Raw genomic sequence first — 144179 nt, forward strand, 5'->3', positions numbered from 1 at the left:
GTTCAAAAGGAATACGTTAAAAAAGATGTACTTCTGAAAAAGTCTTGGATTAAAAGAATATCAAAGGAGACTTGTTTTGATTCCTTTACAATACTAAAGATTACCCAAAAAATACTTAATAGTATAAAAAACAAATAAGGCTGCATTCTTAGTAATAATTACTAATGACTAACCAAAAAAATGTTATATTCCACCTTTGTTTACATTTTTGCCAACTATTCCATTTTGAAATTAGATTTGAAAAAGACTTATTACTGCACATGAGTAGTACTTTTGAATCCATCATTTAATACAAAATAACAGATTGATTTTTGATTTAACAGGATAAGCAAACTGATGTAGAATACAGTGTGCCTCAAAGGTTTACTGACTGATCGCAATGAAATTTATTAATATTTTAAATGTTCAAAGACTTTTGAGAAAAATAAACAAAAAGTAACCAGATCAATTCGCCTTTCCATATGGTGCCATAATAAAGCATATGAAAACAATATAATAAGTAGGTAGCCACATCATTAAATTCATTCATACAATAGCAAATAATAAATAAAGATAAATATTAAAGGAACATACTTTTAAGTCTACAAATAAAATTATATTGTAACCATGCATTCTGCATAAAGATTTTGCATATGTTTACGACACAACCATCACAAGCACAAAAATTGCTTAAGATAACAGCTCACAATGCTACATCTACAATTACAATTAGCAATGTTAAGACTCTTATTTCAGATTAAGTTCAATTTGATTGTAACTTTTCCAAAAAAACATAAAAAAATGTTAGAAAGTTACATATTCATTGACCTAAAATGTAATAATTACATGATTAAACAATTTACAAAATGCTAAAAAAAACTCTTATTGCCTTCCTTTGTAGTCTGGAATCTTGTAATATAATTTTAAAGACTTGTACAACTTTACTAAATTTATTACCCCAAAGCAATAAAAGTGTTTTTGACACCCCTCTCAAAATCAATCCAAGCCTGACCTTTATGATATGGAACTTCAAGGTACAATATCATAGAGATCCTTACTCCTACGTAAAAGTTATAAAGTTAAGAATATCTTTCTTAAAATGTTTTTGGTTCTTTTTTAACACAAATTCTTAAAAAATTGTAGTCGTATAGATATTGAACTGCAAGCTGTATATAATATGTATACAAATTACCTTTAAAAAAAAGAACTCCTACTTGGTTACTTCAAAAAGGCAAAAAAATATGTGGCTTCATAAATTTACTTACTAACATAGTACACAGGCAAAATTGCAACATATGTTTAGGACCAGTAAAGTATATGTTTTGTGTGTTTTAAAATATATGAAATAATATATTTCCAAAAATTATACAAAAGCACATTCTTTTCATGTACGAAATACATAATTACCATATGATTTTTATTTATTTTTTTTCCATAAATAATTCTTTATTCATGTGTTTTTCATATGTTTCTCATGATGGTCCTAAACACATGAAAAACACATAATAAACATATGAATTCAGGTATTTTCAAAGCACATGAAAATCTTTTGTTGCATTTTTTCCTGTGTAAAGGTTATAGACCACCAATGCAACCAATGAGCATTTGTAACGTATGCAAAAATAGTCCTACACAGAAATTATCCCTGTTCCTCATAGTGCTGTGAAAAAAGTTCTCATTTTATTTTAAAAATTTAAACAGTTTCTGAAAGGAAAAACATTTCTGTACATTTTACAGGTGCATTTTGCTCCTTGTGATGTGAAGCCTAATCTCCATAATGATTTCTAAATATACCCCTGTCTTGTGAAAACACTGGGATTTCCCATGCTATTTATAGACCCTTCACTTCCGGTGACCAGTACTGCACTGCAGGTCTGCTAACTCCACATGTCATTCTGAGGATTGTGAGCTGACATATGTAGAATCATGCTGATATATAGTCCTCTGCAGGTTAAAGTTAAAATAAAGTCCAGAGAAGCCATTGAATATTGTGAAATTAGCATAGAAGCCTATGGGAAGTAGAATTAGTGGTTTCTAGCCTTAAACAAAGGCAGAAAATAACAATTAAAAGACTAACATATTAAATAACAATAGTCACAACCAAATATTTTGGAATGCTACTACTTCACAACCTAACAAAAATAACTCAAATCACATCTTACATGTACAAACTTAATCTGTTTAGTAATAAATAGAATTTTAAATTGATTAATATTTTTTCTCTTAGAAAAGTTCTATTAATTTCGAACATTGAATATCTTGAATAGAAGTACTTTCAAAATTTCAAAAAAAAATCATACAATTTAAAAAACTGTTTATACTATACAGACATTATGACCTATTACAGTAGACATTATGACCTATTACAGTGAATCCTGTCTATACCAAAACCCCAGGACTTCAGAATTGGTTCAATTTAGACAGTTGTCAGATTTTCAAAGGTTAAAAATACATTTAAACTGAAGGAAATAACCTTTAAAAGTGTATGGTTTAGGCACGTTTTCAGATTATTTGGGGCTCAGTTTAAACACGTTTTCAGATTATTGGGGGTTCAGTTTAGACAGGGTTCACTGTATATACATGTAATTACTTAATACTCATGTACTGCTTGGCTAAAGTTATTGAAGAATTTCCTTAAGTAATGAAGGTTTTCATATCGCATGTACTGAAAAACCCATTTACAAATGTATAGACTGTTGCAAACATTAGTTCACATGTAAAATGTTGAATGTACAAAATAACAATACAATATTGAAAAACAAACAACATAGACATAAACATCTCTAATGTAAATACAAACCTGCCTATAGAGTATCAATAATCATTTGCATATCATATAAAGTTGAATCACAAAAATGCATCACATATATCTATCAGGGTTTTGATCTGTGGTTTTGATGTACAATCATAAAAGTAAAAATAAATACATCAAAATATGATTTGTTAAAACTGTACAACATTTATCAAAAATCCAGAAACACAGGTTTTTTATACAAAAACTGTTTCTTAACAAATGCTACTTGATTACCTATCAACAGTAGCAATATCTAAATCACCTAAATCCTGTAATTTTCATGGCAGTTCTGGTTTTTTTTTTCTAGTAGGCATTTTTGCCACAAGAGACCTTTGACGAAACATTTTCATTAAAAGAGAGTAATATATATTGACTAACATTTGAAGAACAAGCACTGCCAGCCAGTAGACTGACAGAATTAAAAAAAAATCACGAAAACAAATACCAGTTTACAATATAACAAATAATGCATAACAGAGAATAGCAACAACCTTTAATAAAATGTCCATATGAAGTTTGAATATTAATTGACATGTAAATACAGAACAGAATTTGATGTAAATATTAAATATAAATAGTAAAAAAACATCAGATCTGTTTAATAATATCATATAAAATGACAAATATCTAAAGATTAATCATTTGTATTAACAAGCAACAGTTAACTGAGACAACTGCCAATTTAAACAAAGTGGACGAATCCACACAAACTGACAATTTAAACAATGTGGACCAATCTACACAAACTGACAATTAAACAATGTGGACCAATCCACACAAACTGACAATTTAAACAAAATGGACCAATCTACACTAACACTAATCAAGAAAATACATTTAAATCTTCATCATTCAATAATAAAACATTGTTATTGTGGACCTAAATATATTCCCTGGAATACATGTATCTCTATTTACTGAAGTGATATAAAATGAGGATGATTAATCTTGGCAAAACTGACATTGCACAAATGTTATATAATCTTAAACAAATAAGTTCTAAAATTTCTATCAAATGAATGGTAAGCATGGCACATGACTGGTTATCTGGTTACAATCATATATTGGATTTCATTTTAACTGAGGTTTATTTTATTTGTTGCCTGTTGTTTGGAATGTTACTTTTCAGACATAAAATGAGCACCAATAAAGGATTGCATGACAATATAAAGTTTTTATTTTTGATCTGAATGAAAGAGATAATAAAAAAAAACCTGTCAAAGATCACTAGAATATCTATGGTCTGTTACAGAGGCATAACTTCCAAATCTGGATTAGTACAGCGAGAATAATGCCTTACCTGCCGGTTTTGGGGCAGTAATAAAATACCATAATTCTAAAAATTTGTGACAAGAATTTTAAGTACAGCATGCTGTACTAACAAAAGTTATTGGTATGGCACTAGCCAAACCAGCTGCTACGCAATTGTAATATATTTGCACAAATTATAGTTAACAGAAACTCAGAGATGGGTGGTTTGTGTTTATAATACATCCAGTTTTAAGATACTGTATTTGATTAAATCTGAACACACAACATCTTACTAAGTTTCCAAAAACATAACTAGGAATGTTAACATATAAAGTACATATGTAAATCGTAATTGTGTAAAGCGAAAACTACTCATATCAAAGTTTTTACTGAAATGTTCCTTACATCCATACAAAAAATCCGAAATATTTTAAGCACTACATAGCTGCTGCAATAAACTGCTCGAAAAATAAGTTATTCACTTCACTTCTTTACCTGAACATCAATTACTCTGGCTGGAACATTGGTGAAGACTACAGTTAAGCAGGGGAATTTACTCTGCATTTATTATTTCATTTCCATCTGTTACTTTTCTGTAGAATTCTAGGAGTAGCTTCCATTACACGAACAAGCAAGCTATCTATATATTGTTCTAAATCTTTTACATACTGATCCTTTCTAATTAACTGGGCCTTGTGCTGTATGACAATTCTAATCAATTCCTGGAAAAATTTTAAACAAGTTTTACATTTTTATAACAATATTCTTCACTTACAATTGTGATAACTGAAAGAATTTTGTGATAGGACAGTACTTAGACATTATTGATTAAATTGTTATTTTTGAGAAAGGGAGGAAATGTGATAGGACAGTACTTAGACATCATTGATTAAATTGTTATTTTTGAGAAAGGGAGGAATGTATAATGACTTTAAAAATTAATATTGTCTATGTTAACTATAAATTGAATTATATGCATGTACGGGTAAAAAAAGGGCTTACGGGTATAAAGGCTTACGGGTATAAAACAACCAAAATGGGGAAGTAAAAGAACATATTATGAAAAACAACACGCAACAAGTAATAAGCAAGTCAAAAGAAATGCATTGATACCTGGAGGACAGAAATACTTGTACACAAATAATAAATTGGCGGGTAAACTGGACACATAGAATGTTTATGTCCAGATTCACAATGATTGATGGATGTGTCTTATATAATTGAATGGTATATATATTTGAACATGTTGTATATTCGGGGAGCATAACAAGTAATGAGCAAGTCAAAAGAAATGCAATTATACCTAGAGGTAAAAAAAAATACTTGTACACAAATAATAAATCGGCGGGTAAACTGGACACATAGAATGTTTATGTCCAGATTCACATTGATTGATGGATGTGTCTTATATAATTGAATAGTATATATATATTTGAACATGTTGTATATTCAGAGAGCTCGCTTTTACTCTTGTAATAAACTTTACAGTCAATTTTACTTGTCTTGGAATTATTGTCCGTGCCAGACTCTGTCACAATTTTTTGGTTCTCAGGCTTACCTTTTCCCTAAAAACAATTTCTCATTACTTAAGGAGGTAGACCTAAGGTAAGGGACACAACTCTTTAAAATCATTGGAACATTTGTATTCAGGCTCTTTATATCAATCTAATGTAAGCATCAAATTAACTTGGATTGATTTCATTCTGTGTAAAATGAAAGCTTGAAAGGCTTAGGTGAAATTTAATGTGATACAAACATATCACTGATTTCAAGAGTTATGCCCCTAACTCAGGTCTACCTCATAATTTCATTGCTGTATCAATAAAATGAAAGAAAAAAGACAATAAGAATCTCCCTTATTGTTTAGTCTTACTATGAGCAATGTAAAAACATTGCCATAACCTATTTTGGGCAATTAAAATGTAAAAAGAAATGTCTCCTCCTCTCAATTGTTTTCAAGAAAAATAGCCTGAGAATCAAGAAATAAACTTTGAATAGCCTAACTGGTAGTAAATTAATCACTTTCTTATAACCAAACTCTTCCTGCTAAGCTTTCTCCTAAACTAAATCTTATTTCAGTGACCATCTTTGAAATTCTAATTATCAAACAGTGTATGACTGAAGTCTCAAAAACAATTTCTGATGAGCTATCATTTTTAACTTCAACAAATCAAAGCCATTAAACAGTCCAAAAAAAACCAAAAACCAGACAATGGGAAAAGGTTATACAGGTTTGATCTATAGTACAGAACTTCAATTCAAGCATTAGTCTGAAAATAAAACATCCCAACCTCAAAGATCTTCAAGGAGTGACATCCTACTACAGTAATAAATGCAATAGAGTTCTGAATAATCATGATAATAGTGGGTGTAATATGTGTAATGCTGGTATACTGACATGTACATTACACTTACAAATGACTTATTATCTCTTATCAAGGTGTGACTTCGGTGAATCAGTGTGTGACACCAGCAATTTTATTATTCAAACCCAAATCAACTTCAACAAGAAATGTGGACAAACAAATGAATAGACAGACAGGATGATTGCTATGAGGAAGGTATAAAAAAAAAAAAAAAACACCTAAGAATTCGATCCGATTTTCACCAAATTCAAATACTGATCTGAGTGATATAGGATTTAAGATCTACAACAATGACTGTATTTTATACTTGAAGTTGTAATCTTACATCTTTAGTCATATGTCTGTAAACAGCCACCAGATCATCTGGTATTGAGGCTACCTCTCTTGCCTCTCTCATGAACTGTGGTCGCAGTGAATCAAGTGTGTCCTCAAGAGAATTATTCCTACGATAGTAGTCTAACCCTTGTACTGTGTACCTTCTGCTTCCTGTGGATGTAAATTTAAAATCAGAAACATGCCTGTTATTGTATGAAAACTGTCTACTAACAGTTATGATCACAAGTATAGAAAATAACAGTGCACTCACTAGTCATAAATGAAATGAGGGTTACAATCTTTACAGAATGCCAGACTGCTGTGACAGGTCAAATAGATTGGTTGCAGTATAATATATTCATCTACTCTGTATAGTCATTTGATATAAAATCAGTATCTAAATTAGATATACAGTGTATATTTGTAATATCCAAATGCCAACATGTAACATGATGTTAACCTCTTCCTTTCATACTTGAAGTTCATAAATACTTTTCCATAAAAAACTAATCCCTAAATAATTACTAACCCATTCCTCTAGGTTTGTCCCTTTTACTTCTTCTCCTGACACTTCCATTAGATGGTAGCTCAGCTTTATCTGGTGAAAATCCAAATGTAAACGTCTCTTCTGGAGCAATTTTTTTCTTGGAATGACTTATAGAATCACTCCTCTCTTTAGCATCACCACTGGATTCCATCTGGTTTTGTGTATCATTATTAATAGGCAACTGATTATGATAGACTGGTTCTTGACTGGTTTCTGGGAAAGAAGTCTCTTTGTATTCGTTGTCATTGCTCATAACACTTGTGTGACTAGAATTAATTGTAGCAATACCTGATTCAGGTGATAAATTGTTTAAATGACTAGAAGATGATTGGTTATAGTCTACTTGTTCTATTTTTGAATCAGAAATATTTCCAGAATCAGGTCTTCTCTTTACAACTGGAAAACTGACATCAGCACTATCATCTGAGTCTGAATCACGTAATTCTTTCTCTGACTCTTTGTATTCCTTTGCAGATTTACAGATTGGATGATTTCTTCCTTCACCTTCTGAGTCAGAAGATTCAGGATTGTGATCAGCACAATTCATTGAATGAAATACTTCACTTTCCTTTCTAAAAATAGATTCCAAATAACCTGGCTGAGATGACACAGTTGAGTCAAGGTCATCCAGTGACTTTCTGTTTTGCCCGTATCGTCTACCCTTGGGGTGTGGCAGAGTTTGTGTACCAAGATATGCTGCTGGGAGGGACTGTCTATTTCCAGGCTGGTTGTATTGGCGAACATTATCAGGGGTACCTTTAAATAATAAATGTCAATGCCTAACTGTGTAGATGCATGTACATATTTGATATGAAAGCTCTTTTATCAGTCTTAATGAACTAAAAAAAAAATAGCCACAAAAACAGAACTATTTGGAATTGCAATCAACTAATAATTTCCACTACTGGGAACCAACACATTTTAGCACATAACTATTTTACATTTTTGTATTCCATAATGAAGGGGCATATTTGCAGTGATTTATTTTCACAATTGTTTCTTGTTCATGAAATAAGGGAGAATAAATCGTTCACAAAACTAAGTTGATTTACAATGTTTTGGTGAATACTATCACATTTACATAAGTTTATACAGAAGATTTTCCTCTTTTTTTTCATTTTCTTTCTGTCTCTATATCAAAGTTAGACCTTTATTCAAAGAATAAATTATAATAGCAAAAGATATATATTTAACTTAACGTTTCTATTATTGACCAATCACATGCCCTTCTGTATAAATAACTGGGAGATTGATTGGTACAGAAAATCTCCATAGAAAAATCTAGTGAGATTGCATCAGTCCAATGATCTTTAAAAATCTCCCTACACAAGAGCCTGTGGACTAATGATACGAACCCTTCTCCAGGTCTCCAGACCTTTTTAAGGACATGCTATGGCTTCTCATCCTCTCATTCTACAATACAATATAAATTTATCATTTCACTTCCTTGTATTAGCATAATTCATCTCTAACTTCTCTATCATGATAAAACACACTTAAAATGATTTACTAATTGAGTGCAGAAAACATGCAGAATATACCTTATGCATAAGAAAAATTCACCAAGATAAGAGAACATCTAAGTAATCTACCTATAATAAAGATTAAATAATTTTGTAATCACATCATAATACATGTACACACCTAAATTATTTATAACACTTATCTAAATGTTTAAATAGAAGTTGAAAGTAGATTTCAGAAAGAAAACAATGGAATTGAATACTTTTTAAAGACAAAGTACAATACATCCCCACCTGTAAAAGAAGTATTGTTTTCGGGATATTAATAATGATCAGACAAATATCTAAAAATCTGTACCCTAATTCCACTGAGGACAAAATATTTTTGTATTTTCACTGATTACCATAGATATTGAAAGCAATGAAAATTAAATGGAATTAGTATTGTAGGCTAAACTTAAAAAAAAAAACTTATTTGACTGTGTTGATGGTTTTGAATTAAAGATGAGAAGTAGAAAACCTCAATTCAGATAAATTTCAGTAGATAAATAAGATATCCTTTTAACAATATTCTTTCACAGTAGATATGCTACCTCAAATTAACTTCTGGATCTCCCCCCCCACCCCCGAGATGGAAGAAAATTTTACCATACCCATTAAAAGGTATATAAGTTAAATATTTGTTTTAAAATCTTAGAACCAGAAACTAATTTCACATTCATATATCCATAGAAATAGACATGCAAATCAATACTAGGTTTTACAGCAGTATTGCAAGGCTTTATGAGATGAGTATTCATGCAATGTGAAAACACAAAGAATAAAAAAACACGGTCATAAATCCATTACAACTTGACAGCATTAAAAAGGTTTGGTCTTAATTTTAAGGTTCTAAATCATCCATTAGATGCAATACAATTGAGACTAATCTGACCTGTAGTCAGAACTTTTAGGGGGGTTCAGAAAGGGGTTATTTGGACAAAATTGTTTAGACTTATATACTTCTTAACCAATATAAAGCTTTTAAACAGTTTTTAACACTTCTTTGCTTGGGGTGTTGACATAACTCTCCAAACCCCTCTACCTACAATTGCCTGCAATCGTGTATAGAGGGGCAGGTCTGGAGTTTTTTAAGGTACTAAGTTTTATACCCAGTCATCATGATTCCCGTAATTTTAGACCTTAGCTTTGTGTACCAATAAAGCAATATCATTAACATTTTACTAACAGAAAAAATAGATTGAGAATTGTTTTAGTATACTTCATAAATAGCTCGAGATATGAATGTAAAGTGGTGATTTCCTGGTTATGTTTGAGGGTCACTATTACAGTGGATTGTTATAAACTATTGTGATAACATACATGAAATGTACAATAAAGATCTACCCTCTTTACATGAAAGCAAAAATTCATTATATTTTACTTTTAAAAATTCATAATCAATATTGCCTTCAACCAATAAGCATCTAATTAAATAACTAGAATCAGTTAATGGGTCATAGTTCATGACTGTGATGCTATGCAAGAGTTCATAAAAAAAGATCCAAAAATACAAAAATCTTGGTCATGTGCACTTTGTTAACAAAGAAAGACAGTATAAAGCCCAGACCAGAAGAATACATAAAACACCCAATCATGCATCTACAGAAAACAGTTCTACATTTAATAAAGACAAATAAAATTTCTAGAAGCCCCTCCATTTCAATCATATCAATTAATGATTGATAGGAAACATATATGCCAGGTCCAGGATTTCAGTTTTCATTCACCAAAAAATTAGTAATATTTCATGAAAGTAAATGTTATTAAAAAAAAATAGGAAGCCATGTTTCACATCAGGAGGTAAAAGGAACAGCGACAGCCAGGCTCTTCTACTAACCGCCTCTGGTTCATCCCAAATAGGAAGACAAATGTCAAGAGCAGTAAAACTGGTAGATAAATCTTTAGATAATCCCTGTTGATTTTCTGGTGAATTTTGATTTTGTTCTGATTCCTGGTTAAATATTAGATAACATACAACAAGCATTAGCAAGAATACATGTAAATAAAAGTGTTTTAAAATTGTAAACCTAAAATAGGAAAGAAAACAAATAATTACCAAAACACTCAAATTTTGATTGTTGGTTCATATTAAGAAAAAACAAGAGATATAACTCAATAAATATCAGTCTTAAGGTAATATTATAACTAATTAAGTATCATTCAGTGTAAGAATCAGGCAATGGGTGGCACATCAAATGTCTCAGTTTTGGTCTTTTTTGCCTCAAATATAAGCAATACATCTAGAAAACACCTTTAAAGCTATTTAAATTTATCCTGAAGCATCTGTGACGTAGATATTTTTTGACTGCTTATTTAAGGAAAAAGTTAAGGAAAATGTTCCCGCCATTTTTCCATAGTGCATTTCAACTAAATTTGACCTATCAATATCTTAAAAAGGCAAACTTTACAAACACTTTGACATTTATTTCTTCAGGTTATGAGGTATAAATACTTGGTTAATACAATCATATCTCTGTGTATTTTTTCTTCATGTGTCACACCTTATACACATTTTGACTGATTCTTAGAAGGAGAAGTACTTATATAATTGACATAAACTCATATATTCAAACACTGTATCATTTATTAACACCACGAGTTATTTCTAGTCCATGTAATGGTTTTATAAACCTTACTTCTTAAAGGATATTTACATTTGTAGTATTCCCTATATTTCATTGAAATCTGAATGTATTCAAATAATTAGTAGATCTATGGAGTTGAAAATCTGCAACACCTGGTATTGGATGATGGACTTTTGTAGAACGATGCATGTTTCAAAGTATAGATCTGACACATATATATTTGTTTTAAATCCCTAGGAAGTTGAAATTTTCTTCATAATGGTAGAGATTTTAAAATCAAAAAGTGCAGAAAATGGTTATCAGAAAACAGCCAAAAATAAAAGGTAGTTTCTGTACATGAAAGAAAACAATAAAACAAAAAACCATTAAAATCCATCAAAATGATTTTTAGGTTACCAGACAATTTGAGGATAAACAGACAGACAGATTGTAGCTGTATACCATAATACCAGGGTCAAAAGAAAAAAAATATATAATTACATATGTAATACCGATACTAAGTGAATTAATACAATCAATTCTACTAAATGATAAAAAATATACTAGAAATAGGTAATTCTATATAACTAGCTCTTCAGACATTTCATTTCATTTTACAGAATTATTTTCAATGTGTTGTGTTTCAGAAATGAAAAAATATAAGGCTAGGTGTCAGTCAAAAATACTAGAAGTCTATAACTCTATCTGAAATGTTATAATTCTGTTCGTGTTGTAAAGATCAGGCCTGAGTGCCAAAATACTTTAAAAAATACTGAAGTCTGTCATGTTATAATGTAACTCCAATCAAAGTCTTTGAAACTGATATGTTACAATAAAAAATAGTTTAAGGATATTTTCCAATCAGTAAATTTTAAAGGTTTTGTGGTGTTGAGGACTGATATTGGTTAATCTAATTATGCATGAGACTGTTTAGAAAATGTGTTGTCAGCTCAATGAATTTGACACAGGTGCTTAACTTAGAAAAGAGAGAAAATACATGTACATGCAAAAAAACGGCAAGAAGTATTTCACTAATCTGTGCAGAGGGAGCAAAAAAAATATATATTAAAGAGATATTACTGATACAATTCAAGTGCTATCAATTTACATCTTATTATAAAAAAGGTATTTAAAAATTCCTTCAAACCTACCATCCCTTTGCTATTTTTCAATAATAAAATGACTAAATCACAACATACACCATACTTTCTAACGTACACAGATGTACTTATCAAGACTGAGTTATCTAACTTGATTACATGATTATACTGTTTAAGATTAAACTGTGTTTTGTTTGGATGCTACACAAGATTCATGCTTAGTATAACATATGCACTAGCCATAAGAGATAAAAATTATTTCCTACCATTTCTTTTTCTTGAAGTATTCTGCTTAGACTTTTAGCCTATCAATTATCATAGCTTGTTTAATATCTCTTATTATCGCATATATGAATATAAGTATAATGGAAAGCATGCATGTCAATTGTGATTGAAATTTAAAATTTGTGCTTTACATGTACATTGTATGCTTTACATTTGAGATCAGAGATTTTATAACTATTGTTCGTGGGGATGTTTTCATTTTACATTTTACTTAAGTATGGGCAGATCAAATTGTCAAAATGCTTTGCATTTGCTTTCATTTGATTGCTGAAATGAGAAAAAATATTTTGCTGTTTATGAAATGATATCACTCCAAAAGCAGGGATTATAATACAAAAAAACAACAGGAAGGCAGAATATAGGGAGGTAAAAATACAGTATGTATAAAGTTATAACAAAACATGTAGAAAACTGCTAATAAGCATAAAAATCATCCTGGCAAAACACATGATGTCAACACCACTTTTTTTCATTTCATTATATAGAACTTCATACATACCTGAAGAGCACTATTAGTTTGATAAGCAGGAAGTGCATCTTTCTGTGTGGGACTTGAAAAGTGTGGATCTCTCAAAGACTTACTTCTTACAAACTTAAACTTGTCTCCAACCTTCTGACCTGTTAAAAAAGAATAAAGATTAGTTGAAGTGTACAAATACAAACTGAAAATTTTTATTCATCAATGTTTGACCCCAATATGATTTGAAAAAAAAAAAAAAAACACAAAATGTTAATGTCTACAGTAGGTTCACTCAAAGTACTATTGATAATCACATGTAGTATGATTTAATCACATGTAGTATGATTTAATCACATGTAGTATGATTTAATTATAGTTTTATGTCAAAAGACATGTATTTCAGGATGATTACATTTGATCTACTGAATACACCCCGCTTTGTTCCAGTCTTACATGACACACTGAGCATGTTATTTGTTGTGCTACATGTAGCTCACAGAAGCAAATGTCTGCAGGTAGGCATGTCATGTGACCCCCACTATGATACATTATTGTGCCAACTAATCACGACTCTTCTTTATGTGGTGAGCAAGGAAGTCTATTGTGGACTTGGCTGGGAATCTTACAACTTTCCACACTCAAGGTGAGCAATTAATTAACCACAATCCACTGAGGCAAAGATGGTTGCTTAATTTTGTAGTCTTTTTTTTTAATAAAGATGTGCAAAAGGCGCCATTGTCAATCAATTTAATTTTCCAATGATATTAAAAACTGGTTAATCAGCACAATGTAACATTTTCAGTGACCAATCTACATGTACATCTTTTAGTTTTAAATTTGTGAGTTTTCCTATTATTGTTTTATAGGGATGAAGTGTCAGGGACATCCTACAAATGTAAATAATCTGTCAAAACATGAATGGCTAAAAATTTTCTGTCAGAAGTGACATCAACAGTTAGAATGCGATTATTTGAACTTTTAACACAGATGTACAGCATGTGTTCTAGTACATAATATAGGTCTAGCAGATTCCCATTGGTCGAAAAATCAGCAAAATAACAAAATAGCGATGAATTATCAACAAAGCAAATGTTATTTGAATACAAATAGCTCTATACCTCGTAGGCACAACCTTACTTCGTATAAGTGGTTTTTTTTAAGAAAATACATGTATTAACAACACATTAATATCTCTGTATATGTCTTACTGAGAAATAGCAAATATGAAACTGCTTTTATACAATTTACAGTAACCTTTCTAAGTTAACAGTTATGTTAGTCATGTGACATGTTTTTATTTCGAACAGTTAATGGTTATATATTGGATTGGTACCAATATTTTTGCTCTGAACACTTATAGTCCTGTAACAATTTACCCATGGCAGTAGCCAGTCCTTTAATGGAGGAGGACTTTTTCTTGTTCAGGTTTGAATTGTTTTCCTCCTGTTTACTCTTGACAGAGAATGCCACTCTAATTTCTATCTCTCCTCTATACTTGTTATCAGGAGTTTTATTGGGCTTCCCTTGTAACTGAATCCACCTACAATAACAGGACAAATTTATGGTTGTGTGTACAGGTATATGTAGCATTGGATTTTTCAACAGCACTTACCAGTACAATTACCATGACAACTTTGAAATTAAACTGGTCGTCCTGACTAACACAAACATATGAGTCCAGATAAAACTTGCTTCATGTAAGAAAAATTCCCTAAATGATATTCAGAAGAACTATCAACATGATCACAGTGTTGTACTTAGCAAATGGACACAATTCATCAATGTTAAATGGTACAGAGACACTGTTATATTACTAGTATTTGAAGTAAGAATGAACTAACATACATGTACATGTACAGTACTGCTACTAAGCATTTATATTATATCACATGTGCATCAAAACTACAAAAAAAATGTACCAGGTACATGTATGCCATTTTTGCAGTGTGGTATTATATGTTCTTTGTTGTGTGTGTCTATTTTCCATGTCTGCTCTTTTCCCCTGAATAATATTTTTGATTTCTGCTAGAATATTGGTTCCTTTTATTACTCTTTCAAATTTATAAGGTGAACATTTCTTTTTTTAAGCTTCCTTAGTTTAAACCAAATACCAATGATAACTAAGTTCTTTTTCATTTCTCATACTATAAGTATATACAATGTATAACCCATTTTAGAACAATGAAAGCTGGATGTAAACAGCTTCCTGAAGCTAAATTGTCCAAATTTTGGTTACATTGCACATCTTCATAAAAATGAAAAAAAAAAAAACATACTCATAAATAATGAACTACCAAAATAATAAGTAAATTATTAGTCTATCACAATTTAAAATGCAACTTACTGACTTGTGGGTCTTTCATATACTTTATAATGAAACAGTGGCACAGAACAATATCCTATAAAATCATCAGATAACATTCCACGGTGCATTACATGAAGCTGTACTTCTGTGTTCATTGTTGGTATTTGGCTAAATGTAAAAAAGTACACAAAATTAAGAGGTACCTAGTGGCAACACATGAAAATAGCTTATACATGTGATAAAGAAATGTTATGGACCAATTCAGGAGATTTTTATTTTATTTCATGATTTAGAAAAAAAGTCCAGGTGCACTATTATTTTTAGAAGGAAATTTTGGAACACAAAACAGTGGAAGAACTATTCCAGAATTCATGTACATTTACATCTCAAATTACCGCTTGTTAACTTTAAAATGACAATTTAAATCATACTTACAGATCGCATTGCTCAAACCATTCAGGATTAAGGGCATTTTTGATTGTGGAAGTCTGAAACTTTTCTTTTGCTAACTGAACAGCAACAAAGACATCAGTCAACTTCGATCCTGAAAATTTATACAGTGTATAGGTTAGTCTATTTAAATTTACTTATACTGCATAACTGAATATCAATGTGTACACAATGAAATTAATACATACATACATGTAACTCTTCCCCATACAAATGCAATTGTCCTCTGATATGAAGTAAATTGTGTTAGGAAATGCCAAGCACAATTTAATAAAAAAGCTATATGGAATCTCAACAGAATTAGTAAAGCATAAGACTGAGCATTACATGTTTAGGGAATATAGGGGTTTCTTTTTGGTGCAGATTTTCATTAAGAAATGCACAATGTACCATAAATACAAATGTACATGTACTTTCTTACTTACCACCCTTTCCTTTAGTTGGCAAGTTTCTGGCTCTACAAACTGAAAGAAAGTAGAACTTTAATAAACAAGCTACTTGTAAATATAATGGATATGGGAGCACTTGCTGCCCCATACTACATATGTACATATATTATCTAATAAAGTTATGGAACCATTTTTTATGGGTAGGATTTACTTGGTTAATACAGATATTCAGTTTATCCAGATTTAAAAATTGTCTAATTTAGATAGGTTTTAATTTGTTCAGGGTCTATACATTGTAGCTACATTCACTACTGTAACGATGCATGGATTTATTTAATTGTATCAGTCTAAAAGTGTTATGTTAGTGTAACCCATAGATCTTCTCTCATTCAAGTGACCATGGACTGCTCATATACAAATGTACAATGTACATGTAAACCAAACATTCCAACCTGTTATTTAAACAGAGTTGAAAGTGTCAGAAGTAGACATACACATGTATGGCTTAATGCAAGTCAGTTTACACATTCACTATCAATATGCAGTGAAAAATGTCTCAACCAAACCTTGAATAATCTGAAAACCTGTCTAAACTACTCTTTTAAAGTCTTGTTTATCAATTCAATCATATTTCAAACCTTGAAAGACAGAACACCTGGCTTAATGGAACCAACTTTTATCTAATACTGCAATAAGAGCAAATTAAATATTCGTCTAAATCCTACTTCTTTAGATCCTCGTTGAAAGAAGAAAAGTTAACAGGTCAGAACCGTTACATAAATGTAATACATCGTTTCCTTTTATAAGTTTGCAGATGAACAGAGTGGTAAACTTCAAAGCATTAAGACATGCATTTTTCGGGATCACAAATTTACAACAACAAAAAAAAAAAAAAAACATTACAGAAAATTGAGGTAAAAATACTTGGGGGGAATAAAAATACTTGTTTTAACTGTTTCTATTTTTAAATTTCCTCTGCTTTGGACATACATATCTTATAAACTCTGCTGCATTACAGTGTTTCCAAACATACACAACTTAGTAGAATTACATATGTAATTCAGCATTGCCCTGTCGTAGTACATGTACATGTACATATGTTCATTTTTTTGTTTATGATCAACTTCACATACCAATCAAAAACACATGCAGAGGTCAACATAAATTTGTTCTTGGATTCATCTCTGATGAGTCATCCAAACAGGAGAGTGTGAAGACCTTATAGTGACCTCTGAAGGTATAGCTAATGTTTGTATGTGTTGGTAATATCTGTTCTACTGCTTTTAAGCGATGCATGACTTTTTAAAAGTGCAGTCTCTATGCTTTGCATACCTTTTGTAAGTGCAGTCTGTTTGCTCTGCATGTCTTGCATATTTGATATATACATTGTTTTGTACATGTACATTGTACATGTATGTTCAATCTGGTTGAAAGCTCACCAGAGCTTATGTTGGCTGTTTTTATGTGTACATAATATAAATAAAATTTTCATAATCATGACTGCTTGCTCATGGAGAAAAAGCATACAGTTGTATAAATGCCATCACATGTACTGATGCAGGTAAGATAAAAACAAAAAGTTTAAGACCCAAGACAGTCAATGATACAAAATCAGTCAGAAATATCCACTGGAGGTATCAATGGGTGAAAATCATTTGCTTTCTTGAAATACATTTTAAATAAGCCAAAAATGTGCACGCTTTTTGTCCATGTTCAATAAATTACAAATGAATTAAGACCCACCCATTTTTACTATATTAAATTTAAAGAGTTTTTACCTGTAAATTGGACGTGCGTAGGATCCCAAGTTGTCATCGTGGTACTTTAATGTATCATCCTCCGAGCATCTTTAGAACATATGCCATCCATTGAGGAACATCTCTTAAAGTTGTTCACAAAGTTCTCGAGTCAGTCATTTGGATTGACTGTTGACGTGTGTTGGCAGATGATTCATTTAATTCAGTCGCAATTTCCTCATAATTCCTGCGTCTGTCTAAAAATAACTACCTTTTTCGGAAATAGGTTTCTCTTATTCTTTTTCTGCACAAAGTTTGAATGAAGGGGAATCAACTGAGGGACAGAGGAGGCAGTGTGTGTGTATTTTTTTTGTCTTTTCCCGGAAGTCAATAACTGAGTTATCGACCTTGCATGCTTACACATCCAAACACCCGAAGGCCAAATGAAATGTTAGTGAACAATAACGAACGTTAATTACACCACCTGAAGGCAAATATAAAACTGTACAAAATGATCATAATTGGAACCATTTCGAAACAATACTCATGACTCAAAGATTGATAACCCAAAGGCAATTTTGTTGTCTTCCATGTTTTAAAAAGCACAGACATTTAATGAGCAAATCAAATGAACCTTGTTGTTTGTTTTTTTATATAATTTTATTGTTTTGTGAATCAGTGTTTTTGTTTGAATATAGTGCCAATATCAGAATCTTGAGTGCAACTATACTGTAGAATAAGATAAAGACTACAATTAATCATTGTATGTGCAAGTCCCTGATGGATGCCAACGAATCACATAGGCACAAATGTCGATGATACTCAGAGATGTTGATTTCTCCCCAAAGTGAAAGAATTTGAAAATGGGATGAACATTTTTTGAGCAGAATAATTTTGAAAATAAAATATAGAGCTATTATTTTAAAAGTCAAATAATTAATGGAGAAATGACGCATTTGTACTTTGTCATTATTAAATCATAAATGTAATTTGGAAATTTTTTTTGGGTGTGTAGAAAATGATATACAAAATTCTTATTTGATATCTGAGGTACTATATTTTCATCTGTGTGTACTTCATAATAAACCTACAAATGTATGTAGCAAGCTTACACATGTATGTCTTGTACACTACTGTTTGTAATTGGAAATAGGATTAAAAGGCATAAAATATGCACACATCTATAGTAGTCAAGATATCAATGTTAAAACTTATGGATGCATTAAATTTCATCTTGTGTTGAATACTACAAATGTATTTCCTTCGTTAATATCCTAATGTTAAGCTATCTGGTGTCTTGCAGAAGCCTACTGCACACCCTAGGAAGTATATCCCTGATTTAAGTCGTTTTCATGCTGTTCTTTTTAATATTTTTGATTTTACTATCTCATCATTTCAGTGTTATTGCAGCAGTGATGTTAGATGTATAAACATACTTTACCTGTATTTGTAAATGTGCATTTATGATAAGAAAATACATAAGCACCAGATTCATATTTCTTTATTTAAATATCTTATTCTAAATAAAATACTACAAATTCATTAAACTAGTATATCATTTTAACATGTATAGGTAACAAATAATAGATGGATAAAAATAAACAACAATATAACACAGTACAAAGCATATCATGATGAACAAAATACAGAATTTACAACCATAATAAAATACTGGCATCAAAATATTACCTTGGATATACTTAAATGAGATTTCTTATAATTGAAAAAAAAAACTAAATGCTGCGTAAAAGACATACTTCACAAAATATAAGATTATCTCCCTTTAGAATTTTACACCTAGTATCCTGTTTATTCAACAGTAACACTGGTACAGCTATTTTAAGATTTTAGCTCAACATTATCCTTTCAACATATACATTTTGTTAATAATGACAATGCAGAATTCAGTATTTAAGCACCATTGAATCCTACAAAAAATTTTTATCAATTACCAGTATTAATTACAGAAAGATTCATTAGTTGTGGTTTGATTGGCTGATAAATATTATCATTTACACTTTGTAGATCAGCCATAACTACAAATGAGTTTTTTGAAAGGCTTGAACATGTCAGAACAAAAATTAAGCTTTACAAAAAATGTACATGAAATAAAAATTAAAAGAGAGAGAAAAAAAAAAAAAAAACAAACACGTCTTCTAGTTGATTTAGGCACATTTGAAAAGTTCCAAAATTCACTCCCTTAAATATAAATCTGATTATTTACAGATTTTTACAGTTTGTCCAAATTTACAAATACAGGTCACTTGTCAGTACTATTTTAGCCTGTAAAACTTAGTAGAACACAAATGTGTAGAAATAACCAGTCCCTTAAAATAACAAGACATCCATAACACAGGGAGTGGATGAAAGAGGACAGCACTGGATACCCAAGTACAATTACTCTAATGCTAAAGATGAATTGTGGCAGCACTTCATATGAGGGCTGATTAATCAAATACACTAAGGTTCAGAGTTTTTATTCATAAGACGGCAATATATAGTAGGATCATTCACAATATTTTTCTGGAGAAAAAAACCCATGCATCAAGGTGCAAAAGGCAAAATTTGTCTTAGAGTAACTCTCATTTGGCTAATTACACCAGTATGTATAAAATAGTTATCCATCAAAGAAATTAGTTTCAGCATGGAATATCTCAATCAGTGTTCATAGTTTGAAAGCCAGGATATGAGTGCGTGTGATAGAATGAATAATAAGAATTTACCACCAAAAACCTGAGAGCCAATAGAAATAGAAGAAATGTGCAGCCAACTTGATCGTGAAAAGTACTACAGAATTTAACAGTGAAACCAATATCAACAGAACTGAATAAAATGTCTTCTGTCAACAGTCGTAACAAATTTTAAATCATTCCTAAAAACTTATATATACAAAAAAAAAAACAAAACAAGAATGTATATCTAACAGCTAAAAGCCTGGTAAATAACAGAAAGCAGAAGTTGAACCAAATATTTTTATTCAAAAATTGGTATTTGTTCCAACACCTGTTTATGATAAGTTTTGTCATGAGCTCCCCCTTTTGAGTGCAATATAATTAGAATCATTGTTTTGGAACAAATGACAAGACTTAAAGGGAGGAAACCATAATTTAGCAATAGAGTAATTGTCACAGAAAATCATTTAGCTGCAATTACATATATATTTAAGTTTCATATTTGGCAATTAAATTACACCGTTTACACGTACAATATATTTTTACATGTACAAGAAATTTCTGAACACATAGTAAATGGAAACATACTTAAAAAATTCTCCAAGAAGCAGCCCTAATATTTAATCTTTAGAAATTTTCAAATGATTTTGTACACAAAGATAACAATTCTGGATTAAGACTAAAATAGTAAACTCTAGTAAGTACTGGCAAGAGCAATTATCTAAACACAATCTGACCCTCACAAACATCTAGTTGACCCCTGCTCTGGGTCCCTGAGCTACCATCACTGATCACAGAAGGTGAACTTCCATCTGCTAAGAAAATTTGCCCTTCACAAATCTGGATATTTGATTGTGGATTGTTGTCTCCACATTGTAAATGGTTTTCAATGTTACTAACAACATTTTCTGTAAGGGAAGACCTTGGATTTTGTAAAACAATACCCTGTAAATTATTATCATCCACATTTACTTGTGGATTACTGCTATTCAGAAGTGGATCACTCTCTGTACAGTTTTGACAGTTTTCAACATTGTTTCTTCTATCTGTATTGCCGTGCTCTACGTTTGTAAGTCTGATTACCTGCTGTTCTAATTCATCAGTGTGTAAGTCTGGATTTGAAAGCATGATTTGTCCATTTTGAATTTGTAACACTGCCGAGGGTGGCCTACTTGAGTTTGAAGTCACAACTTCATTGTCTAAATTCCCTGTATTAAGTGATGCTGGCCTAGGATTATTACTTAAAAGGATTTGCCCACCTTGTACAACTATTTCTCCATCTGCTGCCTGAGCAGGCTGTGCAGCAGAACTGTTAGAAAGGAGAATGCGACCTCCTTGAACATTAAGATTAGGTTGTCTTGGAAGACTTTCAGTCACAGGCTGTGACCTTGGTCTTTGTGACCTATGAGTCAATGTTTGAACAGCAGCATTTTGAGTTCTAGGTCTAGGATCATTTGATGGGCGGTTTTGCCTACTTCCAGCTGTGTTAGATTGCCCTGCTGTTTGTGGCCTAGATGCTGAAGGATTAGGAACAACATTCACTCGTAAGGGATTCCTATCAATAGTGCTATAGTCAGGTGGTGGAATATTTTGTGTCTCAAAAATCTCCTGTTCCACATCAGAATATGATGGTGGTGCTTCCATAATGGCAAACTCAGAAAATTCAGCTCCAGGTACATATTGGATACCATTATTAACATTGACAATTATGTTGCCATAGTTTGCTGAAGGAGCCATGTTCAAAAATGGATCTGCAGCTTGGTAGTTAACAGGCGAGGTATCATGTTCTCTTTGACTTCTCTGAGAGTTTTCTGATCGGTAATTTCTACGAACAGCATTCCTTTTCATTCTTATTCTGAAAACTGCCACTACTATGACAGAAATTAGAAAAACAACACTGACTGTACAGCTTATTACAACATAAAGAGTTGTCTTCAGCCATGTCATGTGATCATGTTGTGTCTTTGTAGCATCTATGGTAGTATTGGTTGTGTCTAGAACAGAAAAAATACAAAAATATCAAATGATAAAGAACATTAATGGATAGAACAAATGTCCATTTCAACATAATAATATTATCATAACTTCAATAAATTTAAAATAGCATCATATAACTAGCATTTTTTGTCTTTACTAGTAGTGGATAACAGGGTGACTGTTAAACTTAAAATTAGAATAGCTTTGATTTTTTTTTTGTATAAAGCTTTTCAGTATTAGTTTCTTATGTGAGGCCACATCTATTCTCATGTTGAACTTTGAAAAACAGAAATTTGGATGTTGTCCTACAAGCATTTTAACTTAGAATCTTTGTTTTTCAAAAAAATCATGGAATTGTACCCTTCTGTCATTTCACAAATTTTCAGACAAAATGTGCCTCTGAGCAAAACTGAGAAAAAAAAAATATAAATTTTATGGGAAATCAGTCCTATTTTCCAACTTGGTTCATCTATCTAATTCTTGATTCGTCAATAAAATAAGTATGAACATGTATCATACAACTGAAAATATGAAATTCCCTTTTTAATTGAAAAGTAGAAGTGCTCCTCCACTAACGATTTTTGTTTTGGTTCAAAGTAAAGGTGTAGCAATACTTTAATTCACATACAGAATCAAGTGAGGGCAATATTTCAGATGAAAGGAAACAACCTTCCATTTTTTCAGTCGCCTGAATATAGCTGAAATATTGCTGCTCAGATGTTAAACCCCAACAATCAATCAATCCATTTTTTTCAGCCAATATTGACATTTTTATAAATAGTATTCTAAAAATTATCCCATGTAGACAGCTGAAGTTACATGTACATATGGAATTAATATCAAAGTCTTGTCTAAAGTCACCAGAAAATGTTTTTTTCTGTCTTTCGTAAATTACACTATAAATTTCACAGTATGCAATTCAATACAGACCTACCGCAAAATTTTCATGAAACTTTTTATTGATTATATGTAAAATTACTGGATTTTAGTGTAGACCTGCATGATGGTCCAGCACTAATTTTCAAACATTAAACTTCAAATCATTATAATACTCACCTTTCTTTTGATCTGTCAAACTCAACAGTTGACAGTACTCATCAGAGGCATCTCCACAATGATCTATATGAAGCTGATCACAAACTAACTCATTGTCAATACACTTCCCATTCAAACACCTGAACTTGTTTACACATAGACCTGAAAACAGTAGAGATCAATTTCTCAAACATCAGTATGTAAAAGTTATAATTGTAATTGGAATTAATATATGTTCATAATGCATCCGTATTAATGGAAAAATGATTCTCTGTACATATAATACTGCAGGTTTTTTCGGTATTAAGGAATATGAACCACAGGCTCCAAGGAGTCTGAATCGTGCACCTGGCTAATTTTTTGCCTTTCATGGGCAATAACTCTAACAAGGAGTTGTCCAACAATTTTGACTCAATGAAGGCTTTGGATGAAAACTGAAAAAAAATAACATCATGTTTCAAGGGCAATAACAAAGAGTTGTCTGACAACTTTGATCCGATGCAGATATTTATCACGGATCATAAATCCCAACAGTAATTTTGTGCACAATACTCTATGGCACAATCATGCCAAGATTACACATAGTACTTTCAGAGGAGAATATTTTTCAAAAAATTTTTCCACAACAACTATGGACACCAAATGATGGCATAAGCTCAGTTGGGTTTGGCCAAATGAGCTAAAAAGGGCAATAACTCCAACATGGCTTCACAGATTGAAACAAAAATTTGACCAGAGATAAATCTCATCATTCTGAACACTCTTACTTATTCTTGTTCTTATTCCTATGTCAGAGTTCGGCTAAACCAAGAGGAGAAATGTTTTGAAGAATTAATGACCATAGATGACGACGAGGACAGATGCCAAGTGATGGCAATAACTCACATGGCTTTTGGCCAGGTGAGCTAAAAAGAAAGTTTATATATTAAAGAGATTGTTAACCAAGTTGTTACCATATTGACTGTAAATGAGATGTCTAATCCCAGGCATAATAGGCTTAAAAACTTTATCATTGCTTTGCATGTAGCAGCTTGATACAACCTATAGACTGTTTAACAAGATTCTGACAAGAATGCAAGTGGACACAGAACTTGCAGTTCGGTATAAGGGTAGGAAATAAACAACTTACCGGTATACAAATATGACCAAGGAAGGGACAAAGGGGTGCTATGCCCTCGTTTTTGTTAGCTTGAATTAGCTTACCTTTGATACAGTTAAATTCATCAGAACCATCTTCACAGTCAGGTACATTGTTACATCTGTAGTCTAAGGCAATACATTGACTTGATCCTTCACATATAAATTGGTTACTTAAACATTTAGCACCAGTACTTGCTGTTAAAAGAAATTTGAAGTGGACATGAAATAACAAAGACTATAGTGAATGAAAGATGAAGAAACCCTCATACCACAAGGCAGGTTGCAGCCGGCCCCAAAACAACATTATACACAGGTACAGCGAAAGAGTTGCCCCTATATACTCAAGTAACATAAAAATAAACTAAAGGTGAAAACGAAAAACCAGTCTAAACTGAACCCATTTTTGAACTTTAGAATAGGATTGGTTTATAAGATAGTGTTTGGTTTACCAAAGTTAAATACATTTAATTGATATAAAGGATTTTGGGTTTGGTTCAGACAGGTTTGACTGTATATGTTAAACAATGTAAATACAAAAGTGCTCTGTATGTCTAGTTTGATATGACTGCAGAACCAAACTTTAAGGGGTATTCTATTTCTCAAGTTGACAAATCTTTTTAATTGGTATTTTGATGAAACATTTTGACTAAGAGTGGATATGATCATAGAACATTCAACACCTGAGAGTTTTACCTTTTCTAAAAGACATAAAATTTGTAGGGTAAAATCACACATGTTTGCGTTTGCATGACAAGAATTTCAAAAATCAGACAGCTTCATAATTAAAGTACAAATTGTTATGGATCATAATTCAAAACATCAATCCCAACGTTTCTCTTTCCATAAGGAACTTATTTGTAAAATTCCATTCAGATCAATACATTAATACTCAGGTTATTGCAAAAAAAATAACCACAATCATGAAAATTGCTGTCATCTTACAACATCAAATACTTTGAGGTTATATAAATCTTGACTTATCTTACAGCCCTCTAAAGGTTCAAATAAAGTTTTCACAAATCATTAGAAATATGACAACCAATAAAGTAATGAAGGAGGATAAGGAAGAACTGACTGGTTATATAGCAGTAGTTGTCTGTAGTGAAAATAATACATCTTCCAAAGCAATTCAACCAAACTTCTTCAACTAATTCAATTACTTTTCCAACATAAAATACAAGGTTCAGTCCCAAACATTGCATTTTTTTTTATATAGAATAAGACTTTCTTAGAGATATATAATTGTTAAATAATAAAATAATTTAAAGGGAACAGCTTGATTTGACCACAGCGGTTGAATACTGAATACTAGTAGTTGGGACAAGCACGACACACCTCATACATTATCCAAGTGGCCACTTAGTGGCTCTTTGTTCCTAAAGTTGGTTCTAGTCGTAACCTCCAAAATCAACCCAAACCTTCCTTTGCTGGTATGGCACCTTGTGGTACACTTTCAATTCATTCACTTTCAATCAAGTTATCACCCAGAAATAAGAAAAAAATGAATGTTAACCTGGCCACTTAGAGGGCCTAATTCCTAAAAGGTTCAAGTCTTTACCCCTAAAATCAATCCTAGGCTTCTTTGGTAAATAGCACCTTATAATACAATGTCAAAAAGATCCATACACTTACATTTGTATAGTTAACTCAAGTCTTGTCTGAACATCAGGAAATGCTTGTCTCTGGCCCCCTTTCTGGCCCTTAATTTCTTATATGTTCAATTCTTAACCCACAAAATCCATCCCAATCTGACCATTGATGAATAAATTATTGTGGAATAATATCATAGACACCCATATGTTTTTCCTAGAGTTATATGCATTTGTAGTAAAATTCTATGTAACTTTTGTTTGTTGGCCCCTTTTCCCCCCATAATTCTAAAACAGTTAGGGCCATGACCTCAAAATCAACACCAACCTCCTTTTGTAGCTTGGAACCTTATTTTAAAATTTTATAAAAATCAACCAACTAACTTTCAAGTTATTGCATGAAAACCAAGTATATATAAATGGATGACACAGTTAACGACAGTGTCATATCATTATACTACGACAATTTTTTTGCAGCCATATAAAAATCAACAAAAAATTTTAGCTTGCCATGTTTTTCTTCTTTGCATATTCCTTAAATTAGCCAATACAATTTGATTTGGTAAAAGGACTGTAAGGGATTTTTTTTAGCAAAAAAGCCCCCAAAAAGTCCTAATTTTAAGAAATATGCTAAAAATAGAATAAAAAAGGACATGTACTGGTCACACTGGTAGTCTTTTATGTGAATAAAAATAAACAGGCTCAGTTAACCAACAATTTTCTAAGGGTAGCCTAACAACTTACATCTAGCATCAACAATAATGACTAAGTTCTTTGTGATGACATTATTTGAAGCATTGTAGATACACTTATAAATGCCGGCATCTGATTTGTGTATTCTCTGGAAAAATAAAGTCACTGTATTGTAGCTCATTCTATTTTGATGAACCGTTCCAATTACTTTGCCCTGAGCTTTCCATTCAGGCATCTGCCATTTTTCTGTATGAGCACTGTCCTTGACACTGCAGTTGACCTCTAAACTTTGACCTTCCTTCACATGTATTTGATGATCAGGAGTAAGGATCATTAAAGGGTCATGAGATGTAAAACACACTACTGAAATTAAAAAAAAAATTAAATGCAATAAGTTGTATTGTATATATACATGTAATTTTTTAATTGTTTTACAGTTAACACAAATTCATGCAACGAAAAGTCAAATCAGTTCACTATTTGGACAAAGAAAAGGATAACTGTAAACTTTCAAAAGTTTAGGGCAATCTAGGAGAAGTTTTGACATCAGATGCTTCTAAAGTGTAAGCGTGTCCTACTTCAATATCAGCACCCATCACATTGCAAGTGAGTTTAATAGGACAAGCATCAAGTTTGATGGGTAGTCAATCCGGTATAAAGCTGTGAAATCTTCTGATATCTTGTGCCATCTGTGAGAAAGAAGTTTCATATTGGTCGACAAGGCTGAACATAATTGTCTAAGAAGCTTGAACTGTTCATTTTTTGCAAATAATTCCTCATTACAAATGGTTTAAGAAGTACATGTATGCCAGCAAATTAACTCTGTCACACACAGTTTTAAAGATAATGGGATACAAAAAGATCCATGAAAGCCACCTGAAATCAGAACTTTTTATTTAAATTGAATTTCAAAATATTGTGCAGTATTGTATCCAAACCAGTTGTTGTGTCCTATAGTCCATTATGAAAGTTCTGCTATGTCTAAATATGTCAAAAACTAATAATGTGTCCACACTTGGTCCAATGAAACGGTGTCCAACTGGTGGTTGCCGTTATATAGGTACTGTCATGCTGCACTTTCCGAAGCTTTTCATACTCTGAATGACGATCTTAACAACTGATTTCTGAAGTATAAACTGTGATCAACAGTTAAACAGTATCCAACTCCACAAACATTTACAAATTTTGTTTCATTTCACCTTTTTCACAAATTTTTAAACCTGTCTAAAATTAATTCGCATAATTACATCCCAAAACTATTCTTATATGGTATTTATCTCACACAACTGCAATAACTTAATTTCCTAAATGCAAATTTATGACTTAACATCTTTCAAGGTCAATAAGGAGTCCCTCAAATTGTCAGTTGATTTGAAGACATGGCAGGATCTTAATTTTATTTGCAAAAATAACAGAATATTACTGAAATGAATAATTGCCAGAAACAAATTTACTGGTTATAAAAGATGTATTGAATGATACAAGAATAACATTTGGACTATATTTTTGTGTGTGTTCAGAAAAAGTAGGGAAGTTCCTGGCATGAACTGGCAAAATAAGGTATTTTGATCCTGAAGGAACGAAAGTCCCAAAAAAGTCTTTACTTTTGCAAAATTTTTGACAAGACAGTGAATATAACTGTTGAGAAAAAGATAAAATATAAAGGAAAACCAACCAGTCTGTATTATATAAAAAAGCAACAGTCGCACATGGTGATGTGGAAACTCACAACATCAATCATGAAGATTCCACTAGAACGAGATATTTACATCAAGATGTATATTTATATTGTTATGCTCCAATGTACGCCTGTCATGACAGGCAGATACAATGGTGTTGAAAAAAAAACTGCATGCCTTAAATCCATTTCTTTTGCATATGCACTGTTCAGCTCACGGTATTGCTTTGGAAGAAAATAAAGCAACTAAGCATGTTGTGAAAATATTTGACTATTAACATTCAGTTTTCAATACAATTTGGCTGTGAGCTAGAAGGATACACAGGTAAGCACATGTCTTGTTTTCATTTCATTTCATCTACTTCTTGATTAGTTTTCAAATAAATAATGACCATATTTGAGTCACATTATGTCATAATAGGTAAATTTCAAAAGAATCCTTGCGTTATATTCAATCTTTTTCTTTTACTGCTTGAGTCTGTCTGTCTTTTTTACTGTTGAATAACCACTTTCGCTTTGCAAGCAGATTTGTTATTAAAGAGGCAACCCTTACAGCACATGCGCGGATTAAGGTCACAAGAAGTGACATGCATACAGATTTATCTGGGTCGATTTTTTGTCTTGCAAGACAATAAATATATAGACACCTATTTCATGTATGTAATGCATTTTATTTGTGGATATCAAATGAAAGAGTAATCAAGGGAACCAAAGTTATAGCGGTAACCAAAAGAATGTAATCCACGGACAAAGACCAGACATACATGTACACAACAAACAACATAAAGTAACTAAAATCATACATACAAAGTAACAAAAGCAAATGAGCAACTCAAACTCCACGAAAAACTGGGAGCATGGACTAGGTGTACCAGTAGGGTAAACGTCCTCTGCCTTTCTAGAAACACCTGCCGAGTTGCTCATAAAAAGTCAAGTTCGTGGCAGACAAACGAGGAAAGGAAAACTATGACCCGTTGAATGAAGTTATACAGGAAAGTAACAATCTAGTAGAAATAATTCTAAGTTAAGGTATAGTTCAACTGAAACAAAAATTTACAAAAACGACAGCTAATGCAGCTTTAATTTGTAGATTCTCATCCCCGCCCGCCCCTACACAAAAGGGCCCACTCCAGTTTTTTTATATTTTTGATTTCTTTCCCCGGATTTCTTGTATGTCCGTATCCATCACTACTCTACTTATCTTATACACAATACTATAGACTTCCAGTGAAAAAAGGCAGTGGCTGCTCGTCCAAGCTTTCGTGGACGGGGGGCCTCCACAGGCTAATCGTCCACACATCCGGTGTGAGTCAATAGCACACAGAATCATTTACGTTAGTAATGTGGAAACTTAAAAATTCTATTTTATACAAATATATACATGCGAAAAATGATACAAATACCATTTTAATTGTAACTGCTGTAACAAATAACGATTAATATTCAATCAGAATTAATTCCTATGGGACCAATACCAAATATAACTGAAAAATAATGACATAAATTTGTCATTAACTCGGTCTGGTTCACAGTTGGAAATTTTGCTAAAAATAGAATCTCATAAGGCAACAGCAGGGAATTACCTATATTGAAAATATTTATATCTGTCCAATGTGGCAATGGTGTATGTTAAGGCAGTTCTATATCTAAACTGTGCTAGATGTATTTTAATGTTTCTACAAAAGGTGGTAATGCAGGAAACAGTATTTTTTTATATGAAATACATGTACATTAAAAACTATACCAGCGATGTATGTCCCTGATTTATGTATAAGAGTGTAAAGGGATTTCTATTTATGATGATTCTTAAAAGCTGGGGAGTTTTTTTTTTAAATTAAATCTCAGGAATGTTATTTGGATTCTATGGAAAACATACTTGCATGATAATGGAAAAAAATTATGTGCTTTATTCATATGCAATGTACATGTACAATTAAGTTTTATTTAATGTCTTTACACAGTGCTGTAAATAATAGATGATTCTGAAATATCTTATGTCAGATGTGAGCACTACCGAACTTTAAAAAATATATCATTAAAATGGTCCCTCATTTTCTCACATGAAAGTGACTAAAGCTTTCAAAATCCTGGAAAACAACCTGAGAATGGCATGTGGGGTTAACAGACTTGCAGTGCAGTACTGGTCACTGGAAGTGAAGGGTCTATAAATAGCATGGGAAATCCCAGTATTTTCACAGGATAGGGGTATATTTGGAAATCATTATGGAGATTAGGCTTTACAGCACAAGAATTAAAATGCACTTATAAAATGTACAAAAATGTTTTTCCTTTCAGAAACAGTTTTAATATTCGAAATAAAATGAAAACTTTTTTCACAGCACTATGAGGAGCTGGAGGTAATTTCTGCATAGGACTATTTTGCATATGTTCCACATGCTCATTGGTTGAATTGGTGGTCTGTAACCTATTGACAGATGATTGTAAATGCTCCAAAATTACTGACCCATAATTGACAAATATTCATGCAACAAATAACATATGATTATGATTAAACAATAAAAGATATCATAGCACACTACTATACAATCAAATGAAATCCTAGTTTCATGTATTGGATTTACATGTACAAATGAATACTGACTCTGTAGTCTGTACAAGTTCAACCATCTGCATCTTAGCTTTTATCGAAGATTAAATGCCGAGCTATTCTTTTTTTTAAATATTCGACTGTATGGACATATTTTAAGTAAGTTACCTGTCTGCTTGATATTGATATATGCTAACACGACTAGGAAATGCGAAATTTGAAACATATTTTTTTCAGAACCATAACATTTCTCAAAACCGGAAATGAAAACAAGTACTGGCGATTAAACTAAAGACCGAAAACAGAATGGACACATTAACACACAACTACTTTCCTACAATTATCGTTAGACATTCGATATACACATTTTCAGTTGCGGAACTTAGTGTCCATGTTCATTCAGGGTAACTTCTGCGGGTATATATTAAGTCCCTGCCACGTGTTCCCTGCATGAGTTCAATATTCGAATCTGAGAATACAAATAGTTTTCTGATAATACACCTAATATATAATATATATATTTAGAGAGAGAGACATATAGAATAATTATTATTTCGCAACAGTTAGTATTTAAAAGTGACCATGGTTCCGTCACGAAATTCCCGAGTATATAGTGAAGACCTGTGTCACCTTTGATTGCAGCAATATTGGAACCAGAAGATTTTGCGGGTTCCACGGACCATCCATCCACCCCCCCCCCCTCCATTTCATCAACTTCATGATGAGTTCATGATTAATTCCTTGATTATATGTATCCCTAACCCACAAAAAATAGCTTAAATTGACACATTTTACCATGTCAAAACCCATCAAGTAATAAACAGCATTTTGATACAGAACATCGCAGAGGCGGTAACAAGTCAAATCGCGTCACTTGTTAAAATCGGCAACTTTTCATTATCGTTGTACTTGTGTTTGATTTATCTTACAAAATATTTTAATTCGAATTAAATATTGTTGTGTATTATATGTTTTATCTGTGATAATTTAATAAAATTTTGAATCTAAACTGGGTTTGAATATAACTGTTTTATTAGTCCCACATATAAATTATCTATTTTAAATTTACTTTTTGATTTCTTAACGTTCATAATATATGATGACAAATGATGATAAATTTTGATGACTTATTAATTGATTTAAAAGCATTGGAGTGTCTTGCTGTCCACTGTACGTACATTGTACCAACAACGATGTGAAGCATTGGCACAACCGCTTCAACACCAGAACTGTCACCCTTGGTTCTGTTTCCTTCAACAAGCTGATCACAGACCTGTATGCTGAAACAAGTGACATACCTGTTCAACTCGAACTTGTGGCAGAGAGCAAATTGCACAACTAAGCGGTGCCAACGCAAGAAGACCCGTCATTTTCAGGTCTTTCACATTTCCCTCAAACTATCTTAAGGTTGTTCTTCCCAGGCAAATCTTTTAACAATAAACGTGCTGATTTTTGACAAAAACAAGGTACCGATTTAACCAGACTTGGTGCAGTGCCGATTTGACTATGCTTGGTACCTATTTCACCAGGTACCGATATAACCAAGTGCCGATATAACTAAAATTCCGTAGAGGCGTACATGTTGTACGTACATTTTGTAGCACCCAACGGAAATGCGGCTTTGTTCTATTACCTTAATGATCTCCCGAGTAGAGTAAATACCCTGTTTTTTTTATTATTATTATTGACAAGCATGCCGAACAGGCGAACGAAAATTATTGGTTCTGTGCTAGCTATAGGTCGTACCTGCAGTTGTTCACTGGTATTTAGCTTAACTACTACTACTATCATGTGACATAGCTTTTATTTACGGAAATGATCAACATACTCGCTAGGCTAGTCAATTGTTGATATCAATATAGGAAATGGCATCTAACAAATAGCGAAAGGTAAATAATTTTAGAAATTTTACAGAGACTGGTAATTTGGTTGATCAGTACACATGTATTATCAATTATATGTATTATTTGAGTCTTAATTTGACCACCACCAATCGGACTGATCGTCGAATCTCAAAAGGGATTAGATACAAGCAAGGGTGCCCCCATTGACAGATATGCAGCCCGAATATAGTATACTACTTGTAAGACCCGTGAGTGGACTCGACCTTTTTTAAAAGGGAAACAGGGACAGGCTAAATATGTATGCACGAGTATATTTTTTGCTTACAAGCAACAATAATAAATGTGGTGAAGAGAGTATGCTGTCCCATCAATGCAACCAAGATTAAATTGTTTTTACTAGGCTGATGTACTATTCCATCTTTGCGATATGTAAAGGTTGTCTACTAAGCTATTGTATAACAGTGCCATTTTGTGAAGTAAGGTTATATACATATTTTTTTTTAATTTTGTAGATGCTTCTCAGAACAAGAAATTAAGTAGCTGTCTTTGTAAGAATCATGCAAAATCTGAAAAATGTGATACACCCCCAAAAAGGCTACAAATTTTTATTTTTATAATTAAGTTGTTTTATGGGTCTATACTATGAAATGTGTAATTATTCATTCAAATCTGCCTGCTCTTAGGAGATAATTGATATTGAAAATACAGTAGATTCTATTGTATTTGAGCGCCATTTATAGAGTTATCTCCCTTAATTTTGAAAGTGCATTCTATATAATTTTTATCTCCTAAGAGCACGGGTTATATGAAAAAACACATGTTTATTTCTGTTTACTATGATTTTTCAAACAAAATATCAAAAATAAAAATATGTAGGCTTTTTACCATGAATCACATTTTGCATGATCCTTAGCTGGAGTGCTACTTAAGCACTAGAGATATTTCTGCAACAGTGCTGTTTGAATAAGAAAGATATAGAAGAAATGGTCAGATGGGACGAATTGCCAGAATTAGTCTTGGCCAAAATTAGCAGTTACTGTGACCTTCTAGACAGAGTCTGTATCAGCAAGACTTGTAGAGCCTGGGAAATTGCTTCATATAGACCAGAGGTCTGGACAAACATTTGTATTTCAGGACAAAAATTGTTGCTACAAATTTCTTGTAATATGATGTGTTTAGATGAAATGATTTCCGACAAACAGATAAATTCCGATTTACTAAACTTTACAAGAAGAGGTAGCCCACTAACAAGACGACTTTCAATAAATCTTTGCCGAGAATTTGATGCTGAGATTTTGGCAATATTTGCAACAAGTTGTAAAAATCTTGAGCATTTAGATATTTCAATATGGCCGTCAGATTCCAGAGAAAAACTAGACTATACCGTTTATGATAGCTTTAGAAATATACTATATGGCAAAAACAACTTGCATACTATTAGAATATATGAAGTACCATTGATCAATTGCTTCAGGTCTGTAGAAAATACCCACACTGGTGAATATTTTCGGAATACAACTATTCCATTCAACGTGTCACATGCACAGCAGCTTAAGGTCCTTTGGATAATCAATTCCTTCAAATCTCATTCTCTAAGTTCATTGATGTATCTAGTGAATCTTAAGGAGCTCGCTATTAATCCACAGCAACTCAACTATAGCTTACTTAAACACTTGGCATCCAAGTCTTTGAGAGATTTATATTTAGTTGCAAATGAAAACTGTCGAGAATTCTATAATGAAGCAATGAACAACACACAGTGGGAAGATATAAGAAAACATGGACCCCAACTTCGAGTGCATTGTTATTTTAGTTGTAACCATGAATGGACGGAGAAAGATGTTATTCTGAAGTCAAAAATGCCGCTCAAATCGCTAGTGTATAGGAAAAATGTGTTATTACGTTACCCGGGTGATATATTTAATTGTTTGATTGATCACAATGACACATTAGAAGAATTTGTTGATTACAGTATGTCCGAGTTAACTTATCAGCAAGGACACGACGAAACTTTCGAAAATAGGCTAGACCATGGAATAATTAAACTTGTAACCAATTGTCGACAGATAAAGCTGCTCACAGTTAAGGAACCACTTTCAATTGCTTCTTTGGCTATCGTTGCACATGCAAATCCAAATATAAAAAAATTGCTAATTCGCTCTGATATGATATTACATAAGAATGATGTTCCCGATGACGTTTTTCCGAATGACATTACAAAAAATGATGCAAGTCTGCTTTGTGAACGACCGGAACTTTTAGAAGCTAAAATGTCCGAATGGCTTTGCAGTCCGTGGAAATCTTTGTCAAGATCGGATTACTTTAGATTTATCAATGAAAAATACAAGAACTTCAGATAAGGTCATGAAAACTTTTTTTATAGCTATTCAAACTTAAAAGACAGTGTCCAAAAGATCATACAGGTGTTCTGAAATAGTTAAGAAGGACACATTGGTATAAGGTAGGGCAGAATTCTACCTAGAGAGCTATTTAAAACCTAGATTTGTATTAAAATTGGAACTATCTATTTCAACTAGCTGTAAAATGTACTATAAACAATAGATCTAGATTACCAAAGTAAGTCTCAAATATATAATAATTACTATTTTGAGTGGTCTTTGTACTTTATCTTACGTGACATTGTCAGATACCTGTCGAATCTGACGTGCGACTATAGTGAATTATGTCTATATTATCGCTATGTAAATGAGAAATTCCATTGCTTGTTATTTTGATGCATAAAAACATTTTTTAGGGTATAATTTTACTGTGATCAATAAATTTTGTTATCTTACAAATAAAATGTATTTAAACTACACTGAACTAAACCTAAAGGCCAATAACTTGATTTATTTGACTAACCTTCGAATATTAGCCTAAATATGACCAAAACTGCCAATACAATACAATACAAAAGTACGCCAATACAGGATTTACCCGTCCAATACGGCTTTTATCCGTCCAATACATCATATTGGCTTGGTGAAAATCAATATTGGCCTAGGCCAATATGACGTATATTGGACTAATTACACTCCTTGAGACGTTCACATTTCCCATTTTAGCGTTCATGCATCGTTTATTGTGCATTTACACATCGTTTTGCGTTCGTTTAAACGCACGATAGAAGCGTTCATTTATTTTTGTAATTTGATTATTTCCTTCATTTAACTGTTATTTTTATATTTTTTGCTATTATTTAATGAATGTATTCAATTTCTGATTAGTTTATACGCTATAACCTAATTTGGGTCCGTTTACGCTGAATAATCCGCGAACCATAATGACCTTTTTGTTGATGTTTACGCCTGGACGTTTTGACGTAAACGTAGATACGCGCCTGTCAAGTGTATTAGGATAGGCTTCTGTAAATAAATAAAACTTCTGCTGTAAGAAGTAAATAGTAATCAGATTTCTAACATTACCAATTGAGCCATTAAGGAAAATAATACACGCAATCTCTATTTCTCATAAACCACATATTTGGTACATGGACACATATCATATACAAAAAAACATGCTATATACAAAACTATTTACAGACGTGTTAGACACATTACAGTATTGATGAAGTTAGTCAGGAGGACTCACTCTTTTATTTATACTTTAAATAAATTTACGCAAATTAATGAGACTTTCGGTAACATTATTACCCTAAAACCTAAAATACATGGCCGCTTTATAAGCTCCTTGTTGATATACAGTTTTCTCTGTGTTGCGAGTGTTGTACATTTCATAATAAAATGATCTTCGTTCTACTGGGTCAATACCGCTGCTGGTGGATTTTGTCCCAGAGGATATCATCAACACAGTAATGTAATTTTATGGTTTTAACAAGAGGAATGGAAGAAAAACTGGCTCGGACGTCGCCCAGTATAAAAAGATCCGAACCTGACCACAGATCGGACACACTGTTGTCTTGTAAGACCGTGGTGTCCCCAGATGGGAATCTTAGCACGTTCACATCTAGTGCCCCGACCATTCCAACAAAAGTACCCAAATCACACGTTCAGTCTACAGACAATCTATTCCAGTACAAAAATTCTGACTATTTTAAAATAATCAAGCCATGTTCAATCACTTTAAATGATATATTTGACTACAGCGATGACGAACCACATTGTACTATATCAAAATGTGGTATTAAAAATTGCAAAACATGCAACATTTTTATAATCGACTCTTACTTCTCTAGTTCCCTTACAAACAGGACCTTCAAAACAAAAAGTCACGACGATTTAAGTTGCAAATCAACAAACTTATATATGGATTAGAATGCAACTTATGCGGTCTAATATATGTCGGTGAAACACAAGAACGATTAAACAAAAGAATGTGCGGTCATCGTTCGGGAATAAATACCACCAAATCCCAACATTTTATCAACATTTTAATGAACAAGATCATTCAATCCTCCCTATGAAAGTTCGTATTGTAGAAAAAAAAATACCATCCTACGAACAGTCCCGTTCTAAGTAAAAACTATCATAGGGAAAGAGAGTAGTACTGGATACGCAGACTAGGTACTGCAATACCTCACGGATGCAATGGCAATTAACATCAAAAGTATAGGAAACCTTTCAAGCCACTATAACAATAGCATAAATGTGATGAATTTATTTGACAAAACTCGAAGACGGGAAAGGAGTCATGGCCATCGCCGTTATACGTCACCTAAGTTATATGTTGTTTCAATATATGGTCTCCTTCCTTTCATACAAAAACCTCTTGGACTGCATCACATTAGAACCAAACTCTATTCTATACGGATTACCTCTCACTCTACAACACCACCTTTACAAAACAAGTCTTGACACTCCTGTTTCTTACCCTACCTCATCATTATACATATTTGTTGCCATCATTTTAGATATTGGTTTCCACAGACTCTTGAAACCAGTTTGTGTGAAGAAAAAAGATCATTTCTTCCACTACCGTTTGTCAACAAAGGTATAGATGCAATTAATTTGGCTAACATCCTTCATCACAAAAACGCTACCAACCAATTCCCCCATATTTCAAGGACAAATCCATACCAATTATTTCATAACACTATACTTCACCAATTGCATCAAAATTTTCAATTATTAAAGACTATTGCAGAACCTCGAGATTGAAGACTTCAAGGCTAAACCACCTGACTGTTCTTGCAAAAACTCTCCATTCAAATATGACCCTTCCGGTCACGTCGTTACGGGAGATTTGTCCATCATCGAAAACGAATATCAGCGTAATATTCTTTCAAAAGGTCCCAAGTACCGTAAACCGTCTGCTTAGCTAAATATAATATACAAAAGAAAAGTTTTGCCAGTATATATATATTTACATGACATGATAATTACGGAAATATATGTCTAAAAGGAGTCCATCTTCTCTCAAAGTTCAGAATTTTATTGTTCTTTACATCAATGAATTCTTCTAAATCATGTAAATATTGATGTTTTGATTTTAGTTCTATAATGTTTGGAAGTTTCTCTATCAACCTACATTGGTAGATATAATTTTTTACAACAATAACAACATAATTAAGAAATGGAATCTCATCAGTGTATCCTAAAATAATACTTGATTTGTTCAATTGAAAATCTTGATACAAATTCTTTATATAATGTGACACAATATCCCAAAAACACTTTATGATTTTACATTCATAAAAGAGATGTTGAATAGTCTCTTTTTCAGATCCACAAAAAAAACAAACAGTGTTTTGAATCTTTAAGATGTATTTAGTACAAAAATTTATTTGCGTGAAGAATTCTATGAAGTATCTTGTATTGAAAAGATTTCATATAAATGTGATTGCATGCCTTTTTCAAAAGATAGAAATATTTAATTTCTATCTCAAGCACTTCTTCCCACTTTTCGAGTTTTGCATTTGGTGAAAAAAAATACGCCATCTCTTTAAGTATTTATAAACAAACTTTGCCTTCTTTACTGATAATAATGACTTGAGAAAAGAATCTTCTGCACGAAAGTTTTGAAAAGTAATATTATTTACATTATTTCTATTGTAATCTTTTACAGACTTTGGTATGCTAGATATCAAGCTGTAATATCTCATGAAATTATTACTGATAATCACTTCCTTGATTCTATCAAAAGACATGAAGCTCTTTGTTTGTAGATGTATAATATCAAATATTGGACACCGAAAGTTTCCAACCATTAATGGCATTATGATAATTCATTTCTTCACAAGGTACATAACTCAGGATTGAGATAGATAGCATATTTTTCACACAATTCTTCATTAGTGGTTTTGCAAAGGATAAACTACATAAAACATCCATTCAAAAAGGATTAGCAACCTTTACACTTACATCATTGATTTTTTTTTCTTTTTGAAGTTGATAGACACGTTCACCTCCATAATTGTAAAAAAATCTTGAACAGAAGTTTTGCCAGTGGCCACCAGGATTCCTACAGAATTTCTGTACCCAACTCACCTTAAGATAAGACACAAAAGACTGAATATGAACCATGTTTAGCCCGCACTGTTCAAAGTCACCTATCAGAGTATTCCTCCTAATTTTGTCTGATTTACCATTCCAAATGAATTTAAACATAGAATTAATTTCATTAAACTTTTGGTCTGGTAGGTTTGGTAATGATGTAAAGAGGTGAATGAGCTTTAACACTCTTGATACCTCCTTAACTTTTCTTGCAAAATTTATATCAACCATAGCACCTAAGTCTAAGGATAAGTCCACACCCAGAACACGGAAATTAGAATGTGACCATTTTAAATCTTAATTTGGACATATAACATGATCAGAAAATTTCTTACTTCCAACCCAAATTGCTCTGGTTTTTGATTTATTAACCTTTAGATACTAAGTGGAAGGAATCAAAGCATTTTATGGTCTCCCTTAAAGAGAACTAACATTAAAAAGGTATCATCTGCATACTGACTAATAAGAGGTTCGGAATCATTAACAATGACACCACGCACATCATTATCGTTTTTTTAGTTTGATAGCTAATAATTCAAAACCAATAATAAAGAGATAAACAGAAAAAGGATCTCCTTGCCTGCAACCTCTATTCAAATAAAAAAAAGTTTGACACGTGATTATAATTGATCACATAGCATTTGGCTCCGATGTATATGACCTTAAACTATTTACAGAAAGAAGTACTAAAATTAAAACTCTTCAAAGCTTTGGTTAAAAAATCCCATTCAATAGAGTCAAAAGCTTTTTCGAAGTCTACTAAAAGTAGCAATCCAGCTTTGTTATTTTCTTCCAAATAATGCATAAGATCATATAATAAGCGAGTATTGTCACCAATAAATCTATCCTTCATGAAACCATTTTGTGAGTAACTAATGATGTGTGGGAGCACTGATTTCACTCTATTAGCCAACACAGCTGACGCAACTTTTTAGGTCAATATCCAGAAGACTTATAGGTCTCCAATTACTAACAAAACGTCTGTCTTTACATACATGCTGAGAGAAATTTGTAGAGACAAAATAAAACTCAAACTTTCATATCAAGAGAAAATTGATTCTAGCAAAATAGTGGTTCAGCTAGTATAAGTTAATATGAGAGCAATCTAACTTTTTAACAGAAAAAACATAAATGAATAAAGAAAGAAAGAAAAAAAGGTGCACAGCAAAAGGAAGAATTCAAACTACTGAAACATGAACTGTGAAGTACATACACGAAAACAGACATATACAACGAAGAACACAAAATAACTAAAATCATACATACAAAGTAACAAAAGCAAATAAGCAACTCGGACTCAATTTAAAACTGGGAGCATGGACCAGGTGCACCGGTAGGATAAGCGTCATCTGCTTGTCTAGAAACACCCACCGAGTTGCTCATAAAAAGTCAAGTGCGGGGTAGATAAACGAGGAAAGAAAAACTATGCCTCGTTGAATAAATCAGTTTTCATTGTGTAGATGGATACACCATAACGATCCACGAGTTCATGATGACGACCATAAAACTTCTGTAGTGATGACTTCATTCTTTGTAGCAACATAACCCTGTTCCAGAAGCCTATCTGTTAGAGTTTTAGCGTGATACAAAAAGTATGCGTAGTCTCGGCAAGCTCTGATATAATGTATGAGTTGTTATATGAACGCTCCATACGCAGGTGCTGAAGGGATGTTACCACAGATGAAAGGAAAGTTGACAATTCTGAATGAAAAGTCATCACGTTTGTCGTGAAGTTTGGTCAATAGTTTTCCTTTACCATCGATTTCTAAGTGTAGGTCAAGATATGAGTGTCTGTAGTATCCTTTATCTCAAGTTCTTTGAGGTAGATGCGATGTATCAAATCCCCGAAATTACGATTGTTTAAATCATCTTCCAAAAATACAGAGGAAGATGTTTACAAAATGCTGGAATTTTTAATCGACAACATATTTGTCCAGTGTGCTGGACGTGTTTTTCAACAAACGGTCGACATTCCAATGGGAACGAATTGTACTCCTTTACTTGCTGACCTATTCCTTCGATCTTATGAAGCTGACTTTAAAGTTGATCTGATCCGAAAGAAATAATATCGTTTGACTATCGTTAACCTTACTCTGATTCTTTTTCTTGTTCTTGTTTTTTATAAGTACCAAAAACAAATGTAACACTAGTTATTTACAAAGTTATTGTAGTATTTGACAAGTTAACACTAAGCTGGCGTACTCTTTCTTCATCTATGTTTAATTGATAATCTAAAGTTTTGTCGTTATTCCAATGTTTCAATTTCTCTTTGTCATCAAATGAATTCATGTTTGAATTTTCTGACCGATTATCATTGCTTTTAATGCATATATACAGAGGTCAATGAACCTCAGAAAATAGAGAGGAAAAATCAAGTGCAGTCATAGTTTTAAAATTACCAATAAAGTGCATATTACTGATCCAATAATCGACGACACTAATATTTGTACATGTACTCTTCAAATGCTGATATTAATTAAGACGCGAATTTATTAATATATACACTGTTCATATCACAGCAGGATGCTGATCAGAACAAATGACATTGTATCTAAAGACACCATTATCCTGGCAGAGCTAATTGGAGCCCTTCCTGCTTATCAGTCAAGTGTTAATCTTTATTCACATTGATAATTTAAAGGATGATTTAATTGATGTCAAATCAATAACCATGTGTAAATATATAGCTCTTTGTAAATTTTAACCCCAATCACATATACTGCAACTAAAATGCTTACCGTTTTCATATATAATACTAATCATAAAAAGTAGACCTATATGGGCCGCACATCTGTACCTACCCATTGAACTTAAGTCACTCCCCTCCCCCGTGGAATCTGGGTAAATCAGTTGCCTCTGATGAATTGTACACATGTAGCAACAATGTGTGGAGAAATTTTGGCATTGTATTAAAGCTTGTTTATAAAAATGACAGCTTGATTGAATTAAATCCTTGTATGAATTACTAACCCCTTGCCTTGCAGTTTGATTGTGAGAGATGATAAACACCCTAATAAAATTATCAAGACTCATCTATATTGATGCGGAAAAACTACACTCTACTGCTGAACGTGTAAAATTGGAATATTTTGATATGCAGGCGCCAGAGGTCCTATTGTTAGATTTATATTTAACAAATCTAGTATCTTTCTTTAACTCGTATATCACACGTAATATTAGAATATATAATACTATAATATATATTAATATAAATACTCAAATTTGCTAAAAGATATTTACACAGAGTGTAAACTTAAACAACCCCTGTGTAGAATTCTTTTTAACCGCTACCAGTTGAGATAGACAGAGGTATCGCGGGGTCCCAACTTCTCATTTAATAAAAACAAATGTAGACTTATGTGTTGTAAATAGTACACAGAAAACTTGTCAACTAATCTTAACATTCAAATACAGTTAAAGTGCCCCAATAGGAACATAGAATCGGCCGCACATTTTGAACACTGAAAACAATTCAAATGCTTTAATTTCAATAAAACAAAGTTGAATTGCAAGAACACACATAAGATAGCTCTTGATGGGTTGTTTTATGTCCTGTACGAAATTTTGAATATGCCTAGGGTTTTTTGGTAGTGAATTACATTACTTGTGGACACCCATGTTGAATAATAATAGTTTCATAATACAATTATTCAAAACTGCGCTTCAAATGATATCATTCGATATAACAATAAATTCACAACACGAAACAAATATTTGGTTCAAAAATTGTTATCTTTTTAAGATACTCTATATTTTATAACATCTATTAAAAACATAAGAAAACAAAATGAAATTGAAAACAAGTTATCTTTATCATTCTTTGAAGACATAATTAGCAAAAGATGAAGGCCAATTTTGCAACCTATTTCCATTCAAACATCTTTCAGGTGATACGTAGAAAACAATTGTGTATTCAAATCCAATTGGAATGTTTACAATTAGCTTAACGGAAATGACCGACTTTGTAACGTTATTCACTTATAACAGTGTATATAAGTATTTATCCTGCAATGAGTTCATTAAAGGGCAAATAATGGGTGTCAAATAAATTTTTGCTTTAATTGTTTAGTGGCGAAAAAAGCAATTAAGTTCCGCCCATCATTACAATCACGCGTACCGTCGAATCTCTTCTATCAATCTGTCAGTCACAGCGTTCCGAAGACATTGTGCCATCCTTCTCCCAAACAAACATGTCTAGCCGTGTCAATTCAATGTTTTACGGCGCAACTTTGAACATTGCCACTTTGAATGTGTACCCACACAATCCAACAAATCAATAACTTTGTCAAAAGTGAAAGTAGGTCACGGACGAAGATATTTCACATCAGAAAAACATATTAAATGACGGAAATTGTTGTTTAATTTTGAATATTTATGTAATGTTTATGACTCGTTTAAAAGAAAAAGTTACAATTTACAATATTTCGTCAAATAATGTCCATCTCTCAGAATTACGTTTTGTCGCGGGTTTTCAATGAACGGCAAATGCTTGAGGGCCCACGACAGGTTCTTACTTTTGAATTAAATACTCTTAACAACACAAAACCATCAAAATTGACTTATTGCAGGACAAACACAATATTACTGTATTACAGGAAATATATAGAAAGTATTTGTATTCGGCTGGGAAGGGGAGTAACTGCTCGGCAGAGCCTAGCAGTTACTTCTTCTTCCTTAGCCTCATACAAATAATTTGTATATTTTTCTGTAATGCACTAATATTGTTTATATATGTTATGGCTTTCTTATGCTTTGCATGTAATTTGAACACCTAACAGAATTGCAAGGTTAAACACGGAAAACAACTAATTGTAATATTAAAATTTAAAAGAAATAAATCATATCTGTTAAGTTTGTCATTTTTTATATAAGTTCGGTCAATTGTTTAACATATCATATAAATATATGTACAATGGCCGATATTTATGTACAAGTTGCAACTTTATCCAATAAATGTACTGAATTTTAACAGTGTTTTTATATTATGGAGGATTTCTCAATTCGTTGAAAATGTGCTGCTTAATTCAGGTTTGCTTTGGGTATCTTATCATATTACAAAGAAGACACAGCAGACGGAATACAAATCACACAATTCAAAGGAATTAAACGTACGCACAAGCGAGGAGATCAAACCCAAATGAAAATTTGATGTATACGATACTTTATATATATATAAAGTATATATATAAAGTATATATATTCAATATATATTGAATATATATATATTCAACTCTTCCGTATGGACAATATAGATAGCATACCTCTAGTATATGAACAATGCTTTAATGATGGAACCATTGTATACTGCTTGGAATATTTAGGAATAATCCAGTGTGCCTGACCATCTGTTCGTCTTTCTATATATCTTGTAAGGCTCCGTCTTAATCGGTGAATTAATTTTGATGAGATGTTTCCAGAAGGATAGGCATCATATGCATATAGGCAGATCCTAAAGAAGGGTGGCGGCGCAAGCCTTAATATGAAATTGAATACCTTTTAAAATGTCGTATTTTTTCTGTTATAAAATTAGACTATTTTCAAAAGCAATAATATTTGATGAGTAATCAACCGAAGGCATTATTTAGCATTGTATTATGTACGCAAGCAAATATCAAATATACGTCTTGTTTTTCTCGACACGTTTTGTTTTTCAGAAAAAATGTAGGTAACCGGGTTTTTGCCTCTTGTTCCATTTCTGATATGAAGGTAGATGGGTATGAAGGGAAAATCCCAAATACATACAAAGGAATTTATATGTTAAAACTCGTGAGCACCCCCCGCCTAAAAAAATGATATAAGTGCAACTTTGTCAGAGGGTTGTACATCGTAATATTATGTAATTAAATCTAATTGATTGTTACTGGAGTAGCATTTCCTGAAAGAACCACTTCCGTATTTTAAAATTGCGGAGAAAGGAAATCAAGCCTGTAGTACATATTATGTAGTAATTAAAATTTATTTAAAAAAGCAATCAAGGGAACCAAGATTCTAGCGGAAATCAAAAGAATGTAATCTTGGGACAAAGATCAGACATGGAAAACATACAAACACAACAAAGAACATGCAGTAACTAGAATAATACATACAAAGTAACAAAAATAAATGAGCAACTCGGACTCCACGAAAAACTGTGAGCATGAACCAGGTGCACCGGTTGGGTAAGCGTACAAGTCAAAACGAACCATTATTTCATGGTGAAGCCATAAGGTGTATTTTATTGGTAGTGAAAGTTAAAAGAAATATACAATTATGCTATCAAAATAGATTAATGTAAAGATGATTTTAGCGTAATATACTATTTTAATACGTATATATAACTTGAAACACAAATCTGTATACAATTTAAACACTATTTACAAGCACAATCAAAATAAATAGAGAAATGGAATTAGTAACATGTATTATCGATAAAAAATTTCATCAAATACACATCTGTACGTGTATAAATAAAAAGTATAAAACACTATTTATAAACTCTACTTGACTACAGAGATGGGTTCGATTACTTTCAATGTAATTGATTGAATTACATTTACTTTGTCACATACATGATTTAATTGAATTAATAATTACAGCATTTCTGAAAGTAAATGATTAAATTAATGATTACATTGGCAAGAAATCATGATCACATCTGATTACAACGAATTTACAAATAACTATGAATTAATTAAAAGGTATGGAACATTCACTGTACATAAATATAGCTTAAAATCATGAAATGAACTCACTTTGCATTTTGGCAGTCGATCAGTTTTTAGCCAAGGGCATTTGCAATGAGAGGATAGAATTTAATTTACCCTTGGGTTTTACTTTTGTACTTCTTATCAAATTCATTAAAACAATTGCACAGTTTTTTTATAGCTCTTACAAACATTTTTTTTTCATTCGAATAATTATTTGTTTTACTTGTTGGTATTGAATTAACATTTTGTAATATCTTCACAAAAAAAAGAAAAAAAAACAAATGAAAAAAGATACACAATGACGCATTGAATGATTAACAATCATTTTACTCTTTTTTGTTGTTGTTGACATAATGCATTATTCATATATACCATTTGAGGCTTTAATATTTCCATTGTAATCATAAAAATATTCATAAAGTACTCAGAATTACAGAGTATTTAGAAAAGTACTTGATTAAATTAAATTACGTGTAGTCAGATTTTTTGCTGATTAATGATTACAATGATTACTTGAAGAAATATAATCAATTACAGTTGATTAACGATTACAGTTACAATTACCCGATCTCTGCTTGACTTTCATAATTTATATGAAATTGAAATAATTTTTTTATGTATAATGTATCGACATGCTCGTGTGCTGAAAATGATGAAAAAATGACACATATCATTGTATTTAATTAACAACTAACAAGATATAATAATAATAATAATAATAATAATAATAATAATAATAATACTTATAATCAACTATTTTATTTTAGTGTCACATAAAAGATTAACAGAACATACAACATATAATTGTATATACTTTGTACATCACATAGGTAATATATACTGAATATTACATATGTCAAAATATGTATCACATGCCGTATCAACTCGAACCTCCTTTATCCCCAAACGGCTACCTGCTCACGGGTGATATAGGTCGAGGGCTGATACGGCATGTCATCTCACTATCGATGCGATACCGTGTTATATACAGTGTATGATTTATAACTCTTATACACAATCATGAGAAATTCCGAAAGTAAATGGAGACCAATGATACAATTCTTAATTTCACGATTCAAAAGAAATAGAAATTTCGTTAATTGTCAATTTTTGATATACTTCCAATAAGTGAAACTTTTTATAGCGTATTTTGTTGGTTATTAAACATATTTCGTTATAGAGAACAGCAGTTTATGAAAGCTTGGACGGTATTATTTAAATATTAAAATACCTTCTGTATAAAACTTTCCTTAATTTTACTATTACTTGAAGATGTAGGTAACCAAAGCCATAATCACCAAAGTCACATCTTAGCAATTGAAGGCAATGTACATCCACTGATATCTGTAAAGTTTAAGTACTAGTCTGTTGAAGAATCATACAAATATTGTAATATGCAATACACCCAAAAAAGGCTAAATATTTCTATTTTCGTTAAAAAATTGCATTATAGGTTTATGATATGAAAAGTATAATTATTCATCCTATCTGTATGTTCTTAGAAGATAATTTACATAGAAAGTGCAATAGTTTCTATTTTATTTCAGTGTCATTTACATAGTTGTCTCCCTTAATTTTGAATTCTACAGCACATTCCATATACTTTTTATCTCACATGAACAGGGGTTATTTGAAAAACAGCATGTTACTTTCTGTTTACTATAACATTTATACAAAATATCAAAAATAAAAATATGTAGGCTTTCCAGCAATGAATCACATTTTGCATGATTTTTAGCTGGAGTGCTACTTAGTCTAAAAGGGTTCGGTTTCACTCATATAAATATAATAGCATAGTTTGTAGAATGAAGGGTATTAATAACAAAATCACGAACTGATAAACTCTTTGCAAAAGGCACAATGGAATAGTCAAAAAGGAAAGTGCATATAACAATTGGCAGTATCAAGGTAACTCGGGAGTCCGATGGAAGTTGTTAAATCGGGTTTTATAGCGCAATAGTAATATACAGGTTATCAAGAAATGAATATTTCAACTTACAGTTTAGTTAATGCGGAAAAACAATAGAATTAATTGATCATGTTCAAAGGCGCACCCAGTTCTTTAATACTTACAATAACGACATTGATTGTAATCAAAACTATAGTAAAATTATTGCATTCCAACCACTTCACATGAGTAGATAATTGCCATAGAAAAGAATGACTAGCGGAAGAAATTTAACACTCATTAAATTTACATTTTCCTGCACTCTTTAAAAAATTGTCATCGCTAACAAATGGGAAGTTTCTGTGACTACAAAGTTCATTATGATAAAAACCAGTCATATATTAATTCATTCGGATTTTGTTCTCCTATCTTATTTTAGATGAAATCATTGTTTCGCATCTTAAACTCTACAGTACAGATCATTATCGTTGAATAAAATACAAACAAGACATAAAATACATCGCCATTTTATTTATATGTAATCAAACTTAACTGGCTTGCAGTCGATTTCAACATATGTCGTAAGTGAAGACGTAAAGGGTTTTTATATACTAGTATATTATGACAGAACTTTCAAGCGGTTTTAAAGTTGAAAATTCTTTTCAGACTATGCGAATTAATACTAACAAGCAGCAGTTGACAATATTCTTGCTTGGTAAGGATTTTTTAGATTGTATAGTTTATAATTAATATGGATTGATTTTGTAACGTTGAAAATCGATTTAAAATAGGCCTTTACGGTAAAGAAAAGATCCATGAATAGTTAAGTATAATTTATATGTATACAAATCATAATCTTATCAAATTCACACACACACACACACACACACACACACACACACACACACGTGCGCGCGCCCGTGAACACAAACCGATGGAGATCATAAACATAGTTATCATCTATTATACGTATGTATATATATTTCAAACCATTTGTCAAATAAAATGAATAAAAAATCAAAATCTGAATACATGTATTGTTCATAAAAAATGCCTCCAAACAGTATGATAAAATATAATATATTCATATTTATATACATCCTTGTTCATTATAATAAATCATCATTAAACAACGACAAACACATGACAAACAGATCTACTTTATTTAAACTACTGTGAGCAAGATCACAAGGGGAATATCCCGCATCAAATGGACTAGCATCATGAGTATCAACCATTGCAGTGACGAACATTACTTAACTTCATTTAATGCATATCTATTTATGAGACACAAATTTACCATAAAATTCATCCGTAGAGTGGTTAAGGAGTGCGTTAATGATATTTTAATTTGTAAAACATCTAAAAGTACCGGATAATACTTTTACTCTTCCATGCACATCTACATACGAAGCATTAATTTCAATTATAACTGTATATACAAAATGGAGTTTGCGCTTACAAGAAATGTGAACAGACAGACAGATGACACCTTTACACCTCCAATAAAACGGCGTCTCTTGTAAGGGGGATATACATCGAATGTAAATAACGCAAGAATCTGAGTCCAAGCGACGAATCATATCAAAATTTCATATTAATTTTATGAGAAGTACATCAAAACACTGTTATCTGTATTATTAACGTTACCCTTTGTAGTAGGAAATAATACTTTTATAGCAATCCCTGAACTGCTTCTATGATGACACGTGCAAGTCTGATTGTGTCCCTTGCCATGCTTTCTGTGTACAAATCAGATGGTGCTCTAGGATACTCTGATGGCCGAGGATATCTCATTCTTGTGTAGTCGCCTACTAGTCTTTCTAACTGCTCTGCATTAATCCTTAGTGTTTCATTGCTCATGGTCAGCGGTGTTAAAAGAGAATGGTTCATTTTAAGTTGACTGGCGTCTATCTTCGTTTGCAAGGCTTTGATAGCCTTTTCTGCAGCCTAGGAAAATAAATTCAGGTTTGGTTATCACTGATGTGGTTAAGGATCTGATCTACAAATTTGAGGACATTCCTTATTGAAATGTTTTTATTTATAGTTTGAGTAACGCGTTAAATATAGCTATGAAAGAATAAAAAATAAATTCCAGCAATGATGATTTTCAATTAATAGTTTAATCAAAATACCCACAAATATAGTCAGTTTTGACTTTTTAAGCCAATAACTCTAATAAAGTGTCATACAATTTCAACCAAATTACGAATTTGCAGAGCTCTTCAAGATTCATTCATTTTCCAGTATTTGGTACATGCATTGAGATATATGTAGGTATTAAACACTTAACCCCTGTGGTAAAGTACTAGCAACGGTAACCATGTTTTGAGGTTGGTCTGCAAATCAACACAGTTTGAAAAAGTAGATATAACAAGAATGGTAATGTCAACATTTGACAATAGTCCAATGAACAATTTTAAGATGAAAAGTTCATGACAACTCAACTAATTGATGAACCAACACATTTTACCGAAAATTCTTCCTTTATTCTAGACTTAATAATGACAAACAACACAAACGCAATTGCGTATAGCGGAGTCGGTCCTTCTCTAACTGAACATATTCGTTTTCGTTGTCCTATTATGGTATTTCTAAATCTACCAAAAAATAATTGTAGAACATTTAAACGTAAAATATGGCTATATGATCGTGCGGATTATGATTCTTATAGAAATGATCCCCGGGATTTGATTACAAATAATGAAAATATCGATCAAATCACTGAAAATCTTACACCAGCCATACTAGATGCAGCATATAAAATATACCCAATAAAGTTGTAACAATACGTAATTCTCAAAAAACCCTGGTTGTCAAATGAAATTAAGAGACCGGTCAGGAAAAAAATATAATAATGCTTCAGATTGGGAAAAATTTAGGAAAATCAGAAACAAAGTTACTCAACTGGTAAAAACGTCCAAAGAAGAATATAAACAGTCTCTTATTAACCAAATTTCTAACAATAACTCTTGTAGTAGTAACTGGTGGGAAATTATTAAAAAGTTTTAGTGGTTTGAAAAAACAAGATAACAGTATTCCTCCTTTGTTAAAAGGAGATCACCTTTTTTTTAATGACACTGATAAGGCTAAAGAATTCACTTTGTTTTTCTCAGCACAGTCTAACTTAGATGAAACCAACGCGAATTTGCCAAATACTCAGGTCCATGTACAATATACACTTTCACAACTATCTCAATTTATTAAATATAAACACTAGAATCAGTCTTTATGCGGGCTATTTCCTACCTTCATTTATCAAAGTCTGGAATTCGCTTCAACCTGAGATAAGGACATGCAATTCAATGCTTTTTAAAAGGAAACTTCAAGATCTCGACAACAAAGTCCCAGTCTATTTCTACTTGGGGTGTCGTCTCGGTCAAATGTTACACGCACGCATGCGCATGAACTCAAGTTCTCTAAATTCTCATTTATGTGTAAGGAATTTAACTGATTCACCCAACTGTCGCTGCGGTTTGCTTGAAACTAATAATCATTTCTTACTAACTTGCCCCTTATACAGAAATCAACGAAGAGATTTTGCTGAAACCTTTAACACAATTATCTGTTACTGTTGACGAAAAGCTCCTATTATACGGTTCAAATGGATTAACCGACAAACAAAATAGTGATATATTTCTGTTGGTACAAAATTCAAATTTCATAATTAAAACAAAAAGTTTCACATCCTAATAATCTGCAAGCATATCCTGCATTTCATCATCTAACTGTGTAAAATCGGACAATTCACTCACACCGAAGGACTTCATTGTCAAGTTTGTGAGTGAAATGGCCCGATTGTACACATCCATAAATTCTGGAAAATATTGAATAATACTTATAATTCTAATCCCTTACTATCTGAAATATATTTATATATTGTTTTCTTGTAGGTCCTCATTCAGTGAAATTAACCCGAAAAATTGACATTGCAAATGGCGGCATTCAACAGACAACGTGACATTGTTGTCAATATCAATATTCAATTAATTTATGGGCTACTGATAACTGTATTATTTCAAAAAATTCTTTTGAATATACAATGCCGAAAATAAATGGAATAAAGCAGATACTACCGTTTCAAGCCTATAAACTTCTCTTTCTTTTGTCGCAGCGATGGCACACATGTTATTTATACGATATATACATGGAATTTTCACTGTTGTTAAAACTGTCATAGCTGAGGCCGTAAAAAGTAATCATCCAATCATAATGCACAGAAAAGGCAAATGCTAATTAAATATGAATTATCATATTATTGTCCATAGAACACTATCCACATACCCTCTCGGACTTGCACACATGATGATTTTTATTTGATTAGCATCAAAGTATGAATTTTTCACCCTTTCTTTTTTTTTGCCTGGGATGAAAAAAAGGTTGACAGTATGGGCATCATCCACTTAATATATTATTTATTTAGAAGTGCCTTATTTTGTTTTCTTGTCAGATGTTATAACGGGAATTTGTAATCTACATTCTAAAGGTGCTTCTCAATATCTTATTTATTTTTGTTTGGTGTTTTTGCTTTTGTTTTGTTTTTGTTGTTTTCTGGTTTTACATACAAAAAACATTTACATTTTATCAGTAGTAAAACTATACTAACCTGATGGCACATCACACAGACCCAATTGAAGCTCTCTAGACTTTTAACTAGGTTCTCGGCTGCCTTTAGATCATTCCTGGCTTGTTTAAACCAAATATTGGCCATTTCTGGTTGTGGATCAGCGTTATGTGTCCTACCATATTCGTTGAAATTACTTCTACGTCTTGTATACTCGCGCCGAACATTTTCAGCAAAACTGTTTGGATCAAAACTCCATTCTTTTCCGTACTTGTTTGAACTTCCATTGTTCCTCTTCGGATTTTTTGAATCACTCTCCCACCAGTATCGATATTTTCCCCTGCTTTTCTTCCTTTTTTCCTCCCTTTCTTTTCGAGACGGTATGTTATTGATGTCAATTTTGCCAGATTTAATGTCCTTGGCGAAGTTTATAATGTGCTTTGAAATTTCATTGCTTTCGTCGGAGTTGCCGTTTTTGTCTGGATGCCAATGCAGAATCAATCTCCTGAATACCCTTTTGAATGTGTCACGACCTTCACGCCATGCTGCAAGAAGAGTTTCTTCAATATCTTCTATAATTTCCTCAAACGATTTCGCAGTACTTGGTGTTTCTTGTGCAGTACCTATTGGAATATTTGCTTTTGCTAGACAACCGCCTTCTGCTTCACATTCGTTTTGAGGTGTTCTTTTACGAACAATTTTGAAAAGTCTATCTGAAAGCACGATTTTCGTTTCTATTTCACCGAGGTCTATTTCGTATTTCGTTAATGTGCCTGATTCACAGATTTTAACTATTTTTACATATATATAGATGACATCCCTGTTACTACCATCCTCTTCAAACCTGTTATCAACTATTTCATACACGGCTGCATTACCGACTTCAAAGTTTATCATATCTTGGACTAAGAATTGCAGTAATTCATGGGGAACAATTGCTCCGGGGAGTGGAGTCCATGATTCATACACTGGAACATAATCTATTGGAACCGCTCCAAGTGATTCTAACAGGTCATTCATTTCTTTGTTCGAGAATTGAAACGATATTAAAACAGTCTGAATATTCTCTAAGGATGCTTTGTAGCAGCACAATTTATTGACAATTTTTGCTAGAATATTATGGTTTTTGACCATCCATAATTGCAGATCAAGATTGGAGTATTCTACATATAAAGATTTATCTTTTGTAGAGTAAAAAACAGACTTTTCAACTCCACTGTTTTCTATTTCTCTGTCACGGTACTCGAGAACAGTAAATACATTTGACAAACTTATTACACGAAATGTTTTCAAGTGTGTTTTGATTTTTGTTAAAACAGCGTCAGATAATTTTTCTGTCGTTGTCTCCGATTTTGCCAGACGGATCATGCAGTGTATAAAGAGGTCACTTGTTACAATTTGTTCTATTTGTTTAGCTACACGCCATTGAGTGACGGTGGTTGAATTTACAATTTTTTCAACCACCGCTTTACTGAGAAACTGTGGTTGATAGCAAACTGGTAATAGTTTAAAACATTTTTGAACATCAAAGCCGTTTTTTAGAAAACACGTTACACTTCTTAGAAAAACTACGCATTTCTGATTAAGTAGTCTTTTCTCTAGAAACGTATCATCACCATAAATCAAGTCTGAGGATTTCATGAGAATACCATCCCGACTTGGGAGGAACAAGACAGGCTCTTCGACATTGACTTGGTCCTCTATAGTGTGTCGTTTTAACAATTCCAACATTCCATACATTGCCTTTTCAGTTACTGCAAGTTCATCGTGCGACAAAGTGTTATTTCCTGTCTCCGCTTTTACACAAGACATGACTCTAAAGAAATGATTTAAAACCAAATCATCACTTGCTCCTAACTGTCTAAAAACCGGATGAAATTTTCCATACTCCTCTGAACCGACCAGAAGATAGGGATATATTTCTTTTTCAAATGATACTTTTAAGACAACCTGCTTAGCAGTGATGAACAGTTCATGTCGCTTGACGTGAACGAGAGGTATCTTTTGGATTCTTTTCATCAAATCAGGAGGTATGTCCTGGAAATGTTTTTTAAGGTGTGTATAAAGTTTAACCATTAAGCTTTCAATCCATTCAACATCATTTGGTTTTCCAGTTGATACGACTAAAGATGAGCATACGTTTTCTAAATGTTCTACAAACGTATGCAGACATGGTTCTTTAATTGTTTGCAAATGTTTACTGATATGACAATTATGAATGGCATATTTAGGTAAAATTTGCATTACTGTCCAAGCCAGACTCTCACTGTTACAGTGAAGTGCCCCTCGAAATGCAATCAAGCTGTTCGCCTTGTATTGCGGACAAATATGCGTATAGTTTTGCGGACATTGGTATGGAAACAGAAAACGTATCTTAGAAATTTCAGTCAAAAATGGAATTTTTTGTAATTCGACTTGATTAAATAGATGATGAACAAGTATTTTTGACTGCGAAGACGATTCTCCACAAAATCCTTGGTTTTCAATTATTAAAGCAAATTGCTTAAACAAGATCTCAGTGACATTATTCTGGATACCTGCTATCAACATAAAATCCTTCCAATCTTCTTTGTCAAAAGGGTTTGGTGGAAAATCACATTGTTGACAAAGCGACTTGAATACAACATTGTGTGGGTTATAGAATTTGTTCGCCATTTCTAGTGTTGATGCACTTGGATTTCTGTAAAATAGCTTCAATAAGGGTAGCTTGTTTTTCAGCCTTTTACTGTTACCAGTAATCAGCCTGTCTCTAACAAATTCCAAATGACTTAATGTAGCCGTTTTTGGCACTTTTGAAAAGTCCGGAAGAAGATATGTCATGTAAAACTCCAAGAGACAATGTTCGTCTCTTTCACCATAGCACAGACAAAAATTTAAACATTTGTATATGTCTTCATGGTACGCATTGTGTTTGATCAACGCCGTCTTTGTTTCTTTTGCCCAAAATTGTAAACCTTTAGTGACCATTGATGTATTTTCCATTTTCAATACAACAACCCTTTCACACCCTTCAAGTGACACAATATTATCTTCAATGGAAACGAAAATCCTCAAAGTCCACAGTTTTTGCAGCAGATCTTGATCAAAAGTGTGTACTGCTTTATTAAGGAAAGATACAATGTCCCCGCATTCCTGACTTGACATGCTTTCCTCATTGATTATATCACAGTGATAAACCAGGAATTTAGCAAAGTTCAAGGGTTCTTCTCTTGATGCAACCAGCTTTGTAATATGCTTTGAACATTTTGTTATTGAACTCAGTGTAGGAAACGCTAGTCTGTTTATCACATCAGAAATCGTAGAACTACCTACATTTGTTCTTGAAAAACTACTAGCGTCAATTATTGCATAGGCAAGTTGAAATGGAAATAATCTGAATTTATTTTTAGATATTTTGGATGGAACGAAACACCACATATCAAGCTTTTGATCAAGGGTGTCAAACGTGTTGAGAAAATTCCAAAATGTGTTTAACCATTGTTGATTTGGTAATTTGTGCTGTGAATTCATCATGTTATTAGGCGAGCCCGCTCCACATTTTTTTTTATTAATTGAGTCGCAGAGAAGTGTACAAAACGTGTATAAATCTAATGTTCCGAAAAGGTGAGACGATTTAGTGTTGAAAATGTCAACTAACTCTTCATTTACAAAACGTTCATTTGACCCGGGTAATAAACTGCAATATTCGGAAAGAATTATCGTTGAGGGCAATGGTTGTAGCCTTTGTGCATTGTCAACAACAAATGAGAAAGTATCACATTTTGTTGAAGTAAAACAGTACTTAAGTATATTACTGAAACGGTCTAATGTTTCAAAAACTGTCTCATTCAACGGGATATCCACTTCACTGATTTTACATTTGTCCTCATAATTACTCTTCCAGGATGACAAAAATTGTGTTACAATGTACGGATTCACTTTCAAAACATTCAATTTCCCTGAAATGTAAAGTTCAATTTTGTTTCTTTCTTGAAACGAAGCTAATTCGTCAATTGTACTATAAATTGCTCTTGGTGTGCATATGAGTTTTAAACCTAAGTCAACAAGAGTGACTCGCAGAAGTTGAACATTTATCTTCCTGTACTCTTGGTTATCCTCGTTATCCTTTGTACTATCTGTTGTTGAACCAAATGGACCATTACATTTGCTGTCAAAAGACTTATTACTGCCTATGTTATCCTCTGAATCAAGCCCTAAACAATCAAAACACGGCTGCCATTCATATTCATTAGAGTTAATTGCCACCCATCGCATGGTTTTACCATGCATTACCATGGTAGATGAATTCCAAGCATCATGTTCATTGAAATATGGGCATATTGGGAATAACTCTAACTCCCGTCTTTGAATGTCTGTGAAAACAGACAATGCAAGTTCCTTCCAAACATCGGCTGTGATATTTTGAAACCGAGGAAACGTTTCAAAAAAATGTTTCAAACATTTTAAAGTTTCAGGGCTGACGGACAGTGGGATCGATTTTCTAAATAGATCAAGGCATGTTGCATAGGAGTGAGCAACAGTTTGTTGTAATAAGAGTTTATTCCATAGATATGGAACAGCAGTTTTGCACTTTCCCCAAAACAGTTCGTTTCTATTTGAGTAAACGCAAAAATGTCCGTTTATGTGGCAAGGCAACCCTGTAAAGATCGGAAGTGGAAGGAAACAAAACGCCTGTCCCTGAACCTCAAGTAAATCGTTTCGCTCATTCGAACTGCATTTGATAGCTGTACCACCTAACGGCAGAACTTTCAATCCATGTTCTAACGCGTCTTTCACTTCAAAAGGAATTTTGTTTGCGTCACTGAATCCAAAAGTTTGTACTATGCACCAATTTTCATATGACTCAAAGTTATCATGGATTTGCATTGTATACGCAACTTCATTGATGCCGTTTATGCACACACGTGATTGGAATCTTTTGGGTATTTCAGATAATCTAGCCATGAATTGTTTGACATTTACAGAATCTTCATTTGATATCGATGCCTCCGCAAAATAAGTATTTGAGAGTCTTGAATGGCCTTCTTCGACGAATGATATTGAGATCTTTTTGACATTTCTTAGAAAAAGTAAACTTGTTTTTAGTTTTGTTTTCATCGATGTCATAAGTGCCTTCATCTCATTTAAAGACACTGCTGTGGTACTTATTTCAGATTCCCCATCGGATTTCATGCGTAGTGGAAGGCGAAACCAAGTACCGACAGGTGAACACAGGAGATCTTGAAGGTAACAGTTGAAATTATCTAAGTATTTCGATTGGAGTTTAGAAAGTGGAAATCTTCTTCCTGGGCTATTAGGTTGGACAATATCGAGATATCGGAAAAGTGGATCAAATACACAACAAGCACCGTCTTCCTGACCATTTGCGTTTATCCAACGAGTAAGAAATGAAGGGGCGTCCGTAATATGATACACTGCATTGAATCCTACACCAAATTGTCCCGTTTTTGTTGCATCTCCAGTCTTATTTCCCTCGCCTAAATTCTGAATCCCTTTCATATCATCTTCAGTGAAGTGAGCATTGTTAAAAATACACAATGCAGGTCCTTGAAGAGGCTTCCATTTCTTGCTAAAAATCTGTTCGGCTTTATGTTGTCTCAGATCTAACACAAAATGGACTTCAGTTGCAGACGCGTCATCTGCATTTTGTAATAGTTCGTTTAATACAGAATAATCTTTCGGACAATCTTTGAGGAGATTTTTCAGTCTGACGACTAATTTTTCATGCTGTCCAAAGGGTATTTCATCTGAAGATTTCCTCAAATACAAAATTCGTTTAGACATTATTCCAAGAGATTCTATGATGTTGGCAGTAATGTCTTTATGAATCATTCGAAACTCATCGTCATCGTAAACAAATTCATTATCGTCACTTTCTCCATAACAAATTTCATTAATGTGAAAAAGTTGACACGTGTTGTCAGGAATTTTAATGAAAGCTTTTTCCTCATCAGTTAATGAGTACTTATATTGGCTAAGATTTGCGAGAATATTTACTATGCTCCGTACACGTATTTCAGACACACTGTTGTTTCCTTCTTTTTCATAAATGTCACTCAAAACCTGTAGCAATCTCTCTTTCGGAAATATGTCTTGTATTTCCAATGCATCCCAAAGGGGACGAAGGTCATGCGTTGTCTCAAGTTGATATAAATACGGTTTGCATGGTTTATATTTAATGTTATATGCAACATTAAGTGGCTTTACCATTCTCTTTTTGACTTTTAAGATTGTTTTATTTTTAAGAGCTTTGATCTGCGTGTTTTGTTTGAGTCCTTGTTTTTGTAATTGGTTACTTAATGCTTTGTACAAATCATCCATAACGTTTTCAATCCCTCTCGAAAACTTCAAATTCAGATCTCCTATAAATGAAATCTGTTCAAGAAGACACATTTCCTCTACTTGCTTGATGCCAATCTTGAATAAAGTTTCTTCGGAGATGTCTTCGTCTATATCAGCAACTAAGGCAACACACCCGACAAGGTTTTTGTCATGCGGAGAATACACTGTTTCTGGGGATAATATGAGGTGGCGATCCGCTTTGGTTGCTTTCCATCGAAGATTCCACGATTTCGGTTTTAACATAATGGTCAAAAATGGTATTTTCCGTATATTATGTATAACGTCATCATGTTTGTTGTAATTTATTTGTAAGTACCACAGTATAGCAATTGATCTAATCTTTTTTTGCTTTGTAGCGTGCACACTTTCCATTCTATCCAGAAGGAGGTTTGAAGGCATTGTATTTGTCATCATTCCAAGCTTTATCAATACATTGTCAAACCTTTCAAAGTCTGATGCTAGAAAGCGTTCATCTGTATCATCAAACATTGAACTAAGATATTCTTTTTCCGATATCAGTTCACATGGCTTACGAAGCCTATTTGAGTTTTTTACAGGTATGCAATAGTTTTTTCGTAAGAGTTTGTGTAATTCTTCATCTTGTATTGCTTCAGCAAGCATTGCATTCCGATTTTCCAAACTTCCTCTTGAGATATTTGGGAAAAAATAGTCTTCGAAAAATTGTATTTTTGAAATGATATTTTGTAACGGCGATACACTACATGACTGGCTTGCTGATTTAAGAAGCTGCCAAATTGTTTGAGGAAGGTCCATAATAACTGTTTCTGCTCTATGAAATTCTATTGCAAATGCATAGGCAATATCTCCAACAGGTTTTAAAGCCCTGAAATTTGGGTCCAAGAATACCGAATCAAGAAATGTACTGGTTATGACTCTATCTTTGTGTAAACGATAAAATACCATTTCGTTTTTGGAAACTATCCTTTTATAAAATTGAGTCTTTAAGTCTTCTAGTTCGTCTTTCTTTTTCCTACCTGCAGGCCAAAGATGCCAGTAATTTGAATGATGAATATTTTGCTTTGACAAACCAGCTATGTAAGATAAAATTTTAAGGTAGGCATTCAAAACCACCTCCTGTAGGATAATTTCGTTCCAAGATAGGTTTTTTGTCTTGATTGTATTGTCCAAGTTTGAAAATGCAATGTGTTGTCTATTCAAATCCATCAAAAAGCACCCATTAATATGTATTGGTAAAAATGTATTGTCAGGATGTGGAATAGGTAGAAAACAAAACATCCTTGAAATGTGTGAGAATCCATCTGGAAGACATGCCATTTTTACAAATCTTTCTAATTTACTACCAACACGTTTGACTGGAACGGCCACTGCTCCAAGAGGAAATCCTCCAACATCTGTCAATTCTCTACTCATCATTAACGCCCTTTCACCCGACGAACTTGTAACAAGCCAGGTACATCTTTCTTTTGTAGATTTCCCTTTTTTAGTATCTCTGAAGAGTTGTCTTGCCGTGTTACTGACTTCGACTGATATCTCTTTTATAACCATTGTTGAATTGTTTTTGAATTTGTATTCCGGATTTCTTATTGCTTTAGTGATTGATTGAAGAAAATTTTGATGGTTTTCATCTTGATGTACCTTGTCTGCAGATACATTGAAGAGAAAAATTCTATCTCTGTCAGGTCGTTTCGCAAGTGGGTCTAACATATAGAAGTTTATTTCTTTAATGTTTTCAGTAAATAAAAGTAAGTCTGCCATATATTCTCTAAATTTCGAAAACAGCTCGATCATCTCCTTTTTTGAATATTCCGATTTTCTAATCTCTTGTCTTTTAGATGTCGCTTGTTTCCTTGTTCGAAGTGGGAGTCTGAACAGGGTGCCATTAAATTTGATACTGTGTTCATCAAAGGTACAGCCAAAAACGTTTCTGAATGGTTTGAACTGATCTCGTTTGATGGAAATCAAACTATTTGACAAAGTAAGTAAAATTCCTGGAATGCCATTCGTAATAAGTTCTCCTAAGTGGTAGCAATGCGGATCAAGTATTCCAAACTTATCTCCACTTAACACGCTTGGAACATCGGTCAAATTGTAAACTGAACAAAATCCAAGTCCAAATTTTCCAATTTTTTCAGGGTTGCCGATTTTCGTTTTGCAGCCAAGTTGAACCAGATTTTCGAAATCCTTACTTTTAAATGCTGCATCGTTATAAACCCAAAGGGCTTGTCCTTGACACTCTGTCAGACCAGGAGATAGTAACGAATATTTTGCATCATTGTTTTCACGTTCATCATACATGAAACTGATTTTCGTTGCCCCTGCATCCTCAGCATTTTGAACCATTTCTTTCAGAACTGCCATTCCATCACTGTAATCCTTAAGTAAGTTGGAGATCCTTGTCGTCAATGGTTCTTTCTGTCCCCATGGCTTAAGAAGTTGACAATGTTCCGAAAGGATAAATCGCTGATTCTCCGACTTAATTCCAAGTTTTTCAGAAATATTGTCTATGCATGGGTGTGAATAGATAATTTTGTTTTCAAAATAGTCTTCTGCTATCCTAAACGAGTCACCTTTTTTGGATCTACGTGTACAGTCATTAATTTTTCTAAAGACAATTCCCTTTGAATCAGGAACACTAATGGGTACAAGAATTTCCTTCAACTTTTTTTCAACTATATTCATTTCTGATATACTTGTCAGAATGTTCACCAAGAGTTGTCTATCTTTCTTAACTGCTTTGAGGTCCATTTTACTTTTAACTGAATACTTTGCTGACATACGTTTTATGACTTGTTCAAGATGGGAAAATCCAATTTCTTTCTCGACCCCGATGGTTCCTAAAAGAGGCATGCATTCTTCCTTTATTTCATCCGCCACTTCGTAAACATATGGCTCAAGATTGTAATTCACATCATGACCATATTTTCTAACAACTGATTCAGGGTACTGAAGCCCATATGGTTTACATGGAACACACTTTATTTCTTTCAACTGTGTTATTATGAGCTTATTTTCTATCTTACACTTTGAAATATATGCAAAAATTTGAACTAAAATGTGTCTATATTTACTACAATGTTCAATTTTGTAAGTTTTTGTAATGTTACCTATGTGCTGAATTACTTTCTCTAATGATGGGGGTTTTAACCAGCCATAGAAGTCGACAACTGTTGCCGGCAAATCAGCGATGGATATAATGTTATTTACCGATCCACAAATGTCATTTAATTCAAAACATATAACTTCCTCTGGTGTACAGATTTCAGTTTTTGAAGTAATATTGACTCCTAAATCTTTCCACTTTTCTTTTTTATCGCACGGTACCCATTTCATTCCATTAATTTTGGCAAGACAATTCTGGTCAAAGGTATCAGGATATATTTTCATAAACTTTAGTAATGCGTTTGCAGCAACAAGGCAACGATTTCTGTCGACAGACTTAACTACTCGGTACACTTCGTCCAAAGTTACGTCAGATTCGTGTTTTAACCCTAACTCATCAAGAAATTCTGTAAACCGACGTTTTGTACTTAAAAAATCTTGGTCTGGGAAAATCCCTTTTAATCCTTTAAACAAGTCCCTAAGTAACTTTGAATCAGGATTAAAAAGTTCATCAGGACGATGATACTTTTTATCATCAGAGGGTACGAACTGTACTTGTTTCAATTTTTCCTTTATCCTTTTGGACATGTCAATAGAATACAAGTACTTTGCAAATTCAGTTCTGTGTTCACCTAAATATCTTTCGTCTTCGCGGATCATTTTGTCAAACATAGCTGATATACAATCTTCCTCGCTGTGTATCTTGCCTCCCATGTACCTGACTAATAATGAGTATTTTTCCATGATATACTTCTTCGCGTAAGGGATGTGTTTTGGTATCCTGCAGATGTCCAAGACATTATCGTTTTCATTTAAAGACACGAATTCAGTTATATTTGTATTATCGTGTTGTGGGAAGATGCATAAATGTCTTATAAATGCTTGCGTTTCTTCTGAAATTAAAGTCCGGTGCATAAGCAGATAGTCGCACAACTCTTCTGCACCATCTTTAGACAATTTTGTATTTATCCTTTCTATGCTTTGTTCAATATTGTTGGGTTTTTTAAAGCATGCTACCACTTCATCTGGTGTTGGACTTTTGATATATTTATCTCTGACATACTCAGGAAAGTCTCTAACTTGGTCTTCCGAAATTATCAATACCCCTAAAATTCTTAAGACTTTTTCTATAGTTGTTGACAATCTACCTTTTCTGTTCCTCCGGAATATGTAGTTTCCTTCAAGTCTGTAGAACTTGATTGTGTCACTTGTACTGGAATATGTCACTGGCATTAAAGGACAGTTTCGCAGTTTCTTTAGGCTGAAGTTTTTCTTCTGGATTAATTCCCAAATATCTGTTATCCATCGATTTCCAAATAACGACTCCTCAGATGAGAAGTATGCATTGACATTGTTGTATTTCCAGTGTTTTCGGACAAGCTCTGTAAATAATTCCGGGAAATATTCTTCATTCAGATGTCTCAGTTGGAACATTTCTGAAACAACAGGTAGATATAAAACATAATCAAAAGTAGATTTGACAAAGAATTTACACGTATCTCTAGTAAAGAGAAATATTCAATTCTAAACATATCTAATTTACGGTTTTCACTATTGGTTTTTTCCTTTATTTGTTTTTATAACTCAGGGTAGGAAGTGTATACTATCTTATTTTTTATAATCTTTTCGAAGGAACTTTTTCCTCCGAAGTGTAAACTGCGGTGTTCTAGGGTTAAATATGTACATGTAATATTTGTTTAGAATGCAATTTTCGTAAAAGAATTAAAAAGTTTTAGAGATAGCATATAGTTCAATTGCACTTTAACTACAATAATTGTGAAAATAAAACAGTTTTACCCTTGTCTGCCATTTCAGTTATCCCTTTCCAAATGATTTTGCTCCGAACATGTGATTTTGTTAAAATAGAGGAATTCATGCCTGGAAATAGCTTTGCTACGTTGTCTTCCATGATATAAGTCGTCGATGCCGATGACGAAAATGGAGAAAACGAATTATCATTCATAGGCAAAAGGCATAATCCTGAAAGTTCTTTAAATTTACCATCAGTAATTACAAATTCTAACAGATCTTGCTTCCGTTTTATTGAATATGATGCAAGTTCGTCCTGCGATTTTTTTAATATTTGTCTGACTTTTGAAGGTTGAATTTCTTTTATACTCAGTTCCATATATTTAAGAATATTTTTCATATTTGGTGGCAAGTTCACAATGTTTTCTCCAGCACGGAGGAGTAGTTCACAAACTGTCTCACTGACTTCCTTTGAAACAGTTGTGCTAAAGCAGTTAAAAACTGCATTTGCATACATTATCCAATTTCCATTCTTCCCCCCGTTTTTGGTATAAAAATAAGCCCTATCGTTGCCTATGTCGTCGCTGTCATCATCATCATCATCATCCTCATCGTCGTCGTCGTCGTCGTCGTCGTTTTTGTCGTCATAATCTTGATGACATTTATCTTCAGCAGCGACAGCATGTATACTTTGGTTAACCTTGTCTGCTAACAGAAGCCAACTTGTGTCTACAAATTCAGGATCAGGAAATGCATCATAAAAATCATTGACGTACTGCGTTTTGTTGCCATTTTTGATACTTCTTGTCCGAAGAAACTTTAGAAGATGGAAGTAGCATTGTGGGAGCAACTCTGAAATAACTCCATTATTCCAGAAAAGAGCCCAATCAGATATCATTGTTTCATGGTTCGCAGGTGGAAGCTTAATGTGCCTCCTGTTTTCTTCTAAATCGAAGAGCCCATTTACCTGAACAGGCAGGCCAGTCATGCTATTGGTGGTAAGTGGTAGGGGTTGACAACAAAAAATATGTCCTCTGTCTGGTGTATTTGACTTTATTGAATTAAAACAAAATGCCATTCCTGAATATGGACTGTACTGAGATTTTTCCATTCTAATGAATGGTTTAAGTTTCTTTGATAAATTGTTTGTACCAGTAAGGCAGTTAACAATCACGAAGTGTTTTTCTTCAGCAGGTGACTTGATTTTAGCCTCAACGATTGATCTAATGTCATTTACTGGCAAACTGTTTTTAATAACAGCTATTTTGTGTTTGAAAGATTTACGTTCATTTCTGAAGTCGTCGTCACCAGTAACTTCAATTTGAAATATCGGCGATTGAGTTTTGCATTTGAAGAGTTGCACTTTATCAATATTTATAAGAAAAAGTACATTGTAAAAAGCTTCTTTTTCAAACTCTTCAAATAGTTTCTCCACTTTTTCATCGGAGTAGACTGTCGGACTAATACTGCTTGTCTTTTGACGAAATGGTAGCCAAATTAAAGTCCCATTATATCTTCCTTGTTCCAAGTTTGATTTGCTAAATTCAAACTTATTCAAAATGCCTTCTAAATCTTTACACACTTTCGGCAAATCTGACAAGTCTATGGACCAACATTCGTTTTCGTTCTTTTCGGATTTTATAGGACACAGAATTAAAACAGTGTATCCACTAATGATAACAGGGTTATCTAAAATATGAATAGTCAATAAATCAATAAATTGATTAATAACAAAAATAAAAATGTGTATCCTTTTGGCGTGTATGAAATATTATAGAATTTACATGATTCTTACAAATAATACTACTTAATGTGTTTAATTATTTCACCGTTGTACTTTAGCTTATTTGAAAGCAGGTGTATTTGATGCTAAAACTAACTGTATGTTTCAGTTATTCAATCATTTAGCACACAAACTTGCAAATTAATGCTATACTATTTTAAAGAAAGGTTTGGAATATTATGTAAATAAATCTAATAACTGTAACAAAAAATGCTCATTAACTGCTAGGAATAGAAGTTGACAGAAAAAAAAAGAAATACGAAACAAACAAACAAACAAACAAACAAAAAACGCCTAACAAATAAGCAAACAAACATATAAAAAAAAGTACTAAAATATGAACGGGGTCAACAAGCTTTAAACAAAACTGTATCTCTGAAAAATATTTACCCGTGATGTGAAAGACAGACTTGAATCCCAGTCCAAATTTTCCTACTTTCAGAATTTCTTTCTCTTTATTGCTTATATTCAACGATGAGATCCCTTCAAAGTCTTTTTCCGTAAATAGAGCATCATTGTAAAGTAATAAACCTGGTGACTAAAAAAGCAGGAATACATCAGTTAAAAAAAAACAAGGTTTAGATCGTGGTGAGAGTACAGTATAGATTCGAGGGATGCCCAAATCGCAGGCACAAATAAAAAAGGTCATCTTCTTTGGTTCAACAGTTAGTATGACTCACTCTTAGTCTACTAACTGGTCAAAGAACGTTTAAAGCTAGAAAAAAAACAAACGTATTAGTAGTCAAAGTTTAAAAGCATCCAAGGTAAGTTTTATTATAACAAAAACTGTATGGAATGGAACGAAAAAAAGTTATAGAGCACAGCAAGGATGAAATATTGTTAATTAATAATTTGTTACATAACGTAACAAAAAGCTAGTTCCTAGCCAGTAATACTTATATAGAATATAATACATACCGCAAAAATCTTGTCAATTTCTGATCTTCCACTTGGTTGACTGTGGCGATTTTCATAGCATATCTTAACAACACTGGCGCCAGCATCCTCGGCATTCTGTATTATCTCCTATTAATAAACAATGCTACTTTAATTGTATAGACGTAAAAGTAACAGATACTATGTGACTACTCTACACCTAAGTATAAGGACAGTGATCTTTAAGTCATAGCATTTCTACGAAAATGCCGATGCACAGAGCGACTCTGACGTTTCTTTTTACCACAATATACATTCGACAATTGTAATATGATTTTAGATATAGGCTTTAACTATCAGGGACAGAGCTTTGTGCACTCAGATGACCATTCATGATGTTCCCTCTCGTTCTAATGGCTTATGTCTCGACCAACAGAAGCTTTAAGGATTTCAAGTAATACCCGCGCTGCACCTGCGTTAAAAGTTCAAACGATTATTTACGAATTACGTATTGAACCTACAAGAGAATATTTTGAGTCGTTTATTTTTCAGCTTTCCGATATAAATCTATAATGAAACACAAATCCGTATTTCTGGTTTGAATTGAATTAAAACCCAAGGTAGCTAGAACTCCAAGGGACCATTGAATTGTGTTCGAGTTATCGGGAGTTCGAGAAATTGAAGTTCGTATTTTTTCGGATTTTTTCTTAGCCGCTCCGAGTTCGAATTAATCGTTAGAAATTGCTTTCTTCCTACAAAGTTTTGCTAGTTCTTGGATATTTTTCATTCGCTTTCGGGACGTTTTGTTGATTCATGAACATTTAAAATGTGGTTTGTGCATTAAGAAACTTTCAGAGTTCGGGTTCTTTGGTGAATGATTTGTTATCATCAAATTTTCTTTGATGTCATTATGCCGACTTCGGAACATTCTCGAACTTCAATCAATCAATACAATGTTAGATTAAAACTACCTTAGTAGTGATTACTTAGATATTTCCTGAAATTAACTAAAATGACACTGAATAATGATTAGACTTTAGTTTTTCATAACTTTTATTACCCAAGCTTACAAAATGGGTGACAAGATCGAGTTAGTGAGGGATACTTTCTAAAATTTATTACCAACCGGACAGTCGATTGTACGAGAAATCCAAGATTATTTATCTTGATTATATAGGAAAATTGCCTCGGACTCCTCTAAAAACTGGGAGCATGGACCAGGTGCATCAAAAGGGTAACGTCCTCCGCTTTTCTAGAAACACCCGCCGAGTTGCCTATAAAAAATCAAGTCCGTGGTAGGCGAAAGAGGAAAGGAAAACCATGACAAGTTGAACAAATCAGTTTTCATGGCACAGATGGATACACCGTATTGATCCACGAGTTCATGATTACGACCAGAAAACATCTGTAGTGATGTTTGCAATCTTGTAGCAATATTACCCTTTTCCAGAAGCCTTTTTGTTAGAATTCTAGCGATACAAGAAGTCTGTGTAGTTTCGGTAAGCTCTGGCATAATGTATGAGGTGTGATATGAGCACTCCATACGCAGGTGCTGACGGGATGTTGCCACAGATGAAAGGAAAGTTGACAATTCTGAATGAAGTCATCTCGTTTATCGTAACGTTTGGTCAATAGTTTTCATTTACCATTTTGTAGGTCAAGATATGAGGCTGACCTCACAGTGTTTATAGTATAGTTTATCCCAAGTTCTTTGGGGGTAGACGCGATGTATTAGATCCCCGAGATTAGGATTGTTTAACGATAATACGTCATCTATATAGCGGAAACTGAGATCAAAGGATCAAGCTAAATAATATTCTTTCTTTCGGATCAGATCAGCTATAAAGCCAGCTCATAGGAGTGAAGGAATATGGCAGCATGTAGAGGAGCACAATTTGTTCCCATTGGAATGCTGACCATATGTTGAAAAAACGCATCTTCCAGACTGGACAAAAATGTAGTCGATTAAAATATCTCGATCTGTAAACATCATCTTCTGTATATTTGGAAGATGGTTTGGAATTATTTTTTAACAAAGTATGAGGAATTTCTACCAAGAACTGTGTATTTGTATCTAGGTGTTCCATCTTTTTTGAAAAAAAAAACAACAATCAACAATCAACAATGTATCATGTTTTTCAGTCGTTATTATAACTGAGTATGGGGAATAGACGTATACAGTGTTGAAAAATTATAGGTTTTAATGCTATTATATTCTGATAATAGTCTTGCACTGATTGTCTCCAAAAGATCTTTCGAATTTTTTCAGGACCCACATTGAATTAATACCACTGGAGAAGTAACAAAAGGATTGCATTAATTATGTCTTACCCGAAGTATTTGAGAGTCGTCTGGGTATTTGGTCAAAATCTTTTGAAGATGCTGAAGAAGAGTCATTCTATTCATCTTGTATGTCCTTCCAATAGTGAGTGGCGTTTTTCTATCTCGGTCCCCTTTGGACAAACAAAGCTCAGTTTAAAAAAGTATGATTACTGTAGAATTGGTATCAACACTATAATCAAACTTCATATGGAAATATATAAACCCTGGCTTATCATCAATAATCAATATACTTTATGATTGTTTGACTGATTGATTGTAATTGATGTCCTACGGTGGATAATACATGCATCATGCATTTTAGGACGAGAACCTTTTGAACAGTAGTTATTTGTACATGCCCAAAAATATTTTTCAGGATTTTCAATGTGCTAGTTCACAAAAGAAGGATTGTCACCTGATGGAAACAAATTTGATACTCCGAGTAATCAGGACGTCACTCTCTCTCATTTATGTCGTGAGCAGCTTGAAAGAGAAGCAGTGGCTACCAATTTTACAGTCTTTGGTGTAACTACCCGGCACTGAAGCCAGAACCGTTCGTATTTGAGGCGAAAAGGCGACAAAAATACCCCCTTAATATTGTTTCTCGTAGAGTATCAACTTTTGCACAGATGATAATTCCATTACACAACTACGTTCACCTTTTTCGTTGATTTACACGATTTGTTCAATGGGTTATGTCGATAAAGGAAATTGCATTAATTCCTAAGTTACAACGACAGAACCATGTTTTACCATCGTTTGAATATGTTGGTTGGCTGTCCATCCTGGCTTTTTTCTTTGGAGGTACGACAGGCTCATTGTAATACTGAGGTGTTGAGATCTTCCTTCTCCGGCCACGGTCCCCCATTGTTTCGTTTGGTGTTATTACTTTGTCTTGTCTTAAAGTTATTCCATGCTACTGTAATTGATAAAATAATGTAACACATTTTTAAAACTTTAAATTATAAGTCGAGTATGAAGTGATGATTCAAGAATTGATGTGAAGATAAAAAAATAATCAACTGGGTTAGAAATCCACTGTGAATGTAAAATTGTCCTGAGTAACAGTCAAAACATTATTATAGTCAAGTTCACTATTATTGGTATTTCAATCGGGTTCGATGTGGGAAAGAGACAAGTCTTTTTGTTTAGTTTGAAAGCATTTCAATTGATTTTGCATGTCCTATTTTAACTGTTCTATTCAAACATGCATTCATTTGATAACCATGTAAAACCTTATTTTATTTCGGCAAATCTATATGTTGAATAATGATGTAAAGCAAACACCACATATTGTCATAACAAAGATTTAATAGAGTAAATTCAGCAATATTGATACACAAGAGTGCTTCTACAAAGTTCGTGTTGTTAAGTTCAATATGGATGTGAAAGAAGAACAATTGTCCATTTCGTTATTTCGTTGTTTCTTCGATCGCAAGATCGCACTGTTTACTATATATATTACTGTATTATTTCAGTCGTCTCTGTCTTTTATTCATTTATGTGAAATATATTTAATAGACCATTAATCTGATTCTCGGTTTCTATGTCATTGCTTTCAAAGGTCAGAAAGGTCACCAGAACAGAAAGTAGAATTGATTGTTTTTAGATCGGACATATAGTGACCGAATTAATCAATTGATAGGACTAATTTAATTAAGATTGGAGAGTTTTGAATTCAAGATGAAGTAAATTTTCTATTTCATTTTATTTAGATATATGATGTAACCTTCTTGTATTGTTTGTATAAGGATAGTACGTAATTGGTAAAAATCATTTACCATATACATTTTTGTGCATTTATGATAAAGATTTGTAAACGCGCATGCATTGATATTTATTTCTGCTGATTTGAATCAAGCGAATTTCATTGATTGCGTCTGATTTATTTCTAGATAGACAGATGTGCTTAATCTAGGAAAGACCAAAATACATAGCATAGTAATGTATGGAAGAATGGAAGTCACATTATATAGGATGCAAAAGACGACCTACTTTGTGGAAAATTTGTAAATAAAACAATGAATAATTAACTAAAAAATTAAAATCATTAGAACAAAGACACGCCTTGTCTGCGCAGAAACCAGTCCCACTAATGCGGCCATGCTTTGCATACTTCTAAGCTGGAATTAAAATATGCTGAATACTTATTCCAGCAATGCTGAAGTTTGTATGGCAAACTAATTGTTGGCTTTGTGCCACTCTAAAGCATCTGACACGTGGGAAGCCACAGTAAATATGTATGTGTTTCAAAAATAAGAAAGGTCTTTTATTTACACGAAAGAAGTTTAAACTACCGGAATCAAGCGTTAAAAATCCTATTCTGTTAAATCCCATGCAAACAACAATGTCACAAAAATGACCAGCCATTGATTTAGGTCATCAAATTGAATTCAAAATATTTTGACAAAACGAACTTTTAATTGATAAAAGCTTTCCATTGTTTAATCTAATAGTTTTGTTTCTGAAAATGAAATACACAACTTCGTTGGTCGGATGTACCTATTCAAAATGTTAAGTACAATATGAAAATGAGAGTAGATAAGTTTGTGGCTGCATCCCTCATTTTATTTATTCACGTTAAATAAAAAAAAACAAGACAAAACAAACAAACAACCAAACAAACCGACAATTTAATTCGTTTCATGTTTCATTGCGTGATGTTATTCAAAATATCATTTTTTTTTCTTTTTGGAGATTTAAAGATGTTAAGCTCGTCTTAACGACAGACATCCACATTGTGGTCTAGGTTTTCTTCATTACAATGAAATTGTCAGTAGGTTTCAACTCATACGTTATCCCAGAGCTTGCCGAAACTACGCAGACTTTTTGTATCGCGCTATCACTCTAACAAATACGCTTCGGGAACAGGATAATGTTGCTACAAGATTGAAATCATCACTGTAGAAGTTTTATGGTCGTCATCATGAACTCATGGATCGTTATTGTGTATCCATCTGCACAATGAAAACTGATTTATTCAACGGGTCACAGTTTTCCTTTCCTCATTTGTCTACTCCGGACTTGACTTTTAATGAGCAACTCGGCGAGTGTTTCTAGAAAAGGAGAGGACGCTTACCCTATCGGTGCACCTAGTCAATGTTCCTAGTTTTTAATGGAGTCCGAGTTGCTCATTTGCTTTTGTTACTTTATATGTATGATTTTAGTTACTTTATGTTCTTTGTTGTGCAAATCTGTTTTACATGTCTGGTTTTTGTACCTGGATTCCATTTATTTTGATTACCGCTATAACCTTGATTCCATTGATTAAAGGAATTCCAGCTACCGAATTTTTATGGATACTTATGGTTTATTTCTACCTAAAATATTAATATGTAAAATATATTTGCATGACCACACACCTGGTGGGGTAATGGAACGAAGAAAGAATCAACATAAGAAGGGATATAAAAGATGATCCATTCAGTGTAAAGTCTGCAATAGACAATAAACAAAAGAATTAAAACAAACATAGAAATATATTAATACCTTCAAAATACACAATGTCTTCATAGATACCAATAACATTCAAGCGGTATGTATTACATACTACCATAGATATATAACCTTTAGGCATTACATGTAAACATCTATAATACTTCTCTTGCTTCTCATTTATACTGCATAAATAACCAACTGTCACATAATGGTTGTATTTATTTACAGTTGATCGCAAATGTATCACCAAGAGATTGCAATTCGTCTTTTTAATATAAACATAACTGGTTTCCATATAACGGCCATTTTGAAACAATATTGAATATCCTTATTTGTTTTTTTCGAAAATTAAATCTACTTTCAGTTTCAGTTTGTATTGAGGCAGATTTCAAGAGTTTGGAATAAGGTCAATCGTTTGTTTGTTGGGGTTTAACACCCGAGCAGCAATATTTCAGCTATATTCAGGCGATGAACATGAAGTGGATGATAAAATGAACATGAAATGATGTTGAAATAAAAAATGGAATGGGACACAAGGATAATGGCGTCGACAATTTTGATTGCCACTGGAAATAGGGAGAGGTGGGTAGGGTCGGGAAATTTAGCATCCTGTGGCGAAGCCCTATGGTTCCTACTCCGGGAAAATAACAGTAGGGTTTTTTAACGCGCGAGGATTGATTGATTGTTAAGGCTTAAGGTCCGAGCAGCAATATTTCAGCTATATTCAGACGATGAACATGAAATGGATGATAAAATGAACATGAAATGATAATAAAATAAAAAGGGATGGGACACAAGGGAAACAGGGTCGACGATTGCCACTAGGAAAAGGGAGGGATGGGTAGAGTCGGGCAATTTAGCCTCCTGTGGCGGAGCGTACAGGTTAGTACTCCTATCGAATGCCACAGCAGGGTTCTTTAAGGTGCGAGGAACGTGGCATATTTCCCAACACGGTGCACCACTATGGTTTGCAGTCAGGTTTTCCGTATTATAGCCTGACAACACCAGCAAGTAACATACCTGGGGTACCCCATTCCACCACCTGGGGCACACAGCCCAGTTGCTCTGCAGGCAGGGCGCCCTTGCCCCGGCTAAGTTTCTGGGCACTTTTTAGTCGCCTTTTACAACAAGCTTAGCGCTGCTGCAGGCCTATTCCTTTGAAACCCGGACCTGCACAGGTCGAAATAAGGTTGATAAACATATTTTATATAAATGTAAAGTTCTAACATTTTAAATTGAAGAAAAAATTTAAATATGGTCAAAATCACTTAACACAAATATTTCTTTTGTATTTTTCCTAAACCTTTGTAAACGCGTATTCATTGAAGTTTGAGTTTAAATGAATTCCAGCAACCGCATTTTATTGATTATTTCTGATTTACTTCTATCTCAAATATAAAATGTGTGAAATATGATTGCATGACCATACACCTGGTGAAGTAATGGAACGAAGAAAGGAGTCAACATAGATAGGAATGTAAAAGATGATTCATGCAATAGACAATACATACAAGAATTTAAACGAACATAGAAATATATTAATACGTAACAAAATACACAATGTCTTCATAAATACCAATTACACTCAAGCAGTATGTATTTCATAAAACCATAGATGTATAATCTTTATGCTAGGCATTACATGTAAAAATAAATAATAGTTTTATTAAGGAGGTAATATATGATGAATATAAAAGTAAGTAAATCCAACACAGATTAATATTCCGATTAAAATTCAAAACTACAAATGTTGAACATGTTTTGTTTATACACACGTAGCCTGGATATTCTTCTATTAATTGTCGAAAAGAAATATTGAAAATTGTAAATGCTGACCTACTTAAGAAATGGCTGAATGACATGGGTCATCGCCCGCCATTATAGTTTTGCTTAATCTGATCTCAGAACAAAGGTAAAATTCTTTGTTATACATCATTGTCCTGACTTTTGTTTACGTTCAATTTCAATCCATCCATTATACCGACAGAAACCTACATAATGATCTACATTGTCTTAATTAAAATGCAATTATTACGTTTCAAAGGCCAAAGGGAAGTATTACCATATCACAGATCATAACACAGAAAATATCAATAAAACACGTCTTAGACGCTTTCTCTTGCCTCTCATTTAAACTGCGTAAATAACCAACTGTCACATAATGGTTGTATTTACTTACAGTTGATCGCAAATGTTTCACCAAGAAATTGCAATTCGTCTTTTTAATATAAACATAACTACTTTCCATATAACGGCCATTTTGAAACAATAGTAAATATCCTTATTTGTTTTTTTCGAAAATTAAATCTACTTTCAGTTTCAGTTTGTATTGTGGCAGATTTCAAAAGGTAATAGTTTTTATATAAATATAAAGTTCTATCATTTTCTGTTGAAGAAAAGTTTTAAGAATGGTCAAAATCACTTAATACGAATATTTGTTTTGTATTTTTCCTTAACCCTGTAAACGCGTATTCATTGAAGTTTGAGTTTAAATAAATTCCAGCAACCGCATTTTATTGATTATTTCTGATTTATATCTTCCTAAACCTGTGTAAACGCGTATTCATTGAAGTTTGAGTTTAAAAGAATTCCAGCAACCGCATTTTATTGATTATTTCTGATTTATATTTTCCTAAACCTTTATAAACGCGTATTCATTGAAGTTTGAGTTTAATGAATTCCAGCAACCGCATTTTATTGATTATTTCTGATTTATTTCTATCTCAAATATAAAATGTGTAAAATATGATTGCATGACCATACACCTGGTGAAGTAATGGAACGAAGAAAGGAGTCAACACAGAAAGGAATGTACAAGATGATTCATGCAATAGACAATACATACAAGAATTTAAACGAACATAGAAATATATTTATATGTGAAAAATACACAATGTCTTCATTAATACCAATTACACTCAAGCAGTATGTATTTTATAAAACCATAGATGTATAACCTATACGCTAGGCGTTACATGTAAACATCTTCTATTCAGGAGGTAAGATATTATGAATATCAGAGTAAGTAAACCCCACTCAGATTGTCAAAATATTAATTCTCCGATAAAAATTTCAAAACTACAAATGATGAACACGTTTTGTTTCTACACACAGTAACCTGAATATTCTTCTATTAATTGTCGAAAAAAATATGGAAATTGTAAATGCTGACCTACTTATGGAATGGATAAAGACAAGAGTGCGTTTTGATTTTGTCATATTACAAACTATTTTTAGCAAAAGATACCACTACCACTAGGACAAATACCACTTCGTCATAACCAACATTTCACTGAGTATATTCATCATACAATTTGAAAATGTTGTTGCTTTTATGTTCAATATGAACGTGTATGTTTTATTCATTCAAGTTATACAAATACAATGAACAGCAATCTGAGGATTCATTTTTCATGATGACTTTTTTTCCGTCCATATTTACAGAGTAACCAAATAACGTAATCCAATCTTTTTTTGAACAATGTTGCTTTTAAAATGTAAGTATTTTTATATGAATTACTGCATAAATAGTTGTTCAAATAACGTATATGTGGAAACTAATATCAAGGTTGACAGATATAGATATTTTAAAAATAAAAGTTGCATTGTTTATAATTTACAAAATTATAATGTAAAACACACAACAAAGAACATTAAATAACAGAAATAATACATATAAAGTAACAACAGTAAATGAGCAACTCGGACTCTGAAAACTGGGAGCATGGACCACTTGTACTGATACTGTAAGCGTTCTCTGCTTCTTAAGAAACACCCATCGGGTTGCTCACAAACAGTCAAATCCGATGTAGACGAAGGATGAAAGGGAAACTATAATACGCTAAACAAATCAGTTTTCATTGACGACTTTTGTTACTTTGTATTTTTTTTTGTTATTTTATGTCCTTTTGATTTCCGCAAGAATCTTGGTTTGCTTGATTATACACTTTCTTTTAAAATTCTGATGTCAAGACAAGAACACCTAGCGATGAGATGAACAGAGGATTAGGGACTGTATACAAGTAGAATTGGAAAAGACGTTCTGGTGGTTTATTGAGAGCATGCAATAATTAAAGAATAATCAAGGGAACCAAGGTTATAGCGGTAATAAAAAAATGTAATCAAGGGACAAAGACCAGACATCGAATACAAACATACACAACAAAGAAAATAAAGTAACCAAAATCATACATACAAAGTAACAAAAGGAAATGAGCAACTCGGATTCCGTTAAAAATTGGGAGCATGGACCAGGTGCACCGGTAGGGTAAAGCGTCCTCTGCTTTTTCTAGAAACACCCACCGAGTTGTTCATTAGAAGTCAAGTCCGGGGTGGACAAACAAAGAAAGGAAAAATATGACACGTTGAATTAATCAGTTTTCATGGCGCAGATGGATACACCATAAGGATTCACGAGTTCATGATCACAACCATAAAACTTCTGTGGTGAAGACGTCAATCTTGTAGCAACATTACCCTTTTCCAGAAGCCTATTTGTTAGAATTCTAGCGAGATACAAAAAGTCTGCGTAGTTTCGGCAAGCTCTGGCATAACGTATGAGTTGTGATATGAACACTCCATACGCAGGTGCTGAGAGGATGTTGCCACAGATGACAATTCTGACTGAAAAGTCTTCACGTTTGTCGTTCAGTTTCCTTCAACATCGCTTTTTAAGTGTAGGTCACGATATGAGGCTGACTTCACAGTGTCTGTCTATAGTATCCCTTATCTCATGTTATTTTGGTAGACGCGATGTATCAGAACCCCGAAATTAGGATTGTTTAAAGATAATACGTCATTTATATAGCGGAAACTGAGATCAAAGAATCTAGGTTAACGATATTCTTTCTTTCGGATTAGATCAGCAATGAAGTCAGCTCGTAAAAAAGAAGGGAGAGATCAGCAAGCAGAAGAGTACAATTTGTTCCCATTGAAATACAGACCGTTTGTTGAAAAACGCGTCCACCACACTAGACAAATATATTGTCGGTTAAAAATTCCAACATTTTGTTAACGTCTTCCTCTGTATATTTTGAAGATGATTTGGAATTATTTCTTACAAAGTATGAGGAATCTCTACATAGAACTATATATTTGTATCTAGGTGTACCATCTTACCAAAGGCACAAACGAGAGTAGATTCTTAGGTCAAACAGCGCTGGGAATTTACAACTTAAGATCAACAGACAAACTACACATTGAACAATACACACATAAAAAAAAACAAAACAAAAAAGACATACAGAAAGGAATAAAAACAGCACAATCCCAACACGAACATCAGAGTTAAAGAGTAATCAAGGGAACCAAAGTTATAGCGGTAATCAAAAGAATGTAATCCAGGGACAAAGACATACACAACAAAGAACATAAAGTAACTAAAATCATAGTTAACAAAAGTAAAAGTAAAAAAGTAAAAGTAAAAAAGTAATCCGAAAGAAAGTTAAAGTAACAAAAGTAAATGAGCAACTCGGACTCCACTAAAAACTGGAAGCATGGACCAGGTGCATTGGTAGGGTAGGCGTCCTCTGCTTTTCTAGAAACACCCGCCGAGTTGCTCATAAAAGTCAAGTCCGGGGTAGACAAACGAGGGAAGGAAAACTCGGAAGCTTCGAGGGAGCAAAGTGTCTGCTTCTTGCAAGACATCTGGGTGCAGTTATTCAAATTGTATATCCGCTGGACAATGGTTATCCGTGGGATAAGTCTAGTGCAATCTATATAAGTTATCCAGTAAATAATATAGTTTCCATCTGATAATATTTTGTACAACTGAGCCCATATGTGCCTTTGAAGTCTAGTTTTTATCCAAGCATGTCGTTAAATATATCAGTACTTAACAGTTGAATAACCTCCACATGTTTACTTAAATTTATTTCAATTTTGATATAGAAGAAGTATTATCATTAAGCCTTGAAAGTTTTGTCTGAAATGACAGGCTTCTGTAAAATGTTTATCTTAAAAGGTAATTTATGTCTAGTTCATAGTAAAATTTTGGTGATGACTTTTTCTCTGCTTTGATATAGTAAACGTTTTGGAAATAATTTATTGATATAAACTGTTGTTATTGTTCATTGTGATGTATTAGGTGTGGCCATATTCATGCATGTTAACTATTCTAATTTTTGCCATGATGGATGCATTGGTTATATTTAAGTCAAATCACCTTCTTTAAAGTATGAATTGGAATAAATAAACACGAAGGAAATGAAGGAACAAAATGACTCTACATTATTTTCATTCAAAGTAAAAGACTGTTTTCGTAAAAACCTTTTTGTATTTTGGTAAAACGAGTCAGAAATATGGGGAAATTGTAACTCGATACTGTCGTGATCTAAATGATAAAACAGCGACTTATGGATAGTACTTTGGGTTCGTCCATCATCGTTAATTTTAAGCATGGACTAAAGTGTAAAACATACAAATCTGATTGCTTTGAGATGCACATTAATCTTTGACAAGGACATATAGTTCAATAAACCCACAGCATGATGTATTCTGCAGTAAGGGGGCTTAAACGATATCAATGTTTGATCTCGCCATTAATAAAGAGATTATCCTCGTTGTCACTGTATTTTATGCGTGTCACACACAATTGCTTTAGAATGTTTCTTGTATAGCGTATAACAATATATATATCAGACAAGCTGCGAAGCTGTTATATTAGAAGTGTCCTTTGTGAATTACGATTGAAGAAAATTCGTTTCTTGCCGAAACAATAATTCAAAAATGGACTCGTTTACTAGACTGATTAGTATAGGAAGACGCACATAAACTACAGTAAGTAACATATTGTGTAATCTTTTAGTGGAACAGGGAAAAAACACCTATCAAACCCTAAAATCTTTAGTAATTTTTAATAATGCACACAAAAGTATATTCGAATTCTATTTTTTTATTATTTCCGTAATTTAATCATTTGTGTTTTTATTCATTTTTTTTTCCTTTATGCTCTTTTCTCTTAATATTGTCTTTTATTTAGAATTGATTTTAAACGTAAACTTTAAAAGTAATAAATTCCTGTGGTGTTGTTTTGAGAAACCATTATTTTTCAAAAAAATGTTGATAATTATTTCTATAAGGTCATGTTCAAAACATGTTGAAAAAAAGACAATTTTGCAGTAAAACACATTTTATATATTAAGTTCTCAAACATTTTTTTTTCAAATTATTATAAGTATATTACAAAACTTGTTTCGACCGGTCCGATTATAGGTTGGAATGAATTCTACCTATATTTTTCATTTTGAAACATTCTTTATATACTTTTTATTTGAAGACACTCTATGGTGCTCCAAGTTAATAATTCAAGGTATATTCTAGCACGATAAATGATACAGAAATAACTTTTTAAGATAAATATTCTCTGTGCATCATTTTATATGAATCGTTATTTTCTCGCATTTGCATCAGATCATCTAATATTTGCCCAAATTGTAGACGTGAGTAGAATAAAAACTTCACGTTTCATTTGGAATTGTATTTTGCAATTTTTTTCACCAATGAAATCCACAAAATCAAGTACCATAAGAACAGCATTGTATTACTGTAGGTGTTATGGAATTAGGAAAAGAGCAGATTGATCTACCTCGTCAATGGATGGGTAAATTAGCCTATGTGATCAGAAATGTCTTAGACAAGGAGGTAAACGTATTGTTCTGAAATTGTTATCGAAGACTAATGAAATATGTGCAATACATATGCTTATTCCATCCTTTCGTAGACCTAATTTTGCCATATGAAAAAAAAATTACGTCTTAAGCAATATTTAAATTCTGCAAATATATTGACAAAATCATAAAGTTCGACCATAATTATTTTGTACACGTAATTGTGTGGTGCACACTGCATACTGGATACCAATCCAGTTGTTTTTGACACATAAGGGCAAGGACTTGCTTGGTCCTAATTAGTATGCAATTTATTTTCAGTCCTGTTTTCATCTGTTTGTGAAAAATAATGTCCATAGGTTTTAGATGATGTTTTGTGTTCCAGAAACCGTATTATCCCTTTTATTCTGAGTAGATAGCAGATTTATAGCATGCAATATAATTCTTACACTTCCAATATAAAGATATTCAAATTTTCAAATTGCTTATCTGTTAGGTTGAAAGGGTTTAAAATGAAAGAAAATTAAAAAAAATAATAATAAATAAATTCGACAGATCTCTTAATTAAGTAAACATGGTAGATACATTATTTGGTCCGTCACAAAAGAAAAATGAACTTTATAGATTTAAATTAAAGTACGATTCATCTTCCCATGGTAGCTCTGTAACGGCTGTTTTATTGTAGGAATGCAATGAACTAATAAAGACGGCCGAAGATATTGGGTTTGAACCAGCATCTTATACCGAGGAAAATCAGTAAGGATTTACTTAATCTACCTTAAACAAAAGTGTAATAGTATTATATTTATATGATATACAGCTAGGGATGGTAGTCTGGCATTTATGTTGTATATAAAATTCCGTGATTATTTGCTTTTTTATTTCTTTATGCGGAAACAAATTTAAGATGAGAGGATTCAAAGTACCACATACACTTTTATTAATAGTTTCTAAATGGTCCTGTCTTTTGTTTATTTTGTCTATCCCAGCGAATTTTCATTGCTGTGACGTCAACATTGTTTTTTTTTTAGAAAAAATGTAAACGCAGTTGTATTTTATTTAATGCATGACAGAGGTTGTTATTTATACATCAGGGACAGAAAGTAGTTCATAGGTCGATACCCCCTTGGAAGTGGGTGTTATCTTTTGATTGCTTGTCCATTGTAATCTATTCTAATCAGCAATAAATCGATCATATATTATGCACTTTTAATATGATTAATGCTAAATATTTGAAAGATATCATTCCTCACAATGAAACTTACATTGGCTTGAAATTACACATTCATCATCAGATTTGTATAATTATATTCCCTTACAAACCGGTATGGAAACAGTCTGGTCGCGAGACGGTATTTAAAAGATGCGTTTGGTGTAAGCTTAATAAGTTTTTATATTAGTATGTAGTGATTTTCTATACTTTTCTGAAAGTACAAAATGATACATCGAAAAATATGAATTATTGTCAATATATATCAAAACTATTCCTTATGTTTAACCCAAAACTTAAAACACTATACTTTGGTAAATACAAAGAGAGTCATATAGTTCGTACAATATTTTTACATGTATACGCTCTTTATAAGTTTGTTTTTGTTTTTGTTTTTGTTTTTTGTTTTTTTGTTTTGTTTTGTTTTTTTTTTTGGGGGGGGGGTGGTGTTGTTAATTTCTGTATTTAAGCCGTTATTCACGATTATACAATGTTTGCTAAAATGTTAGTTTAAAATTGATGATCTAAATTTACCCTATTCCAGTCAAAAATTTGATATGGAGCTAAGGCTGAATATCGGTAAAAATATCGAACATGAAAAAAAATGTATGGAGGAATAATTCAGAGAGAGAAAAAAGTATAAACGGCGTAAACGTGAAACAGGAAAGAACGGCGATCTAATGACACAATTTATCGAATAAAATAAAATTGCATATAAAGGAAACAATACTTGACCAAAAAAAAAAAAAATAAAAAAAAAAAAAAAAAAATAAAATTGCATATAAAGGAAACAAAAACAAAAACAAAAACAAAAGCGCTTGCAATATCAATTCCCACAATAAACAAAAAAATAAATAAACATCAGGTGCTCTAGAAGAGTAGACATGTCCTGCTGCTACGCCTGTTGTATTCGTAACGTTGTTAAATGAATAAAATAAGAGTTTAGTTACAATTAAGTACCCTGTCAGGCGCAGCCCTAAAAAAGGTCCCATCAAACTTATAATGGAGCAACCACAGGTGCGATTCACACTTGGGCGATTTCGGTTAATTTGACATTAAGTTGGTCACTTTTTTGATAAATGTTTTATATATTTGCTGCAAGATACAAAATGTTTCTTGATACTTAACCATTTAAAATTATGCAAAATTCGTGTTACCTCAAAAAAGATTACTAAATCGGTGTAAGAATATCTTGTAAGATTTGATAACATCCATAGTATTAAAAGTTTTCCTTTGTAATCCTACTATGTTGATTCTATACACGTGGTGATTAGGAATTAAATGTATTACATTGAAAAAAGTAAAATTTCCTTTGTTTTTAAGATTTTATTTGAAAACATAAATTGGAAAGATTTTGTCATAGTTATAAGGGGGTTATGTCATCAATGTGTAATAGTTATAGAATTGGTATTTTTGTATTTGTATATTTGCAGTGTATATTCAACCGTTAATTGCAGTAATGCATGTGAAGTAATTAAAAGTACATAACCTTTGTTTTAAATGTATTCAAAATAATATTTTATTTCCCTTAGAAAAAGTCAAAGTGAAGAGTTCTGGAACTGTTCCCACTGTGTTCTGGAATATGATTTTGAATTAACATGGGATAAAATAAAAAAACTTGTACCCGAGACCTGGAATAACAGACCAATTAAAGGCCTAAATAATCGGTAAGATTGTAGGTATGTCATTTGATAATAAAATCTCTTCCTTGATAACAAAACAATTGATGGCTTGTAGATATACAAATGTAAAGTACGACTGATGAGTGAAGTTACCACTTAATCACAGATACAAAGTAGAAAGATTTGTATAAAAGGAATTAATTCGTTTCGTCGTTTTATTTTTTCTTGATACTTGTGGTTATTTACAAATATATACCCAATTTCACTTCACTGTGGATCACTGTTTTGTTTTGTTTTGTTTTTTTGTTTTGTTTTTGTTTTGTTTGTTTTGTTTTTCTTTGGTTTATTTAAAAAAAAAACTTTTAACCAATAGGGTTTACTAAGCTACCTTGTGATGAACTATCTCTGCTTTAGGATATTGTCTATCAGTACAATTTTGCAATCTTGGACATCGTTTTCAAAGCTATTTATTAATTATTTATTCAATTTCAGAGATTATAAGCTTTCTGATTGGATGAAAAATATAGTAAATCATTTAACAGACGAAATTTGCGTACGTTACTTTGACGTCATCAACATTTGTATATTATCTTAAACGTTAGCGCACACTTGATTTTTATGAAAATACAAATGAATTCATCACAAGTTGTAGGAATCACTAGAATAATTGTCCTTGATGTAAATTCTACTGACATTGAATGATTTGGCATAAAAGCTATGGAAGCTTTTTAGTTAATAAATAAAGTTAACATTTGACCTCTGAGGACATTAAATTGAAATTGAATATGACTTCTTTTTATTTAGATTCAATCCTTGATTGAAAAAAAAAATACTCAGTTTCTTCTAACAAAATGAGGAATGCTTTTTTTTTTTGTACATTGTTTTTTTTTTTTTTTTGTGCCGCTGATCAATGCTACATGTACCGCTAATCAACCAATTATGACCCAATAGCATGCAAATGCTATCTAATCACCACAGGTATATTCACGCCGAAATGGAAGAGAGAGGTTAGCTCCCTGTAAAACCCACCATTTTCTTTGAAATGCCTGTACCAAGTGAGGACCGTTGCAATACCAGAATTATATCTATTTTGCCAGATTTGTTTTGGACGACTAGATTTTGGATCGGTTTAGTGTTCGGTAATTTTGTTGTTACCCTTATTGAATATAAGTTAGGTGTTATCATCAATAGATATGGTACCAAGCGATTCCTAGTCTACCTGTCTGGAAGACAGACAAAAATATGTGTATAATGCATAATGCATTATAGTGTATGAAAAGCTTTAGTTGTATCAAAAGAAGTAAAGTATATCTTGAAATATTTATATAAAGTTGACAATACTGAATGAGAAGTCATCTTGTTTGTCGTATAGTTTTGTCATGAGTATTTTCTTTACAATCGATCTGTATTAAAGTAGGTCAAGATATGAGGCTGACTTGATAGTGTCTGTAGTGTCTTTAGTCAAGTGCTTCCTAGAACATGTATATAATTTGAATCTAAGTGACGAATTCAGATGCATTGTGGACCTCTTTATTTATACTATTAGCACCACGTGATTGGGGTTATTTCATCATAGACAGACACAAATATCACCATCACTCGTTAAATAACAATACATAATTACAAGCTCGATTTTTCGGAAACTTAGGGACTGTCATAAATCTTTGATAAGTCCCAATGACAATAAACAATCTATATTGTAAATGTGTACCCCTTTCAGTTGTAGAGTATTCCGGTATGATCCGGGAGAAAATTTTCATCCGCATTTAGATGGTTCTAACGTGAACGAAAATGGTGATCGGAGTTATCTTTCGGTTCATATATTTTTAAATGAGGTAAGAAATGTTTCAGTTATTTTTAAACCATAGAATAAAAAAACAAAAACAAGTTTGCTTCAATCGGTGGTCAGTAAAGCTTTGCTTTAACTTATTATTAAAGATTTGATTAACAAAATAAAACTCAGCTGAATATCTGAATGGTAGAACATTGTGGTGACGGGTTTGTTTCATATTACAATTGTTTTGGTTTTGAGAACTACTTATATACAATTGAATTATGAATTTGAATTAAGATCTTCCATTGAATTTGATCATTGCTAATGGGTGGTATCCCTATGAAACACTTGTACGGCATATCTCACAATTGGCGATATTCATATAAGTGGTATTTTTGTATTCTAGTAGTGGTCAGGCTAAATGAAGTAAGCAAATATATCGGGCTACTTCTCTTTGTTTATTTGTCATTCGATCTGAAGGACATGGTATACAGTAGTCCATAATTGCTCACTAGGTATACAGGGAAAGCTAGTGTTTTTTCATTGAATATTGAGTTGACGGCCAGTCTCACTATATGGAACTGCTAAATATTTTGGTTGGCATAAAAATGAAATTGGAATAGACGAATTCAAATGACTAAAATCTGATAAACTCATTATATGATAACTATGACAGGACTTTGAGGGAGGACAAACAATTTTTTTATCTATGTCCGAAGAGGAGAAGACGGTAATAGTTCCACGAACTGGTACGTACTAGTAATATATCCAACAGTGAAAATTCACAGAGAATGCAATAGCCGAAAAATATAACAACACATTGCCTCTTTGTTGTCATGGTTACTAATTGTGTTTTATTGGCTACATTAGAACATTGTCAAATTACTTTTTAATTAATATTTTAGCAACATAGTTCAGTATTGTTTGGAAAACCATGCAACACTCAGAATATCCAAAACATGAACATGATTTTTTAACATTCAAGTTACTACTTAAATTTATAATATTAACCATAATACGGGTTAGGGTTATTCTCAATGTATTATCCACTGGATAACAGGGGTACTGTAATTTGAGCATCTGAGAACACTTATTCTGAAAGGGACAAGCCCATAATAAAATGTGGACAAAACTTCATTAATTGCACCAAGGTTTAATATGCGTACTGGTGTCTTATTACTGCACGTGTAATGAAGTTCTGAATTAAAACTTATCGAGATAACTATCCTCAGTATCAGAATTTGGCACACGCACAATCAGATTTCCTCAGTCAGTACTTTGCATAAAATAAAATTTTGAGAGACAATTACCAATATCCAATTTGCACAGCCTTAGAGATAAATTGGATTTCCCAAAGATTTAACTTTTTGTGTAGACCAAGGTTTTATTAACACAACATCAGATAGTCATTGATACATTGTACAAAATTTCCGGTAATGAGGGCTCTTACAATATTTTTTCTTTTCGTTGTCGTCATTTCCAAGCAAACCAAACTAGTACCAATCAAAAACTAAACGAAACTGGTAAAAACTGAATAACTGATTTTCTTTCCAATTTAGTATAAAGTGCCAAAGATCTAGAGTAATCAAGTGAACCAAGCTTCGTGTGGAAATCAAGATTATATTCCAAAGAAAAAAATTAGACATGGAAAACAGACACGCAGAACAAAGAATATACGTAAACTAACCAATATAACAGGTAAAAAGAACAAAAGTAAATGAGTAACTGGACTCCAATAAAAACTTGGAGCATGGACCAGATGTACCGATAGGGTAAGCGTCCTCTGCTTTTCTAGAAACACAAAATTACGTCATATACCGTACTCCATTTACACATTATGTTGGAATATAGTTTGGTTCTGACAAATTGACGTGTATTTTGATATTTCTACTTTTCCTTCTTCTATAGGTTGTGTACTAATATTTGAACATGATATTCTACACGAGGGGGCACATGTGAAAACTGGGAGGAAGTATCTTTTACGTACTGATGTGATGTATTCCTGTGAGACCGTGCATAAAAAATCAAAACTGTCCAGATTTCTAGCTTATTTTCACAATTGAACTAGTTTTAAAAGATTTGTACACAGTAAATGAATGACTTAATTTGACTTATTACATACGTTGATGGACTTAATGAGCTGATCAGTGGTTACTGTAAAATTCTTTCAGTGATTGTATATTATGTATGGTAAAAATATAAATTATTTTATATTATAGTTTTTTTTTTCTCTTTATCAAGTCCTACAGACCTATTTAATTTCGATGTTTGACAAAGTATGACTTTTATATATATGTACTGTCTCCTTTCTTACCTCACTTCAATATTTTTTTTATAGCAAACAAAAGATTTTGCAATAAATTATGCATTTTTTATGTTAAATCAGTTTTTGCCATTCTATACATTTGTAACAATGTTTAAAGAAAATTTTAACTTATACTACTATAAACGAATTATTTTTTTTGTGGTTGCTAATTTTTCGTGGATTTTGTCAATTGAATATATTGGTGAATATCAATTTTCACAGTTTCAACCTAAAAAAATGATTTGCATTATATTGTGTTAAAAATAACTTTTGCTGATACTACTTTACACACTTCAGTTTCACTGTGAAATTTTATATGTTCACAGGATATGCTTGTTGAAAATATAAATTTTATTAAAATTAGCAATAAAGTTCTCGGTGCAATAAGAATGGTCTACCATTAATTACTGTTCCATGATAAAAACTGACGTGCCACAGCAAAAACAACAGAAACAGATATATCTTCATCCACTGCTACTTTTGACAACACAATGAAAGCATACTAAGATAATTGATCTTTATTTCTAAAAACTAAAAAATGTGTAAAAACTATGGCATCATAACATAGAATATAAAGTCTTTAACAGTAATTGTAAAAGAAACAAGAGAACACATTCAAATGTAAATTTTAAAATCATTATGCATAAAAAATGTAACATGAAAATTCTGCCATTTTTGACATAGTACGGCAAAAACAGGAAAAATAGTTCTATAAATACATTTTTTCCTGAGTCAGTGTCATTGAAGTCCCATGAAAAGAAAATGAGATATTAAGAGTCTAATACTTCTGAGTGTGGACATGCAAGACAGAGAAATCTCAGACACCCAAGGGTAAGATTTCTTAGTTTTCAAATAAGGCTTTGTCAAGTTTGAGAAAATTGAAGTCTAAGTCTTGCTTTTTAAGTGCTGCATTTGAGTCTTTTTTTTCACTTTTAAAATTAATTTTGTGATTTGTTTGCCAATTTAGAACACACTGCTTGCTGAAATTCCTTATTATTTACAAGACATCATGAAAATTTTTACTGTGATGTCACAAACATTGCATGTTTCATCTAAACTGTGGATGAGATAAGGAAATATTACATGGTTAAATATTGGTATATCCTTGTCTTATCAGTATTCATTTCATTCATATTCAATCTAGAGATCAGTACACAGAAGCAACAGATAACAGTATGTTCAAAGCATTCTACACTAAATTCTTGAATACTTTACCGCTCTTTAGGCATTACAAAATATACTAAATGGTGGAAAATGTTGCATTGCAATAATATAAGCAATACTGTTTACAGCCAGAAAAATTAATAGATAAGTTTGTTACTCAATAGATTGATTGATTGATTGATTGTTGGGGTTTAATGCCCAAGCAGCAATATTTAAGCTACATGTATATTCAGGCGAACATGAAATGGATGATAAAATGAACATGAAACGATGATAAAGAAATGAAAATAGGAATGGGACACAAGGATAATAGGGTTTGCAAATTTTAATTACCACAAGAAAAAGGGAAGGATTGGTAGGGTCGGGAAATTTAGCCTCCTGTGGCGGAGTGCAAAGGTTCCTACTCCTATCGTATACCACAGCAGGGTTCTTTAATGCGCAAGGAACGTGGCATCTTTCCCAACACGGTGCACCACTATGGTTTGCGGTCAGGTTTTCCGTATTATTGCCTGACAACCCCAGCATGTAACACCCCAGGGGTACCCCATTCCACCACCTGCGGCACACACCCAGTTGCTCTGTGGGCAGAGCATCTAGCCAGGCTAGGTTTCTGAGCACTATTTAGTCGCCTTTGCTAAACCCCATCTGTTACACTAAGTTTTCAAATCTCAAATTTGTACAGACTATGTCAAATGAACAACTTCATCCACACTAGAATTTTTTGCATTTTTTGAACTATGGGAACATATAATTGCATGCGTTGATAACAGAATGCAGGACGGAAAAAGGATTTTAGTTTTTGGAGTTTTCAGAATATTCCGAATAAATGTTAAAAACTCCAAAATGTGGAAGTTGCATTTTTTATAAAAATAAATACATCACAGTAATTTCTTAATTTACATCTTTTGGTAATAATAAGTGTAAAATCTAAGGTTCACTCCCCTATATATCCAGTGCAATAAAAAATATATTTAACAGTAAGTGTAATATAGCACAATTTGGGATTCTTACAAAAATCACAGTACGGTACATTTAACTTATAAAGTGTGGTAGTATATAATTATTCAATGATTTCAGAGTTATCTTCCATGATACAAGAGCTGGAAGACTTTGACAATGTGACATACTGGGCTGTCTGTATCTGTTTTACAGTATAACTATAATCCTGATGTGTCACACTGTACTCCAAACACATATACATCGTCAGAACTGTCGATAGTAACCATCTATCTAATGTCATAACTGGACATACCCACAGTATCATCATAAAACAGACAGTCCCTGGGTGGGGCATGTGATTCAACAGCTCCTGAAACTGCCTACTAAAGTTTCTTTTGGGTGACTTGTATCCCATGATGTTGTAGAATAACTGAAAATATGTTAAATACTACACAGAGTGAAAGCTAAGTCAAAGCATGTATTTTCGTAAAATAAATATTGAACAAGTAAATATTAACTTTAAAAAAAAAACAAATCACCTAGTTCTTCTTAGGGTAATCTTGTGTATTATAAGAATTAAGTTATTATTTATATTTTGATTTGCCAAAATTACCAGTTGATCATCCTTTTCTGTGTTTTTATTTTATCAATGTTTTATTGTATTTTCAGGCAATTATCTGGTTTTTGTTTTGCAAATGGTCTTGTCCTCCAAGGGTTTTGAGTCCACTTTGGTTGATATTAATATATTTTCTATGAAAAACGCTAAATTAATTGAATATTTACACCCAAAATTTGCTTTTATGTACATTTATCTCCCAAATAAGACAGTGTCAATGGGGAAGATTCTCCAATAGATTAACAGGTTAGTATGATATGTTGATCAAACCTTTAGATACCTGTTTAATTCCAATCAAACAGAGAGGTTCTGTCAATGTGTTCTCTAGGAACAGTATTGTCCAACTAAAGATATGAACTAGAATAAAGAACAGTGATGTCATTGGAGCATCCTCTGTAGTGATGTACCATAATGACACATCAACTCTCTGCCAGTAGTATATCATCAGCTGTAATAAAAGTAGATTTGTTTGTTTGTTTGTTTGTTGGGGTTTTAACGTCCGAGCAGCAATATTTCAGCTATATTCAAACGATGAACATGAAATTGATGATAAAATAAACATGAAAGGATGATGAAATGAAAATAAGGGATGGGACACAAGGACAATGGGGTCAGCAAATTCTGATTGCCACTGGAAATAGGGAGAGGTGGGTAAGGTTGGGCAATTTAGCCTCCTGTGGCGGAGCCCTATGGTTCCTACTCCGGGAGAATACCACAGTAGGGTTCTTTAACGTGCGAGGAACGTGGCATCTTTCCCAACACGGTGCACCACTATGGTTTGCGGTTAGGTTTTCCGTATTATAGCCTGACAACCCAAGCATGTAACACGCCAGGGGTACCCCATTCCACCACCTGGGGCACACATCTCAGTTGCTCTGTGGGCAGAGCGCCCTAGCCCCCGGCTAGGTTTCTGAGCACTATTTAGTTGCCTTTTACGACAAGCTTAGCGCTGCTGCAGGCCTATTCTTTTGACACCCGGACCAGCACAGGGCATAATAAAAGTAGAAATTACACAGTTAATTTCAGCAATGTATTCATTATTAAATGTACGTCTTACAATTTCTTATTTTCAATTGTTTACATAAGTGGAAAAAGGATATATTACAAATTCTGAGAAATAACTCCAAGGTCTTGCTTATACACAAATGATCCCCTTTTCTCCAAAAAGTTTATGTTCCTACAATAAATCCTAAAACTAATTTAAATAAATATACATTGTACCACTGCTTTCTTAGTTGGCTTTTTAGTTTTTCATCTAATAAAATGGTTACTATTTTTTATTTAAAACCACAGGATGACCTCACCATAAACAGATTTTAAATCTCTTTAAGTTGATTTCTTCGCAACAATTGTCAAAAAAATCTTTCATATTTCTACTTACATGTATAAACATTTTATATTTCATATCAGGAAAGAATGAGCAACTTTTATTGGTTAAAACATGGTCATGTGATATTCAAAATGTGTGATACCCAGGATATTACCTGAAAATAATGCTTGCTACAAATTTTTTCGATGAAATACATGTGTAAACACAAAAGTTGCTTATGCAGAGAGCATTATCAATAAATTCCAATCCTTGTGATTTGATACACATATTGCTTTTAACACTGATAACACCCTTGCCTGAGGCATGTTACAATATCAACATTGCAGGCAATATCACTGTAGTTTGGACAGTCCATCTAATAAGTAGCAGTCTTTCTAAAAATCAGACAAAAGGTGATTCATGCATGTCAAAAACCCACTGAATTCAGCTTTGTTTCTTGTTCAGAAACAGAAAGCGATCACAAAGTCAGTCATAATTTTTCGTTAGGATGTTGCGCTTTTGAGATAAAAATTATATAGATTGTACATGAAATTTGCACTTTTTCCTTGATTTGGCTTTATTTCGTTGATTTTAGTGGGATATGAATGTATGATTTTCTGAAAAGTGCAATCTGAATGCAGGAAAGGGTGTTGTTATATGAAAGTATATCATATGTAAACTTAAAAAGCATTGTTTGTTTGGTGGGTTTGTCTTGACCATGAATCACTTTACCATTACAATTTTATATTGACTCGTACTTAAAATAATGCCCTCTATATGACCAACTATTGTATAAATGTGAATAATTTGCACTGAGTATACAGAACCCTTATTTTTTTTACCATCAAATAAATTCTTATGTTGGAAGCACTAAGAGTCTGATTTCATTATGGTCTTATGCAGCTTCCCATACAAAGTTTGGTATTTTCGTACTTTCTTCATTAAAAAGTGTTCACTATATGGTCTTCAATATTTTAATGTGTGTCTGATATCCCATAAGAGTAGGCCTTTCTAGCTTTAACCAAAAAGTCTGAAGTACAAACACTAACAGGTCTCCTTAATTAGCGACAGAAAATGACAAGAACCATCAAGATGTTTAGAAAAAGCAAGAAGAGGGGAAAAATAGCGACATGAAGATTTTTAATACATCTATATATTCAAGTTCCTCCTATCACAGGTAACAGCTGTCTTATATCATTCATAACAATACCTGAAGAGTGACACAAGTAGCAACAGTGTACAGAGTCCTGTACGCAGGTTTACATGCTGGCCATAAATCCTTCTTGATTGTTTTTGATGACATAAAACTATGTTGTAACATGAACAGGACTAAGAGTAGTAAGTCAATAAACAGGAGTAGTAGTATCTGTGAATCTGGAAAAAAATATTAATATTAATTACTGATTAAAAATTAGTTTCTTAAAATGCAGAATTACATTGTATCTTGAACAATTATGCACTTTAATATGAACTCAATTGCTGGTCCCATGTCCTGAACTTCTATACTTACACAAAATGTACAAACATTTATGGTAACATTTCTGTATAAAATGGCAGATAATTTATGGTTGTCTGATCCTTTTCACATTACAGTGCATATGAAAAACTTGAGGCTATCAGCCATCTTGAAACCAAAATCATTTTGGTTGGCTAAGGTTAATTTTCTGAAATATTCCATCTAATAGATCAACCCCAGTCTGACCTTTCTGGTATAAAATATTGTGGAAAAACATCATAGACAGTCTTTTTCTTTTACTGTAATTTTGCCCCCTTTTTTGGTCCCTTATTCCAAAACAGTGAGGTTATAACCCCCAAAATCCAGACAAACCAGTCCTTTCTTGTGTGGTTTGGAACCTTCCTTTTAAATTTTATATAGATCAACCTAACAATATTTATTAGACAAGAAGGACCAAGACAGGGCCATACGTTACATGACCACTTTTTTTGTGATCATAATTTTTAAATTTCTCTTTACAAAACAATTTTTTAGAAATTTGCCCAAAAAAAATTAAATAAAAAATTTAAAAAATAAGTGACAATCAACATTTTTTAAAAGTGACATGTCTCATCTTCACAAATAAAATAGGGCATTAATGGAACATTTGATGATTAAGTGTTAAAAAGGGGATGGCAAAACTCGAAAACATTTAGATTTTGCTTAAAATCAAACTTAACCTGTATTATTTTATGGTACTTGACAACTGTGCAAATTCACAATAAAAATCATTAATTCGTCCTCAAGTAGTTGGGGAACAGATGAATGAATGGACAGATGAGTCAACATGCAATTTTTTGCAGGTTATCACATTGTGGCAAGACGGACCTACTGCTTTGTAATACGCAGGAAGTGAGATTTAAATAGCCAGTTATTTGACTTTGTTAAAGGATAAATACTTCAGCCAAATTGGTCTGTTGCTGCCTTTGGTTTAATCCTTGGTGACTGAGGTATAATTTTGCAAGTCAAATCATGCTTCGTGTAACAACATACTTCCCCATTTTCTGTTAAGGGGTATAAAAGTGCTAATAAGCAAACAAAATGGCCATCTACAAGGACCCGGAGACATTTGCATCTTCATTTTAATTAAAATGTTTCATTGCTGATTCTGTTTAGTCAAGTGAATTTAGCAAAATCTTAACAAATTGAAACAAAGGATTCCTAAGTATTAATCTAATGCATCCATCAGTTTGGGACCAAACCCTCAATTTAGTTATTATAATCTTGTTATACGCCTTTCAATTCAAAATGTCCATATGAATTTTAAAATGCTTATTTTTAGTTCACTGCAAAAAAAAATCTGAATAGATTTATGTTCATACATGGGGCATAATACCATAGATTTGAGCTAAAACATTTTTGTTGCAATTTGTTGTGACTGGATTTGGAAAAGGGCCCCTATGGCAGGCTATTGCTTAATCCCTTTTGGGATTCAGCGCTGGAGATATTTTGTGTTTTGACCACCACCAATCAATGATGGTCAAAACAAAAAATATCTCAAGTGCCAATTTCCAAAAAGTATTAGGATTAGCTATACTCCTACAACGTAAGAGGTTGGAATTCCATTCCTCCATACCCCAACCTCTTACTTCCAAGTGCCATATTGCATACCACTCATTCTGACGTTCTTTGAAATCGGCATTATTATATAGTAAACTATCTACCATTTAAAACATTTTGTACAGTTTCTTTAATATAACACAGGAGAAAGTGACTAAACTGAAGAAAAACAAATGACCTACCCGATAAGAAAATCCAGCAACCCTTTGTAATAGCAGTTTAAATGAACTTCCTATTAGATTTTCAACCGTTTGAATGTGTACATACCGTTAATAAAATTATGGATTTTCAAATTTACTAAACGAAAATATTAAATTAATCAACATATTGCCTTTACCAACTTTAAGTTGGTTTTGTCAAAAATGTATTGTATTCCGTAAAATTAGTGACCTAATTCAAACTGGCTGGTCACTTTGATAATTGTCTTCATTACAAATGTTTTCTAGGTATGAATAATTTAAAGAAAACTTAGGAATTTTATCGCTTGATTTCCAATGGGCAAAACTTCTTTTATGTATATAAAAGACTAAAAATATTTTATAACACGTGCTTGACTTATTCACATTCGAGGTGGCTTTCAACATGTCAGATGCTAGAGGTTAGGATGGCACCAAGTCGGAAAATAGCTTGCCAGACAACCTCCAGCATTGCTGGAATTGGATTTGCTATGGCTAAAAAAAATATGTCACCTTCTGAATCCTCCAGAGTAACATATTGGATTGATAAAAACCGAATCAGCTTAAAAGTTGTTTCTGTAAGGAATGCAATGGAGAAAATCCCTAGCAAAATAAATGAAGCTGTCTGCAACATTTTCACTTTTTTTTTTTGGTCGCTTCTACCAATGAGAAACACAAAGTGAGCTAATCAATAAATATTAGTCATTTTTCGAGGTTGATTGCTTAGCTAATATAATATTGAAATTACAATAAATATTTAGTTCTCTTTAGCATTTCATCATGAATATGTCACCAAAAAAATTAGATATTTTTAATGATGTAAGTATTAAAGAGGACATAACTCTGTGCCATTAAAGGACTTTGCCCATCTAGTTTTAACAGTGGAACACTTACAAATTGTCTTTAATGAATGACTGACAGCTCTTTCATGGCATCAAAACAATTACCTTCGACCATTAGGAAGGTATTGGTAACACAGATAAGCCAAAAGTTTCGTGATGTTGTCCAAATAACGCAGGAAAAGTTGCCCTACCCTGGAGCGGGTGAGGTTCTTGTGAAAAACAGGTGCTGACAATCACAGTTCTCTAATTTAATATTTTATGAAAGAAAAAAAATTCCTTGCATTTAATTTTGCGATAAGTCTTTTAGAAATTCGGCTAAAGAAATGTGTTTTTATGTATTGTTCATTTTAAGCACAGAATTTTTGAAAAATTTTGTTGGAAAAGGGGAGGGGTGTCCTAATCCCTTTTGCCAGTTTGGGATTCGGCGCTGGGTATACTTTTTGTTTTAACCACCACCAAAAGTATATCCAACGCTGAATCCCAAAATGGATTTGGGGTGTCCATAGAGAATGGGTATATTGATATTTGATCATTTTTTCCCAAATTTTGCATAAAGTGAACAATACTTCTTTAAAAAAAAAATGGGAAAAGGTTCTGACCTCAGAACGCCCTAGATCTGCTATCGCATTAACATGGACTAGGCATTGCCTATATCAGAGAGCACTGTGAGTTTTACGAAACTTGTACCATCTGTGTGAGACTCGTAAGAATAGTCAGTGACATCATAACCCTAGCACATAAAAAGGGGTCCAGATGAGTTTTTTTTCAAAAAAGATGAAGCTATTTTTCCGGAAGCATAATCTGAACCTATATATTTTTTATGTCTTTGATTTAAGGAAACATTAAATTTTCTCTGTCATGACAGTCACTTTTTGTTACTTCTGGGACATGACTTTTTTTTCATTGGTATATAGGGTATGTAAATCTTGTTCTGGTTTCCTTTTCTGTACCGGAATTTGCGACGTAGAACATATTGAAAACTGAAGACCGGTCTGCATTTAATTGTTTACTTCCAGATACTCGAAATGCTGTATAACAATACAAAATCTTTTATTTTATGTTTTTTCTTAATACCTTTATCATGTAGAAGTAGATATTTGTCATTTTTATCAATATTTTTTACACAAGAAGATGTTTTGCCCTTTACACTGAACTCAATGCTCTCTAAATGACTTATCTCCATGCTTTTGAATGGTAGATTAGGACCCATTCTTGTGAAATCAAGGGGTCACATGGCGAGACTTACATACCCTATTGGGGAACCTTTAGGAAAATTAACATAGTACATGTAATAACCATTTGCGGTGTTCACTATAAGTATCGTATTGTCAGTATATTAGGATTTAATTATATTACAGTGTCATTTAGTTTGAGGTCTTGGACAAACTACTTTGATTGCTTGATTTTAGTTTGGAATTTTAAAAGACTTTGAATATATTTTCTTTAGGTCCAATTTTGACAAAAAAATTTAATATTTCATGACACTTACCAACAGACATTTTTAATAGAAATACTGTGAGCTAGTTCTTAACAATCACCCTGAGATTTTACTTCTATGACTTTCATCATGCACTTCTATGTAGAATATCCAAAAAAAATTTCTTTAATCAAAGTCTGTTGTCTAGAACTTAAGGAATTTATACTTAAAAGATATATGCTTGTAAAACCCTTAAATACACCCTTTCCACTGAATTTCATTGAAATATATTGAGCTGTCTGAAGGGGAGTTGCATTTGCAATATGTGAACATGTAAAATACTTGAATTGGATTTTCATCTCTTTCAGGGATCCAACAATAATCTCATTCTTTCAAATCTAATACGTCTTAAAGTCTTGCTTATGTGAAAATTAGTACATATGTATTTACTCTCCGACAAATGCCATTATGGTAGCATTTTACAGCATAGAAAATCTATAGCAGCCAAATATTGCCTATTTGATTAATAAAGGGTATATAAAAGTAACACTGTTTCTTTTTAGATATGTTGGAATAAATGCTTCAGATATAAACCACTCAGCTGGTAGATATGATCCTACTGTTAAACCACCATTTGAATGTGGATTTGAGGTAAATAGAAATGAAAATATAACATTCATGAAATATAGTGTTAAATTCAATCGCTTACAAATAAATCTTACTTTTCCTTATTCCCTATTTATTTGGAATCAATCAGTTGGCCATCATATGATGATTCTCTTGGATTATTACAAAATGTACTTATTTGCTACTGATAGATAAACATGTAATCATATTCAGTTAATAACTTGACACTTATACCTGGAAATTGTTATTTGTGACAAGATTTTCCTTGATATTTTTTGGTGGCTGGATCAAACCAGTTGATTTATTCACTCTCGGCTTATTTTAGGTTAAAAAAATAATAACATTTTATAGAGGCAGCTGAAGGAGACTTAAGTATAATGTTCAATCTTTCAGTCCGCCCCTCTAGCTATATCATTCAGTTCTCTTACATTTTAAGTGATTTAAGATATTGAATTATTTAAGAAAACCATGTGATAATTTCTTCTACAATATGAACATTTATTTTTTAGTGAACTTGATGTTGTTTTTAGATGAAAATAATTTCTTAATACATTACAGGGTGTTGGTGAAGTGGCAGCAGTTGGACCTGGATCTGCCATGAGAGTTGGTCAACCTGTCATCTATGCTTCATTTGGTGCTTTTAGTGAATACAAAGTATAACAAAGTCTTCATTTAAATCTAAAAGCATGACATTATTATTACTGTGTTTAATGGAGAGAAAGTAACCTTGCTGTAAGGTGTAACAGTTGCTCAGATTACATTTGGTTTGGTTTCTGTTATATTAGAAGACAGGAGAATTATAACATAATAGCAAATTGCAAATTGCTCTCTCTTATCAAGATTTAAATCACTTCTGTTATGCATTTTTCTTTGTTTTCACTCTTTGCAATTACTTTCCCAAAATTAACTATTTTTGAGCCGGGCTATTTAAAAGAGATTTTTAATCTATAGGTTAAACTATCAAAGTTTTTTCTGACTTGTGAATGAACAAAATTGTAAGAAAGAATGGCCTAGTTAAATGAAGAACCATTTTTTGTTCAATTTTTTTTTCCTCTCAAATCTTGATTGGTACAGTAGGGTTAACAAACACATGTCTTTGAACTTGCCTTAATTACAGTCGAACCTCAATGTGTTGAACTCGGATTAGTCGAAATCTCGGATAACTCGAACTGATTACAAAGTCTTAGCAAAACTCCCCTTACTCCAATACAATTTGACCTCGGATGACTCAAACTCGGATGAATCAAAACCTTGGATAACTCGAGGTAATCAATCAGTCCCCTCGATAGGACTTTGAGGTTAATTAACCCTGGTGTCTCGCAGTCAACTAATTAGTCAGTATTCATTACAAACCATGATCAAAGTGTGTTTTAACAATTAGCCTGGCTTTTAGAATTTATTTGTTGACACTCTTTATGGTTTGATTTGTTTATTTAATTAATTTAAAATTGTGGGTGTTGTTAAAAGAAACAAATTGTATTAATAACACATCGGAATTTACACTAACAGTGATATCGGATATTTTGATATTTTGATAAAAAATTTTAAAAATACAGAAGAATTGTAATGGTATCTGTCTATTTAATGAACCACCAAACAGACGATAGTAAGGGTATTTCAACACTACATTTGTTTCGCTAGTAAATTTGAAATTTTATCATAATAATGTAGAGCACATGGTTTGACGATACTCCTGATTGTGAATCAAAGAAAGCAGCATGTTATGAACTATGACGTTTTTGGTGTAGAAAAAATAAAAAGGAAATTTCACTAAAACACTCAGTGCCGTTCAGTATTGCAAACATGATATACAACATACAAAAAAAATATCTTCTGATATGAAATGCAAGACATTACAAGTACTGTGTAAAGTGCAGTACATGTACATGTACAAGCACAAAAAATGATGTAAATACAGAAACAATCACTGACCAAACTACTAGTATTTCCGGTTTGTCCTCGACCTCGGATTACTTAAACCTCGGATAACTCGAACATTTTTGCATGGTCCCTTCGACTTCAACTTAACGAGGTTCGACTGTAGTTACCAAGTGCAATACCCTGTATTAAAATATTTTGATAAGAATTTTAGGTACTGCATGACATACTGACAAAAATTATTGGTACTGTTCCAGCAGTCCCTTGCCATACCAAGCTAGGCCCCTGTGTACTCATTATTGGATGAAACATTTACTTGTATATTATTTTGTTTCACAGCGTGTTCCTGAGAAATTATTGGTACAACTACCAAAAGTCTCTGCAGATTACCTCCCTTTGCAAGTCAGTGGCATTACTGCAGCTATTGCTCTTGATAAGGTCAGTCTTGCAAGTAAAGGGATTAAACACATACTTTATTCATGCCTATCTTGTATAGTTAACTGGTCATCATATCTCATGGATTCATGGAAAGGGAGATAGTCCAACAAAAATTGGTTTTACATACACTCAAATACCTAATGAAATTTGGCATATGTTTATCACATGCAGCAATGTCGTTTTTGCCATAATTAGTATGGTACAGTAGTTACATGTGACAAGCAGGTATATATAGAATTCTATGAGCTCATTCACTGTTGTAGTGATTGACACTTATATAAACATTAACATCTGCAGTGAGCTTTAGCCAGCTCCAATCTTCAGATTATGATGATTGATATTGTGGGAATATTGTCATTGTAAACATTCTATAGACCATCATTCTTTTAATTAGTTCTGCACATGTTAGGGTTAAAGTTAGGATTTTGATTCATTCTGTAACTAATTGTAGACCGTTGTAGAGATGTAGAATAAATATAGTAGTTCACCACAGTATTTCTTTCTGTATGTAGTATAAGATACCACAACTCGTTTTGAATGGAACTGACACATGCAAGGTACTTTAGCAAAAGATGATATAGAACAGTATGTATGAAGACTTCTGTTTTTTATTTGTAGCTTGGTGACCTCAAGTCTGGTGAAACAGTACTAGTAACAGGTAAGGGGGCATTCTTAAAAACTTGAGAGTTAGAATCACGATAAAACTGATGCGTGCCAATTTAATATCTCTTTTTATTTCTAGTTTGTACACTGTATTGTCATTATGTGGCAATCATAAGTATTCTATTTTTAACTTTTTACACAAGTTTTTTTTATTTTACTGCTGGTTGTCTCTGATAGTGACACAAATGTAAACAATTAGTTCATGCAAAGGTAGGAAAGTAGGCAGGGGCAGTTCCAATGGGAGGGTACAGGGGGTTAGCACCCCTTTTATTATGAAAAAAATTGTCATTTTCATGTGTAAGATTTACAAAAAATAGCAAATAATGTCCTAGAACCCCTCTTTTTCTTAGGAAACCTGGCTGGCACTCCTTCTTTTCTAAGTGTCTGATCCACCCCTGGTAGGCAGAGCTAAATGTGTTACGTAAATGTGTAAATAAAAATATCGTCAATGCAAATTAGTTGCTCAAATAGAACAATTACACTATAAAGGTATTAAAGATGCAGGTAAATTATGCATTCTAAACAGTGCAAATTTCATAGTTTTAATGCTTTATCACATCTTAAAAGTCTTTTTACATGTACTACTTTTCTTTATCTTCAGCTGCTGCTGGTGGAACAGGGCAGTTTGCTGTGAGTTATTAAAAATAAAAAGAGGGGCACTGATATGAATCAGACAATAGAGAAAAAAATGTTGAAACTCTTATACCTGAAATTAAAATAAACACAATCAAAAGTTTTCTTTAAGCATTCTGCTTATAATGATGATGAAATCAGAATAAGGGTCAAACAGGTATTGGAAGGCTGTATGATTAACTTTTACTTACTTATGTTAAATCTTAGTATTTGATGAATCTCCATGTGTAAACTTACTGGTGAAAAAAAGGATGAAGTAAAGTAATGATGGGTAATTAAAATGTGTTTGTAGAATGCTTCAATCTGTTTAAAAAATATAAGAGATTGCTGTCGTTATTTCTTCACCCGGCCTAAGCACACAGAATTAAGGAGGATAGAGTGATAATTGTTTGGGTTGGAGAGGGTCAGACTAATGTATTTAGTTTGGGTGACATTCTGTTACTTCTGTAAGCTAGTATGTTTCCCTAGTACAAGGCAAGGTCTGTTCAGTTGGTGAAAGGTTCTTGTTCTGATATGTAATCAATTAATCAAATCTATTGTAGGTACAATGGGCCAAGAAAGCAGGTTGTCATGTGATTGGAACTTGTTCATCAGATGATAAAGTAGATTTTTTAAAGGTGATTATTGAAGTACATGAAAATTTATTTTGTCATAGATACTAAGTCCATGAAAGATTTAAGTGTATGTATTTGTAAGAATTAGACAAACTGGGAAAAATCAGTTACATGCATGTCAAAAACAACCAACCAATCTGAAAATGTAATATCACTCAAGGATACTTTCTTTATATAAAAAGACCATTGTTTGATATCTACATCACTGGCTTTGCTCAGAAATTATTCAATAGAATCTTAGAAAAAATGAGGTTTTTGAGTTATCTGCCCTTGAAATGTTCATTTTCATTGCATTTCAATGAAATTGTAACTCAATGGTTCAGAATTATATGGAAAATCTTGTCTGTTTTCCTTGATTCTGATGGCACAATTAGTCAAATTACATTATTAAAATTATATGTTTTTTCATACCATGTTTCACCTACTGCCGGATTATTACAGGGACAAACACTTATATGTCTTGTCTATATTCTTTTTATCCATAATTAAAAAAAGTAATAATAAAACTACAAATTCAAGGTTTTTACATTTACTTTATTATTTCAAATTTTTCAGTTTGGAATAAAATGGCACACATTTTCCCAATAAAAAAGGATCGGACAATTTTGAAAAAGACTTGCAATATCACAGCAACACTGCAGCATATATTGTATACCTTGCACATAACAAGATTGTCATACTGAACCCAATCTTTATTTAATACATGCTTGTTTCTTTTAGAAAATAGGTTGTGATAGACCAATTAATTATAAAAAAGAAGATCTAAAACAAGTGCTCAAGTCTGAATACAAGGTATGGATGAATAGATTTGTATGATTTCACAGGAGCGGTATATTTTAATTGGAAATCCACAATTTTTAACCTGAATTTTATAAATGAAGAGTTCATGTAAAACTCATGTGAATTGAGTCTTCTCATGAATCTCGCGGGAATCAGGGGTTGAAAATTCCTAAAGCCCAGGACTAAAAAAATTGCCCCTCGGACTTGCCGTTTTTCAATGATATAAGTCCATTGGGCATGGTAAATCTTGTCATTATTTGGACCATGTATTTCGATCTATTCCCTGACCTATAAATAGTTATAACTTTATTTTTAGAATGGGTATTCACTAGATCGATCTATTGATTAGTCATTCTCAAGTCTGAATCACACCTGCGCTTGGTCAGATTCATTTTTTGACATACTACAAATTTTTTTAATCAAGCGCTGGAATGATAAAGATCAACTTTTGAGTTAAATATCGTTGCTCAATTACAATTTCACGGTTAAAAAAACGCAGAAACGGAAAGCTGATGACAAGGCATCAGGCCTGGAGACGGAATGACACTGTCTTCTTCCCTGCAAAACATAGAATTATACATAAGAATATCAGATAACAAAATTGCATTTATATCGATTGGGACTTGACACAACATTGTTCTTGCTTAGTGTACAAAAGATGAAAAAGTCCAGGGCTCGGGTTGTCGCATAAAAATTTTCAACCCCTGGGGAATTTTTCACACCAAAATTATGTGAAGTGAGTTCCACATGAACATCATATAAATTTCTTGTTAAGTTCATGTGAATTTCATATTAAGTGTGATTCACATGAATTTTACATGATTATGATGAACAGTATCTTCCTATGTACTACATATACTTGGTGTGTGTCAACTGGAGAGGATAGGGGTAGGTACAACAGACAAGAAAATGCTGATGATGTTAAATCTTGATATCAAAATATTAGTACTTTTGACTTTCATGCTTCAACATTTAATATTCATCATAAGGATAGATATGTCATGTTTAAAAACATGTTTGTACAAAGATGTGTTAACATATTAAATTAATTATAGGCTCGTTCTAGAAAAGGCACCCTGTAACTAATTACAGGCATCCTTCAACTGATTGCAACTTAACTTGATACTCAGTAGGGGTGGGTTTAGGAAGGGGATACTCAGTAGGGGTGGTTTTAGGAAGGGGCATAGCACTGTTTAGTTGGTTTAAAGTATTTAAGAAGCTGTCTTAGTAAGAATTATGCAAATTTTGTAAAATGTGATACACCCCAAAAAAAGGCTACACATTTTTATTAGTGTTATTAAGCTGCTTTATAGGCCTATATTATGAAATGTAAAATTATTCATTCCAGTCTGTCAGCTCTTAGGAGATAATTCACATCTAAAAGTTTCTATTATATTTTAGTGTCATTTATAGAGTTATCTTCCTTAATTTTGTTTCTACAGTGTATTCCATATAATTTTTATCTCTCATGGACAAGGGTTCTATGAAAAGCTACATATTATTTTCAGTTTTCCTTTGCATTTTAAACAAAATATCAAAAATAAAAATATGCCTTCAAACTATGTATCAAATTTTGCCTAATTCTGAGCTGGAGCACTACTTCAGCAATTGAAATATTTAACAATTCTTTGTTGCAACCTTAACTCCCTTAACCTTAATTCCTAAACAGTAAATGTTTGTTCTTCAGAATGGTGTTGATGTTGTATATGAGTCTATAGGAGGAGATATATTTGAAACATGCTTTAACAGGTATCTTTAACAATACTATTAGTACACATATTTATACTGTGGTTTATTACTTAACCAGGTGAAATTGAATTCATGTAGCCTTTCCTGTTCCATACAAATTTACATACTATTGTACTCTGACATGTCATAGCAAATCAAATATCACGAATTCAGTAGCAGATGAAGAGTTCTACAGAAAGGGGGCTCAAGGTGCCTTAAAATGCAAACAAATATGTGTTTAATATCAGTTGTGTTAATAATACAATGCTAAATAACAAATTTGTTGCTGTCGTCGTTGTTAGCCTCCATTAATTTTAGTTTATTCACAGTAACTTGAGTAAAGTTTATCCTATCTTTTTCCAAGTTTTAACATAATATTCCTAGGGACATTGCAGAGGATGGTGGACCCTATAGATTTTGGAGATTTTTGCCCCATCCCTTTTGAATATAAGGGGCTAAACAGTGGGGGAAATCATTAGTATAGAAAAAGCTTGTTGATGGTCCAATTTTTATGATTCAGTTGTCAATCTGTTCTTATGAAATTTTGTTTTGAAAATTGTTCACATTGTAGGCTTATTCTAGATTGTTACAGAGTTTAATAATAGGGTACAAAATTGGGCCACACCAAAAAATATTAACTTTTTTTATTTTTGGTCTGATTTCAAATTTTATTTTTATTGGATTCCTTATGATTATTCTTGCCTATGTTTTTCATTCAAATTTCAGATATCTCTTAATGGTTTTGAGTAAAAAGGGGTCAAAAGGGCCACACCCCTGCAAAATCTACTTTTTAATTGGATTCCTTATAAAAATAAGATATTTAGATTTTTTATGTTTTGTCTGATTTTGGAAATTTTTAATTCAGTTTTATTGTGTGATGTTATGTTGGCTTCAAATGAATCACTTAAAAAAAGTATTTTATTGTTGATTCTAGATGCTTACAATGCTAAAAACATTCAATACTTGACTTTATTACTTTTAGTTTGAAGGTCAAAGGTCGACTGATAGTAATAGGTTTCATAACAGATTATCAAACAGACCTTGGATTTAAAGCAAACAGAATGTTATCAACTATGCCAGTCAGGGTAAGTCATTCTGCCATTAAACAGAATGTTATCAACTAAGCCTGTCAAGGTAAGTTATTCTGCCATCAAACAGAAGGTTACCATCTACGCATGTCAGTGTATGTCATACTCCCATTAAACACATTGTTATCAACTATGCCTGTCAGAGTAAGTCATCCTGCCATGAAACCGAATGTTACCACCTATGCCCATCAGGGTGTCCTCCTGCCATTAAAGGTGCGGCTTTGCCATACTACATTGTTGTATTGGGAAAAGACCACAGTAAAAATGTTGAAACGTCAAAGTTTACACAAATTTTTGCAGTGGTTCAAAGTAATGTTAGTGATCATTTTACCCTGTTCTTGTTCTTGGTCTAAGATAGCAATGAATTCAATAAAAAGGTCAAAAGAATGATTGATATGTACAGGTCACCAACGTCAGCATTGTAATGAAGTGCAACTGATCAAAGCTGCATATCTACCAAGTTTCATTTAAAAAATGATATATTAAACTTCCTATCTTTCTAACACAACAAGTTCTGGCATATAGACTCATTCTAAAAGTTTGCTTTAGTTTAGACATAGGACTATCTTCGAAATTAACACATAAATGTGAGTACTTTTTGTAGAAATTTTGGATTTTTATCCATTATTATATAAAGAGCTATATTGAATGATTATATGTTTTTATTTTGTTATTAAAAGAAAATATGCTTTAAATGATTCAGGTTATTAAAAAGTAGCAATTTTCTTTTTTCCAGTTATTGAATAAATCAGCTAGTATATGTGGATTTTTCCTGAACCACTATGTTAATGAATGGAGGTCTTATATAACAGAGATGGCAAAGATGATAGACCAGAGGGAATTACAAAGTTTTGTAGACAGGGGAGATAGATATCAACAGGGACCTTTTATCGGACTGGACAAGATTGTAGATGCTGTAGATGTAAGATGTATACTAATATCTCAATTTTTATTCCCCCGCGACAAACAGTTGGGGACATATTAATTTACCCCTGTTCGTCTGTAAGTCTGGATTTTAGATGATCATGGCTTGTCCGGCTATCTTCCCATATAGTTTTTGAACTACATCTATAGTATTTTACAGGGTATTTCTACACTTGATGAAGGTGTGCAGGGCCAAAGGTTTTGATTTTCATGATATATTATGGAAATTGGGCATAGTTAGACTTAGTCATTTTCATCAGATGTAGACCTATATGTTTTGTTTGTTCGTTGGGGTTTAACGTCCGAGCAGCAATATTTCAGCTATATTCAGACGATAGATGCTTGTCCAGCTATCTCCTCCTTTAGTTTTTGAAATACATCTAAATTATTTTTTGCAGGATGTTTCTACACATAATGATGATGTGCAAGGTCATAAGATCTTGATTTTTGTGGAGTATTACTGAACTGGGTGATAGTTGGACTTTGTAATTTTTGTCAGAAATATACCCCAAGTTAGGGATTTGTTATTGGAGGGTATTAATATTTTTTATGTGTCTGTCAGTTCGTCCATCAGTTCTTTTCTCATTTTTGCAGTGCTTAGCCTAACATACCAAATATTTACTGCATCAACCAACAGTCCATAACCTTTCTGAATCTGCAAACCATGTCTTCATATAAAAATAAATGAAATTCAATCTATATATCAAACTGTTGTAATAATGATTTGGAATTTCTGAGTATGATAATTTCACCTGTGTGCAGCATTTTTCAAATAGTTCATGATGCTGAGGGTCATATGACAATATATGAACCAGTTAGTTGCCCTCAAAAATTAATATGGACCGAAGCTAGCCAAGGTTCATTGAATTTTTGGGGGCGACTAGCTGGTCCATATATTACAATTTGAACTGAAGTAACATGAACTATTTGTTATATAATTCTTTTTTTATATTTAGTTTACTCCGGATCATTTGTGTAGAAGAAAATAGCAAACCTACAAAACTTCTTACATTATAACCACGCTAAAAGTCAGGCAGTCCATATATAATGTTATATGGTTACTGAGGCAGTCCATATATAATGTTATATGCTTACTGAGGCAGTCCATATATAATGTTATATGGTTACTGAGGCAGTCCATATATAATTTTATATGGTTACTGGGGTGGAAATATGAATTATCTTTTGTGAGCTTTGCTTACAGATTTTTAAGTTTATTTCTGTTTTCCATTTGAGTTGCAGTACGTCTTTTAGGAATTAAAGCAAGCTTTGACCAAGTTTTACTTACCTCCCAATTATTATGATTTTTTATAGCAAATAGGCTACCGGGACTACATGTAGGTAGAAAGAAATACTTTGATGGGAAAGATGGTAGCAATTTTTAACTATGAAACTACAATCAGTATGCAGTAACGATAATGGTTTTATATCATTTCTATATTTCAGTACCTATATACGCAGAAAAGTATTGGTAAAATAGTTGTTGAAATCAATCAGCCAGATTCCAGCAAGTTATGACACCATATTCAGTGACTTGTTTTTATATATTCCAGATGTGCATTGTACAAACTTATAATCAGAATAAACTAAAGATATCTTTCTATGTGTTCAGTTGTCTCCAAGCATATAAATGTTTTGTAAACAGCCTTCTTACTCTATCATTAACTGCTGATATCTACTGGGTATACTTTAAAAAAATAAATCTATTCCTAGTGACCAATATTGACACTTGAATTCTATTTATATGTATAACAAAAAAATGGTATGTATTGAATTGACAAAGTTCATAAAATAAAATTCCCTTAACCTGTACACCTATTCGAAATAAAGTCTTGAAATTTTCAACTTTATATAAAGCAGGCCTTATATTGTATCTTAATGATGACCAATTATTGAATAATTGCCAGAATATTAATAACCATGACCTGTAATCTGTCTAAACATGGTTTGTGAGCTTAAAATCACATATAAATTTAACCCTTGATAAAATGAATGAAATATAATACTATTTTATGGCTTGCCATTATTTTATATGGGGTGTAATATCAGAGGTCAATCAACATGATACCCATTTTGATCTATACATCAACATGTATACAAAACATTCTCCCTATTACTGAACATTAAAAATAACATTTCAAAAACAAAAAATTATTTGACATGAATAGTCACTGATCTTTACACATCACAATAAAAATCTTTGAATCACAAACTGAGTCTTGTATGGTGAAACACAACTAAAGTATTTTATTTGTGAGTAAAACAACCTGCATGAAGATTATGAGTGTTCTGAATGATGAATGAAGTCGTAAAAGTTAATTTCTAGATTATTAAACCTAAAAGACAATTCTTTTACATTTGATGTGGATTGTGTAAGAATTTTTTTAATAACTATTAAAAGCTGGTTCATGTATAAAGATTTTTTTTACAAATTTATGTAAATAACAATAAACTGATTCTTTTATATTTCAAATAGAAAATTGGGGGTTCTGAACTCTTGGTTTTTTTAAAATTTATTAAAGAAATACAATTACATTTCTACAAACCATTTTACCTCCAGTTATCTCACAATTGAATGAAATTTCGGCCAATTATCTCCTTTTAAAATGATCTAAACGTAGTATTTATTAAGCATTTTAAATACTACTAAGTAATCGTAACTTAAAAAAGATCCATTAATTCTCTTATGGGTTTTCTAAAATTGTGATGTCATTTGAGACCAACAAAATATTTATAATGAAATATTGGTGTTCTTAAGCTTTCTATTGGAACTTCAAAGTTATCTCCCTTTGATAATGTGTTCTTTATAATCTTTATTAGCTCTCTAAATTACAGCAACGTTTTTTTCTTATAAAAAGTCACACTTTTGAAAATATATTTGAAATGATAAAACAGGTAATAAAAATAAACATGATATGGGAGGGAAGTGGCCTTATTTTTTGGATTTCTTTAAATTTCATCAAAACTGGTGAAAAGAAAGCTAGAACATTACGTTTTCATTATTTACTTTCAAAAAATGTAAGGGAAATGTTCTATGAACATGTAAATTGTTGCCACAAAATTATTTAATGTAGGCGAAGATTTGTGATAGTCACAAACTAGTATTGTTTTGTCTCTGAAAAATAATACAATGCTGTGCATTTGCAAAGAGTATTTAAGGGAACCAATGTTATATCAGTAATCAAAAGAATGTAATCCAGGGACAAAGACCAGACATGGAAAACAGACATACACAACAAAGACCATAAAGTAATTAAAATCATACATACAAAGTAACAAAAGCAAATGAGCAACTCGGAATCCACTAAAAACTGGGAGCATGGACCAGGTGCACCGGTAGGGTAAGCGTCCTCTGTTTTTGTAGAAACACCCGCCGAGTTGCTCCTAAAAAAGTAAAGTCCGGATAGACGAAAGAGGGAAGGAAAACTATGACATGTTGAACAAATAAATTGTAACTAAATGTAACGTGATAACACGGAAGTCTTATATTTTTTTTCTCTAATTTTGCTTTAATTTTCATTACGCTTGACCGGTGTGGAAAAAATGTTCTCATCACTAGTGACTTTTTTTTGTTCTCAGAGTTCGATTGGCTTAGAAATCGATTGTCTTGGACTTATTTTTGAATCGCCTCGATTGCCTTTGTAGTTATATTTCAGTTAAATGAGATAATTTTGGTTTCAGAAACAGAGAAACAGAATCTACACTCAAAGCTTGTTGATTATGAATTTTTCACATCTCGTGAAATAAATTTTATAGTTTGAATAGCTCGGCAAGTCTTGCGATCAAAACTAAAAAAAATCATTTCATTCGATGTGAGAAATTCCATAATCAACTCGTTATCGTTGTAGATTCCATATATTATTAATAAACAAGTTGAAATTTAAAGTCTTACTAAAAAAAATAAAAAGACAAAAATATATTCATACAAAATAAATATTTTTTATTGCAAATATTCAAAAAAACAAACCACAATGCATAAATTAAACTGTATCATGTGTATTTACGTGGTCGAACCAATTCAACAATTCTACCGCATAAACAAAACGAAGCATATCAATAAACTTGTAATTTAAAATACACAGCCAATTTTGAAAGAAGAAAACTGACCAATACAGTTCTTTATGAGAACTGACTATTAAGACGTATCTTAACATTGAATCATTTATAGTAATTTACTCGAAGGATTTCTAATTCAATTAAGTAAACAAGGTAAAGTAAAACTGAAATATAAAAGATTTAACTTGCAAAATGCAAGTACAAAATGGAAAATAAGCACCATAAATATATAGTCACTATATTGCTTACAATCAGTATCATACATTCATCTTACCCCAATTTCCACATTGAGATAATGTACAATAATACTATTAGTATTTATTTAAAAAAGAAACCAAGGGAACCACGTTTCTGACGGAAACCAAAATAATGAAATCCAGAGATGAAGACTAGGAAAGGAAAACAGAAGCGCACAATATGATAAATCCAAAATAACAGGTACAAAGAAAGAAATGTAAATTAACAACTCGGACTTCACTAAAACCTGGAAGCATGGAACAGGTGAATCGATAGAGTAAGCTCTGCTTTTCTAGAAACACCCGCCGATCGAGTTGCTTATAGAATTTCAAGCCAGAGGCAGACAAAAGAAGAAAAGAAAGTAGGTGTAGATGGTGTCAACTCCTGCTGCTTTTCTGTTTCTTTTCAAAGTTTATTATCTCTTGCAATGTTGGTGGGCATTTCAATGTCTTCCTCAGATGATATAATGGTGGCTTTTTTCTGTTGGGTCAGGGAAGTTGAGAACTTCCTTGAAGTATTCTACATATCTCTTTTTCTTGTCTACCTTCCTTTGTCAATGTTTCGCCCAGTTTATCTTTTTTAACTTGCCTTCTTTTTTAATTCCTATTTACACTTAGCTGTTTTGGTCGGATGCTGTATTTGCCTTTTCCGCAAAGTCATCAATGAATCGTCTCCTGTCTTTCCACGCGCCTTTTTTCGCCGCGTTTGCCTTTTGCCCATACTTTGACTGCAGTTGGTCTTGTAATCTTTGTGACTGAGTATTAATAAGTTTCTGTTTGATAACTTTTCTTTCTTTTATTTTTTTTATTTTCAGTTTACCATCCTTTGTTTCTCTTTGTTTGAAAGCCTACTATCTTTTCTGCTGTTTTAGTGTATACTGTTTTGGTGTCATTCCACTGTTTTTCAGTAGAGCCATTGTTTCCCATCTTATTTTCACGTACACTATACCTATTTTTAAACTCGTTAGCCGTGGAATGTCAAGTTTTTTCATGCTGATCTGTTTTGGTGTTTTTCTAAGATTTAGGTATCGTATAGCTCTTATTAAGTAATGGTCGATCTTCAAATGATCTCTTCTCTTCCATTTTCTATTGATCATGATGTGATATTATTTGGTTGGTCGATCATCCATCTGGTGGTTTTTATTGAAAATTTGTGTATATCTTTGTGCAAAAAGATGGTGCGTTTTATTATACAATTGTTGCTGAACCTAACTGAAATTAAGCGGACGCTTATTAGTTCCGTCTCTAGTGGTACAATGGCAACTCTTTACTTTTTATGTTGGCAACACCTCTTTCACGATTCTTTTGATGTCCTGATAATAGTATTGTGAGTTCAGAATTAGTTTTGTGTTCCCAGGTCCTGTTCAGCGACACTCGCTTTCGACAAGAATATCTATGCCATATTACTGCTTAGCTTCTGTAACATGAGCGTGCTGCCTTTGACACGCCGTACATAGTACGGACATTCCAGGCACCAACTGTGGTCTTACTTTTTGTTTTGGTCAAAGAAAACTTGAAATCTTGATATTATGAATACACAAAATATATGGGAAAAATAGGAACTAACGTGCAACTGGTTATTATTTTGTTTCAAAGCATACAAAATGAAGACCATTTATGATAACTTTGGTTTGTATTCGATCAATGGATTAAATATACTTTTTAAAATTTAATATTTTAGTTCCAATCAAATTATCAACTTTTCTTTGTCCTGTAAAGATGTCGTTACAGAAACAAAGAAGTAGAAATTATCTTGTCAAGTTCGAATAAGTGCGAAAAGCATCTAGACAGACGAGGGGGATAATAAAATGATCAGAAATAAACATAGATGCATCTTCCATAAATATAATACATCTAAGAGTAATCAAGGTAACCAAGTATTAGGTAACTAAAAGCTTTGTGACTTTTACTTTTTTCTTTAAGTATACAAAAGCATGCCTTGTCTTCTCAACAAGTTAAAAATGAAAATGGTTTTAATTTATATTTAAAAACTAGATTAAAAAATGCATCGTCTCTGAAAAGTAGAAATGACCCTCTCGTGTTACCACTGTGTAGTAATAGTAATTAATATAAAAGTATTGGGTAACTGAAAGCTTTGTGACTTTTACTTTCTTCTTTAAGCATACATAAGCATGCCTTGTCTTCTCAGCAAGTTGGAAATGGAAATGGAAAACTATACAAATAAATTTATAGAAATATCACAACAAAGCTTCGTGATAAATAACAGAATAATCAATAGAAAAAAAAGAACGGATACAACGCGTCTCATCTCGATGAATCCCATGCGAGTAGCGGATGCAATTGCACAAGCCTTCCGCATGAGCCTGATGGAGGGCTACTGAGCATTGGTTTGGGTAGAATCGTTCCAATTGCATTTGCTAAATTATGCCCTATCCTAAGATACATAAAAACATAGGAATAATAAATAAGTGAACAATCTTTATCAAAATCAATTTTGAAAGCACCTTGTCTCTTCAGTCTAGGTCAACAGTGTTTCTGTGTCAGTCTTCACTTTTAGAAATTTTTGCCTCTGAGGCCGTCAGACCGAAAATTTAAGTATTACATTCTGTATTTCAAATGCGCAACTCGGACTCCACATGGACCAGGTGCACCGGTAGGGTATGCGGCCTGCGTTTAAAGACTATGATTCGAATATTCTTATGTAGTGTACTCTATGTGAAATTAACCTATATATAAAGACCATCTGGTTTCCAAAATTTTGTTCTTTATTCGAAAGTCACTTAAGACAGATTTCACTGTTTTAAAATAGCATTTTCCAATGATTCACCACAAATTATATGTTTAAGCACTATTTCACGCGTTTTATGGATGTAATGTTATAATTCAATAAGAACATGGGTTCTGATATAAATGCTCCTACTATTAATAACAAATGACGAAATACATGTAAAGTAAAAATATCATATCATGGCATGTGATAATGCTTGCTATTATCAACCAATTCCGTATATATAGACAGAATAAATACTCTGATACCAACCAAAACGTTTGTGGGATATAGTTAATGCAACCTTCAGCCATCTGCATAGCTATTTATGTAAAATAAATTGTTACAAATCTATGGCCGTATCGAAAACTGAAATTACGTGTCATGTGTTAATTTCTGAATGCAATGTAGAAAATTATAAGTAAAAAGAACAAATTTTACTGCGTCGGCTATTTTTTTTTAAAGATAGTTCTTGTTTGAAAGGTGAAATAATTTGTTATCTTCTCTATTGAAACTCATTGACAGATTAATGAGAAAATGGCTGTCAACGACATTTGTCTCTCAAAACCTATCTAATTGAATTTAGATTCATCAATTGTTCTATTCGGTCCATATGCTGCAATGTTGGATTCAAATTCAAGCGGTACTCGTATATGCTGCAATTTTGGATTCAAATGTACAGTGGTACTCGTAGTTGAAACAAAACTATTTCAGATGGATTGATTGGAACTTTAGTATCCAGCCTGACTTTTATATTTTGATAAGTTCGTCAAATCAACCAAAACAAATAATGATGTGAATGTGATAAGTATTATTACACCTGTATAACCAATGACTTTGGCGGAAAACCTGTCATCTTTAGCTGAGGTTATACGTCTGTGATATGAGTCTGTCCTCTTCCTTTCGACTCTGTACAATACATTGTCATACAAAGATTGGTTTATAGCCGCAGAAGTTATTTGCATGTTGCAGTTGCAGGGAGGACTTGCTGTCTGTAAAGGAAAACTGGACGCACATTGTTCGCATGGGTCACATGGTGGGCACGTTGGATTTGGAACGCTAGAAAATCCAGAATTAAATGTCGGACATAGTTCGCATGATTTACAGGAACAAACAGAACATGGTTCACACGTTGAACACGGTTCACAAGTAACAGTGTCCCCTGAAAAGACTCCAGATGTTGTTCCTAAAAGAGTGAAGTATAATTGATAAGAATATCAAATATGCATTGCTCATTTACTTTTGTTACATTGTATGTATTGTTTCAGTTACTTTATGTTCTTTGTTGAGTATGTCGGTTTTCCATGTCTGGTCTTTCTCCCTGGATTACATTCTTTTGGTTTCCCCTAGATTCTTTGTTTCCTTGATTACTTCTCCATTAATGCATTGAGAACCGCTGGTCGTTTCGGTATACGAAAGAAACCAACGCTAATTTTATAACAACATTTGAAATAAACGATACACAAATAGTTCAAGAATTAACCTCTATGTTAACCAAAATATCAAAACTATTCATTGAATATCCCATATGTTTATTCAAAGCCACCAGAATGTAGAAATTGAATGAAAACTGATCCATCAACCAGTACGTGTTTTATTTTTTATTAATGTGATACGATTTTCATCGTTAAAATTTATGTCGTATAACTCTTAACCCAATGTATTTATAAATGTTACGTGCATTTGATTGAAGTTACATAAAACATGTGTGCTTGTTTATGTTATTGATGTTGATTTCAACATCATGTGACTTAAGGTTTACTCGTTTAGTAAGTTCACGGATATATTAATAGCGACAAGAACCGTGACAGTAAACGAAGTACATTTAAGTTGTTCGACGCTCGTCTCTCGGACAGTAAACTTCAGTTTTTCACCCTCTCACCCACCCTATTATATGGTTTTAGAACAATTGTTGTAAATAGGTTATAAATTATATTTAGTCTATGTGTATGTATCTTTTTGATTGTTGACTTGACGTTGATGTTGGTTCATATTGCAATAATATGAATTTCTTTTGTAGAATGCGATTTAAGATTGCTGCAACGTCTTGGGTCATACAGAGACATTTTTTATGTAAAATAAATAAGCTTTACTGTATTGTCCAGGCGAGCTGTTGTCCCAATACAAGTGTTTGTGTTTTATTTATAAATGATTTATGTTCGATTGAGCTTACATCAGAACATAAATAACAAAATTTGTGCCTTTATTTAAACAAAGTATACCCAGTTTTTAAAGTTGTGATTCTCACAACGGCTATTTCAATGGTTAAATAACAAAATAGCCGTGTCCCCCATAGGCAAAGCTAAAAAACATTTATCTGATGTACTACTTTATTTGTACTGCCTCTAACCTGTTTTGTTAGGAGTAAAACATTTTAAAAGACTTTCTACTGTTATACACTAACAAGACGAAAAGAAATGTATTAAGCGGACATGAAATATAAACTTACTACTTTGGCACAATGCGGGGTACTGCCATCCAGCATCCATGCAATAAATCGTTTGAAATTCGAATGTTTTATTAAGACGCACACAGTTTTGATTTGGGCCTCCTTTCGTACAAGTCTCGTGATATGGGGTCATGCAGTTCGGTTCTGAATTTGCCCAAGTCAAGGGTTCAATGACTTGTTCGTTGTTGTCAGCCCAGCGAAATTTTTGTGAAGATCCATCCCAATACATTCCAATCCACATATCTCCAGTTCTGTAGAACAAAAAAATATTATCCAAACATGGTCAACACAGATATAAGCGTATCTAAAGGTTTAAAAGAAACATAAGCTTGTATATTTTTTGCAATAACATAACTCTTTATATATTCAAACTTTGAAAGAAACCGTTTTTACACAGTCGTTTACTGTATCTCCATCCATATAGTTTATTGACAAATGTTAAATTTCATGATAAGTAAACATAACATTACCAAATATGAAAATAATTCAACTTCTTCTCCACACTCATTTGTTTTGTGTAAATATTTCAACAATGATTATGTGTAACGAATTAGAAAATGCAATAACTTGTTGTTGGATATCAGCATTCGAACTGATAAAATATTCAGAGTGATATTCCTTCCTTAACTATAAAAGTGAGGACGAAAGCGATTTTCTATCTATCCCTTTATTTCAGTGTGAAACAAACTTCATATTCGTCCACTTATAGTATCATCTTTTACATATATATTTGTCAGAGTACATCAAACAAATTGAACAATCCAGAAGAAAATCTGAACAGGGTAACAATACGCAGCAAAGAATAAAGATAAAGAATACTGATACAAAAGGTAAGAGTATAATTTCCAAGTTTGGTTATGATGATATTGGCAAAATCAACTTACGGGCTACCGAGATATTTTTTGATCTCGTTATACGTTGTTGAGTCCCTTACAGTAGCCAACTGCATTCCTTCATCTGCACACATTCCCCTAGCGGTGTAGTAATCTGTTTCAGTTGTCAAGAGTTTATATATCGTTGTACTGGAAATGCCTGAAAATATGGAATGGACTTGAAACTTATGCAAAAAAGTGTAGGCTGATTAAAGTAGGTGGGGAAGACTTTTGAAAACTTTATTTATTCCATATGCTAAAGCTTAACAATAGTAAACAATAACATAAAATGCAAATGATCAAAACTCTTTTCCTTACTAATCATTTCCAGAATGAATTAATATTTAACCTAGTGCGTTACAACTGAGAAGAGCTTCCGACTAAATTCTTACCATGAATTAAAATGATGATGACGAATATAATGCTTCTTTTATTCGGATTCGAAATCATGGTATCTTAAATCCTTGTCCAATTTCTAAGTTGTAAAACCTAATATCTTTTCTGATAACGGATTCTTATATACCTTTGGAACGTTATCTCCATGGATAAATAAAGTGTGTTTAGAATATAAGAGCATATATTTATTAATTCATTGAATGAGTATGTTTTTAAGGCTGCACTTCTTAATTTATAAATAAATGGAAAAAAATCTCTATTTGAAAAAAGGTTAATTAATGTTATGTTGATGTAATCGACGGTATTCTTATTGTAGGACATATATATATATATATATACCATAAGTGAGATACAATAAATCGATTCAACTCATTTTGGTCTCTATAATGATAAAATGAGCTTCATCGATTTACACTTGTACGTTTGGCTTTCGATACATTTGATATACTTTAGCCTACACAATAAATGAATTGAAATAAGCACAACAATTGTTCAATTGATTCAAAAATGATAAACAAACTAGGAAAACCCCGCTAAAAGATATATGTACCTCTTCTCTAGAAACAAGATATGAAACAATCTTTGGCACATCATGGTTCAAAAATTTTGTAGTTGTTGTGCAAACGTTTCATCAAAATTTAGAAAATTATGGCCCAGAAGTTGGAACCCTCATATTTAACATTTCCGTGTTTTATCACTATAAACTACTAGCAAATTAAAAATTACAATTGTAATAAAAAATACCTGAAAAAATCATTTTCTATAAAAAAAAGTTTCTATAAATAACATCTATTTTTTTTAATTAAAAATAGCATTTTCCATTAGCCACATCTAAGCATCTTCGTCCATAAAATTAGGTGAATAAATGTCATAATATAAAACATAGGCTGACATCATTATTAAGGCCTGGCCTGTCCTTAATTTTGGCCTTGCTTGATTTGGCCTGGCCTAAATTTTAGTTTTGCAAAGTATGAATTTGTTATTGGCTTGACTTGAAAATGGTAATAGCCTGGCTTGATCTGATCATTTTTGGTATGATTTTTAACAGGTGATTTATGAGTACTTTACAAGTCCCTGTCATAAAACATTTATTCGAGTGCTTCAGAAATATAAGTACTTATGTCAAAGAAATCAGTATCGGATTAAGGAGATGAAAGAAATGCGTCTCATAAGACCTCTTACCAAATTCTGTTTTCGATAGCAGTCGTTGGTTAAAAATTACTCAGTTTCACCCGAAATAATGAATAATGATTGCTATTTGTAAATTGTTCTTTGTGCTAATGGGACCGCTAATATATATAAACTTCTCAGAATGTGATGACTTTATTCGTTACACTGCTCCATCGGATCAAATTGATACAGAGAAGGCGTTGTTGTCATAGATGTCACAGCGGTACGAGTTCGAGTCCCGCGGAGGGAACGACCAAACATTGGCATCGCAAATTCGACAGTTCTAACATCGTTGGGAATATTTCAGACCTTTATATATATATCAAATCATTTTATTTTTAAATTAAAATTATCGTACAAACGTATTGTATTCACATTTTGCGTATTTTGCGTTTTGTGAGGGCGTCCTGTTTTCTTCTACAAATATAGGCTGTTAAAAATCAATTTTGATTATGAAAATATGCTATTAACTGATATAAGAGCTTTTCAAAGTAAGCATTAAGGATTACATGAAGCTGTAATTTGAATTTAATATTGTCATGCAGAACGTATTGACGAAGTTTTGCAGACCGTATTTTTGTGCTAATTTTAACACAAGTTTCATCCATTGTATGAAACGCATTCATTTTCATCAACCACAGTGGGTTTAAATGTATAGATTTTGTACTCAGGTACCTTTTGAATGAACTCTTAACTTTATGTAATGTTAAGAAGTATTTTTCATTAGTAAACAAAAAGGTCAATATCGGTGGTACAAGCTATTCAATAAATGCGGAATTTTACGTGCTCGGTGTATAATCTACCACATATTGTGGCCAGTCAATAACTAGTGCGATTAGTCAAAATTACACTCACGTGTTGTTGCGTTGTGCCAATGATATGTTGTGTACTATTTTTTCTGCTGGGTTTGTTTGTTTAGTTTGCAAAAAAACTTCGAATTTTTGTGTTTTTATTTGAATATCCGCTTATTTTTATCAAGTGAGTTTTATATCACTCGGATTAAATCTAAGCATGATACGTTTTAATTTCATATTATAATAGTCAATAAACATTCGACATCTAGTACTAAGACTACTAAGTACAAATTAATATTCTTCTTATAATCTTATGTTTATCCGTTTCTCTTTGACCCCCTATCGCTATAATATATTTTTGTGCCTCATGATGAACAAAGACTCCATGTCATATCGCCAAAAAAGTTGCTCGTCGTATCTCTCCAGAGCAAGATATAATTTGATAAAAAAGTAATCTACGGAACCAAAGTTATAGCGGTAATAAAAAATGTAATCCAGGGCCAAAGACCAGACATGGAAAACAGGCATACACAACAAAGAACATAAGGTAACTAAAATCATACATACAAAGTAACAAAAGTAAATGAGTTTTGATATGAACACTCCATACGCAGGTGCCGAAGGGATGTTGCCACAGATGAAAGGAAAGTTGACAACGATTTTGAATGACAAGTCATCACGTTTGTCGTTAAGTTTGGACAATAGTTTTCTTTTACCGTCGATTTCTAAGTGTAGGTCAAGATATGAGGCTGACTACACAGTGTCTGTAGTATTCTTTATCTCAAGTTCTTTGGGGTAGATGCGATGTATCAAATACCCAAAATTAGGATTGTTTAAAGACAATACGTCATCTTTATAGCGGAAACTGAGATTTAATGATCTAGCTAAACGACATTTTTGCTTTCGGATCAGATCAGCTGTAAAGTCAGCCTCATAAGAGTTAAGGAAAAGGTCAGCAAGTCGAGGAGCACAATTTGTTCCCATTGGAATGCCGACCGTAATGAAGTCTTGGCAATTTAAAAAATATGCATGCAGTAACCGATCGTGATATACCTCAGCGAAGAACGCTTTACAAAGCAATCCGTAATATTGTTCTTTCACATGATGCTATATACTGCAAACAGCATTTTGTTTTACCAGTAGACTAGAAAGGAACATAAAGTGAACGAGGGGAACCAAACTAACTAGAAGTTAGATTGACAACATTTTGATAGTAATGTTTATCATGTAAACTCACACTCAATCAATATATATATAATATAATATAATATAATATAAGTGTATATATATATATATATATATATATATATATATATATATATATATATATATATATATATATATATATATATATATATATATATATATATATATATATATATATACTTATATTAGGATGTCTTTACAAACACTCATACTTATCCGAAATGCCCTAATTTGTTCTAGTTCATTTTAAACGGGAAACTTAAAACAGCCAGCAAACCATTTCAATATGAAATATGTCAGGTTGGTATACGAAGAGGGTAGAACAAAACGCTATAGCCAATGCTATTCCACCAGGTGGCCGGTGCAGTGAAATTTAAATATCCTCTCTTTTCCGCCAAGAGTTTCACATTACCTGACAGGCTTCAAGTCGAAAGCTATCCCAGTATCCAATCACAAACTGTATACTTATAACAGGACTTTGTGAAAGATACGGGTTTTCCTGCCAGAATGTTCAATCTTTTGCTCACTTATAATTTACCACAGCTTAACTCTCTTAAGAACTTTTTCTTTCGACACCTGGTTTACTATTAGTAAAAGGCATGTGTTCTAAGTCTATGTCTTTTCAAATCGAAAAAAACTTGTTGCTGACACAAATAATTAAACTGGTAAAAAAGTGTCTTAGCGGTGCATTTTCTTTTTTGCATTTCATGACATGTCAAATACCTGGTACCACTATACATTAAAATAAATTTTGTTTCTTTCTTTTGGCTTGCACTGGCACGTTTAAGACGAATATCTGCGATATGAAGTGAAAAAAAAGACCAAATCAATTAGGATACAATAATGCACTGTGTCTTTATGTGCAATAAAAATGACTTTAGCCAATAACGAAGTGTAGCTTTTTTTCTTTGAAATTGCTATTGTCTTTTTTCAAAATTAATACATTCTTTTCGTTTCTCAATAAACTGATAGCCAGGGCAACAAAAAGTTAGACAGGTTCAGCGACGTTCTTTTGAGTAAATAATATTCCATGTTCATCACAAATTTTGTCAAGAACTGAGATGATCATATAAAAATTACAGCGTACTTCACAGTTTTGTTTAGAATTATATGATGCAAATATACGAACTATTCACGATATGGGCCAAATGGGAACTTGTATTTGAATTAACAGAGAAAGTATACATTCAATACTGCTATTTATACAGAAAAGTCGATATTTCAATTTTTTAAATATTCGATTCAAATAGTTTCAAATCAGCAATTAGTATTGAATTAAAATAAGAAACATCAATATTTCAGTAATTAAATTTGTCCTAATATACGTTGGACAAACATAAAAATGTAAAGGTACTAAAGGTGCGCTGTAAAAAGTTCTGGTAGTAAATAGTGGTATAGTATTTGATTTTCCTTATTGTAGGAGGATATCGGCCAAAAATACCGACGCGTCAGCGGTGGGATGATTCAATTACGCAAACATTAACATGACATAAACATAAACACATGAAACATAGACGATCTACATACACAATGTAGCGAACCGAATAAAAATAAATACACATTAAAAAAATAAACAAGGGAAACAAGACGTCAAACAAAAAAGAAGTATGGTTAATCTCACAACAGACCATAGATATTAATCAACTTTGCTAAATTGGTAATTTAAATAAACTTGTTCTTCATTTTCTTGTGTTGATTAATAAAAAAATCGTAGTAATAACAGCTGTATATGTGCTTAATACATCTAATATGACTGCAATAGACATACACAACAAAGAACATAAAGTAACTAAAATCATACATACAAAGTAACAAAAGTAAATGAGCAACTCGGACTCCACTAAAAACTAGGAGCATGGACCAGGTGCACCGGTAGGGTAAGCGTCCTCTGCTTTTCTAGAAACACCCGCCGAGTTGCTCATAAAAAGTCAAGTCCGGGGTAGACAAACGAGGAAAGGAAAACTATGACCCGTTGAATAAATCAGTTTTCATGGTGCTGATGGATACACCATAACGATCCACGAGTTCATGATGACGACCATAAAATTTCTGTAGTGATGACTTCAATCTTGTAGCAACATACCCCTGTTCCAGAAGCCTATTTGTTAGAGTTCTAGCGTGATACAAAAAGTCTGCGTAGTTTCGGCAAGCTCTGGCATAACGTATGAGTTGTGATATGAATACTCCATACGCTGTTGCCACAGATGAAAGGAAAGTTGACAATTCTGAATGAAAAGTCATCACGTTTGTCGTGAAGTTTGGTCAATAGTTTTCAGGATCCAAATTGAATTAATACCACTACGGGAGTAACAAGTGTTGTGGTAGGACTGCAGACCCTCTTTGACAGTTGTGAGTATAGAAGTTAAAAGTTTTGAAAGAGGTTTGGTGGTACATTTTGCAGATCCAACTATGAAACGTTGTTTGTATGGATTCTTGTGAAGTTTAGGAATCCAGTACATAGACGGTAAATCACAATCATCGTCCTTGGTAGAGAGACCAAAAGAGGATAGCACAGATTTATAGTTTTCCACAATCTCTTTTTGGAGAGAGTGGTAGCAGTATAGGTCTTATCATTGCTTTTATTTGCTACGTCTACCTCTGATAATAAACATTGGATATAAAACGTTTTGCAGACAAAAACAATGTTGTTTTGGGCTTTGTCTGCTGGAACAACATATTTGTCATGTATAGTAGACAATGTTTTTGCTTCATCGGGGTCTTTGAAACTGATGTAGCCTTGTCACTCATTGACCTAATTAAAACTTTCATTCGTTTCAAAATTAAAGACCTCACGGCCTTTAACCACTCTGACAGAGAATCAATGTCTTCTTGTTCTCGTTTTATCCATTTTCTTGCATAGTCCTCGACGGCATCCATAAGAACTTTAAAGTTATAATTCCAATTTATGGAGCGTGGTTCACGGTACTTGGGACCTTTAGAGAGGATATTACGCAGAGATTCGTTTTCGATAATGGTTAAATCTCCCGTAACGACGTGACCAGAAGGACCATATTTGAATGGCGAGGTTTTGCGAGAACAGTCAGGTGGTTTAGCCTTGAAGTCCTCAATCTCGAGGTTCTGCAATAGCCTTTTATAATTGAAAATTTTTGATGCGATGGGTGAAGTATAGGAATATGAAATAATTTGTATGGATTTGTTTTTGAAATATGGGGGACTTTTGTTGGTAACGTTTTTGTGATGGAGGATATTAGCCAAATTAATTGCATCTATACCTTTGGTGACAAACGGTAGTGGAAGAAATGATCGTTTTTCTTTATCTTGACTTTTCACACAAACTGGTTTAAAGAGTCTGTGGAAACCAATATTCAAAATGATGGCAACAAGTCTGTATAATGATGAGGTGGGGTCAGAAACAGGAGTGTCAAGACTTGTTTTGTAAAGGGAGTGAAGTAGAGTTAGAGGTAAAGAATAAAGTTTGGTTCTAATGTGATTAAGTCCAAGAGGTTTTTGTATGAATGGAAGGAAACCAACTATGGAGACATAATGTAACTTAGGTGACGTATAGTGGCGATGGCCATGACTCCTTTTCTGTCTTGGATTTTTGTCAAATAAATTCATCACATTTATGCTATTGTTATATTGGCTTGAAAGGTTTCCTATACTTTTAATGTTGTCATTGCATCAGTAAGGTATTGCAGTACCTAGTCTGCGTATCCAGTACTCCTCTCTTTCCCTACGATAGTTTTTACTTAGAACGGGACTGTTCGTAGGATGATAAATTTTTTCTAAATTTTAAAATTTCTAAAATACGAAAATTCATGGAGAGGATTGAATGATCTTGTTGATTAAAGTATTGATAAACTGTCGGGAATTTGGTGGTGTTAATTCCCGAACGATGACCGCACATTCTTTTATTTAATTGTTCTTGCGTTTCTCCGACATATATTAAACCACATAAGTTGCATTCTAATCCATATATTAAGTTTGTTGATTTGCAACTTAAGTCATCGTGACATACTTACAAGGCAACAGAGTGTCCGATCTGCTGTCAGGTTCGGACCTTTTTATACTGGGCGACGTCCGAGCCAGTTTTTCTTTCATTCCTCTTGTTAAAAACATTAATTAAAAAAAAACAAAAAAGAAAGGCATGATTTGAACCTTATTATGCATTTTTTTTAATGAAAATACAATATATAAATAATGTTGTTTCGAAATAAAACACATAAATTAACGTGGAAATAACATGAAAGCAAACACGGGTAAGTTTATTTATTTTATTTTATTTTATTTTATTTTTATTATTTTTTTTGTTAAATTGAAAAACCACCTCAAATATCAATATCATTTGAAAACTTAAATCTCAAGAAATTTGACGCACAAAATCGAATATAAACCAGTTTGAAAGAAAGTTGAAAAAAAAAAAAAAAATTTTATAAAATTAATTAAAATATTATTCTTATTTCTTTGTCTCTTTAACATTTTAACTATTTCCATTCACGTATATTACGTGAAACAAATAGCAGGTGTTTAACAAGTATTCTGCAGGTCCTTGTCATAAAAAACCCATTTGAATGCTTAATTCATGGAAATACTTTTACGTAAAGAAATCAGTATTAGTATTAGTAAGGTTATTTGGTTAGTCTTAGGTAGATCATACTTAATATATTTGTTGGATTTCTTAATTAATCTAATGAATTATATTAAAACAAAAAAAAAACAAAAAAAAACAAAAAAACAAAAAACAAGGATCTATTTCAAAAAGAAAATAGGGGATCGTGTGATGTCTTACTAAAATTCCAATAATATTACGATTGCATAATCTTCCCTAAATTATCTCCCCATTGACAGAAGCTTTTCAAATAAATAGATTTCCATATATTTACCGCACAAAGTTTCATGTAAAAAAGTTTTTAAATAACTATATTTTCATTCAACCCGTCCCCGTATGGATAAATCTCAAACAACCGATGTGAAATATTACAGGAAGTGTTATTTAAAACCAGGAGATGGTTATAATTTCAGTCAATCACAACACGCTGATGATTTTGGTATTTCTGTATCAAAAAGATCTGTCCCTTAAATAAGAAATCAGAGTTTTGGCAAATCCGGATCCATTTTTATAATTCAAAGATTAAATCAAGGATTAAGAGAAAGTCAAATTTAAGAGTTTTGGTTTTTTTTCTCACTGGACCACAATTGCCATGTCGTGTTAGTAATTTAATTTGTTTAAAAAGGCACTGGTCAATTGCATCTGATAGACAAATTACTGTGAAATGTAGATCAATATAGATATTAAGAGTTTTAACTTTTGTTTTGAATTTTAATTGTTCTGGTTTGATTTTTGGTTTGATGTATTTCGATTACTATTTATATTTGAATTTTTGACGATTTTTCTTAGCTTCAATGCCATAAATTTCCCTGGCAGTACATGTACAACTAGTACTTCTTCATAAGCACATAAGTACATAACATATATATTGGGTTCATTAATAAATTGTTTTCATTGCAAAATATTCTCTGAAACTTAAGTGCACAAGCGATATGTTTAAGATATGTTGTTTTTCTCATCTTTCAACTTCCAAAAGTTAATCACATCAACCAGAACGAACAGGGTTGCAAATGTAACTAGGATTATAACACCAGTGTATCCAAGCACTTTAGCAGAGAACCTGTCGTCGATAGCTGAGGTTAGCTGTCGATGATATGACCCTGTCTTCTTCTTTTCGACTTTGTACAATACAATATTTGAGGAGGTGTTCGAAGTTACTAGTGCATTTTGTTTGTTACAGTCACAGGGTGGAACCACCGTCGTTTCTATAGGTAAGTATGATGTACCTTTTCCACATGGTTCACATGGTTCACAAGTTAAACTTTGTATAGTAGGGGTTTCAGGTTTATATGTATTGCAAGGTTCACAGGTTGCACAAGGTTTGCAAGCTTCACATGTAGTGCATGGTAAAGATTTGGTACTTTGCTCGCTATCGGAAGTCGTCGGCTCTGAAACTTATTATAAAAAATTGTATCACAATTTACTGTTAGTTTTGTACGTGGGTTTTTATTGGATGGCGTATGTTGTTCAGTTAGATATTTGTTGTTTTCGTTTTCGTTTGTCTATGTCTTGTTGCTTTTTCGTCAACTGGTGTATTTAAGTTAGACATTCACTTTACAAAATATTACAATTTTAAATGACGAAATGTCCTTCTATAAGGATTAGCCAAAGAATTAAAAAACAGATTGGGCGGATATGAATTTTAATTTACATATTTGGAAGGCTTGTCAAATGTGTGTATGTTCTTAGTTGATGTTTCTGACACATGATTCGTCGTGATCTTTTTGTCATCAATGATGGCACTATACATAAAACTCGTTAAAAACCTAAAAACATTATTTACTTATATCGGGTTTTTAAATAAAAAAGAAGGAACACTCTATTTGTCAACCTCTCAACAGAATAAAATGAGTTGTTTTACTACTTACCGCTTTTGCACAGTGGATAGTACAAGCTGTCACAATATATTGTTTTGAATACATAACTCGTTGTCAGTCGGACACAATTTTGATTCGGGGAACCATAATAACAAGGGTCAGGAAATGGTGTCATGCAGTTAGGCTCTACAGGATCCCAATTTATATCTTCAACCACTTCAGCATCATTGTCGGACCATCGAAAGTTTTGGATATCACCATCCCAATACATTCCAACCCACATTTCTCCAGGTCTTTCAAACAGAAATATGGCATTACTTTTGATGTGAAATTAAACTTAAACATTAAGTGAAACTGAGTTTGCAAGGAAAACACAAAGGTCACCAAAACCGGCAAATAGACGGACTAAGGCAAATTCTGAAGCCACGATTGAATTTAGAATGTAATGTTTGTCTTGGAATCAATTTTAATTAAAATCCAACAATTTAGAAATTTTACTTATTTTGGCGGTCATTTTGAAAACAAAAGCGGCGTTTTGACAAACTCTGATGCCTCCATTAAATTTAGGATGCCATGTTGACACCAGAAATCAATTTTAATAAAAATTGAATAATATTGAGATTTTAACGATTTTGGCGGCCATTTTGAAAGAAACGGCGACTTTCTTAAAAAGATATTTTCGCCTGTCGGGATTTTGATGTCAGGAGGTCATGATCAGGTATTTGAGTAGTTTTCATACAATTAAATAGTTCCACTCATTTTTAGACAAGTTTAACTATTACCCTCGGGGATATTTTGTCCACAAGCAGCAATTTCGATGCTGTGATTGCTTAATAAAAATGCAACTCATATTTTGAAATACATCTCATCAGCAGCTTAGGACAAAATACATAGGGAGGTCTTATATATTTAAACAAAGAAATGAAAAATGGTTAGACTTTATCACCCTAGATTCGTACCCATTTGGATTCTTTTTAAAAGTGCAAAGTTTTTTAATGCACCTTGTTCAACATCTTCAAATTCTAATATAATGTAAAATGAGTTGAGACAGGTAGTGAAAACAAATCGTACAAAAATATACTAATAATTATATAGGTTTAAATTGTTCATGAACTCTTTTATTACTTACACGCCACCACCGTTTATGTATGATGCAGCCTCTGTATTAGCAGCATTATCCTTTATAGTGGCTAGCTCCATTCCCGCGTCTAAACATCTCTGTTTTGCTGTTGCGAAATCCGTTTTTGTCGAAAGAACGTTGTAGGTTACCGAGCATGATACACCTTAAAACATGTTTCTAGAACTATTTTCTATGTAAAGGAAAAATGGTTAAACAAACATTTTTAACTTTTTCATTACTTTCACAGGAATGTTGTCATAGATGAAAGGAAAGTTGACAATACGGAGTGAAAAGTCATCGCGTTTGTCGTATAGTGTGGTCAATATTTTTCCTTTACCATCGATCTCAAATTGTTTGTCAAGATATAAAGCTGACATCACAGTGTCTGTAGTGCCCTTTATCTCAAGTGCTTTGGGGTAGATCCAATATATCAAATCCCCGATTTATTTAACGATAATATGTCATTTATATGGCGGAAACTGAATTAAGATCTAGCTACATGATGTTCCTTCTTTAGATCAGATAAGCTGTACAGTCAGCATCGTAAGAGTGAAGGAATAAATAGATCAGCAAGTAGAAAGAGAACACATTTTTTCCCATTGGATTGTCGACCGTTTCTTGGAAAATGCGTCTGCAGTGTTTTTAAGAATTCAAAATATGTCCAAATATTTAAATGAAAACCAGTCTACACGAGCACGCAAAACAAACATACAAACACACAAAAGCAAAAGGATTACATTCGTTTGGCAACATGTTTTGGGGAAAAAACACTTAATTAATTTCCAATTATGTATGAAACCATTGTGACGTCTACAACCAGGAAAATTTGCATGACTGACTTATGCGCATTTTGAAAAAAAAAAAAGAAACAGGCAAACGAATTTACAACCTTTCGACAGTTATTATATTATTCAAGCGCGATTATTTATTCAATTGTTTGACAACTATTTATGGGAATGAAAGCAAGATTTTCTTTCATCTCAAACTATACACTACTAGATTAAGTGTATTGTCCTGGCAGTACCAAATTCTCCTTCAACTTAAATCTGAATATTTTTTAATGAAATATAGAGAAAATCTTAAGCTAGCCTCTTAACAAAATAAAACAAATGTTAACAAAACAGTTTAAAAGACTTGTTTTCGGGCTTAAGTGTGCATATGTATTTGAAATGTATTTATTCACTAATGTAATTCGATTAGAAATCTTTTCATAAGAGTAAAATCGTCCAATGTTCACATAAGATATGACATTGTAAACTAAAATTTGTAAATCTAAACGTATGTAAAGGGATAACATTTTGTATGATTTAAAAACTGGTAGAAGTATGTTCCTAACACCAATTTTGCATAAGGACGACATGAGCATTACTATTAAGTAAAGATTGTATTTAACAAAATAAGTGCACGGTTCAAAAGCAGGTTATAATAACAAAAGAGACAGCCAAAAAGAGCAAATTTAACTAAGTGCTACTTTCTGTAAAATACACTACCATCATGGATTGACAATTTAATTAAAAAGCTTAAAGACAACAACCATTTTTCATTTTAAAGAATTTTCTAAGCAGACAATCTTACCATTGATGATAAAAGAAAAAATGAATTGGAAAGCTGGTATAGATCTCCTAAGCATCACTATATTAGAAGACTTAACTATTTATCAGCGAAAAAAATGCACACTAACACTCTTATATATACTCAGAGACAAAGCAACTTATTGACTCCCTGAAATATTCAGAACGAAAAGCTAATTATTGATTCATGTATAGACAGGTTAATTCCAGTAAACCCTTCAAATATTCCTAGGTATATATACATAACCTATAAGAATGCATTAGTCGACGAAACCCTCATATTGTTTTTATTACGTGAAAATACGATTAACTTTTGTGTGTTTTTTTTTATTAAATAAATACGAATTTACTGTTTTATCCTGTATCCCTATTTGCCTCCTAGAATGGTTATCACTCTACATCGAATTTTTTTGGGGTCAAAGTAGCAAATCTTCGAATGGCGTGGTTGTAAAATACAGTTAACATGTCCTTGCATTCGACATCTTTTGTTATTGTTGAATTCATGTTTTTTTTATTGTCATGGTGTAAAACTATTGACCAAACTTTACGACAAACGTGATGACTTATCATTCAGAATTGTCAACTTTCCTTTCATCTGTGGCAACATCCATACAACACCTGCGTATGGAGTGTTCATTTCAAAACTCATACATTATGCCAGAGCTTGCCGAGACTACTTTTTGTATCGCGCTAGAATTGTAACAAATAGGCTTCTGGAACAGGGGTATGTTGCTACAAGATTGAAGTCATCACTACAGAAGTTTTATGGTCGTCATCATGAATTCGTGGATCGTTACGGTGTATCCATCTGCGCCATGAAAACTGATTTGTTCAAACTGTCATAGTTTTCCTTTCCTCGTTTGTCTACCCTGGACTTGACTTTTTATGAGCAACTCGGCGGGTATTTCTAGAAAAATAGAGGATGCTTACCCTACTGGTTCACCTGGTACTTGCTCCCAGTTTTTAGTGGAGTCCGAGTTGCTCATTTGCATTTGTTACTTTGTATGTATGATTTTAGTTACTTGATGTTCTTTGTTGTGTATGTCTGTTTCCCATGTCTGGTCTTGTCCCTGGATTACATTCTTTTGATTACTACTATAACCTTGGTTCCCTTGATTACTCTTGCATAAGTCGTGATAGCACATGCATACAATCACGGTGTTTATATAAGTAAATGTATATGCTCAAAACTCAGATAATTAGTGTCAGTCAGAGGTTTTGCTAAACAGTGACTAAGTGTGCAAATAAACAAAAGGTCATTAACAGAATAGAAATAACGTATGATCTTACACGGACGAAGCGTAACGTCATATATATTTAGATGATATAAAAAATGGCTCAAAATCGGTGTGTTTATTCGTTTGATTTGTCATTATTTATTTTTTTATTAGTGACATTTGAAGTTCAATTAAGAGGTCAATGGTTTTCCTAATGGTTAATGATTTGAAAGATGTTGATTCCTTCATACATAAGCATACAAAATTATAATGTATAATAGCGTTCAGATTAATTTAAAATGTGCCTCATTAGGAATGGAAAATATGAGAATACGACTCCAAATGCTTTTGAAAATATTTAAAAAGGCAATACTATGTTCGACATTATGGTCTGTGAATTTAAATCGATAAGTATTCGTTTAAATCTTAAGACCAGTCTTTAATTTTTTATATGTATTGAGAGGACACAAATTACAGTATAAACAATATTAAGTCGAATATTTTAGGTTTAGCACAAATAAACAGCTATTTTATGTTTATTTCAATGATTTCCAAATTCAAATTCTCCACATATCATTTTTCTCACAGCATGACATTCTTGCACTTTTGATGGGTTGGAGAAAATTCTGAAAAAAATTGATTTAACTCAACTTGGTTTACGGTAATCGGATGATAAAATACTTTTTTTACCCAAATTTGTTTGCAAGTATTTAACCAAACAAGAATTTAACAGTGTTCTTTCTTTACGAAATAAGCATTTCTTCCGTAGTTTTTAATTCTTACTATTTAATTTAGTATGGACGAAAAACAATTTGTCACCATTTCCCTTTTTCTAAAATTTTCGATCGAACTTCACAAAAAATACAACTTGTAGTTATTCAATTCAGTATAATTTTGTACAACTGCACAGTATAAAAATGCTTATATATTTAATTCCCTATATTTGACAGCAGTTTCCCCTCAGATACAATATTGATAGTTTTTTTTCTTTTGAAGAATGGCTTTAATATAAATTAATACTATTGTAACAGCCCAAATGAGGTAGGTCCACGTTTCTCCATTTTGTTTTTCATCTGTGCAAGTATGATCGAGTATACGATTGTGTGAAACTTTTGTCGAAACACAGCGTCTCAACTTATTTTAACATCTATGCATCTTTAAGTCGATAGACGCAAACATAAATTTAGCTTGCCTGGCCTTAGGCCATGTGAGCTATTGCCATGACTTGGCGTCCGTCATCGTCTTCATCGTCGTTTGTCGTCGTCGTCATTAGCATTTTTTTTCAAACGTCTTTTACTCTGAAACTACCGATGAATTTGGATGAAACTTAGCATGATTTTTAGGGTATCTTGCACGAAATGATCGTCTGAATGTCGCCACTAAATATAGAACATAGAAATCAGACATCAGTTTTCTGATATTTTGAGTTGAGAGGCAGTATTGAAACATTATTCTCATCAGTTGCTCGGATTCCAATAATTTTGAGTTTCGTTAGTAAGAATAGTGTTTGTCCGCTTATTTTTATACTTGCTTTGATTTCAACGATACTTGGTATTTGCAGCGAAAATTGTCTTCTGAGTAGAATGGTGATAATGTAAAAGTTGTAGACCTATGGTTTTACTACATTTTATGTTCTTTTTGAGTAAATGTATACTAGGCTAAATGCCCCTCAAACCCAGTGGAATAACAGGGCATAGGGGAACCCCTGCCCATTTTTTTCCAGAGGTTCTAAAACACTTTTAAGGCATTTCCATCATTTTACAGTGCCTTGGGTACTCAGTTGAACTTACAACATTCAGCAATATATGCTCTTTTTCAGCAATTTTTGTCAAACAAGGTAACAAGTCATGATATCATTACTAACTTAGTTAATAGGGCATGATAAAACCTCTTCTTCATTATAGCGCTGAAATTAATTGGTAACTAACAATCTAATGATAAAATATGCGTGTAAAACCAAATGAAAAACAAAATAAGGTAATAAAACCAATCGAGACAGAAGTCGCATAATCCGAAATATAATTTTTGTAGAGTAACAAAAATTTCAGAGACTTTTACTTTACAGACTGTCCAATTTAGAACAAAATCAGGGTTAAATCTTAATTTAACTACTGAAAAAAAATATTCATATATGTTATACATATTGATTCATTTATAACTGCATATTTTAGCTGTATAATGTCAAGTTTTTTAGATCTGAATTAAATTTACGATATATTATTATCCATCTAATTTTTCTCCAATAAAAGTACTAATTACATTTGTAAAGATAAACCAATTGAGAATGCTTGTTTGCAAATTTTACAAATTTCAGAATGTCACATTTAAGGCCTGTAACAGTGTTTTTACAGATAAATGTTTTGAAATACTGTAACTGAGAACTTATTACAAACAAGTATACTTTACCATCGATGAGACAGCATATAATTAATATATAAAGTTGTAATGAAGTCATTTCCTCACTGCTGTTCTACGAAATGTAATGTGAATTCGGGCTTTTAGAATTATTAATAAATAAAGAACTTATACAAAGGTGGGTGGTATTTTAATTTTAGTTTCTTTATTTGTTCAAACACCCTATCTTGAAGCTAAAAGTAGTCCAAAAAAATAATTACAATGAAACTATTTTTTACTAATTAACTACTTTTATTGTTGAAAAAACTGCCACAACAGTGTTTAAAAAATACTAATAAGATCCTTGTTCTTTCATAATCCGCTTTCTATAGCATTGAAGAGGTAAGATTAAGACATGTTTACTTAAGACTTTGTGTAATAATTTGTTGGAACATTTAAAAATAAAGAAACATTGTTTGATGCTAGAGTAGAGAGTCTACCTAAAAACGTTTGCTCGACTTTTGTGTACCTTACTCTCGATTGTGTCTAGCTTTTGGATCAAGCATGTGGATTCAATGTTTATCTGATTTTTTAACTCAAACTTTTTATTATGTAACTTTTAAAAGTATATTCAAAAGTCCCTTTTCTGGTGAGGCATTCCGTTCGGGCATTATGTGCATACAATACTATATGTCATAAGATTTTTTTTAGCATTCATTTACAACTAATTTACTGGACACTGGTATCATTATAAAAAGAGATGACATAAAACAAAAACACTTATAGAAAGAGAAGATATATATACCAACAGAAATTGTAGAAAAAATGGTAGTGACAACCAATAACTTAAGCTAGGAGTATTTAAATAATTTAACGCTTGTCATGAAAAAAAATAATGAAACAAACACACAACGAATCGGCGCTAGTTTTAAATCGATTATTTGAAGTCCAAATTGAAGCAAATTTCAATTTAAAAAAAAATATTTGTATTGTTACCGCAAGTAAATACAGCACATATTTTTCACAGGGAAAAAATGAGTACCAAAGTAAGACACCCCAACCTCCTCAATCCGATTTGTAAGAATGTTTGAAAGCAACAAAAAGTATTATAATTTCATTCGGTTGAAGTATTTAGAAAATATTTAATTACAAATTGATAATATTACGCATCTGACCTAAAGCATGCTGAGTGTAAACCCACTTCATACTCTTTGAGGTAATGTATATGTTTTCAAATACATTGAGACATTATTGTAATCTAAGTATGGAGTGTGTGTTTTACTAGGGAAAATACCATCTTGCGGTGTTAGTTGTGGTGCATTGAAAGTTTATATAAGTAAGATCCTTTTCCATAAACAAACACTTTTTTTTTCTATAAGCAGCATGCCATTTAATTACAAATAAAAGTGTTCATAATTAAAATACATAATCAACAATGTCAACCAGCATGAACTATTAAGTAACCAATATAAGGCGTATGATATCGTTTTTTTAAATTTCATCTCCTTATTTACTTGACAAAGGGTTATAAGTTATCCATTATACAGACCAGCTTGACTATATAACCTTATATGAAAATAATGTGAAAAATACTGGTATATCATAATACCAGTTAGTGAAAAAGTAATCAAGGAACCAAAGGTAGTAGCGGAAATCAACAAAATGCAATCGATGGATGAAGAAAGGACAAAGAAAACAAGTACACACAACAAAGAACGTGAAATAACCACAACAACACACACAAAAACAAAAACAAAACAAAAACTCGGACTCCACAAAAAACACTGGGAACATGGTCGAGGTGTACCGGTAGGTAGGTTTTTCACAACTAAGTTTAGGCACACATCAACAATAAAATACTAACGTATTCAAATTAATTCTTAGGCTAGACTTCCTAAAGATGTCCATTTTCTATGCTGAATGTTTTGGTTGAATGAAATCAGCCTTAATGTTATTTATACCTTATATTTCTATCTCTCACGTTTTTCTCAATGGTGACTTAGAATGAACATACTTTATAAATTTGATGTAAACAAAAACTCAATTTAAAGAAAATCGAGCCTTAATAAAAGCAATTTTATATTGACTCTGTAGGGAAATTTCACTATTTACCAAACTGTAAATAAAAACTTACTAAGAATTTCTTATAAATTCGTATAGATGACACTTCACTGACATTCTCTCAAATTCCAAAAAGAAAATTAGATGTCGCCGAGCCTTTTCTTTCATATCATTATTTAGTAATAAGACTAAATTCAAGTTCCGGTTACATTTCTATAGCATGTTTTCCAGCAATTATTGACAGAGGCATTTTTACAATTAATGTTTGTACTTCACTATTTACAATGATAAAAAAAATTCGTTTAAATGTTAAAACATGTTCATTGTATTGTCCATTTGATTTATATAGGGTTGTGAAAACAAAATTATTTAAGAATCAGATTTTTTTTCAAAATTCAAAACAAATTTGGCAAACACATTTTCAATATCATACGAACTTATGAAGCATTTACCAAAAACTTTCATCTAGAAATTAAAAAAGTTTCCCATTACCATATCATTTCTATATTATTATGAAAAAAAATTCTTTGAAATCAGATTTTCATCAGAATTTATCAACATTTTGGCGAACACATTTCTAACCAACTTTGAAAATATTTACCAAAAAATCATCATAAAATAAAAAAGTTTCCCATTACCCCAAGTGCAAAATTTTCGATTAAAATGTCTATATTTTTTGTACTAGTGACCAGGTAAAAATATTGGCATTTGAATATAAATAAATACAAAAAAAATGTGCTTTTGGTCTATTTTAAGTATGACATGTGATGAACTATTTTAAATATTAAAAATATCATCACTGGATTGAAAACATATCGAATTAAAAATATACTGAAAGCACATGGTTCCGATAATTGTTTACATTTACCCGAGCTATTCCTTTTACCTGAGCGCTCCTACAATAAAAATGATAAAATTAGGTTAAAAGTGTGCATTAGGGGATATTGTCAAATAGTTAAGGAAAGCATTCTATTTGTATTAACAAAGAGTCTTTATATAGAAGCTAACACACTATATTGAAAAGCATTTTTCGACATGAATAGGATTTTGTCCCTATTGTATGACTTATGACATACCGTGCTTACCAACCAAGGCATATTTATTATAGGTTTTAACTGGTCTGGAGCTAGCATGTCAATTAACTGCTAGTAGTCCAATGTTTGGGCATTTGTGTAACTTGTAATGAGCTTCTTTATTTCTGCTTTAACAAATTAACTGATTTTAGGTGTATTTAATTGTGTAATATTTTTACAGAATTATATCCTTACTTATGTTATTTTTCTTAAATTAAAGTACTAATTATATTTGTAAAGATAGACCAATTGCGAAAAGGTTGTTTGCGAATTTTCAACAGTGTTTTTACTGATAATTATTTTTTAAATGGTGCTACAGAGAACGTATTACAAACAAATATACTTTACCATCAATGAGAACATATGATAAATATATTAAGTTTTAATGAAGTGATTTCCTTACTGCTTTTCTACGAAATGTAATGTGAATTCGGGTTTCTAGAATCATTAATAAATAAAGAACTTATAGAAAGGTGAGTGATGTTTTAATTTCAGTTTCTTTATTTGTTCAAACACCTTATATTGAAGATAAAAGTAGTCCAAAATAATAGTTACAATGAAACTATTTTTACTAATTAAATACTTTTATTGTTGAAAAAACTGCCGCAACAGTGTTTAAACAAATACTAATAAAGATCGTTTGTTCTTTTATAATCCGCTGTCTATAGCAGTGAAGAGGTAAGATTAAGAAGTTGACATGTTTACTCAAGACTTTTGTGTTGAAAAAACTGAGTAATTTGTTGAAACACCATTCAAAATTAAAAACATTGTTTGATGTAGAGTAGAGAGTCGAGAAATCTACCTACTTTTGTTCGACTCTGTGTATTTTATCGTCGATTTCGTCTAGCTTTTGGATTAAGCCTGTGGATTCAATGGTTATCTGTTTTTTTTAATCAAACGTTTTTATCAAACTTTCGTTCGGGCATTACGTGCATTCAAGGCTATATGTCATAAGATGTATTGATCAACATACATGTACAACTAATTAATAATTTATTGGACATGATAAAAAAGGGGTTGGCATCAAATTAGCACTTATAGAAAGAGAAGATATATGTATATCAACAGAAATTAAAAAAAAAATGGGGAGTGACAACAACTTAAGATAGGAATTTATCTCAACAATTAAATAATGTAACGCTTTTCATGAAAACAAATTATAAAAATAAAACACACACACAACGAATCGGAGTTAAACCTGGCAAGCTAGTTTTAAATCGATGAATCGAAAGCATATTACAATTTAAAAAAAATAATTTGTATTATTACAGCAAGTAGATACAGCACATATTTTTCACAGGAAAAAGTCAGTTCCAAAGTAAGACACCTCAACCCTCTCCATCCAATTTGTGAGAATGTTTAAAAACAACAAAAAAAGTATTATAATTTCATTCGGTTGAGGTCTTGAATTAGAATGAACTTAATTTCTCATGGCTATTTGCATCATTGTGTAGGGGTGGTCGTTACGGTTTTACCCGTTCATGTATTTTCCCTCACAAAATATTTTGCGTTTTGGCGGGCTTTCGTTTATATTATTCATTCAGCACGAAAACGCTGCTGATCAGGTCGGTTAAATTGAAAATGCTTTTTTTTTCTGTACGCGTCTAAGTGTTTCATTTGGAAAATACTATGTATTATATGTTATAATAAATTACACGTCTTGCGGCTAACCACTTTATCATGGCTTTATATTTATTCCCTTCACAGATTCTAGATTAATCGGTGTTTAGTTTTAAGCATGTTTATGCCCCTTGTTTGTGTCATACACAATGATGAGGGGTTGTTACAAGTAGAACTGATGGATCGTTACCAGCAAACAATTATAAACATATTGAAACAATATTTATTTCATTTATACAATTGCAATGTAAAGAACATGTTTTTTGACAGCCTGAAAAAACTGCCAAAATCTTTAGTTTGCCAAGATATAACATTGATTCAAGCTTCTGTTAAAAATAGCACACCGATTTTAGGGAGGCGAAAACGTAACCAAATTGTACACCACTGATTGAATTAATTTAAAGGAGGGGTTGTTACAGAATCAGGGTATAACCGAGAACTTGGAAATCACCGTAATGGTCCTGCCTTGGTATAGGCATTTCCGACCGAAATTGTGGGTTAAACCAGATTTATGCACACTTAATCTCCCGTTTCCATTTCAATTAATTATTTCAAGTTTATAAATTCATTTGTTTTTATGTTTTAAGACATTTCGCCTCTTTTCATCAATAATTTTAGTTTGTTTAGGGAAAGTTTTAAATGTTATCCTTTATTCGTTGAAGCTTTTGGCTGAATATTTATTTACTTTTGGAATATAATTTAAATGTTTGAAACAAGTTTTCATTCATAACTCTTTTTTTTTTCAGGAATAACATTATTTTCATTGAATGACAATATACGTATATAGTTGAAGAAGAAGAAGAAGAAGAAGAAGAAGAATGTGTATTAACCAAATCATTGTCCCGTGAAGGCAAATATTTTCAGTTAGAATAATGATGTTGATAGACATATTGATATGGAAAATACGCAATATCCCTAGTAATAACACTTAATTGTTCATAAAAAAAACATGCTATTTCCCACATGTGAGATGAACTGTAGTAATATGAAAAAGCACGTATATTGTGCAATGTAACAAATGCACAATCTGATAATTCAAATCCAAAACAGAAGATACCTTCAGTGGTCACCATAAGATTTTTATCAAATGTACAATCTCAGAGGCCGCTCAAATAATGGTAATGAATCCATGGTAACAGATCGATAGCAATTCTATATAATCTAACTCAAAAAAAAAAAAAAAAAACACAATGACAAATGAATTGCCAACATCTTCTGATTACTGAGGACAGCGTGCACAATCTGCAGGAGGGGGGGTAACTTAGTTTTAGGACCGTAACCATCGCTCTTTTACCGTGAGATAAGCAATTAACTTAAATACACACACACTTACAACTAAATGCACTCAATAATGTATTTTGTTCCTTCCTTTGATTACCACATCATACAACATAGACAGAAATATATATTCAGATAAGGAATGCCGGGAAGTTACTGAAAGCTACCTCAGAACATATTCATAAAAGTTGGAAACCGTCAAAACTGCTTTATATATATTATCAATCACTACAATTGCAACGTCAAGCGCGAAATACGCAAGAATTGAAGTAGAATTATACTTAAACTTCTACTTAGTTTTTTTTACGTAAAGTTGCAACCAGGGATCAAATATCTTTATATGTGAAAGCTTAGTAACATAGTAAACAACGAATAGGCAATGATTTGATACCCGTATTCTTTACGAATAAATCTCTTACATAAGTCTATCAGATTTTGTTTGTAACAAAAAGTTTTATAAACTATATTGTTGTTCAGAACTTGGTGTACAATACCATTTTTATTCAGAACCTGCAAGTACAATTATATTCTTGTATCCAAGTTTTGTTTTGGTGAAAAAATACGTTAGTATTTTGATATGCTAAAGCTTTTCAGTAGAACAACAAGCTATTTTCTAAAGCTTTTCAGTAGAAAGACATGCTATTTTCTAAAGCTTTTCAGTAGAAAGAAATGTAGATTTTCACATGATGTTTCTTTAACGAATGTGATAAATAAAGAGGACCATATATTATTTTATTCTCAATTGATAAGAAAACAAATTGGAAGAAAACACTACAATTAGCTAATAAATATCATATGTAAGAAAAAACAAGGGACAGGGGTGCAAGATCCAAATCGTCACCGTGGTGCCAAATGCAGTGGGAGCAGTTAGTTGATCAAAATGCAACATGTATAAATATACATCTGTAAGTATTAATGGTGAGACCATAATAAAAATATATCTATCCATGTTTATCTGAACATACTACTTGCAGAGTATTTTGTAAATGTAATTTAAATTATAAAGAAAGTTTTGAAAATCATAAATACTTGCTTGATAAATTTGATATTATTTCATTCCCAAGTACATGGCGTTGTATGACAATAAAAATAATTTTAAAGTTCATTTTTCTAATTAAATCAAAATATATTTCTGTATTTTATATTTAGAAAATATTTAATTACAAATTGGTAATATTACGCATCTGACCTAAAGCATGCTGAGTGTAAACCCACTTCATACTCTTTGAGGTAATGTATATGTTTTCAAATACATTGAGACATTATTGTAATCTAGGTATGGAGTGTGTGTTTTACTAGGGAAAATACCATCTTGCGATGTTAGTTGTGGTGCATTGAAAGTTTATATAAGTAAGATCATTGTCCATAAACAAACACTTTTTTCTATAAGCAGCATACCAATTAATTATAAATAAAAGTGTTCACAATTGAAATACATAATCAACAATGTCAACCAGCATGAACTATTAAGTAACCAATATAAGGCGTATGATATCGTTTTTAAATTTCGATCTCCTTATTGATTTGACAAAGTATTATACGTTATCCATTATACAGAGCAGCTTGACTATATAACCATATATGACAATAACCTGACAAATACTGGTATATCATAATACCAGTTAGTGAAAAAGTAATCAAAGGACCAAAGGTAGTAGCAGAAATCAAGAGAATGCAATCGATGGATGAAGAAAGGACAGGGGAAACAAGTACACACAACAAAGGACGTGAAATATCCACAACAACACGTACAAAAACAAAACAAAAACTCGGACTCCACAAAAAATACTGGTAACATAGACGAGGTGCACCGGTAGGGTTAGTGTCATCTGATTTTTTAGAAACAAACACCGAGTTGCTCATAAAAAGGCAAGTTCGGGGTAGACGGAAGAGGAAAGGAAAACTATGACGTGGTGAACAAATCGGTTCTCATGGTGCAGATCGATACAACGTAACGATCCACCAGTTTATGGTGACGACTATAAAACTTTTGTAGTGATGAATTCATCTTTTAACTACATAACTCTGTTGCAGGGGCTTAACTTTAAGAAGGCTAGAAACGGAAAAGAAAGTGCAGAAGTTACGGATATAAATAAAGACTAAGAATAGTAAAGTATTCAAATTAATTCTTAGGCTGGACTTCCTAAAGATGTCCATTTTCTATGCTTAATGTCTTGTTTCTATTTCGTTTTTTTTTTCAATGGTGACCTCGAATGAACATACTTTATAATCACGATGCAAAAAGCTTGATTTTGAGATAATTGAGCTTTAAAAAGGTCAATGTTTAACATTTTTGACATTTTATATTGACTCTGTAGGGAATTCTCACTTTTTACCAAACTATAAATTAAACTTATAAAGATTTTTTTTTATAAATTGGTATATAGGACGCTTCACTAGTACTGACTTTCTCTCAAATTTGAAAAAGAAAACTGGGGGTTATGGAGCCTTTTTCATGAAATATTAATAAAAAAAACTAAAGTTCCAGTTACATTCCTATAGCATATTTTCCTGAAATTATTGAAAGAGGCTACACTTGATCGATGGTAAAAGAAAACTATTGACCAAACTTTGCGACAAACATGTTGACTTTTCATTTAGAATTGTCAGCTTTCCTTTCGTCGGATGCAGCATCCCTTCAGCAACTGCGTATGGAGTTTTCATATCACAACTCATACTTTATGCCAGAGCTTGCCGAAACTACGCAAACTTTTTGTATCGCGCTAGAATTCTAACAAATAAACTTCGGGTACAGGGTTATGTTGCTACAAGATTGAAGTCGTCACTACAGAAGTGTTATGGTCGTCATCGTGAACTCGTGGATCGTTACGATGTATCCATCTTCGCAATGAAATCTGATTTGTTCAACGTGTAATAGTTTTCATTTACTCTTTCGTCTACCCCGGACTTAAATTTTTATGAGCAACTCGGCGGGTGTTTCTAGAAAAGCAGATGACGCTTATCCTACCGGTGCACCTGGTGCATGCTCCCAATTTTTAGTGGAGTTCGAGTTGCTCATTTGCTTTTGTTACTTTGTATGTATGATTTTAGTTACTTTATGTTCTTTGTTGTGTATGTCTGTTTTTCATGTCTGGTCTTTGTCCCTGGATTACATTCTTTTGATTATTGCTATAACCTTGATTCCCTTGATTACTCTTTTTACAATTAATGTTTGTATTTCACTATACACATTGATCAAAAATTCGTTTAAGCGTTTAAAGCAGATTTTTTTTTTTCAAAATTCAAAGCAAATTTGGCTTACACATTATCAACATCATACGAACTCATGAAGCATTAACCAAGAACTTTACATCTAGAAATAAAAAAAGTTTCTCATTACCCCTAATGGAAAATTTTCTATTAAAATGCCCATATTTTGTAAGCGTGACCAGGTAAAAGTAATAGCCATCATCTGAATATAAATAAAAACAAAAACTATGTGCTTTTGGTCTATTTTTAGTATTAGATGTGATATTCCATTTTAAATATAAAAAATATCCTCAATGAATTGAACACATGTCAAACTGAAAAACAAATACCAAAAACACATGGTTTCTATTTTTTGCTTACATTTATCTGAGCTATTCCTTTTACCCGAACACTCCTGCAATAAAAATGGTAATGTTAGGTTAAAATTTTGCATTGGGGTATTGGGGAATTATTTTATTTCATGAAGATTTTTTTCGGTTAATATAATCCTTTAGAAATCAAACGGAATTTTTCAACCAAGGCCCTTGTATCCCAACTTAAAAGTTGTTGTCACCAAAGCCATAATATATCTTACCTACATAAAAACATTGAATTTGAAACTTTGAAACTTTATTATTTGATTAAACGCCTATTTCTACACAATGTCTATTCAATGGCGTTGTACAATGCAAAAAATAAAAATATGAACATACAACAGAGCAACTGTACATAGCATATATACTTATATCAATAATAAAACTGGCATCTTACACTGTTAACTTATGACTACTTCAGCTCAGAATAATGAAAAATAATCTTCATAATACAGTGACTTTCAACAGATTAAGAATTTCTTATGCTAACTGGTAACTCATTCCATAATTTAGGACCAATAGTACAAAAACTTCTATCTGAAAATGATTTCTTCTTGTTAAAAGGAATAACATAACAACCTACAGAAGACTCTGATGACCTTAGTGTACGTGTAGACACTTGAGGAGACAATAAACTAATTAAATATGACGGTGCATTACCAACAGAACAATTGTACGTTACTGTTAATTATATGTTAATATTTTAAAACTGATTCGAGCTTTTACTGGCAGCCAATGTAAATCATATAGAGCCTGTTTAGAACTCTCATACTTTGAGCGATTCAATACCAATTTGGCGCACATGTTTTGAATGCGTTGAAGTTTTAACAATTCGTTCTGAGAAATACCATACAAAATAACATTGCAATAATCCAAATGTGAAACAACTAAAGATAACACTAGAGTTTCCGTGGCTTCTTTTGACAATCATTTTCGAATACTTTTTATCTTGAAAAAAATTATCATGGCTGTTCTACATTTCCTTTTTATATGTTCTTTGAAATTTAGAGTGTCATCCAAAACAGCACCCAGATATCTGATACAGTTTTCTGACTTAATTTTTTCGCCACAAATAGAAATTTCTTTAGTAAATACTTGCCAAGTTGTGACCGGCTCCCGAGAAGAATAAATTCTGTTTTTGAATTGTTCATCTTTAGCTTATTATTGTTCATCCAGTTGTTAATATCAATAGCACAGTTCTCTAGTTCTTGAATGGCAATGGCTTCATCTGCGGGTGTAGGTTTAAACTGCTTATTCACTGTATGATCGTCAGCGAAACCATAAACAGGAACTGATGGAGGCACTATGTCAAATATTGTCCCTGCATACGTCAGATAAAGCCATGGATCAAGACAACTTCCCTGAGGATTACTACAGTCTAACTCCCGTTGTGATGAAACGGCCGAGTTTACAGTAACTCTACAACTGCGAGGTCTCAGGTAGGAATCGACCCATTGGAGTGCCGCTCCGCAGACGCCATACTGGCGTTCAAGAACATTCAATAGAATACTGTCAGTATCAAACGCAGCACTTAAGTCAATAGCAATCAACGCGGTAATCTCCTGATGTTCCATCCCGCCAAGAATGTCATTCACGAGTGGAAGTAGTGTGGTCTCACATGAGTGAAACTGGCGATACGCTGCCTGATTTTGCGGCAGTAGGTTATAGTCATTCACATGTTTATTCAGTCTGTAGAGTGCGGCCTTTTCGATTCATTTTGACAAGAAGGACAGATTGCTGACTGGCCAATAATTCGTGTATGTAAGCTCTAGGCCGGCTTTTTTCAACACAGGTCTGACTATAGCTTGCTTCCATTTGGCGGGGGAAATTCCCAGTGTCAGAGAAAGACATACGCGTTGCGTGATTTTTGGTAACAGTTCTTCAAAAATTGTTTTAGTACCTTAGTAGGTAAGATATCGAGTTCGCAAGACTTAGATTGTGACTGATTGATTAAAGTTTTTACTTCATCTTGCGGTAGTTTTTCAAACGAAGAAAATGATGGCACATTTTTGATAGATGGTTCGTAATTCTCGAAGTCTTTCAGAGATTCTCGTATTTTCTGTATTTTATTCATAAAATAATCCGCAAATTTGTCGGCTAGAGTGTTGTCATTTTCTTCAAGTGGCAAAGGGTTTTCCGACTTGCTTCCGGTAAGCTCTTTTACAAGTTTATAAAGTTTTGTTGGAGTCACCTTTGGAGTCGAGTACCTTTTTACTAAGAACTAGATTTTTCTCGT

At 32.5% G+C, this 144179-nt stretch overlaps 9 protein-coding genes across 27 annotated transcripts; 3 read left to right on the forward strand and 6 right to left on the reverse strand.

Annotated features, from left to right (window-relative positions):
* Positions 1-1393: 1393 nt before the first annotated feature.
* Positions 1394-18274, reverse strand: LOC148609838 (rab11 family-interacting protein 2-like). 4 transcript variants are annotated; one of them, XM_088541219.1, is made up of 12 exons: positions 18089-18268; positions 16347-16385; positions 15907-16015; positions 15511-15639; positions 14543-14706; positions 13206-13324; positions 12688-12726; positions 10595-10708; positions 8608-8665; positions 7235-8008; positions 6716-6876; positions 1394-4746 (listed from the first exon to the last, which is right to left on the reverse strand). In XM_088541219.1, exons 1-12 carry the CDS (start codon positions 18123-18125, stop codon positions 4597-4599), a joined length of 1893 nt encoding a protein of 630 aa, XP_088397345.1. In that variant the 5' UTR covers positions 18126-18268; the 3' UTR covers positions 1394-4596. The 4 variants fall into 4 exon arrangements, with proteins under 4 accessions (XP_088397345.1, XP_088397346.1, XP_088397347.1 ...); XM_088541220.1 differs by lacking the exon at positions 12688-12726 and having other exon boundaries at positions 18089-18274; XM_088541221.1 differs by lacking the exon at positions 10595-10708.
* Positions 18275-19529: 1255 nt separating this feature from the next.
* LOC148609839 (uncharacterized) lies at positions 19530-45438 on the reverse strand. 2 transcript variants are annotated; one of them, XM_088541238.1, is made up of 5 exons: positions 44936-45438; positions 27204-27515; positions 24934-25065; positions 23752-23892; positions 19530-22712 (listed from the first exon to the last, which is right to left on the reverse strand). In XM_088541238.1, exons 1-5 carry the CDS (start codon positions 44970-44972, stop codon positions 21436-21438), a joined length of 1899 nt encoding a protein of 632 aa, XP_088397364.1. In that variant the 5' UTR covers positions 44973-45438; the 3' UTR covers positions 19530-21435. The 2 variants fall into 2 exon arrangements, with proteins under 2 accessions (XP_088397364.1, XP_088397363.1); XM_088541237.1 differs by lacking the exon at positions 44936-45438 and adding an exon at positions 31547-31818.
* LOC148609840 (uncharacterized) lies at positions 33140-36040 on the forward strand. Its single transcript, XM_088541239.1, has 2 exons — positions 33140-33267; positions 33735-36040. The coding sequence occupies exon 2, from the start codon at positions 34206-34208 to the stop codon at positions 35580-35582; it is 1377 nt and encodes a 458-aa protein (XP_088397365.1). The 5' UTR covers positions 33140-33267; positions 33735-34205; the 3' UTR covers positions 35583-36040.
* Positions 45439-45858: 420 nt separating the features above from the next.
* Positions 45859-74725, reverse strand: LOC148609841 (sacsin-like). Of its 5 annotated transcripts, XM_088541232.1 has the most exons (10): positions 74583-74725; positions 73424-73573; positions 72328-72400; positions 69719-69884; positions 68975-69096; positions 66686-66793; positions 66158-66305; positions 64033-65673; positions 52855-63671; positions 45859-50198 (listed from the first exon to the last, which is right to left on the reverse strand). In XM_088541232.1, the coding sequence occupies exons 4-10, from the start codon at positions 69831-69833 to the stop codon at positions 49923-49925; spliced, it is 13227 nt and encodes a 4408-aa protein (XP_088397358.1). In that variant the 5' UTR covers positions 69834-69884; positions 72328-72400; positions 73424-73573; positions 74583-74725; the 3' UTR covers positions 45859-49922. The 5 variants fall into 5 exon arrangements, with proteins under 5 accessions (XP_088397358.1, XP_088397359.1, XP_088397361.1 ...); XM_088541233.1 differs by lacking the exon at positions 73424-73573; XM_088541235.1 differs by lacking the exon at positions 72328-72400.
* On the forward strand, positions 74295-86829 carry LOC148609842 (uncharacterized). 8 transcript variants are annotated; one of them, XM_088541245.1, is made up of 9 exons: positions 74295-74315; positions 74721-74751; positions 75848-75900; positions 79953-80044; positions 80696-80766; positions 82753-82887; positions 84563-84677; positions 85293-85365; positions 86525-86829. In XM_088541245.1, exons 3-9 carry the CDS (start codon positions 75885-75887, stop codon positions 86677-86679), a joined length of 657 nt encoding a protein of 218 aa, XP_088397371.1. In that variant the 5' UTR covers positions 74295-74315; positions 74721-74751; positions 75848-75884; the 3' UTR covers positions 86680-86829. The 8 variants fall into 8 exon arrangements, with proteins under 8 accessions (XP_088397371.1, XP_088397367.1, XP_088397368.1 ...); XM_088541241.1 differs by lacking the exons at positions 74295-74315; positions 74721-74751 and adding an exon at positions 76376-78365 and having other exon boundaries at positions 75006-75900; XM_088541242.1 differs by lacking the exons at positions 74295-74315; positions 74721-74751 and adding an exon at positions 77508-78365 and having other exon boundaries at positions 75006-75900.
* A 595-nt stretch (positions 86830-87424) lies between these two features.
* On the reverse strand, positions 87425-94842 carry LOC148609843 (nurim-like). The gene is made up of 4 exons (XM_088541240.1): positions 94694-94842; positions 92160-92323; positions 89921-90088; positions 87425-89454 (listed from the first exon to the last, which is right to left on the reverse strand). The coding sequence occupies exons 1-4, from the start codon at positions 94812-94814 to the stop codon at positions 89146-89148; spliced, it is 762 nt and encodes a 253-aa protein (XP_088397366.1). The 5' UTR covers positions 94815-94842; the 3' UTR covers positions 87425-89145.
* A 163-nt stretch (positions 94843-95005) lies between these two features.
* On the forward strand, positions 95006-107411 carry LOC148609844 (prostaglandin reductase-3-like). Its single transcript, XM_088541250.1, has 12 exons — positions 95006-95245; positions 97003-97090; positions 97625-97720; positions 99284-99382; positions 100001-100040; positions 100647-100675; positions 101221-101295; positions 102013-102084; positions 103760-103821; positions 104783-104885; positions 105625-105810; positions 107259-107411. The coding sequence occupies exons 1-12, from the start codon at positions 95091-95093 to the stop codon at positions 107328-107330; spliced, it is 1077 nt and encodes a 358-aa protein (XP_088397376.1). The 5' UTR covers positions 95006-95090; the 3' UTR covers positions 107331-107411.
* A 5449-nt stretch (positions 107412-112860) lies between these two features.
* Positions 112861-116729, reverse strand: LOC148609845 (uncharacterized). The gene is made up of 4 exons (XM_088541497.1): positions 116546-116729; positions 116166-116313; positions 115282-115532; positions 112861-114018 (listed from the first exon to the last, which is right to left on the reverse strand). The coding sequence occupies exons 1-4, from the start codon at positions 116601-116603 to the stop codon at positions 113564-113566; spliced, it is 912 nt and encodes a 303-aa protein (XP_088397623.1). The 5' UTR covers positions 116604-116729; the 3' UTR covers positions 112861-113563.
* Positions 116730-123876: 7147 nt separating this feature from the next.
* LOC148609846 (uncharacterized) lies at positions 123877-132476 on the reverse strand. Of its 4 annotated transcripts, none has more exons than XM_088540647.1 (4): positions 128802-128880; positions 127236-127389; positions 126158-126399; positions 123877-125677 (listed from the first exon to the last, which is right to left on the reverse strand). In XM_088540647.1, exons 1-4 carry the CDS (start codon positions 128854-128856, stop codon positions 125226-125228), a joined length of 903 nt encoding a protein of 300 aa, XP_088396773.1. In that variant the 5' UTR covers positions 128857-128880; the 3' UTR covers positions 123877-125225. The 4 variants fall into 4 exon arrangements, with proteins under 4 accessions (XP_088396773.1, XP_088396772.1, XP_088396771.1 ...); XM_088540646.1 differs by lacking the exon at positions 128802-128880 and adding an exon at positions 132421-132476 and having other exon boundaries at positions 123878-125683; XM_088540645.1 differs by having other exon boundaries at positions 123879-125683.
* Positions 132477-144179: the final 11703 nt, after the last annotated feature.

The sequence above is a fragment of the Perna viridis genome, chromosome 8, assembly GCF_037379345.1.
Source record: "Perna viridis isolate PV_CMFRI_1.1 ecotype Kerala chromosome 8, ASM3737934v1, whole genome shotgun sequence".
In the NCBI taxonomy this organism is placed as follows: Eukaryota; Metazoa; Mollusca; class Bivalvia; order Mytilida; family Mytilidae; genus Perna; species Perna viridis.

Coding starts and splice junctions, on each gene's coding strand:
- LOC148609838 (XM_088541219.1), bottom strand. CDS start 18,125: ATGACAACTTGGGATCCTACGCACGTCCAATTTACAG. Junction 15,640..15,906: donor TGGTTTGAGCAATGCGATCT/GTAAGTATGATT, acceptor TTTTACATTTAG/CCAAATACCAACAATGAACA. Junction 4,747..6,715: donor ACAGACATATGACTAAAGAT/GTAAGATTACAA, acceptor AAATTTTTCCAG/GAATTGATTAGAATTGTCAT.
- LOC148609839 (XM_088541237.1), bottom strand. CDS start 31,604: ATGTTTCAAATTTCGCATTTCCTAGTCGTGTTAGCATATATCAATATC. Junction 23,893..24,933: donor TGAATTTAACTGTATCAAAG/GTAAGCTAATTC, acceptor TACTGTTTTCAG/GTCTATGTGTAAACAAGTTC. Junction 22,713..23,751: donor TTTGACAGATCAAAAGAAAG/GTGAGTATTATA, acceptor TTTCTGTTCTAG/ACACAACCAATACTACCATA.
- LOC148609840 (XM_088541239.1), top strand. CDS start 34,206: ATGGTCAGATGGGACGAATTGCCAGAATTAGTCTTGGCCAAAATTAGC.
- LOC148609841 (XM_088541231.1), bottom strand. CDS start 69,833: ATGGGGGACCGTGGCCGGAGAAGGAAGATCTCAACACCTCAGTATTAC. Junction 66,794..68,974: donor ACGACTCTCAAATACTTCGG/GTAAGACATAAT, acceptor GTTTATTAATAG/GAGATAATACAGAATGCCGA. Junction 63,672..64,032: donor AACTGAAATGGCAGACAAGG/GTAAAACTGTTT, acceptor CTGTTGTTTCAG/AAATGTTCCAACTGAGACAT.
- LOC148609842 (XM_088541241.1), top strand. CDS start 78,332: ATGACAGGCTTCTGTAAAATGTTTATCTTAAAAG. Junction 78,366..79,952: donor TAAAATGTTTATCTTAAAAG/GTAATTTATGTC, acceptor GTATTACTGTAG/GTGTTATGGAATTAGGAAAA. Junction 80,045..80,695: donor GAAATGTCTTAGACAAGGAG/GTAAACGTATTG, acceptor GTTTTATTGTAG/GAATGCAATGAACTAATAAA.
- LOC148609843 (XM_088541240.1), bottom strand. CDS start 94,814: ATGTTGCAGACAGCTTCATTTATTTTGCTAGGGATTTTCTCCATTGCA. Junction 90,089..92,159: donor CTACTTGTGTCACTCTTCAG/GTATTGTTATGA, acceptor CTTTTATTACAG/CTGATGATATACTACTGGCA. Junction 89,455..89,920: donor GTTTGATTGGAATTAAACAG/GTATCTAAAGGT, acceptor ACATATTTTCAG/TTATTCTACAACATCATGGG.
- LOC148609844 (XM_088541250.1), top strand. CDS start 95,091: ATGACTGACAGCTCTTTCATGGCATCAAAACAATTACCTTCGACCATT. Junction 100,041..100,646: donor TGAAACAGTACTAGTAACAG/GTAAGGGGGCAT, acceptor CTTTATCTTCAG/CTGCTGCTGGTGGAACAGGG. Junction 105,811..107,258: donor AGATTGTAGATGCTGTAGAT/GTAAGATGTATA, acceptor TCTATATTTCAG/TACCTATATACGCAGAAAAG.
- LOC148609845 (XM_088541497.1), bottom strand. CDS start 116,603: ATGATTTCGAATCCGAATAAAAGAAGCATTATATTCGTCATCATCATT. Junction 116,314..116,545: donor CATCATCATTTTAATTCATG/GTAAGAATTTAG, acceptor CCATATTTTCAG/GCATTTCCAGTACAACGATA. Junction 114,019..115,281: donor CCCCGCATTGTGCCAAAGTA/GTAAGTTTATAT, acceptor TCACTCTTTTAG/GAACAACATCTGGAGTCTTT.
- LOC148609846 (XM_088540645.1), bottom strand. CDS start 128,856: ATGCTTAGGAGATCTATACCAGCTTTCCAATTCATTTTTTCTTTTATC. Junction 127,390..128,801: donor TTTTTCTTTTATCATCAATG/GTAAGATTGTCT, acceptor ACATGTTTTAAG/GTGTATCATGCTCGGTAACC. Junction 125,684..126,157: donor CTATCCACTGTGCAAAAGCG/GTAAGTAGTAAA, acceptor TTTTATAATAAG/TTTCAGAGCCGACGACTTCC.